General features: G+C 45.1%; 1 protein-coding gene across 1 annotated transcript; it reads left to right on the forward strand.

Moving 5' to 3' along the window:
- The first annotated feature begins 8459 nt into the window (after positions 1-8459).
- Positions 8460-118268, forward strand: CYB5D2 (cytochrome b5 domain containing 2). The gene is made up of 4 exons (XM_069614720.1): positions 8460-8949; positions 38154-38294; positions 79540-79726; positions 117736-118268. The coding sequence occupies exons 1-4, from the start codon at positions 8658-8660 to the stop codon at positions 117947-117949; spliced, it is 834 nt and encodes a 277-aa protein (XP_069470821.1). The 5' UTR covers positions 8460-8657; the 3' UTR covers positions 117950-118268.
- The last annotated feature ends 25911 nt before the right edge of the window (positions 118269-144179 follow it).

Consider the following 144179-nt stretch of genomic DNA (forward strand, 5'->3'; position numbering starts at 1 on the left):
CACAGTGAGTAAAAGCAGTGGCTGCGAACTCTCAAGTGGTTAATAACCACCGAACAGGTTATCATGTCTGTTCTTGCGAGAGAGGGGCGCCCGCTACCTTTGTTAAACTATTTGTTAAGGAACCTGGGATTGGTAACCCTAGGTCTCCTGGGGGCAACTAGACGTGGTCTCCCTCTCACTGTGCTTAGAGAGGCATCAGCTTCACCTCACTGATGATCCCCAACAAGGGTGAAACACGTGTATGGGGTTGCTGGTGGTACTCTCGTTCAGATTGGAATTGCCATTGTATTTCGGTGCTGGACTGCCCCTGGGCAGGACAAAGACTGATATGCAAATGGATATTTCCCATCTGTGAAAGGCACAGTGAGTAAAAGCAGTGGCTGCGAACTCTCAAGTGGTTAATAACCACCGAACAGGTTATCATGTCTGTTCTTGCGAGAGAGGGGCGCCCGCTACCTTTGTTAAACTATTTGTTAAGGAACCTGGGATTGGTAACCCTAGGTCTCCTGGGGGCAACCAGACGTGGTCTCCCTCTCACTGTGCTTAGAGAGGCATCAGCTTCACCTCACTGATGATCCCCAACAAGGGTGAAACACGTGTATGGGGTTGCTGGTGGTACTCTCGTTCAGATTGGAATTGCCATTGTATTTCGGTGCTGGACTGCCCCTGGGCAGGACAAAGACTGATATGCAAATGGATATTTCCCATCTGTGAAAGGCACAGTGAGTAAAAGCAGTGGCTGCGAACTCTCAAGTGGTTAATAACCACCGAACAGGTTATCATGTCTGTTCTTGCGAGAGAGGGGCGCCCGCTACCTTTGTTAAACTATTTGTTAAGGAACCTGGGATTGGTAACCCTAGGTCTCCTGGGGGCAACCAGACGTGGTCTCCCTCTCACTGTGCTTAGAGAGGCATCAGCTTCACCTCACTGATGATCCCCAACAAGGGTGAAACACGTGTATGGGGTTGCTGGTGGTACTCTCGTTCAGATTGGAATTGCCATTGTATTTCGGTGCTGGACTGCCCCTGGGCAGGACAAAGACTGATATGCAAATGGATATTTCCCATCTGTGAAAGGCACAGTGAGTAAAAGCAGTGGCTGCAAACTCTCAAGTGGTTAATAACCACCGAACAGGTTATCATGTCTGTTCTTGCGAGAGAGGGGCGCCCGCTACCTTTGTTAAACTATTTGTTAAGGAACCTGGGATTGGTAACCCTAGGTCTCCTGGGGGCAACCAGACGTGGTCTCCCTCTCACTGTGCTTAGAGAGGCATCAGCTTCACCTCACTGATGATCCCCAACAAGGGTGAAACACGTGTATGGGGTTGCTGGTGGTACTCTCGTTCAGATTGGAATTGCCATTGTATTTCGGTGCTGGACTGCCCCTGGGCAGGACAAAGACTGATATGCAAATGGATATTTCCCATCTGTGAAAGGCACAGTGAGTAAAAGCAGTGGCTGCGAACTCTCAAGTGGTTAATAACCACCGAACAGGTTATCATGTCTGTTCTTGCGAGAGAAGGGCGCCCGCTACCTTTGTTAAACTACTTTTCCAAGTGGGTGGAGGTTGAATTCGCCTCAGAAATCACCACCAGCACGGTCATTGAGGCGCTCACCGACGTCTTCCAGCACAAAGGACTTCCAGAAGAGATAGTGACTGACAACAGGGTGCAACTAGTCTCCCGAGAAATTGAGAGATTCCTCCAAAAACACAACATTCGACAGCTGTATTGCTCTCCCCAGAGTGCACGGAAAAACATAAATCACCAATGCAATTATAGAGCCAATACTTTGAACGCAGAAAGACGCAATAACTCGCAACCACACACTCTTAGAAGATAATCAGCACTTATACGGCTATTTACTCAAAGTTTAGAAGCAACCAGTAATAACATAGAAATAACTCACAGAAATAATATAGACATAAATCACAGAAGAAGCAAAGAATTGAAAAGGAAATACATCACCGTGAGTGTAACTGGATTCCTCATCTCGCCCAGAAGCGACTGGAAGACCCCAGGAACAGCCAGGCCGAGAGCACTACAGCTCACAGGAATGCCGGACGTAAGCGTCCTCCTCCGGCTGAAGTCTCACCTGACCACCTCCGGGTTTCCGCATACATACACACTCCGAAAAGGGGTGGCAGTTCTCAAAACCTTCTGGAAATGGCACTTGCGCATTGATGAGCAGCCGTTGGTTGCCAGCTGGGTCATTCGACAGCCACCCTCAAGGAGCAGAGTGCCTCCCTCCTCTAAAAACACGCTCCACGGAGAACAGTAACAAACCATAACAAAGTGAGCTTTCCCAGCAGAAATGTCCTTGACCGCATACCAGGTTTGGAAAGCATGTTTTCCTCAGCACCGTGAATCTAACACTCAGCAAAACGTGTGCAGCTTTTCACTGCGGCATGAAGTAAATATCCATCATGGCTCCGAGCGCTCCCAGAATACACTGCGCACCAGCGCCATTTTAGTTCAAGCATAACAATTCCACCCTTGGATATTTACCTTCCATAGCCCGGTGGCAAAGGAGCCGGTCTCTGAAACCTACAAAACATTAAAACTAAATTGGGAATACATTGAATACAACAACAACAAGCTATTATGATAGCTAATATAATGAAAATGCAGGCAAAAGTGTAACGTAGTGTACCCCCAATATCAGGTATCCATGAAAATAACCAATCCCACCAATTCCCAGTACGATCTTGAGACAATGAGATCACTCAAACCTCGAATATGACTTTCAATGGATCGTGAATGGTCACTTAGATTAAAACAACACATACCTTCAAATGCGTTACACCCTAAATTATGCTTTAGCAATAGATAATCAACAGCAGCTCTGTTCTGCAAAGTTGCTTTTCTAATAACTTGACTATCAAGGAGTAATTCTTCTAATGCCTGAGAAGTATGGTTAAAGCTTTTGACTACTAAACATGCTGATTTCATCAAAGAGTTGTAACCCCCAGCAGCTAATCCCCAAACTCCTACTAATGAAAGGGTTAATGCTAGAACCTCAGCTTCTGATAATAAGTGTACATGTGAATCACAATCAGGAGATAGACCCACAGATTCGAAAGTTGACCTTTTACCTCGAGTTATCGCTGGATGTAAAGGAAACATCATTAGTCCTAATCGAGTTAAAGCACATGGACCTCCGGAAATGTTAGCTGGAATATAAGTGTATGTGATGTTGCCACATGAAAAGAGCCATCCTGTTGGAAGTTTCACATGATTCAAATAACTGGCAGCTATCACTGTATGATTACAAGACATTGGGCCTCATTACACGGTAGGCGGTAAGGGTTTACCGGTACCGGTATTTTACCGGTACGGTAAATCCTTACCGCCTTACTACGAGGTCCCTTTGCGGGTTGGAGAATTTAACGCCTGCTTTTTGCACTGGCGAACACAGTCGCTGCTCAAACCTTGTATGATTGTGCTGTTTGGTTAAATCAATCTGTTGGCATTTGCCAATTTCTTGTGCATTGCATGTCATGAAATAACATACATCACCTTGGGTTATATTATAAGTAATAACACGTGTCAAATTTCTCCATTTGCGATAGGTTTCTTGGCAAAACCTACAGTACTCATAGACGGAAAAAAATTGCCTAATATCCGAATCTTGAACCAAAGAATCATTGTGTGTGACGCCGAAGATATGCTTTAAAACCGGAACAGGCGTCGGCACTGCTACTAAACACGTAGTCAGTAAAGCTTCAGCATTGGGCACATCAGTAAGACAGAAGTGCGATATGTTGAGCACCTGCTGTGCCAGATATATCCACTTATCCTCTGTCTGGGTGATCATAGGAGAATGTTTTCGCCGTCCTGAAAATGCTTCTCGCATGACTGACATCAAGGTTGTTTTCACTTGCTCCTGACGTGTTTGCCGCATTTCACGTATCCATGTCTTCGGTCTGGCTGGCTTTTCTGCATAGGCATGAGGATGCTTTGGGACAACACTATTCATCAATATCAGTATCCCCTTGATCACTGGCACAGATGTGACATTTTTCGTTGGTAGCAGCAGGCTGTTTAACTCTCCCAAAAGGAGTCCATCTAGTACCACAATTACACCAGCCAGACACAGGATCTACAAGGCAAACCAAGAAAAGAGATATCAGTGTTGCACATCACACTCTCAGGTAACATTTGTCTGCGGGCACATATTGCCATTTCTTTCTACCGGGCTCCATGACTAAAACTACTTGATCTTTGCCTGATGCAATGACATCTGCGGGCACTGGTGGGCCACTTAGCTTTTCCACCCACACCTTTGCACCCGGTACCATACTGTCTGAAGAGCCAAAACCACGATCCCCATGGGTAGTTAACACTCTAGGAGGCTCCCCCTTCTTAATCATGGATAACTTAACAGGAATAATGATCAAATGGGCCACTCGATCACCCTTGTGGATCGATAACAATTGGTCCCCACTATTCATTAGGATGACTTTAATCTCGCCTTGGTAATCAGCATCAATTACCCCTCCCAACACTTGAACTCCCTTCATGCTAGGCCAGATCTAGGCGCAATCCATCCCATATGCTCTGGGGGAATTTGTACTCCAATCCCTGTTTCAATTACAACCATCCCTCTCGGGTTTAATCTGATTTCTTCATGGGAATGCAAGTCTACCCCTGCTGACTCTGGAGTTGCTTGATAGGGAGCTAAAGAACCCGGAGTAATTTCCCAGTACAATAGTGTTTCCCTGACTGAATTGCGTTGAACCTTTAAAGTAGGAGTCATTAGTCGCATTAAAGGAGTTTCATGCTTATTCACAGGTCTATTGTTTAATACTTGCACTGCATCAAACACACGATCACGCCAGCCTGCCAGATTGCCATCTCCAGATTTGCACAATTGCTCTTTCAATAACCCATTCATTCGTTCAATTAACCCGGAAGCAGCTGGGTAATACGGTACGTGATACAACCACTCAATGCTCTTTTCCTGACAATACTCCTGAATTAATTTGCCTTTGAAATGTGACCCCAAACTCCTGCTGTGTGTAATCCTCCAGCGTGGTTAAATCCACCATTCCGCCAGCAGGATTCTGTGGGTGGGGTCCGGCTCGCCGTCTTCTAACGGGCTTAGCCGCCACTGTTTTCTGTTTCATTTCCATTTTGCGGTCAGACTCATTTGCGGAACTACTTTCTAGACTGGTTGAGTCAAAAATATCACCATCCCACTTATCCGGATCCCAGTCCACACCAGCGGTAGCGATTACAGCTGCCACCTTTCTTTTGTTGACCCCTCCCCGTCTTTTCCTATACTTATACCGGGCTACTCTGACTGCTGCCCTCTCGGCCACAGCCTGATATGTGTCATCCTTATCTTTAAACAGTTTCATTTGAATCTGCTGCATTAACACAGTCTGCCTTTCTGCAGCCAGCTCTCTCTCTAATCGCAAAACCTCATTTTTCATTTCCACCTTCATTTGATGTATTTTCTTATAAGCATGCAACAAAACCCAAACTCGCCTACCTAATGCCGCACATTCTCTGCCACGTTCCACTGGAACTTGTTGCAAGCATGCCATTACATCAGACAGATCGGCATCTCCCAATCCTTGATCCCATGTTTCACTTAGACCTGCACCACATGCCCATGCCTGGGCCAACTTATCATATGGACTCTTAGTCCAGCCTGGTATAACAACATCAGAACACTCACTGCCAGCGGTAACACTCTTTTTCCTGAACAAACTACTCATCATCACAAACAAAACAAAACCTCTTTATATCTATATATTGTTTTCTCTCCACACTGCAATCACTCCCACAGGCACTCACACACCGGCAAAGGAAAAAACTTCACTACTCAACAACTTTCACCTGCAAGATAACCGAATCCTATCCACGTTCAAACAGATTCTTGAATTCTCGGAACAACTCATCACAAGTATCCTGTTCGTGACGCCAAAAATGTATTGCTCTCCCCAGAGTGCACAGAAAAACATAAATCACCAATGCAATTATAGAGCCAATACTTTGAACGCAGAAAGACGCAATAACTCGCAACCACACACTCTTAGAAGATAATTAGCACTTATACGGCTATTTATTCAAAGTTTAGAAGCAACCAGTAATAACATAGAAATAACTCACAGAAATATTATAGACATAAATCACAGAAGCAAAGAATTCAAAAGGAAATACATAACCGTGAGCGTAACTGGATTCCTCATCTCGCCCAGAAGCGGCTGGAAGACCCCGGGAACAGCCAGGCCGAGAGCACTACAGCTCACAGGAATGCAGGACGTAAGCGTCCTCCTCCGGCTGAAGTCTCACCTGACCACCTCCGAGTTTCCGCATATATACACACTCCGAAAAGGGGTGGCAGTCCTCGAACCTTCTGGAAATGGCACTTGCGCATTGATGAGCAGCCATTGGTTGCCAGCTGGGTCAATCGACAGCCACCCTCAAGGAGCAGAGTGCCTCCCTCCTCTAAAAACACGCTCCACGGAGAACAGTAACAAACCATAACAAAGTTAGCATTCCCAGCAGAAATGTCCTTGACCGCATACCAGGTTTGGAAAGCATGTTTTCCTCAGCACCGTCAATCTAACACTCAGCAAAATGTGTGCAGCTTTTCACTGCGGCATGAAGTAAATATCCATCATGGCTCCGAGCGCTCCCACAATGCACTGCGCACCAGCGCCATTTTAGTTCAAGCATAACAGCTGAGAGCGAGTCTGTACCACCCACAAGCCAACGGGCTCATCGAGAGAGCAAACCGCTTCATCAAAGTGGCGCTACAGTTAATTGGCGCATGCATCGGGCTTAGACCCCAGCAAGACAGTAAAAGAGGCTGTTGTGGCCCACCGCATCACACCAAACGCCATCACAGGTGTTTCACCCTTCCAACTGTTGAGAGGGAGAAGGGCGGCATCCACGCTGGTACCGCCTTGGCTACACCAAGTAAGGGTAGATGAAGATGTGGACATGCAAGACATAGTATTCCGCATGCAAAGAAACAAGGAAGCAATGAAGGCTCAAGGGGACAAACGCAGGGCCGCTCAACGCACAGCAGTTAGTGAAGGCGACCTGGTAAAAATATGCCTTCCCCCATAAAGACACCATGACCGGCTCCAAATACAGTAGACCCATAGAGGTCATTGCTAAGGGACCCAACCACATATGCACCAGCGATGGTAGGCGATGGAACTTGGAAAGAGTGGCCATGTACCGCAGAAGAGAATCTACCAACCACCCATCCGAGAAACCAGGAGAAGGACTGGCCCAGTAAGGTCCGTTCGGCAATCCGCATCATACCAGGGAAATCTCATTGGGAATGCAGCATCACGAAGAACCCCCAAGCATGAACCCGTCATCCCCGCCTGAGGGAGCACTGAGAGGAATGACACAAGGAGAACCCGATCCACCTGAATCTCCCCACGTCCCATGTCGCCATTCAGATCCATCCTCCGAACAAGGCAGACCCCAGCGTGAGAGAAGGAAACCCAGCAAGTTCTCAGACTTTGTTATGCACTGACCACCTGTCCTTTTTCCCACCAAAGGAGGTGTGTGGGGACTTAATGTCGTGAGATCGTGGAAAGGCGATCTCGCGAGAACTCCTGCCGAGAAGCACGAGGGGAACGCGCAGCGAGCAAGAAGCGGGCGGTAGAGCGCAGTGAGAGGACTGCCCCGCGCTCCTCTTGAAACACGGAGCTAGCAGGCTCCCAGGCTTGTATACCTAAGACATACACACCGGAGCGTAACACCATGGCTGAGGACAACCTCCTGGGGGCTCTGGTGTGAATGGTGTGTCTCACTGAAGGGCACATGCAAGCAGCAGAGGAGCAGCTGCTGGAATAAGACTACCTGACTGTGTGTACAGTTATGCCCCTGCCCCTGGACACTATATTCCCAAGTTGATCACTTTACCTTCGGTATCCAATAAATACCACAGTTACCACATATGGTGTCCTGTCTTCATTAAGGCCACCACAAAGGCGAATCGAATACCTTTTGTCCTATGCAATGTGGGTGGTTGTGAAAAGGCAATTAAATGAAATGTGCATATTTCAATTCTTCTGACGTCACATCACTTTACACTAGTTTACCTTTTTGACATGTGGGCGGAGTCGTGTGAAAATGTGCGGAGTTTTGTGACTGTGGGCGGGGCATAAATCTCAGGAATTTTGATTTTCAAATGTAGGCAGGTATGAGGAGGATGGGATTAAGATACGAAAGGAATTCTTGGGAGGAGGCAGAAAAGACGCTGGGGATATTGGGTTTAGCTGCCGAATCAGGACGCCCAATTCCATACGCACAGACATAGACAAAAAAACGAAAAGCGACCTCCAAATATCATACGCAGCTTGCTTTGGGGTTACGATGCTCGACTTGGCCACAGGGTCATTGAACTACAAAGTAGGTTTCCAATAGTCTGTTTTTCTTTCCATGGTAAGGTCTATTACGAAAGTAGGATCGTCCTCTTTCTGTTTCGCTAGTAAGGTCGCAAATGGTAGATGTGTTTTATTTGGTCGCCCATTGTAAGGTCACTTGACTGTTTCCTGTACAATCTCCTAGTAAGTGATACCTATGCCTCCACCTGTGTAATGTCGTACATCTCTGTTCACGGTGAGATCGTGTGACTGAAATCATTTCGGAGCCTGCCACGACGTGGTTTCCACGTTTGACAATGCTTGGGTATCTGTCTGCTGCTGCCATATGCCTGACCGCTGTGCTGCTGATCGGGTGGGACCCATGGCCTCTTGCTAATCTTCCTGGAGTTTCCTACCTCTTCCCACCTCCGGAGGAGTGTGCGATCCCCGAGCGGCCGCCGGAGAGGTTGCTCAGTCGCACCGAGCTGGCAAGGTACCGGGGAGAGGACGGAGGTCTCGGGCTATATTTGGCACTGCTTGGGCAGGTGTTCGACGTGCAACGGGGGCGCATTCACTACGGGCCTGGCGGCTCCTACAGCTTCTTCGCAGGTACCCGCCTAAGGCCAGTTGTCCCCAAATCTGAGGCTGATATATCCTTCCTAGAAATAAGTGCATGCTGCTGTGCAGGGTTGGCAACCTGAAATTCACGTGTGGGAAACCAATGAACTCGTCCTTTCCTTCTAATCTGCAAACGTTTTTAAATAAACATTATATAGGTTAGCAATACGGTGTATCCTTTACATTGCTTCTAATCTAGATGCCCATAGCAGTAAACTATATTTAAGTTTTGATAGTTTTTTATTGGATTTTTGTATCTCAATAAAAATGGCAGAGATTAATGTATGCTCTGTTTTGCCTTGTAATTATAGGCAGTTTACAACCAATAAAAAAACAAGGTACTCGCCTTCTGGCTTTCTGCGTAATCGAAATTGAACTAGAATCTGTCTAACCTTCATGTATTTAACATTACTATTCAGATGTTTACCTTTTTATATTCCCCACCTTGAACTGGATAGGTGTTTCTCTAATGCTATAGGAGTTTGCTTTGGGCAGGGGCGTGAGGTGGAGGCGCAGCCTCATCTGTGTAGAGGTGCATTGGTGCAGAGCCGCCCGGATATTATGCCCAAGATCACACACCGTATCAGACATATGCGCCACAAGCATACATGCCTAACCCCCGGAATTTTTCCAGAGACTCTGGAATTTTAGGCATTTCTCCGGGTCTCCGGAAAAGACCCTGCAATCTCAGGAATGTTGTTGTTCTTTCCGGGTCCTGTCATATTCTCCACCTGATTGGCTGCCGCCGGTAGCCAATTGGATGGAGAAGTGGGCAGGACCTGGAAACTGCACGAAATGTTCGTGCCCACTGCCCGCACTACTATACGAGGCCGCTGCTGGCAGCCAGAATTCACTGACTTTTTCAACGTGGACTAAAAGTATAATGCTAGCAATACACACCAGGGAGATCACAAGATGTCTGGTTACTGTATATTATTAGCCATGCTAGATGCACCAGCTAAAGTATTTGACAGAATTGTTGGCTGAAATTTGACAGGTGGGCGGGGCATGTGGGAGGAGCCATGTGCAAATGGGCCGAGTCTCGTGTGGCTGTGGGCGGGGCATAAATCTCAGGAATTTTGATTTTCAAAAGTTGGCAGGTACAAGTACAACAGGCACTGATGCAAGCACGAGAGTCATCTATACAAGCACAGCAAGCCCACGTACTGATAGCAAAATACACCACAGGCACCTGTGTAAGGAACTACACCAGTGCTAATCTGGTCCTTAACTTGGGCAGTGGGCTGTTACCTACCGGATCGGTCCCCTAAATTGCCGCATATCGCCTCAGTAGAACAGCGTGGTCTGTATACATCCCAATGGGAAGCTTAGAATTCAGCCTTTACATTCAGTTAGAACCTCCATTCCCTGCTTGTTGATTGGCTAGAGAGCAGGACGCTGTGACAAGAACAAAGGAAAAGCAGTGGTCGAAGTGAGCGGGAGCGGTGCTCCTCTACTTTTTTAAATTGAGTTTTACTGTACCTATACTTTTATTTTTAAAATAAACCGTTCTGTGATAGTTGGAAGAAGTTGAAACATGCTCTTTCAGTGCACTACACTGAACGTTGCCTTAAACAGCAGGTGCATCTGTTGTGTTTGGGGGTTTGTATTGTGTGTGGGAGGGGCGTGGTGATGGGGTTCGTGAGGAGTGGGTGCAGGCCAACAGGGAACATAGTTCCACTACTTCTTTTTGTACACTTCGACTAGGAAAAGCATAGGCTTGTGGGCTTACAATGTGGTTAGAACCTGGATTTCATCTTCTAAAGAGAATAAAACATGCCAACGCCAAATCTCTGCCATATTTGTTTTAAAAATAGTAGGCACATACATTTTGAAATATGTTATGAAGTATGTTGAAAAGAGATGGGCACTTTTTTCGCTCATTTTATGGGACCGCAGTGCCATAAGCAGTGGGAACTGCTACAGGCATGCCTTTTAAAATTACTTGGATCAAGAAAAGTGAAGCTGGCAATTGAATTATGCAGGTATATATTTGTTGATGGTAGATAAAGGTTTTCTTTGTCCAGCAGGTGAATAAAAGGTGCACTCCTTAAAAACAGGAGAGGCTCTTCAGATGGTTATCTGGACCAGTACAGCAGGGTGCAGCGATTTCGACCACAAAGAGGATCCTCTGGCTGTAGAAGATGAGCTGGTTATCCCCACCAGGCTCAGGGGAAGAAGACTCTGGACTGGATCTTCTCTGGTCGTCGAAGGGTAGATGGCTCAGGACTGCAGCAGGGCTTCACCGGGACGGGATAGTTGCAGCAGCCGACTTCTTCTCCGCTTCTCTTCGGTTCCTTGTAGTTCCAGCCCAAGAGTCCTGCCTTTTATGCGAAAATCCCCTATTCACACAGTCTGGCTGTCAATCACGCAGCAGGGGGGTTGTCTGGCTCGGACAACCACCTCAGCCAATCATGGCAAAGTGTGACTTGGGTTTCCTAGGATACCCTGTGCAGGGGGTGACTATGCCCCTCCCTCACATTCAGCCCACCTAGACACCCAGGCGCCTAGAGGAGGGCTTCTTGGCAGAAGCCCGCCAAAAGACAGTGAACAAAGAAGGCAAACCTGGTTTGCCGTGCAAAGTAAAACACAAGAAGGACTTTAACAAAAAGAAATGGTGAATAAACCCGACCGGAGCCAAAAGAAAAAGTATTTGGTCAAGCGGGTTTAAGTTCGAGGCTAATATAATAGCCTAAAACAATACCACGTTTATATAGTAAAATCGCGGTAGAAAAGTTAGGGTAGATACCACTGCCACCAGCCAAGTCTAAATGTTAAAAGAGCTAAACAATGCTCTAGGAGGTACAGATAAAAAGGGCCAAGGATTACCCCTTTCCAGTACTCCATGTAAAATGGGGTGTACTGGATCTGTGGTTAAATGACTAAGTAAAGTTAATGGCACCTTTACCCTTTTCTGGGGGACAGTAGTCAGCCTCAGAAATGGAGTCGGTGGGAATCTAAAAAGACAACCCTGTGTCACGGCACTGAAGGTGCTGTGTAACACACAAAAGAAGGGGGCTAGTGAAGTGGCGTACTCCAGAGTCCACAATCACAAAAACAGATGAAATACACATGTCAAAACACAAGTAAGAGTGTGGAAAAGAGGTACATTCTTACCAAGTGGAAAAAATAAACTCCAGAGATCCAGCAAAGCTGCTGGGGGACTCATAAGGGAAATTAGCCATTGAATGAGAATTCTCCCTAACAATTGCCATCTGTTAATTAATATGTGCTGTAAATACATTTTTAGAACACAACCAATGTCTCAGAATATTCCTGCCATAAGTTTATCTAATGGTGTTTCAACCTTAATAGTGATGGTAAACTCTATATTGTTTAGGAAATATAATGGTTCACGCTGTTGTTTCTGAGCTGTAGACAATATTTTAACAATTCCAAGTTCCTTTTTGGGAGGGGACGGGTATTTCTTTAAAAAAGAAATATATATATATATATATATATCTATTTCATTAACATTTTAAGTAAAGCGCCTCTAACAGAAGGGCATTTGCCCATATGAGAAATTAAGTGAGAGAGAAAATAATATAATGTATGAATCAAATTTACAAAAGTGAATTTATTCAAATATAAGTCCTGCATTGAACTCTTCTTCCTTACTGCCATTTTTGCTTGTAGATTAGCTTGTTTTCCTGATGGAATCAACAAGTCCAATACAAATGCCATTTGTGGAATGGTATAATGGGGGGGGGGGTTCGTGAGGCGAGGAGTAAGGAAGGGAATAAGTGGGTTGGCGCAGAGGGTAAAACCTGGGAGAGGGTGAGGCAAGAGAGGAGACGTATGTTAATGTTAAAGGACACTATCACCACCAGAGTGGTCCCCTGGCGCTCTGGCGACTCTGAAAGAGGATGGGGGGATGAGTTAGTGGGAGGAAGCAGGAAAAGTGCAAGAGAGCAGTGATGTGCTGTTGGCGACTTCAGCCCGGTGGGTCCGTTGGCTGGGCCTGGGGTGTTTGCGGCCGGTAGTCGTCGTGCACTGTTGTGCAAGTCTGTTTGTTTTTTGTTTTGTTGTTGCAATGTTGTGAAGTTTGTGCGGTTTGTGGTTGTGTTTGGTTAGGAGTTTGAGAGGTGTATGCAGAGGGGGAAATTGTTAGTGGAATTGGTTAATTGGCATCTCTATCTTGAATTGAGGCGCCTTTGTCCTGGTCTGGGCCCGTCTGGCATTCAAGATCCCTTTCACATCTGGCCCCCACCTCCACCAGCCTCCCTCACAACCCCACCTGTCCTCCCTTCATGCTTCTGTGGCCAGTGCACCTACCAATGTCCACAACTCAGCTAGTGTGGTAATTGCCAATATCTCGACAATTCCAACAACCAATACCTAGGCAAAAATAATGGTGTAGACCTGGCTGTCTCATCCTAAGGCTCTATTTGTTTCAGACCATACGGTCTAATTTCATTTTAGATTTAGAGGATGGTGGTTCTCACAAGACACCTCTATACTTAAAAATCGCAGGACCGTAGTCCCTTAGTAGCCAAGTTGGCCCTGGCAAATCTACATTGCATTTCTAATTGGTGGACACACCTGTGCCTGTAGGTTTCATGCAAGGTACCAAATAAACTTGATGGCCCCGACACAAGCACGTGAAGACTAGTTTATTGGGTTTGACATTTTTAAGGTGCCATACTCCTCCAAGCTGCTTAGCTCGCCTATGCAACCCACCGCTGGTTTATTCTAATATGACCATATTACGTCATAATACAACTGCCAACTGGGAAACCTTTGACCCTCGGTGTAAAGCAGTAGCTTTGAGCTTTGTGATTAACTGTAATGGAGATCCACCAAATAAAAATGAAAGATTAGGCCACTTTGCAATCCAGTTCCAGACCATTCACATTGATCAATGTCTTGGTTTGTATCGTCCACCAGTCTCCATGTTGCGTTTGTGGCCACCTAGCCCTTGAAATCGCAATCCATTTATGTTGTGCCCCTTAGATGGGGGGATTGTGAGAAATTTGTTTTCTAACCCTGTAACCCCGTTTACTCCGAAGAAGCACACAAGAGTCACTTAACACAATTTTGTTACGTGCAGAAGGTAAAAGGGAAGTTTATCCCTAGGCACTTGCCAGTCCGTACATCCGTCATCCAGTGAGCTCACACTATCGGAACAAACATTCACTCGACAATCGAGTCACCAGCACACCCATGGCAACACACAGGCAATACTGTTATCAGTCATACTTCCTGACAATTGTGGCAAAGTCAGATGCATAACCCCTTACAATGACCCATAGTGGACTCTACCAGGTCCTCAGTGCTATGTGCTACATGGAGCCAGTATAGGGTGGGAATCACAGAATCTCTCTCCCAATCTATGCCACCTCTTGTAGTCAGAAGACACTTGCCCTCATTACAAGTTTGGCACCCGAATTCCAGTGTTTCCGTGATGGCGGTGACACCGGTTCCATCACCGCATGGAGGCAGAAATAAGGTTGAATCACGATATGGCGGGCGCGTGCCTCAGCAAAGTGCGGAACCGGTGCCACCACCAGTACGGTAACACCGACGGAGATGGACGCACCCGCAAAAATGCCTGCGGTAAATCTGTATCCGCCTCGTGCATGCTGGATATAGCAGAGGTGGAAACGCCAGTGCCGGAAGTACCGTTATCGCGGAAACTGGAGCAGCGGCCATTACATAAATCAGAATCCACTGCAATCCTTTCGTATCAAAAGGCCCACAGCTACTGTGACGGCCTAAAAACACTGAGGAAGAAGTCATCCAAGATCCCAGTGAGCCGGCAGCGGAAACCCTGCTTCAGTGAGGCGGAACTCTGCATGCTTGTCGAGCACACAGTCGACAATGCAGGTGAGTTGTCAGCGCAGACCAGAGGCGCACCACGAAGCAGAGATGAAAGGCCATATGGGCTGAGGCTGCCCAGAAGGTATCAGCTGTGGGGGTGACCCCCCCCCGTTCGGTAAAAGACTGTCACAAGAGGTGGGCTGACATGTGGCTGAGGGTGCAGAACATACTGGCAGCCCACAGACAGCAATGCATTACCACAGCAGGTGGACCACATTCCCCCACGGAAGCTGCTACCGTGGGAGGAGAGGTGTAGCAGCATGCTGTACCTCGAAGGAATAGAGGGAGTAGGTGGAGCCGAGGCAGGAGCAGTGACGCCTGGCGAGGCCGGTAAGTACAGAAAGTGCAAAGACATGTATGTGAAGCAAGGTATACCTGCACCCCCCCCTGCAATGCACAGAGAACCACATATCACAGTCCCCATCAAAGCTTGCACACCCATTACCCCCATGCACCCCCGATCAATGCAAAGAGAGCCACATATCACAGTCCCCATCAAGCCTAACACACCTAGTACCCCCATGTGCCCCCCATAAATGCACAGAAAGCCACATATCGCAGTGCCCACCAAGCCTAGCACACCTGGTACCCCCATGGGGCCCCCCAGCAATGCACAGAGAGCCACATATCAGTCCCCATCAAGCCCAGCACACCCAGTACCCCGATGTGCCCAACTCCCCCCCCCCCCCATCAATGCACAGAGAGCCACATATCAGTCCCCATAAAGCCCAGTACCCCCAAGCCCCCCCCCCGGCCAGCCAGATAGCATGCACCAAAGTGGAACTCCAGAGACACGCACACGACCGCAGCACACATCAATGCATGTAACAGCCTTTTGATGATGCTTGAGGAGTGTTGCATGTGATTGTACCATACACATCCTGTGACACCACTAACAGCATGCCTTACAATCCCCTACAGACAACCGGTGAAACTCGAATCGCGTTTAAAAGACTGGGGCTATCCAAAGAAGATAATACAAACATTTTTGAAAAGAGCTCAACATACCAACAGGGAAAGGTGCTTGAAACCCTCCGGAAAAATACAGGAGGACAAAATAACGTGCGTAAGCATGTTTAGTCCAGTTAGTAATGGCCTTAGGAAAATCATTAAAAAGAACTGGCATGTTATAAAAACTGCAGACTTTAACCCCCAAATGTCCAGATTTGCGTTCAAGAGACAGAAAAACTTGAGGGATATGCTGGTTCATACGTACCCCAAAAGAGACTGCGTTGACCTGAGACAAGACACTCTCTGGGGTCTCACCCCAGTTGTTGGCCACTATAAGTGTGGACATTGTTCGGTCTGTTCCATGACCAGGAACATAAAAACCATCAAACTGAAAAGAAAAAACTGGAAACTACAGAACTTTACAAATTGCAGTACACCGTGGGTGGTCTACGGGATCAAATGTCCATGTAATTTGATTTACATAGGAAAGACCAAACGCCCAATAAAACAAAGAATATGTGAACACTAGTCATGTTTGAAAAATAAGATTGAAAATAAACTCCTTGTTGCCCATTTCATGACACAGAAACATCAATATACCAACATGTTCTGGTTTGTTATTGAAGTCAAGTTAAATGAAAGAGGGGGCAATAGAGATCTGCTGCTATCTAAAGCCGAACAACGGTGGATATACTCTTTAGATACTGTAAAGCAAGGCCTGAACTCCAGTATTGAGTGGAACAGCTTAATATAAGGGTACAACACATCTTATGATGAAACCGATCCGTGATTGTAGATCACTTGCCTAGTGATATATGATCGGTTGACAGTATGCTCTCAGAACCACCGATGAAGCAGTTTTGGAGTTTGAGATGGAATGGCGGTTGAATCATCTATCAGCACAGTTTCATTTTAGAAGATGAAAAACTGCTAAAAATAGCCGGGACAATAGATGCATTACAAATGGCGTTTAAAATCGATAGCCAGTGAGGGTAAATAATAGAAGTTGGTCCTCTTATTAAGAACAGGGTAAAAATCTTTAATTGGACATTCACAAATTATGTACACGTGAATAATCTCTGGAATTATAATTGCTCAATCCGAGATCACCGGAGCAGCAAATCCCTTTCTTTATTTCTGAAATCAAACACCAACTGTGGCATTCAGGTGGAAATTTCTCTTTTTCCAAGATGTCCGCTTCTTTCCTTTGGAAGCTTAGAAAGGATTAAATATGGTGCCCCAGAAAACTTGATCGCTATTTACGATCACGTGACTGATAAAACCAGATAAAACACGTTTGTTTAAGAGCTAGACAAAGTACGTAGTGGAAACGAAGTGCTAGTGCTCGCAGCCGCCAAATCTAAGTGGATGAGGCGGCTTCCCCTGTGACTAGTCGGAAAAATTATGAAGTAAGTGACTGCACGCCCAAGGGAATAGAACAGAGTTTTAGTGTGTAGACAGCGGGGAGGGTACACGAATGGAGAAAGCTTGTGGGTCGCGTGCCTCTAGTAGTCCACCCCCCAACCCCAAGAATGTCTTTCCTTTAGTAATATCATTACGTTCTCAAAAAGTGACGCAGAAGAGCGATTTAGATCCACTTGGACATGTTTAGAAAAACAACTGTGAGGTCTTGTATACATTTAGAACAAGAACAGGGAATTCAAAACCCTCCTTTTTTTCTTTTTCACCTTTCTGTGTCTCACAGATAACGCAAGGCGCACAGTGTCGATTTGTGTTACAACAATCTGGTCACTCAAAAGAATAGGAGAAGCACAATTTCGTTTAGGACCTAGACAAATGAAAAATCCATGTGAATATCCATGTGACTTGCGAAAGGCAATCATGTAAGTCAAATTAGGTGAACCCTGATGGTTTGTAGACTGCTGAAAAACACTGAGAAGGCGACAGCTGAAGTTATTAAACCCCAAAAAGAAGGGGAAATAATTCTTGTGAAATACTCTGTTAGGTAACTAATGCAGTCAAGTCCAAGTACTATGTGGATTTATGGCGGCTGTCCACTTTGATTAATTCCCTTGTTTTTTACTGTGTTTGACAGTTCATTTACAAATCAGGAAATGGAAACACTGCACCTTTAGAAGTGCTAATAAGAAGCTGCTTATGCGATTTTAGAACGTTTGAAAATATACTGTGCTCTACAAGATGATTGTGGAAGGTAAAAGTAACTTTTCTATGAAATGTAATTTTAGACCAGGTGGTTTGTTGACCATCTGTAATAATTAAAGTTTGGAAGGTTTTTCAAAATAAGTAGGAACTATAGATATAGACAAAAAACAGATTAATCTCTGATTGTGTAATTAAGATTAATGGATTTCGAAATGAGTAGGAATTCGGCTCGTGTCCAGTTGCTATGATACAATAAAGACTGATTGAAATACATGTAGATATTTTTCCTGAAGTTTAAGAATGATTCACACCATGATTTCCAAAAATGTGACTATGGTTTTTATTGTTTTAGTATCAAAATGCAATCTTTGTGAACACCATGGGGTTTTTACTAGACCAATCCTTTTGAAATAAGAAAACAATTTGTCCTGAAGAAGGCCAGTACAATAAACCAGAAAATACACCAGAGATGATGTCTCATTAAGGAATAAGGCCGAAACATGTCGACAATCTGACAAGATTGAAATATTTAGATGCCTTGTGGTTCTTTTCATTTATCATGAAATAGAAATTATTGTTGAAAGTAGGAGAAACAAGCAGGATTGTAGAGGGCATTAGATCAAGACTATAGATATGTTCGTTTGTCTGGGCAAAATAGTAATAATTTTGTTCCCTGCTCCTCCCTGTCCCCCTGCTTGTTTTCTCTTCTCTTTTAGCCTAACCCATTCAAATGATTTAATTGTTTAATCAATTTTTTTGATTGTATTCTTTGTGTTTTTAAGGTTTTACATTAATGCTTTAAAAAAAAAATCTAAATTGTATGATGTGAACAATAAAGTATAAATTTATTTTGGAATATAAGATGTCTCATTTTGGTTTCATGGCGGAGAGATGTTGAAGAAATTTGGTAGGTTAATCGGTCAACGCAATATGGACGCAGAGAGGGCTAACCAGTTTTTTCAATTAATATACATTGTCTAAAAACTTTCCAGTTCAAAAACTGGTCCCATGAAAACAAAAAAGGGAAAATACCCAATTGTTCAATCCCCTCAGGAACATCATCTGACACCGATGTGGGATATCGGGGGACGTCAAGGGTGAGTGGACGTGCCCATCGTCGAAGAGGACAATTACCATCCGGCGCAGGCATCTCCGACACCCATGGTGCAACAACAGTCCAGGTGCACACCGCGCGCAGGAGACCACCAGCGCCAGCAAACCTGCAGACAATGCCAGAAAATCCACCAGCAAACCTACAGGCACTGCCAGAAAATCCCCCCAGCAGCGCCAGCAAACCCGCTGTAACGCTCACCTGGTATCCACGGGGACGTCACTCAGCCTGTTCTGACCTCTTAGGACCTCAAACCCTTCCCTGGAGTCTACTCGACTGGAGACTGGGCCTGAAATACAGGATTGGTAGAGTTTAACTCCCTATTGTCTCTGTGTGCTTGAACCCTTTCTTCCCCTAGGTCCAACCATTCCCTTTGATCCACAGCTCACCTTGTTTTCTTGGAAACGTCCTCTTCGTCCAGCTTTCAGCGCAGGGGTGCGTTGATTGATGCGGGCTCGTTGCTGCCTAGTTACTTCACTGGCAAGAGTCCGACAGGTACGTACAATGAGTCTTTTGAACAGTTCTCTAACTTCGTTCCTTTCCTTCCTTAGATGATGGCCGGCGTCCGGGGATGGCGACAGGCTGCTGAGATGAGTAGCGCTGAAGGTGAGTGAGAGCGCGATGCGACCCTTTCGTATTTGTATTGAACTGAGTTCTTTTTCTGTGTCTTTTAGGTGCTGCGACGTTTTCAGCGTGGATGCCGGTTATGAAGAAGAAATGCGGTGAGTAAGCGCGGTATGCGGCGCCTCTAGATGTTTCCACGCTAACCTGGAGTGTCTTTTCCCTCTTGCAGATGGATGAGAAGTTCCGGAGACAGAGTTCCCCCCAGAGCGGCTGGGATTCAGGTAAGCGTTTGAAGCTCGTACAGTCTTTAAAAATAAGCGAAGATTTGCTGAATGCTTACTAATGCCTTTTTTCTGTTCTTTTCCCTTTTCCTTAGTAAGCGGTGTGCCGGATGGGAATGACACCGCCGAAGATGCCCGCAGAACAGAAGGAGCGATGAATGATGGGCAGAAGCGCCGCAAGGTAAGGCTGTTCCTAACAGTGTTCTTGTTCTTGCAGGAGCTGAGCACAGAAGAAAGATGCAGGCCTACTGGAGACCGATCCGAACACAGTGAGTGTCACGCTGCCGGTGCAGAAAACACAAAGCATGTTTTTCAACCTGGGCGTGGCTTAAATAGTCTCTGGGTATCCCAGGTGTCTCTGGGCTGAACCACACCCAAAAGACTAGACTGCACATTTAGTTCTGGGAACATCCATCTTGTCCCCATCAAAGCACTACAAGTCCAATCCCCAATGTTATCCTATGGGAGTGAGTGAGTCTGGTGCCACAAGCGCCAAGTCTGACTCCAAGTGAGTCTTTGGAGGGATGGAGAGGCCCTTGAGGCCCTTGAGGGCCATGGAGGTGATCGTGGCCTGGCTGCAGCCTGACATCTTGGAGGGCTGGGGACATGAGGGGCAGGAATCGTGACACCCGCAGGCACTTCAGTAAATACCCCGTGCTGCCACTCCAAATACACCTTCAAGTGCAGCAGCACCTCCACACCTGCCAGAATCTGATGGCGCGGAAAGCACACAAGACCATCATTCCAGTGAGGCACCAGGGTCATGAAATGAGTGTTGCACCTGCACGCCGGATCAACTGGGCACATTCAGCCTAATTGGCCTCCAGAGTCCAATGCGCTCCACTACGCCATCGTTGCAGGAGTTGACCTCTGCATGCAGCGCATAGAACAACATCAGGACACACTGGCCAGACTTGTGTAGCAACACCTGGAGAAATCAAGGCTCCAACGTGAGTAGTCGTGGTTGCAGCGGGAGAGCACTGAAAAGTCAGTCCACAGGTTGTCACGTGCCATTGGCCGTTGTGCAACATCAAACATGTTGATGTTCAGAAGGGTACGTGAGGGCAACAGCGTGCAATCGAACATCCCAAAGACAATATTGCAGGCCCTGCAGGCCATTGAGCTGCCTGCCCCCACCAAACCCCACTTTGCCCTCCACCAGCACCACTCCATCCTACTCTCTGGCAGGCAGCACCAAGAGGCGGTCCACATGTCTGTCTGCTCCAACGTCCAAGGACATTCATGGGCTCAAGCATGGACAAAAATAGGGTGTACCCTGAGATACTGTAGTTACACATGATACCATTGTGTCTTGTGCCTGGGTGGTGGGTGGGTACGTTGGGGAGGTGGGGGTGGTCCATAGTGGGGATAGCTAGTTGGGGCCTGGGCGGTGGGTGGGTACGTTAGGGAGGTGGGAGGTCACATGTGGGGATTTATTTCTTATTGCACCTGTTCCTATTTGCTCTTTTCTTAATACACTGGTTTGCAAATGTGAATTACGAGTGGGCAATCTTCTTCTGTGTGTGTATTATTCATTTAATGTAAGGTAAGTGCCACACATTGATGTGCACCATGTGCATTTGAAGTTAGTCCTAAATAATTGTCATTAAGTGCTCCCTGTGCATGTAGTCTATCAATGGCACCCCTGACTGGTTGTACACCCATCCCATCATGATCGTGCACATCCTCATCTGCTGGCTCCATGTCCGGGGGCAGTGGAATGTTCCTGCGTATGCACATATTGTGCTGCATGGCACATGCCAGTACAATTTTGCCTACCTTCACGGGGATGTACTGCAATGCCCTGCCGGATCGGCTGAGGCAGCAGAACCTGGCCTTCAGCAGTCCAAAGTGCCACTCTATCATGCCCCTTGTCCGTATATGTGCCCGGTTGTAGGCCTCCTCATGCCTGTTCCGTGGCCTTCGGATTGGCGTCATGAGCCATGGCTTGAGTGCATATCCGGCATCACATGCATGGGAGTGAAAGTAAGGAGACATGTTTGGGATTGTGGTTTGTTTTTGCAAATTATAGCATGTACAGACTCTCTGTGTGAGATCAGCACACAACTCTGTACAACCTACAGATGACAATTTGGTATGAATTTGACGAACATTCCTATTCTGCACACTTGGATCACACATTCCTGCAGGGACTGTTTTGTCTGATGTCTCTATTCGTGATGTGCTGCTAGGCAACTACATGTTTCATTCATTGCAATTTACACAATGTTGTGTTCAGATGTAGTAGGTTCCTCATATATTGTAAGGTGCTGGCAAGATGTGCGTCAGGCAGACGCAGCCCACACGATTGAAGTGACTACTGCACACTGCACGATGTGTAGCCATCGTGCACATGGGTGTAACTACTATTTAATCACCAGTGGAGATAATCGCGCCCACCTGTTGTGCCACTTCATGGCTAGGGTATTTTTTAAATTAGCCAGGGTATGTATTCCTGTGACATGGCATACTGCCATTTGCCTGTTGCAGCGGTAAGCTGGGTGGACTCTTGTGGTTGTCTATTGTCCCCCCCCCCACTACACAGAGGTCATGCAGGTCATGCATTGGTAGTTCTACTCGGCCAACAGCCAGGGACACTGTGGTGGTTGTCTGTTGCCCCCCCCCCACTACACCAAGGTCATGCATTGGTAGTTCTAATCACCCAACAGCCAGGGGCACTGTGGTGGTTGTCTGTTTACCCCCCCCCCCCACTACACAGAGGTCATGCATTGGTAGTCCTACTCACCCAACAGCCAGGGACACTGTGGTGGTTGTCTATTGCCTCCCTTCGCCCCACACTACACAGAGATCATGCATTGGTAGTTCTACTCGCCCAACAGCCAGGTCCTTTCTCCCACATAACGTGCCATGTACCCTAGCAACGTGGAGTTCCGCAATACCAGTAGTGTGTGGACCACAGGAAACGTGCACAGCAACGCGTGATGAGTTGTGCATCACAGACCATCTGCACGTTGAGTGAGTGAAATTGCTTCCCACTGCGATACACCACCTCAATTGCATGTCTGACCGTCAACTCCACATGCGTACAATCTAATGCACCAATGACATTGGGCATGCCGGCAAGGCCATGGAAGGGTTCGGGGTAGGGCAATGTGGTGTGACACATGGCGCAGCAGCACATCCAGTACCTTGAAGAGTATCCTTGATAAAAAGGGTTGTGACAGCCTGTGCAGCTCACCAACAGTGTGCTGATAGGTTCCAGTGGCAAGAAAGTGTAGTACCAAGACTGCCTTTTGCAGGGGTGGGATGGCAGTCCGGATGTTAATTATGCTGCTGATGTCTTCTTCGATGAGGGTGACAATTGATAATATTGTGGCCCTGTCAAGCCGGTATAATGTGTGTATTTGACTTGGGGTCAGGTTCAAAGGTTAGGGCCTGGTGCGGGGTATTGCTGGCTGCCTGCAGGGTGGTACCTGCTGTACATTGATGTTTGGGATGGCCATCGGGTTCCTCATTTGCCTACACTGCCTCCTGCTCTGTCTCAGTGCTGCTTCTAACTCCACTGCTGCTTGCATGTTCCCCATCCCAATTGCTGCTAGGCTGACTGCCAGCATGGTTGTGTTGAAAGGTGGGTTGGGTGTGGCCCTTTTTGTAGGTTCCCAGTGGCCTATGATGTGCAGCTGGCCTAAATGTGCACAGCTGGGGTTTGTTGCAGCTAACCTGGCACTGTTTAACACCTAGTGCACGGTGCCAGTATTACAGGCACAGTGTTCACAGTGCTTCCGCCATTTTTATGGGAGTGTTTCGGTGTACGTGGTACTCGTAATGTACCCGGTATTACGCCGTGCTGGTAATTCAGGGAGCTCTGGCTAGTCGTCCCGCTGTTTGCGGTCACTGTGCTACCAGGTGCAGTAGCACCGTGGAGGTCACTTTGCAGTGATGGTGTTTCTGCCATGGCGGGTCAGAATGTGCCGGTTCTGAAAACAGTGCCATTCCGGACTGGCAGACTTGTAATGAGGCCCATTGTCTATTCAGAGCAGGGCTTAGAAAGAGCATCTTTCCCCCTTTCAGATACCTTTTGCTATGTTATCTGTGGTATTAGAACAGCTGCAAACCTAGTTTGTGATAGACGAGTTTCCCAATCCCCTTTAAACCATACCTCGGGACTCCCTCCATTTCTGGGGTCCACCATGGAGACTTCTTCCCTAAAGAAATAAGTGGGCCGGGAATAAGGTGATCATCAATTCTTGTTACTTTATGGTTGGATTTGTTTATGTATACTTGTGCAGGGCTCACTCGAAATGTGCACCCGCCACTAATGGTTAGTGATAATTGACTCTTAGAAAGTAGGAAATGGTGTGACGTGTGTATGTGTAGAATTGAGGTGGTAAGTAACTTGTTATGGCTGGCTAGTAGCTTGAAACATTAATAGTTTCCCCTTGCTTGTGGTATTTTAAAGCATTATTTATGGTTTTAGGCAAGTAACCCTACTGTCTTTAGACTTTATAGTTTCATTGTTTTCTATTTGGTAATGGTGGCTTGTATGTTATGTTATTTTGTATTGTTGCAGTGATAATTTCTGCTGTACAGCTGTTTTGACTGATTCTCTTGATGTGTCGGCTTCCTGTCCCCAATTCCATCTTGTATTATATTAGGGTGCAGTGCCACTAATATTGCCAGGAAAACCTAATCGATGCTGAACATTCCACTACAAAGTAGCATGGGGCACCCTAAATGACTTGTTTCCTGCGAGTCAACAATCCTCTTCTCTGGCCTCCAAGAGACCAGTGTTCTAGAGAGAACCTTAATACCAGGGTCAATGAATGTAACAACCAAAGCACAGTCTCAGAGGAACTGTTTATAGAAAAGTATATTCTGTATTTTCAACTAACAATTTCTACACAAGCAGCAGGCAGTACAAATGGAATATGTCAAACAATTGGATTTTCAAGCTACTGAGGACAAAAAAGAAAACCATACATTTAATGAACCCTTCCTCTCTCAGCAGCCCTACCTCCACGCAGCAGCAAACAGTCATTTTGACTGAATTTCTATCTGCCTTGTATGGCAGCATTGAAGAGTAGTGCATCCTCGTTCTCCACTTCCTTGGGACCCAAACTTGATGGAGGGAGAATTTTGCCTGTGCAGGGAAACTATAATCTAGAACTATTTTTTTTTTATTATTATTATTATTTTTTTTTTTTGTATTTAATCAATAGATTTTTACAAAAAGACATTTTGTCATAAAATTCGCATTTAAACAGATGGTCTCGCTAAGTGAAACAGATGGTCTCGCTAAAATGTGCCGTCCTCGCCGACTATGGTCGTGGCAGATTGAATGATTCTAATATTTTGTATGTAGCTATCTGCCATTTTGTCTTGTCTCCTCCCATTAAGCGAGCCCAACAAGTGTCTTCGTCAGCTATGATGAACTCTGAAAAAATATGTCTCAAATAACGGTTTCTCACTTGTTGGTTTGCGGCACATTTTAGCAGTAAATGACGTATTGATTCTGTTTCTTGTGTATTGCAAAAACGACAGAAATTAGATGCAGTTTTGCCTCTTATTGCCAGGATCTCATTTGTAGGCAAAAGATTGAGGCGAGCACGTAGCAGCATGTCTCTCCCCTTCCTGCAAGGGAATTTTTTGATGAATTCTTGTAATTCGTTTAGTCTTTTGACATTTGGTGGCAGGTGTGCAGTTAGCTTGTTTTTTTCCGCACTTTCCAGAGTTAGTATCCAATCATATTCTCGTAGTTTTTTGAGGACTTGTTTCGGATTGGTGATTAATGTATCTTCGTTCACCTGTATTTGTTTCAACACCCAGATGTTGTCGTTTTTCCATTTCATTAGGCTTCCGGTAGTAGTTGGTTCAAGTTCCTGATTTATTAAGTTATAAATTGATGGAGGCTCCGCCATCCGGCATTTCCTATAAAGCATCAGTTTTGCCTGTTCTACGGAGCTTTTAAGGGACGGCAAACTAAGCTCTTTACGAATCGAAGCACCCGCTGTTGAATTTGGCAGCATGAGGACTTTTCTCCAAAACTTTGCCTCCATTTTTGTCCAGATATCTAATGGCAAGTTTATCATGGCATCGCCTCCATATGATAGTGTTGGCATCACCTTGTTTTTATAAAAATCTCGCACTGGTATCAGTGAGTATCTGCCAAACTTTCTGTCGATTGCCCTGGCTTGGGCTGCCATTTGGTTTACTTTCGTTGTTAACGCTATTTGCATAGCTTTATCTTGTTTTGTGCTGTCTAGTGTGACTCCTAGGTATTTGAAGACCAAGACTGTTTCAATCGGCTTGCCCTCAAGATTTAAGCACGGTCCTTTGCGTTTTCTAGTCGACTTCTCGAATCTCAGCAATTTAGTTTTTTTAGCATTGATTTCCAGCCTGTTTTCTTGCATATACTTCTGCAAACTTGCCATTTGTCTCTGTAATCCCACAGGAGTGTAGTCTAAGAGGACTAGGTCGTCCGCATAAAGAAGCCTTGTTATAGGTGTTTTGCAAATTTTCGGTGGAAAAGATCGTGTTGTTGCGTCTGAGTCTTTTACATCACCTATAAATGCCAAGAACAAGGCCGGGGCCAATGGGCACCCCTGTTTCACACCTCTAGCTGTTGATATCGGGTTTGATAGTAAACCATTTTGGTCCAAACGGATCCGCATATTGGTGTCTGTATACAGGGCCTTGATTGGATTTAGCAGGGTGGTTGGGCAATCCCACGCCTCCAATTTAGACCAGAGCCTAGTCCTGTCTATACGGTCAAAGGCCTGGGTCAGGTCGATGAATGCCACAAAGATGTTTGGACCCCCTTCCAGTACTTTGTTTTTCAGGACGGAAAGAAGTAGGATATTGGCCGTCGTGCTCATGTTTTTCTTAAATCCCGTTTGGAATGGGTCATCACATGGAGCATTTGCTGCCCATAGCTTAAAGTGATCTAGCAACATTGCTCCAAACACTTCCCTATGACATCAAGCAACGCGATTGGTCTGTAGTTCGCAGGGTCCTTTTTGTCTCCTTGTTTAAAAATGGGTACCACTGTTGTTGATTTCCAAGATGGTGGTATGGTTCTCAGCTCTGAACATTTTCTGAAGATTTTACTCAGTAGGCTTGCCCACTCTTCGGGATTTGTTTTTAAGTCCACATTAGTAACCCCGTCGGGCCCCGGGGCTCTTGAGTTCTTTAAACTTGAGATCTTTAGTCGGATCTCCTCAGGGTCATCCACTTCAAGCCATGGGCCTTGCTCACATTCAACGAGTTCGGTAGAAGGTTTCGTTGGAGCCAAGTACATTGTTTCAAAATGTTTTACCCATGTTGCTTCGCCCACCTCACTTATTAAGGATTTTTCTTGTACATCCATCGTAGCTCTCAAGGTGCTCCAAAATTCTCTTGTATTTCTCCCACTTATCAACTTTAAGATGTTTTCCGAGTCTTGTTGGTAGAGTTTTAACCTATGTCTTCTAACCCAGGATTTATAGTATTTTGCTGCAGCCACTGCTTCTTCAATTGCTGCCGATGTCCCTTTAATTTTTGCTCTACGTTGGATTTTGCGAAGGGTACGACGCTTCTCCACCAGAGATTTATCAAACACATGTTTTGGCGGGTTACCTCCGAACTTTTTTACGAATGCAGTTTTTTTGTACTTCGTTAGGAGCGGGATATAGTTGGTTTTGTTTGCTTCTGCTGTCTCCGTCATGGAGGTAAATCTGTTCTCTAATTCCACAATGTGCTCCTTTGATATTTTTAAGCGGTTTCCTTGTCCATTTATTATGATATTGTCTTCCATATAATCATTCGGGGGCTTGAGGCTTCCCAAGAAGTTGAGAGCAGATTATGATCGCTGGACCTTGTTCTAATTATTCCAAAGTCTTTTGTTATAGCCAAAATTGGTTCTGTAACAAACATATAGTCTATTGTTGCCTTAGAGTTGTTCCTTTCCCATGTTGGCAGCCGCTTTGGGTCTGGGAAGGCTTCATGTAAGTTATACAAATTTCTCGATTTCATCAGGCTAGTCCATAGTTCACCGCGCTGTTCTCCCGGCTGTCTGTATACTTGGCTGTTTCCTTTCTCTTGGACTGTGGAGCAATTTGCGTTTAAGTCCCCGCAGATAAGGAAGTGATTTACTAAATGATCCGCAAGGGCTACATCCAATGCTTCTTCAACTTTTTCCAGGAAAGTGGTTGTTTCTGTAGCTGCTGGATTCCAATAGACATTTGCTATTATTAGTGGAGTTTTACCATAGCCCTCTCTGTTATTTGTCTTGCGGGTCCATGAGGCTTTCACCATCAATATGTCAAGATTGCTGATCAGGGTCTTGTCCAGTTTAATCCCACTTCCATTTCTACAGGCAATCAGAAGCCCTGATGATGGTCTTCCCAAACGGCCTTTATTAGCGGGTGCCAAGATTAAATCAAATCCTCTCATAGAGGGTGGTTCACACAGCCAGGTCTCCTGAAGGCATATTAAATCATATGCTCCCAAGGTCATGTCACCGGCGGATAGGAGGTGCGAGTGTCCTCTCGTATTCCACGAGCACATTTTTATTAACTGCTTCTGTTCTCCTCCCTTGCTTATCCCTTGTAGAATGTGCTCGACTCCAAAAAACTGCTATTTTTGCTTCTTTTCTGTTAGCGCTTTTGGCAACCAGGACCATATTCCTTTCATTGGGGCACATTTTAGTGGAAGTTCGCTCTCAATTTTGTTTTGTTGTTGTTCCTGGTTCTGATCCTTTCGGGCTGTTATTTCCCTGGCTCTGTGAATTTTTCTTGGGTCTTCTTGTTTTCGTTCTTGTTTTCGGGAGGATGTTTCCATGACGCTATATATTTGTCTCTTGTCTTCTCTCTCATTTCTTCCATTTTGGATGTTATCCTTCAAGTTCAATGATTTTTCTTGATAATCTAGAACTATTCCTTTTCCACTACAGGGTACCTCCCCAAAGGGTGTCACTAGCCAAGTTGTCCACTGAGGAAATGGGCAGGGATGAGGATCGTGGCAAAGGACAGTTACCTCTCTCTCTTTCATGATTGTTTGCGCTTATCTGGCCACCAAGAGGGTTTTGAGGATAGACTGTTCACAAGACGCCAACCCATAATGGGTGCCCGTAGCCCTGGCCTGGCTTCCCACTGGTCAGATCCGCTAAAGGGGGGGGCGTGTTTTCCACCGTCATAAAATTATGGTCTGCAGAGGAAACGAAGACTAGAGTTTAAGGTTAGGATACAGAAGTGATTTTTCTTTTTTTGTTCTGTGACCTAATGGTGACAAGGGTTCGAACCAGAGAGGTATGTTGTGCCTTAAGCATTGTATGTATTTGTTTTATATTTATTGTATGTATTTATATGTACAGGGAGTAACCATGCTCTTTTGATCACAAAATAACCTACAATAGATAAGAAATCGGATTGGAACGGAAGCAGCAAGCTTCTTACTTGATTGTTTGAAATTCTGATCAGGTTTTGGAGGGGCGGGGGGTCAATGGAACAGTCACTGTGGACAATACATGAGGGGACATAACATAGATGAAGGACAACTCGCATTAGACATTTTTAAGTGCAGGTAGGTGGTACGGCCCGTTCTGTTATGGTTGTGACCTGGATGGTTAAAGTTCTATAGTGGAGGCCGATAAAGTGAAGGACAGAGGCAGGTCATAGGCAAGGGGGAAAATGTTAGCTGTAAGGAAGATGAGCGTAACTCTGAGGCTAGGAGGCCGGCTTTTAGTTCGGTTTTGAGCAAATCGGTGTGGACTGTTTCTCAGATGTGCAGGGGAAGAGAACTCTGTGCAAGTGGAGCAAGAAGAAGGAAAGAGCGAGAGGATGAGGGAAGTGTCAGAAGGGTATTCGAGGCAGAATTACATTTCGAGAAGGCTTGCAGAGTTGGATAGAGGAGGATAGATATGATGGCACCTTACTGTGGATAGATTTGCGAACCAGGAGAAGACGTTTTAAATCTGGCCCTGTTTTGCATAATCCGCCATCCAGCCTGGTGACGGTACAAGGGTGGGTTTGAATACAAAGTTGAGCACTTGTAGGGATCGGGTATATGCTATGGACCACCTTAATTTGTGTATGTAGCGGTATTGGGGAGTTGGAAGGTTGAACAAGCGCCCAGTGTTGAGCATCATTTTTCATGTAAATCATTTAGGTAATCAAGAACACGTTGATGAATGACCAAATGCTCTTCAAAAATAGCGTTTATTCAGGTTTTTCAATAGCAGTCATTTAACAAACCGGCTATGCGTCACCTATTGCAATGAAGTGAGCGTTTATTTATTTGTTTATTCATTCATTTATAAAGCGCACTAAACCATGGGGCCTTAAGGCCTTCGTAAAACATGTACGCTGGCATTGGCTTACAATCTATGTTTCAAGAGTCGCGATAACCATTTGTAAATTAGCCCATACATGAGCTCTCCGATTGATTCATGAGGGCAGACTTTTTTAGAATAAACATTTGCCACTCTGCAGCAACTGTTATCAAGGAACAAGAATACCTTGAATCCAAGTTTTATATTGTTCTGCTGAGGCTACATTTAAACACAGGACCACGTTTTATCACTGTTCTATATTGTGGACAATGACATTTCTGTCCATCTTTTGTTTTTCTTCTAGAAGCCTGTGTGCTCAGCACAGTGTGTTCAGTGTTTTAAAAGAAAAGGTATAAACAGTACTCCTCTTAAGAACTTTAGGGGTTGTTGAAAACAATGAGTCACAAAGCAAACAGTTTTGGGTTGTATGTAGGTATTAGTCATTTGCCTATCCCATGCATACACACAAGCCAAAACGGTTGACTTTGCCATTGTTTGTTAGATACCATGTTTAGGGAGAGATGGAAGCTTGCAGTCGCACCTGGTTTGTCTTACTCGTGTTTCCGATGTTTGGCTTTTTGCATGTTCTAGGCAGTGAATTCAGCTTTGCTGTGTGCAATGAATTGTAGAACATTTCATTTTTAGTGATGATCGTTGAAAGGGGGTTGAGGATCCCACCAACAAATAGTCTCACCAGAATATCTAAAACCTTTCCAGTCTTGCCCTTCTGGTAATCATAAACTATTGAAACGAATTCTATACGCCAAAGCATACCCTTGGAATTTTCAATGCTAAGTTTGAAGGGCATTCATAGAATGATAGATTATGTAATTGGAGCTAAAAATACCTATTACCCAAACAGCACTAACAGTTCTACCTTTTTAAAAGATGGCATGCAGTCTATCCACCAGGATTTAAATCTCTGACCATCATGAAACACACATGCCTTTGCAACAGGCTCATAAACCAGGAAACAAGAATGCTGTGGTAGGTCGGAAGGAGGCAGACCAATATTTTCAATTTTAAAGGACATTTATTGAAAATAATAGAAACTCCACCCACTGCTCTTATTCCATTGGCGGCCCACATCAGGAACTTGAGACTAGGCTCTCGCTTCCCAAACCATAAAGTCACCCTTAGGTTAAAAAATCTACGATGCAACTCCAGCAGCATCACTGCACACCCAGGTATTACTCCTAAATTGACTCCTCTTGCTAACCCTCCACAGTCTGTGTATTGCACTCCCCCACTATTAACCCACCCTCCCGTCCTGTCCCTCGCCCAAAAGATCCCAGACCCACTCTACCACCATCTGACATTAAAGGAGCACTTATCAATGCTTGCTCCCTAGTTGCCCGTTCCACAGAGATTGCTGATTTCATCATAGCCAACAGTCTAGACTTCCTGGCCATTACAGAAACATGGCTTCACCACACAGCAGGTCCAGCAGTTTCCCTAGCCCTCCCAAATGGCTACACCATCATTAGGGCCAATAGAAATTCAAGCAAAGGCGGAGGGGTCACTTTCATTGCCAAAACCCACCTGGCCCTCAGAGCAATACCCCCTACCAGTTTCCCCTCTGCAGAGCTCCTCTCAGTGAAACTCGCACACTCAAAAAATCCTCATTCACCTCCTTTACCGCCCCTCAGGCCCTGCTCTTTCCTTAGAGGAAGATATCACAAATCTCCTCTCCACCAATACCAACATCGGATCCCAAACCATCCTCCTAGGAGACCTCAACCTCGGTCTTCAGGAACCCAACGACCCGCATGCCCTAGCTGTGGAAAACGCCATCACAAATCAGGGCTTCAAACACAGTGACAACACCAACACATTCCAAAGGGCGAATGTTGGACTGTCCAGCACACCCCATCGTATGTGTAGTGCTCGGGGGTTACTTTGTAGCCCCTTTTCCTACTATCAATTCTTTCCCTAAATGCCCATCTGGCATTTGATAGCTCAGAGAAAATCCCATGACATGCTATTTTACCAGCATATGGGTTTGGGCCCATCATTAGCAAACTAATATTGGCCAACTTCCAAGTACCGTCCACAGTAATCCAGATCAATGACACCAAGACAGCGCCCATTGCAGTAGGCATGGGTGCCCACTCCTCCCCCCGCCCTCCCTAATTTTTGCATTGGCCATGAAACCCCTTGTACAAATGATCCAGAATAGCCCTCTCATACTATGCCCGATTTATGAAGGCAACACACAAAGTGGTGCTTTGTGCCAACAATGTCCTTTGCTTTCTTCACAAACACATGCAATCAATCCCACCTCTACTGGATCTCCTTGACAGATTCTATGTGATCTCGGGATTTAGCATCAATCCTCAGAAATCAGTGGCAGTGGTGATTGGAATAGCAACCGAATTCCAAATAGTGATAGAACCAACCATCCTTTTGAAGTGCCAGACAACGAGTTTGCATACCTGGGAGTGCACATCAACAAATCGTACAAAACCCTCCCAGGGGCTAACATTCCCCAATTATGGAAAGAGACAAAATCCACCCTGAACAGATGGGAGACACAAGAAATGTCATATCTGGGAAGAGTCACTGCAGTAAAAAGAACAGTCCTACCTAGAGTCTTGTATCTTTCAGGCTCTACCGATTCATTATCCCTGAAAATGAGGCATTAGACTTACAGAAAGTAGTAAGCCATCTGGAAAAAGAAAACACCCAGAATTCTGTGTCACATGCTTCTGAGATCGAAAAGGGATGGGAGGACTAGGGGTCCCATTGATACAGAGGTATTATCGTGCAGCCCAGATTGTGCCACTGTTACAGTGGGTGCTGGTAGACAGGGGGGCAAAATGGAAAACGATAGAGCAAGATTGTAGCTGTGTCCCCTTGGCCCACCTACTGTTCACATTGAAATCTGTCATGGTTGGCTTGTTAGAAACCATTCGAACTACCCTTTGTGCCTGGGATGAGGCTTGTGCGCAGCTGGGGATTGGTGGGGGACTGGGATCAATGTCGTCAATATTGCAGAACCTGGAATTCTCCCCGGGCATGATGAGGGAGATATTTACACAATGGGAATCGATTGGGGCGTTAGACTTGGGGATCTTTACAGAGATGGCCTTCCCCTCACATTTATAGAATGTAAAGAAAAATGTCCTCTACCTGAAACTGAATGTTTTCGGTATTCCAAATCAGACACTGGGTTTGCAACCATTGAGTTACACAGGCGCGCACACGGCTTTCAATAGGAATTGAACTCCAACTCTCAGAGGTGCAAGGAACTCGGAAAATATCCCATTCCTACCGCCTGCTGGAGAAGGCCCATATCGCCGACAAACTCCCTTACATGATGCGATGGGAGAAAGATGTAGGGGCAGAGATACAATCAAACTCTTGTCAGAAAATATGGACCCGAAACTTAAAAGCTCTAGATGTACGGCCTTTAAGGAATGTGCAATCAAACTGTGTTACAGATAGTACATGACCCCGCAGAGACTACATGCGATATCAGCAGACTGCTCAGACCGCTATTGGCATGGATGTGGCCAGCTGGGGAACTTTATACATCTGTGGTGGCAATGCCCTACGATACAGATTTATTGGTAAGAAATCAAGTCAAATATAAAAGGTATTACCTGATCCTCACTCTCTATGTGTCCTTGCATCTTATTGCTAGGAGAGGTGCCTGACTATGGCACGTTCCATAATAACACACCTGTTACTGGTGGCCAAACTGAATCGAGCACGCTTTTGGAAAACGAAAGCGGGACTGATTTTGTCATATTGGTGGGTCAAAATTTGGGAAGTCGTGACTATGGAAAAACTGGCCGCACATACAACTGAAAATATGCCACGATTTTTCCCGAATTTGGGCCCCATTCTTTGACTTTGTACAGCACAAAGAACATTTAGACCACAAACGCTGAAACATCTATTACAAAATGAATGCACTGAACAAATTGGTAACGCAGAGAGGTATATGGGAAGAAATGTACACTGAATGTAGACATAGCCTGAAATACATAACAGCATTGTGGGACGCTGAAAGGAACCAATCATTATTATTTCATTACATCTTATGTAAAATGAATTTTTGATGCCTTTACAAAGAAAGTTATGTTGGTGCTGTTACAACACCATGCTCATCGAGATTTCAATAAAAAGATATATTTGAAAAAAAAATAGGACTGGGTCAGCACTCGCCTTTGGTGTTCCTCTGTGGTTTGTCAGAATGGCTTCTGTGTTTGTTTCGTCTCCTCACTCTGACTCGCCTTGGTGTCTTTCTCCCCGTGTGGTCTCGGTGTGGAAAGGGGTTGTCTTTCCTTTTCCTTCCCAGCCACCACCAGGTAAGAACTCTCTCTGTATCCACTTGTGACTCGGGCACTTACCAGCCACGCTTTTCTCTTCCTTGCTTGTTTCTTGAATGCCCCTCCAGGGACCGTTATTTCTTTGGCAAGCTTTGTTGGATCTACCCCTCGCACAGTGCAGCTCGGCTTTACTGGGTTTCCGGCTGCTCACCTGCATTGAGAACAGCGTTCTTTCCCTGCCCCCTCCAGTTGGTTCAAAATCTCGCTCTCACCTGTTCTAGGGCTTTTTCTATAGCAGTCTTTTCTTTGTATTGGGATTAGGTGCATCATAACTTCTTTGGGTGTCTTCGTTCCACTGTCAGGTAATCCTGTGTTCTTTCTTACTCTTCGGTTTTTACTTGTGTCAGTATCAGACAAATACTTATCTTCTGCAGAGGTGTGGCAATAAAAGATGTGGAAGGATTCTGGTTTTCTGGTAACTGATGTAGCCTTGGATGTTTCTGAGTGTTATGGAAAGGGAGTTGCTCATCGGAACAGGGGTCTCTCCCTGTGAGGTCCTGCTTGCCCCCACCCCTAGGGGAAATCTTGGTAGCCGACGCACCTCCCTAGCTTCACAAGGAAAGGCTCCCTCCTGGGGAGAAGTGACTGAATCCCTCGAATTCGTCACAATGCCTTTGCAACATGAACATCAGCCATATGACACACCTGGTAAGTTGCTGTTACCTATCAGTTTCAAAAGTATAGATGGAACAGAAAATACAAAAGTCCTCATCCGTGCTTCCCTAACGCACACCGCCACACTCCTTGCACGGATTGGCAAGATGCTCTGAAGTTTCAGAAAACCGATGGTGGTGCCATAGAAAACGCCAAAATACTTTTCTAATTGGTGCTGTTCTTCCTTTTGCGCAATTGATTGCTAATGAATTTGTTCCGTATCGTTTTTCAGACTTGCTCACTTCTGCCACTTAAATCCGAAAATAATTACTTATTCCTGATGGTTGGTTCTCAGTATGCAGGTCAATGTAATTTAAGATCCTTTTCATTATCTCACAGCGCTGGTGTGGCAAAGCATTATCCTAATTGCATGTTCATGTCCGTTTATGATGCAGTGCCCTGCATTGCAGCAAGATTTGCAATTGGAGCAGAAGATTTTGATTTATCCAGCATACAAGAATTTGGTCACATATGAAAGCCAGCCCCAGAAATCTGGTCTGTGCGAGCCACAACCATGAATGTTGGCATTAGGCCACTTAGAATCTATTGCAGTTCTCCAGTGTAGTGATCATGGGAGCTCTTGTTAGAATGTGCACAACTGGTTTCAAGGACGTGCTTTAGAAAGGTTAGTAAGAATGTAGTGGCGAATCTGAAGGCTATGTCTGAGCATATGTTAAAAGTGAAGCTCACAGAAGAAACGATTGAATTGAAGATACCTGCCGGGTTTTGAGTTTTTGCAATTAATGCGTGAAGCAATTCACTTTATTCCATAGCTGGTTTTCAAATATTGGAACTTCCTCTTTTAATTTTATTAGAAGTATTATTTTTCTACTTCCCATTAAGTACTAGATAATACTACAGCGGATCCACATTTACCATATAGCCAAAGCATTTATTTTATTCCTTTTGAAAGTAGCTATATATTCTATGGACATACTAATCCTAATGAAAATTTCACAAACAGAAACAAAGCCAATTTAAAGGCTTGTGAGAATTCACTTTGCCTGAGAGAAACTTATCTTAAAACTGGCCTTTTCCCACCATTAAGTCACAGCTCCACGCGTTGGCTAGAACTTTAGCTGGGTGCTGGGAACCCTGTAAAGCACCAATAATCTGGGCCGGGTGCTGAGAACTATGAAAACACGTACATCATGAAAGGGGCGTTAAGGGCTTTAAAAAGTGCTGACCGCATTAGATGGGCACTGAGAAGCATTGACTGAGAAAAGTGAGATGAAACCCCAAAACAAATAAAGTGAAGCTAGAAGCTACTAGATAGTGTTTGAGACAAACAACTTAACAAGAATGTCATTAATGGTGTTGAAATGTATTCCTTGTCTTTGAATAACGTGTCCACAGACCACCACAATGATTTTCTAGAGAACCAGTAGGAGGGAAGCATCAGAAATTGGGGACTGCATCAAACCCAAAATTAACGAATTTGCTGGCAGAAGTTTGGACAGTGTCTGGGGTTCTCTGCAGAATTTGCTAACCTTTATTTATATGAAAGTCGACACAAACGATGGGTTTCATTCTAGGTAGAATTAGGTGGATTATGAATTATTTTGAAGAACACTTTGAAATGAAGCTGCATTTACAGTGGTAGAAAACAGCATAAGTGATATTTCAGTTAGCAATATAAAAGTAATAAGTAAAGTCAATCCGGGAGCAAAACATGACCGTAATTGTTATGTTATGTCATTGGTATTTATGATGGGCATCACTACCATTTGCATAGCCTCCAGCTGCTTTGGTGGATTAGAAGGGAGGTGGATGGTAATAATATTATTAGTATTGGGAACCACTACAGTAAGTGCAAGACATCAGGGAGTCTTTGGCTCTAGCTCAAGAAAATACTTGGTGGCCACATGGATGGCCTACTTAGCGTTACAATGGCCCTATAGGAGGATGCTGTGGCCCAATTGTCCAGGGAGAGTGAGAACCGATTTGAGAATTTGGTTCTGCAGAACAAGCTAATGTAACTAGCCTTCACCAGCCCCACCCAGACTCGTAGTGATTTTCCTTCTTAACAAGTATTCTTTTCCTGTAACCCTCTGGCCTCCTCCCCCATTCTTCTAACTGTACATTTTCATGTTATACCCTTCAAATTGTTTGCATTTCATTATAATCTCGCTGCAGTCCCTAGTTGAGAAATGTGGCTTCCCATCTAGGTTTCAAATAAATAAAAACCAAAACACACCTGGATACACAGTATAACAGCCATAGGCGAGACATGAAAACCTGTTTCTTTGATTGTAATTAAACCAGGGCGTGCAAGCCCCTCTGCTGAAAACGAACACGAGTCAAATACCCGGTTCTACAGGATTTCTCCCAAGGGGGCGGGGGTGGAGGGGGGGTCTAAAGCCACACTTGAGCTCACTGCACCCTTCACAGAGACCTATCCAACAATGCTGAAATGCGTGTCTGGGGTGCTGTTGGTACTCTTGTTCAGCTGAGAATTGCCTAATATTTCGGTGCTAGACTGCCCTGATGGGTGGGACCAGACTGATAGGCACATTTCTCATCTGTGAAAGGTACAGTGAGCCAAAACGTGGTTGTAGACCTTCCTGAGTGGGAAACCTCCCATAGAACAGGTTATTTGATTCGTAGAGGGGCTCCCACAATTTAGTATTATCTTGGTTGTAATTTGTATTTGAACAAATTTCCTTTTTCCTGGAACAGTACAGCAGTGAGCAATCTTCTGGGTATGTGCATTTTGTTTTTAATGCCACCAGTACAGAATTGCAAGTACTAAAACAAGGTGGCATGACTAAACCCCAAGACAGGCCTTACATATCCTACCTGGTGTAGGACAACCTGAAGTCATTGGACAGTAGAGGGTGCGTACTGGTGTAGGACAACCTGAAGTAATTGGACAGTAGAGGGTGTGTAGGGAATGGGAATAGTGGAAACATGTTCTAAGGAGATTACATTTAGAAATGTGAATTCTGGTTCCATCCTTTTTCAAATGGATCAACCTATTAAGAATTACTATTTTGAGTTATAACCATGCCAAGGATGTGCAACTGTTTAACTTTCATATGAGAAGCATTTCTTTTTCTGTGAATATCGATCTTTTTTTTAAACAGGTCGAGATGCCTCCAGAGCCTACGTGACTGGGGATTTCACCGAGACCGGCCTTGTGGATGATCTCTCTGGGTTGACACCGTTAGAAATGATCAATGTCAAAAATTGGCTGTCTTTTTACTACAAGAATTATGTCTATATCGGTAAGTGGATACATTGTCTCTTGACTGTTTTTCACTGTTCCCCACAACTGATGTTCAATTTCTAATAATAATTCAATAGTCCTAAGATTACCAGACATAATTTACGTCGTCACCAAAACAGGATTTTCTCTTGTCCCTTTATATAACTGGCCTTCTTTTCCAGCACAGTGGTGCTCCTTTTAATGACCCCCATGAAATACAAACGACTTGGGGCCTCATTATGAGTACAGTGGTAATGGAAAAAGCATATGGTATTTTAAATACCCCCTGTTTTTAAGGTAGCACCCAAATGTTTTTTGGATCACATGGCAGACTTGCTGAATGTTGTATTTTCCATCCGGTGCTGTACTTTCTATATACCCCATGTTGTAAACTCCCTTTATAGTCTTAACCTATCATTTATGTGGTATTTTAAAAACTAGAGGTACATAAAATCACATATGTTGTTGACAGTATCACTGATGAGGGGGCTCCTTGTGTGCTTTTCTGAGGTTTGAATCTTTGATCTGCAGGATTTCACCCCGATTTCTCCCTCGGGAACTCTGACAACTGAACTACCTTATTGGAACTGGGTACTGGCTAGTCAGAAAACCCCCACAAATTAAAAGGGTCCTGCCACTAATTTAATGTATCAAAAGGTCCTAAACTAAGCAAAAGAGACATCTTTTCTAACTTTGATGGAAAGGAGCCCAATGTGTTTTGGCAGTGAAATTTCACAGAAGACATCATTTAGACATGTACAGATCAGCAGTGTCAGTCTATTCATATTTCCCTTTGTTTTAAATTTGGTTCAGTTTACCTAACCACATTTCAGTATTGTAGATGCACCTGTTATGCATATGCTCGGCAGAATGCAGAGGTGCCCTTTAGAGTTAACTTGGGGTACCAAAAGACACAACCCTTCACCTATGCTAGGCTGTCATAGCACTTTGCTTTGTGAGATGTGGCCGTACCTCCTGTTGCTCTGTCTGTGTCCACGTGGGGTATGGCTCACCGGCAGAAGTCCAGAGAAGCTCATAAGTGGGGACAAAATATGGAGGAGGCTAGGCAGGACAGACAGTGTGACTTTACAGCAGAAATGTTTGCATGGTAAAGGATTTTGCATCCCAATATAAAAAAGAGGGTGTCCCCTGTCCAAAGAGTGATGTGGGAACCCTCCTGAACAGTAAAGGGGAAGAGGGGGAACGAGAGCAGAAAAGTAGTTGTGTAAAAATGACTTGTGAAATGATGACCCAAATCCAGACCAAGCACTCAGCGGCCCGTTATGGAGGGTCTCGAGGAGGCCCATAGCTAGGACACCGAGGACTGGTGGCGTGAAGTTACTGATATTTATGGACTTCTGTCAATTAAGCTGTGGAGAGTTGCTAAAGCTAAGATTACCCAGTCCTTACTGTTGGTTCCCCCATGGGTTGGGAAGGCACTGATGCCAGCAGCATGGTTTCTTCTTTCAGTTCTTTTTCCGACCCCAAAAGGAAACTCTATTCCCACGTGGGAGAATTGTGTAGTGTTTTTTTGGTGCCCTTCTACCCCAGGGCAGGGTTGTTCCCCGAAATGGTCATGAAAGATGTGCCTTCACGACTCTCTGGCCAGGAGGAGAATCCAAAGCGGTCTAAGATGGCCAGACTGGGTCTAGGCCCATCGCTTGGGGTCGTCTGGGTTGCCTATTGTAGCCCGATTTTATGGTCCTGGTACAGGGGTGTTAGAATACTAAAATTATCCTGGGCCAGTGATGGACCACACTGGAACCAGCCCGCCGTCCCAGGCCAGCTGTTCCGGTGAGGAGCAGCGCAAACTGCAATTAAGAAATGTTAGTACAGGAGATGGGCCACAATCCTGGGATCCCAATATTAAATAAGGCACAGTAAACCGGAGGGGAATTTTAATTGCCTGAGAAGGCTTTTATATGAAACGTATCACTTACTAACCAGTTACATTCATCTTCTTCAGCAACTTGCCCCTTTCATGATTGGACTACAAATAGGCTATGTCATTTTCAAAGTAGAAGATACTATGAAATACTAACCGCTAAATATATGAACTTTAGGTAAGTCCCTTTCCCCCTTTCCCAGGGCTCCTCTCCCCATTCACGATAACCCCTCTTAGCTAAACTGTTAAATGTATCATATCCACTTAATCTGCCTGTGCAGACCGTTATCGTCTCAGAAACTCAAGGGCTCTGAGCGACTGTTGTTTTTTCCCCGTGTTCCCACCCTCCTTGAGCGCTTTGAAGCACTTGCCTGTGTATAGGCGCTATATAAATAAACATTACCATATCATACGATTAGCTCCCATAATATTTCTTTTACACTTCACTCTTTTAAACAAAATGGGCAGCTGCAGTCTGACATTAATTTCCAGGTCTGTCTGTCTCAACTTGTCAGTCATATAACATAACTAATAACTTTATAATGTACACTACCGCCATACTTCTCGCGCATCACTGTCTGTCCTCCGGTTATCAAACCCCACTATGCCTCCAGTGGCTGCCGCAGGTTCCAAAAATGACCCATGGAGGCCTTGCTGATGGATGTGATTCACCTTGCATGGCTTTGGATTTATGCAGCCCTACCACGTGACACTCCCTCTATGGGTCAGTGGAAACCTTATAAATTTGCTCAGTGGCCCTTTGGTAGTGTACCAGGACAGAGGATGACCTGGTAGAGGGTTTATCAGCATTTTAGGATGCTTTGTGAGCCTCCCTTTTTAACCATAGATCACCTTAATTCTAGAGATCAGGCCGTGTGGCAGCTGGTGGTGAATTATACATATAAGGGTTCAACGCAGCAAACTGGAATCTGCTACTAGAAATAAGATTAAGGCCCATTGAACTCATCCCAAGTAGCCCAAGACTTGTGCCAATAGCCATTGGTGGATGAGAAGATCTTTGTTTTCTTGTAAGTAGTAGAGACTGCCTGGTGCACCTGCCAGGACCAAGTCCTTAATAAGGCAGATCCTCATGTTAACATTTTTAATTTGGTGGAGAAAGCGAAATTTGGGAGACGGAAATTGGTCCCTGGTGAAGTTGGCAATTGGGCACAGAGCGCTCTAGGAGATGCCAATGAGATGATGCAGAGGGAGGACGCAGGGACATCTTTTTCAAGATCAGTCCCAAACTGGAGGGGGAGCTAGATGAGTCTTTGGAAAAATAGCTTGTTTGGGGAGCCTTTTGTGAAAAGATTAACTGGGTACATTTGTGAACACCTTCTTAGCCATTGACCGAGCTCAGGTGTATATGTTAATGTTAAAGGTATTTGTACCGCGCACCGTCACCACCGGAGTGGTCGCCAGGTGCTCTGACGGATCTGAAAAGGAGGGTGTGAAAAAAGGAGGGAGTGGTGGAGGCGTTATTAGGGTGTAGTGGGAATAGGGGAGAGGGTTGTGATGTCCTGCAGAAGGTTTTATCCATCTGGATCTCTTCCGTGGCTGTCTAAGATACAGGTGCCTTGGTTGGCTGTCTCCCCATATCAGCAATTTACTTTCCCAGACAGACTAACATTGGTCAGTAGTCCAGCGACCAAAGCTCATGTTTTCCCACAGTTTTTCCCTTTATGAGAAAGAATTTTAAAAATATTGAAGACATTGGTATCTTGTTTCTCTGCAACGGTTTGTTAGTTTGGTCTAGGAGACCATCCTGTAATATAAATTTAAGAATGGGTGGGGGAAGTATTTTATCTTTTTTTAGGGTAGCAGAGACTAAATGAAATTAATGTGATGACTTCATCGTTCCTTCTATTGCAATTTGTGACTTTTTAAAAAATGTATTCTTTTATGAAATTGATACTGTTATGACATTTGTATGAACTTTTAAAACTCATTTATATGTAGTTTTCTTCTTTTTGTCTTTTCCTATTTATGTCCTTGATAAAAGTAAGTTAAAATCAACCATATCACCAAAGAGGTTTTTCATGCTTCTCTTCTGACCTCTTAGGAGGTCGCTACTATGGTGCAGAAAGTAACTATAAAAAAAAAACAGAGGTGGGTTTCCCCTACTGCGCTGGCGGAGGGGAAGCAGCTATCAATGTAAATAGAGGAAAAGCCAGCGGAACGAATAAAAGACACTCGAAAAGAAGGCTGTAAGGCCGCCAAAATGGGAAAGGAACCCCCAAGGAGTACATCACAGATCAATCCACTAAACACGAGATAGTCGTTAAAAATACTATATTTATTAGAATTTGTGGGTGGTTAAAATGAGTTATTAAATCATCTGGAATTCTATACAAAAAATACAAAAAATACGCAGGGTAACAACATTCATGTGTCAATCATAAAGTGCATCAATAAAGTGACTAAGTGCTAGTTTCACTGTTGGCTGTGAAGCGGATTCAAAAAGAAGAGAATTACAGTAGACCTAGATGCTATTGAATTGATCCCAAAGAGAGTTTCCTGTGCGGGCGAAAAGCACTTAGTGCGGGAAACCTCAATCGCCTATTCTAATCTACAGGCAAGAGGGCCAAAAGACAGATCAGCAAAAAGCAATCTGTTCACTTGATGAATCTAGTCATAAATAAATCATACCGTCAAACGCAATAATTAATTGCAATATTGCACTGTATAATGGACACAAGGATCATTGAAAAAAACGCTAAAATTAGCCAAGGGATGCTTGTGTGTTTAGTGGATTGATCTGTGATGTACTCAGTCCGGGACCAAGAGACTGCCTCTCTTCTCCTGGTATTGCTTGGTTCAGTTCACAACAAGGCCAGGGGGCAGGACGTTTTTATTACAACTCCTAGTTTGGTAATAGGAGAGTGGCCATGTTACGGAGATTTTATCATTTTTATGTTTCATCCCCTACACTACTAAGACCCCCAGCACGTTTTGCTGGACTTCTGGACCCTTCCCTTTCTGTCCTGAATGAGGGGAGCCTTTTCACCCTCATTTATTCTTATTTGCTCTGACATTTGGAACTCTGTTCTCTGTTTTATCTTTACTATGGAGTCTGCTTTTCTCTGTATCTCTTTAAAGGCATCTGTGTTTAACTTTTGCAGCACCGAGCACCTTATGTGCAATGTTGCTGGGAACCTCTCCTTTGAGATAATTTCCTTATCCTTACTAACTACAGTTCTTGAGAATAGAGGGATTCTTTGTATCCTTCCTAATACGTTATATTATAAAAGATTAGCACACATCATCATACATAGTATCCCCCCTTCTATCTGCTCCTTTGACCTTTTAGTCACATAGATAACCCTATAGTTAGTAGCAGTGGACATGTTCTACCAACTATGGTGTTATTTTCTACCACAGACTGTATCCACAGTCTCGGTTATGCACAATAGGGTCATCTATGTTCTAGCATGGTGGCTCCTTTTTCTTTTTTTGCCAATTTTATCATGGTTGTTCTTTGTTGGACCTTCTTCTACCATTCTGGGAGGGGGAAGTCTGTGAGTGTGTATTGTCTTTGGTGGTAAACGTTGGGTGCCCCTGCCTAGGCTCCAGTGTGTCTGGGCAGGAATGAAGTGGGGGAGGAGATATTCACTGCCCTGCTCTTCGCCTGCCAGAGTGCCTTAATGGAACCAGTTCCCAATGGAGCGGATTGAGGGGAGGGGCGGGGGGCTGGCTGTCCTGATTGGATAGCCACCCACCCCTTTCTGTAAAATGATGAGGGAGTTTGGAGAGGAGCGAGTGGGAAAACGAAATAAAAACAAATGAGGTTCATGAGGTGAAAGGTAAGCTGCCCACTACAACAGAAGAACCAAAGCTGAAGACGACCAGAGATGCCTGCAGACCCTTCCGATAACTGTGCAGCGGCCACTGCTATCCTGACCCCATTTTCTAATTGACAGAGGAGCTCCAAACCAACCAGCCCGAGACAAACTACAAATCGAGCCATCGCTCTAGAGCTGCAGACTGAAAATACCAGGGGACTTTGGACCCATTTGCAGTGCAATGTCTTTGCAAGTCCGAATCCGTCCAGAACTTTGGTGCTCTCCAGAGGCACGATCCCACTCATCCAAATCCTCTCACGAGGGTGCAGGACTTCAGAAGCGAAGAAGATCGACCGGACAAATGCTGTCCTTTGTTGGTGCTGAGAAAAAGGCAGACCGACAAGGAGACTGAATAAATCTGTGTCAAGGGTTTCTATCTTGTGACTGCTGCTGAGACATCCCATTTAGAGTACTTCCTTTCGTCACCAGACCGAAGAAACGGGAGATTGGACCGAACAAACGGGAACTTTTGCTATTCTGCTACTTTGTAAGACTTTGGCTCCACTCCTACACTGACATTTTCGTATAGTTAGGGACTGGACTTTGAAAGTGTTAGAAGCTCTGAATAGTGTCTCTGGAACGTTAAGCTCTGCTGCTGTGTGCATAACCAACCCTTTTCCTTCCTAAAGACTTTATCTTATGTGGTTTTGCAAACTAAATACAATTACCGTATATCTGCAAAGTAACGGGAGTGCGCAGTTGTACCGATAGCACGGTAGAACTGTCATTAGTGTCAAACTCTAATAATTGTAAGCGCGAGCAGCTACTTTTTGAAGTAATCTCCTTAGAAAAGTATCATTAGGAATTGTTGGTTAGTGAAAGAAGTATTGATCTACCTTCCTTGTGTAAATAATAATAAATGTGTATTTTTAATATAACATTTACTGTGTAAGAGTTTCTTTGGACTATTGTATTTACTGGGTTCAGTGTACTTGCCTACAGCTCGCATCGTCCTCCTATGATAAGCCTGGCTGCTCTGCCATTCCACCAAGATCCTTTGGGTAGTACAGACTTGTACTAAGATTTGGGGACCTGTATGCCAAGAGATAGTTTCATAAAGTCTTGCATCAAATGGACTTTAGGAAAACTCCCCTAACGGGCCAGATAATTGGGAGACTATCCCTTAGATATTGTTGGCCAACTTGGTGGTGGTAAATGTGCCTGGTGTCATTTAGGAGGGTCTCTGATGTCAGCATATGATATTCTCAGGCAAGCATTTTTACTCAAGATCGACTCTCATTCAGTATTTCTCATACAAGTAAGGCAGCTTCTCCTTTAATTGAGTTCCTAAGTTTCAGAGCGGTTCTCTCTCTTTATGTGGGGTTATGTTTGATGGAGTATAGCGAGTGGACAACCAGCTTTAGAATGTTCTTAAATCAGTTATTTCTCTTCGTAAACAGCTTAACTGGTTTCTTCCCCGTCCCTTGCCAGGTTTATAAGATGGGTCATGTGTTTGGCTGGTATTAATGTCTCGATATTTGGTGCCCATGGGCCATGGCCTCAAAGTTTTTTTCTTTTCTTTTTTGTCTGGAAGCAGGCTGTACCACATTTTCAGGGCAACCGGTTGGTGTCGAAAAACAGGTTTTTCATACGTTCTTCTGTAAAGCTATTTTTTCATTCTGCTCCGGTGGCAATTCTAAGGCATTGTACTTGCGTAATAGGAAAGCTCTGTGCCATGCCATAGAAAGTAAAGTGCTCTCAGCAGTTATAAAGGGTAGTCTGGATTCTTCTAATAGCACAGGGGCAAGTATTATTCCACCCTTCTTACTCCTCCTTTCTTTATTGATGCTTCTGTGGAGCAGTTTAGTGGGTAACAATTGTTTTAATCGGATTCCAGGGTTGCCTGGTTAATCTGTTGATTTGTACACAATGTCTCGTGGGGGCCACTGGCTTCTTGCCAAGCATTATTAATGGGGATATGCAGTAGTGAAAAGAGGGCATGGTAGAGAATGGTGGCCTTAATATAAGGGAGGCCCCCTCAGTGATTGGTGGAGATCGAGGAGATGATTTGTGCGTTTTATTTTATTTTTCTTACTGCTTGAAAGTTAATAAAGAAAGAGAGATGCACAACATGTTCCTTTGTGCCATTAGTAGAATCCCTACACGTGCTATCTATTTCACTAAATGGAACGAATATTTTTTTTTCTGGGATAATCGCGCAAGCTATACTTGCAGTGGTTTGGTTTGCTCGCACAGTGTAATATAGGGGCACTTTGAAATACAGTTACAGAGCAAACTTTGGTTCTCAGTCCACACCTTCTCCTACTCCTAAGGCCTGATGGTAAAACGTGTGGTGTCACATCAAGCGATTTATAATGTCCATATAAAAGGAATAGTCACTTTGTGGCCGCTGTAAATTCATTATAGACCCCATCCATGCCTAAAAGTTTCACTTTGGCAAAGTTATCAAAAATCTGTGGTATCCCCTTCCAAAACATTGTACACTAGCAATGCTGTCTTGCATTATGCATCTTGTCCCCCCACCCATAGCAATAATGGTTGTTGCCACAACTTTCCATAGTATAGATGGCATTCCAGGGTCTTGCAGGAGTACCTGCAGTTGCATTGTTGTCTGCATGTTGGTTGTTATAGAGTGAAATGCAGTGTTTACCTCTTGCAGCTCTCAACTGATTCACCAATGACCATGTTCAGTCGCACAAATGCCCCACATCTATTACATGTACAGGTGGATAGCTCAGAGGTTAAGTGCTCTCCTCACAGATGGGGCCAGTATGAACTTTGCAAGTTCGAATCTGGCCTGCCTTTCCCCGATTCTTCCGTGGTCAACATGACGCCTATTATTATTGCTCTTAGGAGCAGCGGTATCTGGTGGGAAGTGCTTATAAAAATGTGATCATATTATAGTACCCCCCCTCTTCAGTTGCACAGGCCATCTACTACGGGCCCTTCAGCCCCATGGTAAAATGAGGAAGCCTCTGGTCTCCACATGTTACGTGAGTGTGTTCATATGCTTTGCAGGAGGTTCATATGCCTTTCCAGTTTCTCGCCTGCATCACTGCAACCTAGTGCTTCATCCATCCCTACCTCTGTGACGTACATTTTAACTCTGTTGTCTTTGACCCAAAATAAAGTAACTCCCCTTCAAGCAAAGATTACAACATCCTTATCATATTGCCAAAGCGGTGTCCTGTGTTTTCAATAAACCTGCCTAATTTATTTGAGAGTTATGCACAGACTAGTGTCTCTAGGATTAAATGTACAATGTTTAGTATCCAGCTGTAAAAAAAAAATCGATTGTGTCTCCACTTCCTTTTTTATACTATGTTTTCTCAGCTTTTCTGCTATGCATAGGACGACGCAGCCTGTCCATGGATATTTCACATTTGCACATTTTATGGATAACAAAGTATACCTATTTTAGCTCGGACCCTATTTTTTCCTGAGAAATTTGCAATGTTATTAAGTTGATGTATTTATTAAAAAGCTAAAAGTTTCCATGTTATTTTCACCTTCTCAAATAAAACAAAACAGAATCCAGGCTGATAGACCTTTCTGAACGGAAGATCTCCACGTTTCAAGAATCCGTTCTTCAAATAGAACACAATACGATGGTGTTGCAATTGCATTCCTAATTTCTTAGTTCATTTAAACATTTGTGTGTCTGTTGTACATGATTTGATTAAGGGTGTAGTGTTGCTCAAAAGTGTGCTGTGTCCATAGTTTTTTCTTAGACAGGTAAGTCTAACCCAAATCATGCTGCTAACCGACTCTCACATAATTTTGTAAATCCGTTTTAATCAAAAATGTAATGCAGGCCTCTTTGGGTGCCTTCATTTATGTTACGGCACGTCCAAACAAAATAGCAAAAATTGCTCCTTTTGGTCTTTGGACACATTTTAGTGTATGTAGGAATTTAATATTCCCAAATGCTTCCTTATCTAGTTGAATGTGTTTCATTAATTTAAGTAGTACGCGTGTGCTCGTAAACAATCATTCGAAAGAGGCTACGTTCTTGTCTGATATCATATCTGAAACTTTTTCCTCGCAGATTGTGTCCTGGTGGAGGTACATCGATTATGTTTTTGTTATATGGAAGGGAACTGATTGGGTTGATTTTGTTAAAAGCATCAACACTAATGCAGTGAATTTGATCTTCACTTAGAGCCGTAGCCTTAGTGAGATCGTGTATCTCGATGTCACTGTTACTTTGGATACCACAGAGCTACACACGTCTGTGTATTAAAAAACAAAACAAAAAAAAAAACGGCTCAGATCTCCCATTACATGCGACCAGTAACCATCAGGCTAGCTGCAAGAGGAGCATTCCTTGTGAGGAATGTGTTCATTACAGTAGGAACTGTTCAGATATTGTACAGTTTGATAAGTTTTGTTCTGAAGCCTCACACAACTTTTAATCGCAAGGTTACTCTTAGAGCATCATTGAGAGTGCCTATAACACATAAAGGCAAGATTTCTCCATAGAGATTCTTTACTCAATATGAACAAACTGGTCAAGCAGAGTGTTAACGATGATCCACGGTTGATTGTGACAGTTGACACTTTAATCGAACAATGTGAGGAAAATTGTCCAGAGGCATTGTCCTGTTCTCAAGATGGATAAAGACCTATCGCAACTACTTTCATCACGCACTGTTTTGACATTTAGACGGACACCCTCTTTGAAGGACAAATTGGTTTTGAGTGTTTTGCAGCGTCTGCCGAAGACTCCCACTAATACTACTTGGTTGTCTGGGTCTTCTGCTGGTTCCGCCAAATGTTATAAATGCAGAGTATGCTCTCATGATATTGTACACAAATACTACATACATCTATAACTGTCATCAAACAGCTCATCACATGTGATACCACCTTTGTTGTCTATGTCCTCTGTTGCCCTTGCAACAAATGGTATGTGGGCAGCACAACATGCAAATTAAAGATTAGGATTCTCCAGCATTTGAGTGCCATCAAGACATTCAATCCCTCGTATCGCATGGCTAAGCATTTTAAGGAGCAACATGACAACAATTCCCAGTTACTGACTTTTTTGGGGTTGCCCATATAGCCAAACATCCAAGAGGGGGTGATCGGGTTCTTCGGTTACGTCAGCTTGAGACCAAATTCATTTTATATTTTGATACGAAGATGCCTCTTGGCCATAATGTTGATGAAGAATTATACACTTTTATAGGGGTTTCTTTTATTTGATTGCTCCCTTTCTGACATGTTCTAGTATTTCTGTGTTCATTCATGTCCTTCAGTGGGTGGGATGCTGCACAGATCTTGTAACAATACTTCTTTCTTCTTGCTTTCTCAAGTTCCCTGATCATCCATTCTGATGTGTTGGGGCTGAATTTTATTTGATATATATTTTTGCTGAGAATAGTATTTTTTGATATTTTCTTAGACATTTGTTTCAAGGTTTATCCTTTGATACCCTTTTTTGATATCTTTCTGATGTTCTACAGGATAATTTTTTTTTAGCTGCTCTTTTAAGGTCTGAAATACATTGAGTGTCATTGTTTCTCGTATTTGTTCATGTTTGTGGATGAGTCATGGGTCTCTTTGTCTTTTCCTTTTCTGTATTGAGTCATTTCTTTTTGCATATTTTATCCCAGTTCCTCCACGCTGGACATTGTTGGTTGCTGCCCGGCTTTGACAGGCCTTATGCCTTCCCACCTCCCTGCTACTCCCAGATTGACTATTTGGTCCATATTTTTGCTGCACAGCTTAACTCTTTATCGGCGGGGAGGTCCGGGATATATTACTTTTAGTTACGTCATTAGTAGTGTTGGCATATTGCCGGTGTTGGTTCTTTTTCCTCCGACGTCTTGAGTTTTTGTGGTTTTAGTTTTGTAGGTTCACAGTGCACATATTTTATGCTTGGAGTATTACAGTTACTTGCATTACACATGAGTTGATCATCATGATGTATTTTTTCTTTGTGTCAAGGATGTTGCTATTTGTTGATGATTAATTGCAATTCCACTGCAGCGTGTTGCTATTAGGGCATATTACGCATTGACGGTGTGCGGTACAAATACCTTCAACATTAACTTTTGCGCTTTAGACTCATGCAGCTATATGCAATATCACTTTATAATGTTCTGTGCTCATATAGAACCACTTAATTGCTGCAGGCACTTGCACTTTATTTGAACTGTCCGTTAGCCAGATATTGACTCGCGTTCTGCTGATTGCACCTCGCTGTCTTTTGGACGTTATTGCACTAGCACTTTATTTTGTATGCTGCTATGTGCAACAGCACTTTATATTGCTACACGTGCATTTATTTTAATGACATTGCTGCTAGCACTTGCACTTTATTAGATTTGTCCATGTGCATGAACCAGAATCAAATTATTGTGCTGGTTCCATCATCGATGCGTTACTTATGGAATTTGCACAGTATCTTTTTCCTATTTGACCAGATATTTTATCTAGCATTTTTTTGAAGATCATGTACTCCACTTCAAATCATGTGTTCTTCTCCATTCCAACATGTCTGCCTGCATTGTGCTGTCAACATGAAGAAGAACTCTACTTGAAATATAAATTCAATTGTCTCTTTGGAACCCTTATGTGAACAAGTGCTCTGTGAGTGCGAAATGCGTAATTCAGGCCTTTGTCCCTGTCATGGCCTGCCACTGCTGTGTGTTTTTGACAAACTTCTGTGCTATTCATTTATGGATTTCTGTAATTTTTTTGGGCATCTTCCGACCCTGGAGTGCGGTGCTGCTGCCTACGGCACGTTTGTTCTCGCTCTCTATCTATACACGCTTTGGTATGTTTCCGTACTCAGCTGATGCAATTTATCAATGTTAGGTTGCCCTCTGCTGTCCAAATGGCAAAGTGCGCCCACTTAAACAGCTACCATTTCAACAAAAATTTGGAAGTTACTTCTTTCCACCCCCACTTCTCTTCACACAAGGCACAGTAGTTCCAGTGTCCATGAACAGTTGATAACCAGCTCAACGTTTCAGTCTCTAATGAGCGAAACGCTGTAGGACGAATGCCTCCTCGCGAGCTAAAACTGAAAGTAGGTACAGTAATTATGCTACTCCGCAATCTAATGCCATCGCAGGGACTCTGCAATGGAACAAGGTTGACAATTATGCATCTACAAAGGCACATCATTGAGGCCCGTGTGATCGATGGAACTTGGATACTGTCCTTATACCACACATATCTGTCATCCCATCTTATACGTTCAGCCTTTTCAATGACCATTAATAGGTCACAGGGACCTATTCCCCCTTCCTGGAAGCCGTCAGTGGTAATTCCGATATTTAAGAAGAGGGACAGAAGTGACCCTACGAATTGCCTACCAATATTGACCTTTAAGTTATGCTAGAATGGCGTATGTTACCCCAGGAACAGCTAGTTGTGCTTTAATTTGGCTTGTTTATGACATGTCATACACGTATTTTCATTTGCAGGCAGCTCTCATCTTGTTTGGCGGATATTTAGCTTTCGTAATTGTTGGGCTTTTCTGCTCCTATCTTCACGGTTCTGCAATACGTCACCCGATCTCCTCTTCTTATGTTGTTTGGAGGCTTCAAGCTAATCCTACACGCCTTTGTATTATTTTTAGAGGGCTAATGCAATCTCAAGTGCAAATTGCTGAGACTTGCAGTAGTTTGTCGGACACTTGAGTTTCTCCAGTCTGCATTTTACTCTTGGGCCTGTTTGCCGTTGATTAATTCATTTGTTAAAATAAGTCCCTATATCTAAACGGGTTCTTGCCCATGTTCAATCTGCTGTCCTCCTTGCTCCGATTGCTTTTTGAGTTTAGAGAAGGGAATTTTTAAAAAGGGGCTTTCCTGACTTCAAGTTTAATCAAAGCACAGACTGACTGTAGCTATTTCCTTTGTTCAATGTTAAATGTCTTAAACCATAAATCAAACTTAGTATATGCATCAAACTAATATTTTCAATAAGCAAGATTTTTTAAGCGTTTTAGAAAGGTGTATATATGCGTGCAATGAATGGATCACTATTTGAGGCTTTTTATAGGAGCTATAGCAAAGATCTATGTACCTGCAGAGAATGCATAAACTTAGTATAATACAAAATATATGAACCACACTGTTTAAAATGGTTCTTGCCAATCTAAATGTGAGGAGGTTCGGGGGGACCATGTCGGTCCTGGCACTGGATTGGTTGTGGTGAGATTCATTAGGCTGCCGCATGGAGCGCATTCAAATGATGAATCGTGTCACCGGTATTTGTAGTGTAGTGGTTTTCTATTTCATACGTATGGACACGCTAGTTTCTCTATAAGCAAAGCCAACACGTGTTTCGACCTAAAGGTCTTCATCAAGGCTATCCGACAGCGCAAAATAGTAATTCAAATGAATTTTGTTGTGACAAGTGATTGTGCGTGAGGGTTACTCCAAGTGGCAAAGTGTATTCCACGTTTAATGACGCAATTATATTTATATAGTATTTTTGCTCAATTATAAGGTGACCATATTTTAGAGAATAAAAAGTTTGTCATATTTGAATCACATATTAAGTGGACAACAGCAGTTTGTGTTGAGAAAAAATATACAGTTTCAAGATGCTTTGTCTTGAAGGGAATACGTTGGCGGTGCTCCATAGCTCGTCGAGTGTTACAACCGTGTGGCGTGCGGGCCGAAGCGCTGTCTTGTTCGCTGGTTGCTGTTGTCCGATTAATCCCGCTGCAAGGGTGTAGGTTTCACACCCACCGTTCGATGCGTCTGATGTGGCACACTGAATCACTCCTTCCTGTGCTGCTCTCCTGATGAGGGGGCGACCTAATCGCGCTGATGAGAAACAAAGGGCAGTTATGTGGAGACGGGTCGCATGATTGGAAAGGAGCAGCAGGTGATGCAACTAATAAGCCTATCGGTTTTGAACTGCGATGCATACTGTTTTCACCGGGATTGTACGTTTGTTTTGTTCGCTTCTTGTTGGTTGTACTTGGCTGCTTGCGAAGTAAAGAGAAGAACTGAGCATAATACAAGTGCAAAGTCTTGATATAGAATGCATACAAAAGACCTGAAAATGGATCCGAGTCGTTTGTAAACTGTGCAAGGAAAACAAAGCAGTTGAAAAATGCGCTCTGCTTCTGAATCCAAGTGGTGTACAAGCAGCAGGGTTTTGCACTGACTGGAACCTATATTTGGTAACCCTGGGCCAAGCTCAGTATGCAGTGTTGTAGTAGTTGTTGCTACTACCAAAGAAAACTTTGAATAGTTGGACCTTGTGTGAAAAGGAGAAAGAAAATCCAAAACAAATGTATAGAAAGCAAGAAAAATACATACAAGTTACAGCATTTGAGATTACGGAGACAGATGCAAATTGATCATTATTCCCAGTTTTTGAGTGAGCGGAGCAGAGAATTCTGTAAGGACATAGGCCAAAGATTAAATGACCATACCTTTTCTGTGGTGTGACTCTTCTCTATAGTTTCACTGGTGGAGGCCAGTAGAAAGGGTGCCACTTTTCAGGAACTCTCTTAAGGGGTTGGAGTTATTGCCTGCCGCAGTTCATTTTGTGGCTGAACTCCTCCATAAGATCGAGGTAAATATTTGTTCACACAGATTTATCATGCCTGCAGTGGTGAACAACCGGCAAAACTAACGTATCAGCCTTTATGTTAGCAAAACATTATATTACAAACCATTAGACACACAGTGGAAGTCTTCCCTACAGATCGAATGTTCATCCTGGTGGAGCACTGTTTGCTTGGTAGGAAAACACAAACTGATTGATCTCTGATGGGCTCTGTGATGATTCCGGTGCAATTTATCCCAGAGACCCTGACCTTGGGACCCTTTGAATGTGGCCAGGGAAAGGCAGATGCTGCCTGATCCTGACTCTGGGGCAGGTGTTCTGTGGGAGGATCACATTGGAGGGGACTTGGGACAGGGAAATTGGGAGAACACATTAACTAATTTCCCTGATGATCCCACGGTCTTGATTGCCTATTGTAAAACTGAAGACTTTACAATAAAAAAAAAGCCCAAACACTAACGTCTTCAAATTCCATAATACCCTAGGTACTGGGACGAGGAAGAGGGACTTAAATTCAATGTGCAGTCTTGTGTTTCTAATGGCCCACATCTGAGTGGGACCTTCGATTATTTAAACCCCCTTCAGGTGCAGGCCATTAGAACTGATGGTGGAAGTCATGGTAGAAGTAGCTGGAGAAGCAGTGAGCAGCTGTGTATGCAGGCAGTACTGAGGAATGAAGACGCTGAGACCGTCGCTGCTGATATAGCGGGAAATGGTGCTGAGAGAGTTGTAGGATTATACAGCCCAAACTGCAGAGGTCGCACAGCAGACAGCGTTAAGGTGACGGCTGCCTTTGAGAAGAAAGAAGTTTCCCATTCCCGGCTCTTCTCTCCGGTGATTGGCACATGTCGGATAAAACGCCAAGCGCAAAGCCGGCTCCTTTCAAGAGAGACACGGAACAGGAACAGGAGCTGTCAAAGGCTCCGATCCTGAGGACCGCAGCGACAGCAGTGAAGAGGACTGATGCATAAGAAAAGACCGGTGAGTTGGCCTATAGGGGGTGACCCCTGGAACTCTACGTGAGACACTTGTTTGTTTATTTATAATGCATGCCAGACCCGGGGGTATTAGGGTGCAGAAAGCATAAAGAGGATTGGTTAGCTTAGGTTACATTGCTGTAAAAGTGTATGTAGTTTAGAGTTAAATTACATTACATTCCAATACATTAGATTACAATGCTGTATGATATCATACAATTTAAACATATTGTGGCAGGAAACATCAGGAACAATTATATGCAATAAGTACAGACAGTGGCAGCTGATGTATGCAGAATATTGTAAGGAGTCAGATGTTGTGTTCCTTAATCCAGTGGATGAGCTTGGATCTAAAGCATAGGTAGGGTAAGTCTTCCCTTAAGGTAGGCGGGAGTGAGTTCCAGTTTTGGGCGGCTTTGACCAGGAAGCTACTTCCACCCGTCTTTAAGTGTTTAAATCTGGGCACTAGTAGAAGGTTGGCGGTGGCTGCTCTCGAAGGGCGGTTGGAGGATTGTCTCGAGAATCTGGTAGTGAGGTATTGTGGGGTGGCCTGGTGTAGGCATTTGTGTGTCAGGGAATCTGTTTTGAGGAAAATGTTGTCTTATATGGAGAGCCAGTTGTTGGATCTTCTAAGGTCAGGTATGTGGGCTTTCTTGGGAATATTTAGGGCTGCTCGCAAGGCATTATTTTGTAAGATCTGGATTTTGTTGGTGATGTATTTGTTACTCCCTACATTTAAGGCATTACAATAATCCAGTTTGGATAATACAAGGGCTCTTGCTAAGGTAATGTAGTTATTAGGTGAAAGGAAGGGTTTAGCCGCTCTGATTAGCTTGCAGTAGCTGAAGCCATGGAGTTTACTTGTTTTTTGAAGGTTAGAGTAGAATCTAAATAGAATCCAAGATTCTGCATGTAGTTTTTTGGAATGCCGAACTAATGGAAAAGAATATAATTGCTGCTACCTGTATGTAAAGAGGAAACAAGATGAAGAAGAGATTTAGAACTATCATTGCCAAAGCCAAGCAGGGACAATATTAAAAGTAAACCATAACCTACATTGCCAAAGCCAAGAAAAGGCTACGGTGAAACTTAACTGTAACCCACTTTGACAAAGAGAGGGTAGTATTGAACTGTTGTTGCCAAAGCCCAGAAGGTGTGATATTGAAACCTAGCTGCATCCAACATTGCCAAAGTCAAGAGGGGTCAATATTGAGGATCACTACCAACAAACCTTGGCTAGACTATCCCAGGAAAAGGGGAAACAGTTGGACAAATGGCAAGTGAATAAGTGTAATGAAACAACATCAATGTGTGTTGTAGTTTGTAAAAGAAGTTGTAAAACTCACTTGTTGAAAGCTGAAGACTTTCCTAATACTTGAAGTTAACTTCATCACAGAGTAGGATACACTGTGGTTGTTATTTTTGCGGTGCCACCAAATCGCTTTAAATTGTTGTAAATGTGTATTGCCTTTTGGTAAGTTCAGAGATCAGCTCACCTAATGGAAGGCCCACAACCTAGGCCTTAATAGACAGTTTCTACAGAGGTACTCTGCCTTCCCTCCCCTTCCCCCAGAAGCTCATGGTATCCCAAGCTCTGGTTCTCTCTAGCTTGGACTATTGTAACAGCCTCTTTCTAAATCTACCTGCCTCTTCTCTCCGTCCTCTGCAACTAATCCAGAACATTACTGCGAGACTTGTCCTTGGCCTCAAGCCCTGGGATCGTATCTCTCCAGCTATGAAATCTCTCCATTGGCTCCCAGTGGATGCAAGGATTAAATTCAAAACCCTCTGCATTGTCCACAAGGCTTTCTGGGGCCTAGGTCCAAAATACCTTCAGCTATCCCTCCGCAAATACCTCCCCTCTCGAGCTCTTCGCTCCTCTACCTCTAACTCCCTAAGGGTCAGTCGTTTTTCAAAGTAAAAAGGGCTGGGGGTAGATCTGTCTTCGGCTGGGGCCTCTCTCTGGAACAGCCTCCCTGCCACTCTAAAACTTGAGGAGAACCATCTCCTGTTCTGGAAGCACCTCAAGACCTTCCTCTTTTCTTCTGCCTTAGCTCCCCCTTTCCCCTGCTGATCTGTTGTCTCTTGGCACCGTGCACCTGGCCACCCTCTGTCCTCCGGGCCCAGGTACCCTCTCACCCAGCCACACCCCCCCCCGCACTGCCTCTGGGCCACCCCTTGCACTGGGGTCTGTATCTGTACCCATAAAGCACCCCCCCTTTTTCTTCCTGCCCTTATCAGACCTACCCTGTCTGCTGCCTTAAACCTAGCACTTGCAAATTGCTGGCTGCACTACCACGTTTGTTGGCTTTATTATTTATTTATTATTATTTATCTGTTTTTCCTCTGCTTCGCACTTTCCAATTCTCCCCTCTTCTATGCACATTTCCCCTCCCCCTCTCCCATGCACTTGCGCGTTGTCAATGTCACTGGGCCTATTAAGATCGCTGTTTTGTTCTCCCCTGTTCCCCTCACTTGCCTTGTCATGCTCTGAAACACTTGTGTACGAGCGCAATAGAAATAAAATATCAATATCAAGACGTTTGTTGTATTCAACAGTGGTTTCTTTTACAGGATTATCTACTTAGCAAATATAGTCATTTGCATTTTGTGACATAGAGATTCGGGTGTGTTAGTAAGTTAGTGACTTAACTTTCCAATTCTGCCTAATGTGCCCTTAGGTTCCTATTGAAAGTTTTGAATACCATAGTTTCGAATGGCAAAGTTTTGAAAAAAATGCATCGAAAAAATGTCCCCCCCAACTCCCGTTTTTTTTAGCCCTTAAAAACCACTATAGTAAAAAAAACATTTTTTCGATGCTTTTTTTTTCTCGAAACTTTGGTATTCGAAACAATGCATTCGAAACAATGGCTGGATACCGTGCCCTTAACAATAAAATTGTCTGAGTTTGTATTCCGTTTTGTCTGCTTCTGTTCATGCTATGAATGTCAGCAACATTGCCGAGCATTTATAATTTTCAGCTTTGACAGATACATTCTGCTGCTGTGCTATATTACTGTTACCGAAAAAACACTGGCTATTTCCTATTTTGTGCAGGCTGAGCTGGTCCCGGCTCTTACCTCTGTGCTTGCAAGATGTGTGGTAAAGCGGTCTGTTTGGCGCTGAGCCATTGCTTGGTGTGCCATATTTAAAAAAGCCTATGCCTTTGTATCGACTCAGCCTGCGTTCAGTATTTCTCCCGTTTTGTGACGAGCCTCTCATATAATGGCTACTTAAACTACATACACTCTCTTGTGAATCATCTAATACATCTGGTAGATATTCAAGTCCAATGCCTCATAAATTTCTAATTCGCTATCCACGTATCTTTATAAACCAATAAGAGCTTCTGAATACAGTTTTGCAGATGCGTCAGCTATGCACTACATGCATTTAGAATGTATTAGAGTTCTTAGCCTTTAGTCTGAATCACAACATCTTTACATACAACAACACATACTTTCAGCAAATAAAAGGCTTTGCATTTGGGGCTTGCTATGCAAAACAAAAAGGTGATGGCTGCAAGGTTTTGAATTAATCCTAACCACAGGCATAGCTCTGGGAAACCTCCAGAGCATCGTTTTTCTGCCTGCCAAGCCATTACAGAAGGGGAAAAACCATACGCAAATCAGGATTGGTCCTACCCCAAAAGTGTCCCGAACTGCTAGGTTACATCCCTTCTGCACAAGACCACAAGCATCCCCAGACATGTTTCATCCTTAAACACCATCATTAGTGAGGGGGTAGCTTGGGTCTCTAGGCCGAGCAGACTCGGGACCCACGTCTGGGCATACCTGTCCCACTTGGGGTGACTTTCGCAAAACAAAAGGTGATGGCTGGAAGGTTTTGAATTAATCATAATCACAGGCATAGCTCTGGGAAAACTGCCAGATATATGTTGGTAGCACCAACAGACGGGTCCGCTTTAGGATAAGAGAACATTTGAATTCCATCAACAAACCAGACCAACGCTCGCTGCTGGCACAACATTGGATGGACATGCACAGCAGACAAGACACGAAGAGACGGATTCTTGGCAATCGATCAAATGAAGCCCTACGCCCTCAGAGGAAACAGAGAATCGAACTGAGATAAATGGAAGCAAAATACATGTGTAGATTCAGAACAATAACACAAGGTCTTAATACAGAGACAGAAAGCATATGATGCACTACTCTTTGAAGGAACGTTGACGGGTCCTAGGCACGATGGAAACAACTTTCAGGTGTTGCACTATGACATGTATATTCTGCAGCTGCCCACAAGGGAAACCTTTCTCAGACCAACAAAGGCAGACCGACCCATAATATACCATATGTGCCTTTTAGTACAATGACAAACCACAATGCCAATGTTGGACACTAAAACACGGATCGCAACAGTATAGCAACCACAGACGCAATCCTTTCCTTCCCCTTAATCGGTTGTTCGCTAGACGACCTATCACGTACAAACAGTTTCATAAGTAGGACCGCCAGCCGGTTAAACTGAGCTTTGGATGAGGCCATTTCTCCAATACGCAAGTGATATTTTAGAATATAGAAAATTAGTGTGACCTGAAACTTTCATGAATGCAATTAAATGCTACAAGTATTGAGCGCCAGTTTCACAACTGCCAGCATTAGGAGTCGCACGCTCCAATATGAATGATGCGATCACAAACTCCTTACGGCAGACTGTCACTAGCCCAACCCTGACCACGTTACCAGATATGTCACAGGAATGCGACCAGGATGCACAGGGCACTTGATCTCCTGGATATAAGGTTCCATGGAGTTCTTGAATGCTAAGAGGATGACGCCTGGAGTGGGGATCAGAACCATGATTTATAACGGTTGTGGATAGTGAATTAGGAATTTATAAGGCAATGGACTTGAATATTTAACGGATGTATTTGATGATGCACAAGATAGTGTATGTAGTTTAAGTTGACATTATATGAGAGGTTCTTCACAAAACGGGAGATATACTGAACGCAGGATGAGTTGATGCAAAAGCACAGACAATTATAAATATGGCACACGAGCAATGGTTCAGCGGCCAAACAGACGGCTTACCCACGGATCTATGCAAGCATGCAAGTAAGAGCAGGGACCAGCGCACCCTGCACAAACTAGAAAATAGGCCGCGTTTTTTCATTAAATATGAAGTAGCCCAGCACCAGAATGTATCTTTCAAAGCTGAAAATTATAACTGCTCAGCAGTGTTGCTGATACCCTTAGGTCTTTGTGCATAGAACAAATGTTGTTCCTTTCTTGCATAGCACGAACTGAAGCAAACAAAACGGAATTTGAACTAAAACAGACTCTGAAGACCATCTTATTTTTAAGGGCACATTAGGCAGATTTGGAAAGTTAACAAATCGCTTACTAACACACCCAAATCTCTGTCACAAAATGCAAATGACTAAATGTGTTTGAGATAAGCCTGTAAAAGAAACCCCTATTGAATACAACAAATGTATAAAGCAACTATCTGATTTGTTTTATTTATGATACTTGTGAGAATCCTTTTCAATGGGGGAGCTTGCTCTGAAACTCATCACAGAGTACTTGTAGTAGTTTATAAATCCTGGCAGGCGAGTATACCAGGAGAGGGCCTAATAGTGGTAGTCCTTGCAGGTTAATGAACCAGGAAGAAAACATTGAAATATTATATTGTAATGAAAGGTTGTGAAGCAGTTGTCTTTCCCAAAGAAGATGGAAAGAATGTGGCAAGGCCACTAACCTTGTTTGAACTGTGGTAAAAAACCATCCTGATGAAAACATTGTTGCATTTTGTTGTGAAGCAGTTTTCTTTGAAAAAGACGAGACATCATATCTGATTGTTCTTTGAGTTATTCATGAAACAAGGACTTCTTTATCCGGTAAGCTGAAGCCTGTGGAATCTTAGTTTTTGGCAAGTGAGGAATTTCGTACAACCCTAAGATAATTCAAGTGTCCAGTGGAGCAGAACTTGGATGTTGAAAGGAACTTTGGGGTTGTTCTTGAATTGGAATTTAACCATTGACAAGAACTTCTACTGTTTGGAACTTTTTTCTAAAAATCCTGCATTGAGATTGGGGAAGGAGACCTGACCATGGGTACAATGATCATTAGTTCATGTGAATATAATTGTCATTTTTGTAGATCTTGAACAGCTGTTTTCTATGACTTTATTGTATGTACAAGTGTGAGGGACAGATACCTTTTTATGTTAGTGTTTTCCTTTAGCCTTAGTTTCGTATGCAGGGAAATACTCGTTGGGTTAGGGAAAGAGAGGCATTTATCTCACCCTTATTCTTTAATGAAATGGCTACTTGTGAAAAACCTTTACCAAGTTGTTCGCCTTGCATTTCAGACACCTCACTGGGGGTAACTATGTCTGCATTAGAAAGGGCGGTCTATAGCCTGATTAGAAGGACCTCATTGATAAAGCATACTTGGTGTGGATGCCAAGGAACTGTGTATGCAGCGTTTATTGATTTCTCAGCGGCATTCAATACTATCATAAGAGAACAATTATGGTATAAACTGAATGCACTAGGAACCCCTGAAGTACTGCTGTTAGTGATAATCATGCATGCCAATGCTAGAGTGTGCATCAGATTTGAATAATCGGGGAGGTTATCCGGCTGGCTTGGCACCTGTCGGGGGGTAAAACATGGTTTTATACTTGCACCGATCCTGTTCATCTATATATGACAGATCTTTGTTGTGCCCTAGCTACTCCAGGTTTTAGTGCGGTTAATTTTTGGTCACATTGTGTATCGTGCTGGGGTCAGATGATATTATAGTTATGGATTGTACCCCCACAGGGCTACAAAGCGGGTTGAGGGCACTGGAAAACTATGCTACACTGAATGGTTTACAGATCAACGTCTGTAAGACCAAGGTAATAGAATTTTAGAAGGGCAGAAACAGAAAATTATAACTTTATTTGGATTCTGAATGGCAGTCGGGTTGAGATGGTCTCTAAATACAAATATCTGGAGATCATTATTGATTAACAACTTACATGGCGAGCACATTGGGACTATAGGGATGATGGGGACCATCAACGATTAGGTGCACTGAGCAAATGTATTTTGATAAATGGGGTCCATACTGCTAACACTGCCCTTGCTGTCTATTAAGCAAATATACACTCTCTCATGACATATGGAGTGGAGGTATCCAAGAATTAAAGATATTGGAGGAAATTATTATAAAAAACAACTCATCTTGCTACCCTGTGAGTATATTATTCTTGAGTGTGGGCTGACCAGTATTGGCACTGTGATCTCGATGATAAAATTAGTATTGTTAATTCAGCGAATAAACGAGATGGAGCACAATGCCCTTGTACATGTGATATATATGTTCTATACTAAATGGGACACACCTATGCGGAATAGTTGTCTGAAATGGGCAAAGATCATGGCAGCATACTGGACCGAGCCAATTGGCAACAGCATAATGGGAATGGAATTCTCAAAATGGAAGTATAGAGTAATGAGACTATAAACTATTGATAAAGAGCAGCTGCGGGTCAAACTGGCCACGAAGAGAAACAGTAAAGAATATATATGTTCTAATGTGGAAAGGCAAACTAAACCTATATAGCAAAGGGCCTATCTCCGGCCTCGACTATCATGAAATATATATGTTGATTAAACTCAATTGTATGCATACTTTTGACATTACGGGCACACACATTGGTATTTCCTGTGATCAGAGGAACTGTAGGCTATGTGGAGAGACAATTATCAAAATCATGAAACGCCTATTTGCTCATTTCACAAATTGGAATGCTATTAGGGAAACATTTTATATATAGTATAGGAATGATGGCAGAATATTTTATAATCTGGAGCTTTGGGAGTGCTTGGTGGGGGATGATTTTAATATGTGTTATGGTGTCAAATATTGTGTATTATTGACATTTTGGCAAATTAGTTTTATGAAATGGGTCTTATCAAATTTTGTGTATATACTTGAAATTCTGGCTGAGTTAGTTTTATTAAATGGATTTATAGTTTTCTTTAATTTTTTGGTTTTAGGGATGTGTTGGTTTTAAGTGGATTTTGTATAAATGCAGTATTTCACTGTATGTACAATAAGAATTAAAATTTAAAAAAAGTAAATCTCCTATGTCCTATTTCATCATGAAGATTTGGAAAACCAAACACCGCCGACAACGCCAGAGACACTGATACCACTGAGGCAGAACAATGCAGAGTAATTTGAAATCCATTGTTTTCAATGATATATATTAAGACATTGGGCTTCATGCAGAGTTTGCCGGTCTGGAAGTAAGGGTGCCGGTAAGCTCACTGGCACCCTTGTTTCCAGACTGGCAAACTATGGGTTTGCCTGCCAGAGCCGCTGTGCCCGACAGGTTTGTCCCTGCTGGGCACAGCGGTCATGGTAAGCAAAGCTGTCATGGAAGCAGCGGCACCGTGAACAACGTTGCCGGTTCTTCTGTGTCCCCACTCCCATCTAGTTCTTTGGGACCCTATGGGAATGGGGATTAACAACATTTCCCAGCGCCTGACCTTTCGGGTACCAGACCTTTAATAACCCGGTGGTGCCGGGAAGTCAGGCGCCGGTAATTCTTTACAGGTCCAGCGGCAACCAGCCTGTAGCACTGGCAGGGTTACTGCCAGAGCCGTAATGAGGCCTATTGTTTTCAATGATGGATATCAAGAAATGACCACTTCAAATGTGAACATTCTAACAAACAATTGACAATCATTTGTAATATATTAATGTGCACAACTATGTGCACTTGCAGGTGGTATGAAAAAATACTTGGAACGCACAGTTGCCCCAAAGGGGCATCCTGGTGCTACTAACGCAGGAGACCACACCAAAAGAAGAATGATGAGGACAATAAGTAGTGAAAGCGAAGGCACATGAAAATACAACATTTATCGTTTTTGATTTTTCTGTTTCCCGAAAGGTTGGATATTGAGCTTCCTTCCTGGCACATCCCGAAATGGAGGCATCTCTAGGTGTTATCAGCCTGTATTAAAAAGAATCTACCATGCAAATGACTGAGAACAGGCAGAGTCTTCATGTGGATCCCTGAGGCTCTTCACATGAATTTTTAATTCTGGTAACCCAAAATGGGAGCAGGGCAATTGTTTGCATCCATTGGGCCACTAAAGATTTCTATGAGGACAAAGCCGGTTCCTGATCCTCCTCTGGGGACAGCACTCCAGGAGAGTGCTATGATTGACCTTGTGACCTCGTCAAAACGCTATTGACGGATTCAGGAGAAGCCGGACACGGGCTTTACCGCCATCTACTATTCTCCTGAGGTGGTCCATTGCCACAGAACCTAGGGGTTGTCTCACTAGTGCTCCTGGGAGGCCGAGTAGTATAGGGCCTATTGCGACCGAATTTGAAATGTTTCTAAAAGTGAAAATGAAAACTGCTGAGGATATGTTTACCCCCTCCCCCAAATACTGTAGTAGGATATACTTCACTAATCCTCCTTCATTCCTAGAACATTTAGGGATTTTTAATTATGATTCCCCGGGCGTGCAGCTGCATGAAATCCCCCAGTGGGGCATTGAGAGAAGACTACAGTATAGTGCATCGTAGGATCGAAATGATTTGGAATCTTATCACAGTAGAATATTTCTGATGTGGAAAATATGCAAACCAGGGTATGAGATGCCATGTGGGTGGGCTTGCGAACTGGTTGACGAAAACCGAAATCTAACACAATGGCCCCAGGCCTCAACACTATTGAGCCATTTCATTAAACCTAGCATTAATTCCAAGAATGTTTACTACAAAGCTATTTCAATATAGCTGCATTCATTTTTGTATAACAAAGATTTTTATATTAAAAATGTTTAAATAAAAACTGAAAATTTGTTTCAGATCATTATCTGTATGCTGCCTAACTCAACATTACAACTCCTATTTTCTTAATGAAAGGGATTTGACAGTTGTAACTTGAATTGCTGCATGTGCTATACTTACCTGCTTACAGCAAATAGAATTGTAGCTGGGATTTTAACTTCCATATTTTGACAAGTTTTTAATATATTTTTATTTTTCTAAACAATTGTCAGTTTTAGTCTTTGCATTTTACACATGTTACAGTAGACTAGATCAGGTTAGTGAGTCTTTAAATTAATGATCTTTTCAGGGGTTTTAAGATTGATGAGTTAAGTGAGCAATCTTGTATATACATGCTTGGCGATCCACAGATGAAAAGACACATTCTTTCTAAAGGAAACCAAACTGTCTTATTCCAGAAGCATATGGCTTTTGCTGTCAGTTTACCAAGAATTTTCAAATGGGTTTATAGCCTTTGAAGGAAGAGGCCAATTTTCCTTGTTGGTAGTCTTTCAGCAAACATGCTTCACTTCTTTTTGTTTAGATCTTTGAATAGCCTTTACATCATGAATTTCTTTAGAACCAAGACCATGGTCCTTTGTTGTATCTGTTTAAGTGCACTGTAATCAATATTGCCTGTAATAGTACCCAGAGCTCTTCCACTTCAAACCAAACAAGAGTTCTTATTATAAAATAACTTGGTAGTACCAGTGATATTTAACCTTCAAAGCTTTTTAAAATCAGCGACTAAAATATTATCTTTGTGTTCGGCTTGCAAGAACTTTTCACAAATAAAAACAAATTCGAAAATATATAAAATATTCACGAAACATCAATAAATAACAGACTCCCTCTATTAACAGATTTAAGTATCTCCTTTGTTTTTAGCCATACTCGATATGCCAGCTGTACAGCGGTAGAGTCCATATTCCAGCAATATGCCCAAAGCGACTTTGATTTTATCGAGTCAAAATTATGGACTAAGGACCCTTACTCTTCAATATAGACTCGGCTCAAACCAGCACATTTGTTGAGGGAATGCCTAGGGGTTTCAAGACTGCCCTTCCTACAGCAAATCCGACAATATCTCTCATTGTGGAGGAGTTTACGCTGAGATCCCACGATAGAGAGACGTGCTAACTGATTTGTGCGTAGCAATAGGAGGAAACTATGTACAACAGGATGGGGACAAAGCGGCATATACAATGGAGGTTTTAAATATTTGTAAGTTGCTTCTGCTACCGATGCATAATGCTTTAGTGTATAAAGGTGCTGAAAATTAACATTCCAATCTCACTGTTTCAGTTTTTTGACTGAAGTCAGCAATAAGACCTCCCGTTGAGGTTTCCAACTTGAACTGAGGTGCCCAATCAATCTTTATTTATTTATTTATTTTACAACTTAATTTACGACCGGGGTAGGGGGCCTCTAAGTCTGCAGGAAGCGTCTTGTCAGCTGTGGTTGGAAGGTCAGTGCTGGGAACTGGCTGTTGTATTCCAAGATCGGGGCCCAGCAGTCTGTGAAACGGTGTAGCGCTCCATCTTTCGCCACCGTGACTTTTTCAGCCACTAGGATCTCCCAAACCTTGATCCACCATAGGGGCAAAAGGGGACCCTCCTGTGTTTTCCACTGCGGGCCAAGGTTATCTTTGCTGCCAGTAGCAGCTGAGTGAGTAATTTGGCAGTAGTTCCCGACTTTGGGTTGCCGCTCCCAGCAGGGTCACCTCTGGGTTCAGTGGCAATTTGCATTGGGTTATTGCCTCAATGGTTTTTAGCACCTCCTCCCAGAAAGGCTGTGCCTTCGGACACTCCCAGCACATGTGAAAGAAGGTCCAGCGGGTGGCACACTGCCTCCAGCAGGTCGGTGGGTCCAGAGACTTCTGGAAATGGTGCAGTAAATAGCTCCTGCGTAGTTACATCGTATTCGGGCCCCCCTCCCCTGTACCACCGGAACTTTCCCCAAACAAAGAAAGCATCAGGCATTTGCGAGACTCTAGTTCTAATGTACAGCACCCCGCACTTAACACCATCCCCGAAGGGAAATGATCCCCCGTTCCAAGCGCAAATATTCCATGGGTGCGGATTGGGGTAGTTGCAACATCTTCCACCAGAACTATTCTTCGAGTCGGTTTAACCACAGCAAATTGTTCATAGTCAAAGATTCAAGCCTGTGAAAGACTGCCAGGCAAAAACATTGATTATATAGCATTTAAAACACCTTTCATAGGGAAGCCTGGAGTCTGGGTGGCAAATCTATATCTAAGGCCTGCCAATTGTTTAGCCTTTTTAATTTTAGCTTCAATTATTAAAGAATAGTCACCAGTTGAAGAAACCTGCAGGCCCAAATAAACATAACTTTTAGTATATTCAATGTTGCCCCGGGTAGTGATCATCTTTACTCTGTTTATTTTGCGACTGGGCATCCAGCATCACTTTAGTTTCATTTAAGTTGATGGTCATCTTGGAAAACCATCTGTTTTCCCAGCTGTATGCCTGCAATTAATTTCTCATGTTTCTCATACCTCAATAAGTTCTATCAAAGATAACCAAATCATCAGCGTACAATAGCGATGAAATCTTGGTATGGGAGGACAGTTGGATTGAACGCATAGCCGAACCAGATGATCCACCAGATATAAATTAAATAGCAGGGGAGCCACCACACAACCTTGCTTGACTCCCTTGTTAAGTAGGATCGAAGATGAAATGGAACCTTCATGGTTCAATCGCACGTTGGCTGTAGTATTGGTCTGTAATAGGATAAGAATTTCCATTATCCAGTTAGGACATCCCAGTGCTTTCAGCTTACCCCATAATTTAGCCCGGTTAACACAATCGAAAGTGGATGTATTCAACTCACACTCTCGTCATGGAAGGGGCTGGAGCCCTCCCTCAACCACCATCAGAGCTGCAGGAGCAGCTAACAGTGGATCGCCGTGCCACACACTACCCCGTCTGATCTGAATTGATCTCCGTGCTACATTCGACTTACATCAGCACCCAGGCACTTGCGTGCAAGAAGTGAAGGCACAACGGTTTGGAAAGTTCCTTGTGAATCTGCATTTACTTGCTCAAAACCGCGTGCTTCCAAGAGGCTCGTATGCCAGCCTGGTTCCAAAATGGCTGGCGCAACTGCAGCCTTGAGGCCCGAAAGAGGTTGTGTACACGTTGCCTAGCAACTGTGCACATATCTGGCCAATCAATGTCGTCAGCAGGTGGAAGCCGGCCCAACGACAGACCCTAGAAGAAGGCCCTGTCCCGAGCCTGTCGGAGCCAGGAGGACTGGAGGGTTCTCCCGTACTTTCTTTACAGCTCGGATTGTGATGTCTGAACATTGCTGATCCATGTGTACTCCCGAGGCTTCCTCTGGTAAGAGTATTATAGTCAAAAGTAGTGCTATCACGCTTGATTATATCATTTGGCCATCATACAGTAGCGACAGCGATTCCTAAACGAGGTCCCCTATTGCAGAAAACGTTTTGCCCAGCGTTCCTTTGCTGTACGCTCTGCCCTAATCATAGCGCTCTCACTCTGTTTCCTCGCCCTTAGTACGCACTTTCTACCCCCTCCCCCCATTTCCTCCCAGCTGCCAGAGCTTATCGTAGCATTCTGGGCACAATTATAGTACTCCTGCATGGTCGCTTGCCGGTTATCTGTTCCCTCAGTTGCCAAGCCGAGACTGCGTAGTCGCTGATTGCATCTGCCCATGAGTGCAATAAGCATCACTAAGCGGCTGTATGCCACTCCCACTCGTGGGTTCCTCAATCAAAGGCATCGCCATCCTTTCATTTTTGTTTATCGACTGTTTCATGTATCTTGTGCAGAATGTAGATACAATTTCCTTGCCTGCCTATAGTATGGGGATCAAACCGAAACTGTTTATTGGGACATTTTAAGCTGTAACTTCCTATGACATTGTATACCTGTGCCCACATCTTATGGTTTTTTGCTAGCTTTGTGACCATTCAGATACTGTCACCCCATAGCATAAAGTTACTCCAAGTAAGACTAGAACAATCTACTTAACTTAAAGGCCATAGTACTGTATTCACATCTTAGGAGTATTTATTAGCAATGTATCCCACAAACAGTTAACAGCATTAAAGTTATTTACTTGAATCACCATCGTTCCCCCCCCCCCCAACCCCTCCTCAGAACCTAGCATGGCTAAGGAACCTACTAAATGGGAAGTCATTTCCCCCCACCCACTTTTTGCCATCTTTTTTCAGCAAACCACATGACCATATCACCCCGCCTCACGGCACCACCATGCTGCTCCTTAACCCATCAGTCTACCGACAAAGTCGATTTAGGAGACGTACCAAACCTTTCCATCACCTCAAGCGCCCGAGATCGACTTGCACTAGAAACCAACTTATAGGTCTGCGGTCCTGCCATGCTTCAAAAGCAAACTATCTTAGCCCACAATACAACGCTCACACCCATTGGTGCCATTAAACCATATCGCAGCCAGTTCAACAGAGGTCTTAATGTCCACTCAGCCATCTACACTCAATAAAAAGGAAATGTCAGAGCACTGTCCCCTTCAATGTGCCCTGATAAATGCGAGGTCCCTCCCAGCTCATGCAACTGAAATTCATGACCTGCTCACCAATTTGGACTTGGACGCTCTAGCTATCACCGAAACATGGCTGCATGAAGCCTCTGGACCGTCCATCTCACTAGCCCTTCCTCCAGGTTACACCATCTCTAGACAAGAGAGACCAGTTGCTAAAGGTGGTGGAGTAGCCCTCATAGTCAGACATTCTAGCAGTAAGACAAACCACATCACTTCTTAGTGAGAATGTAGACTCCCTCTTGGTTAAACTCACCATTTCTCCCAACCTCCCCATTGCTATCCACATAGCATACTGCCCGCCAGGTCCACTTACTGACTTCCATGACAATCTACTCCATCATCTTGGGGAAAATCTAAAAAACACAACGAAATCCATTCTCTTGGGGGATTTCAATCTGGGTTTCAATCATCACAAAGATCAACAAGCCAAGGCACTAGCCAAAGCTCTCCAGGACCTTGGCTTCCAGCAAAAAGTAGCCAACCCTACCCATTCCAAAGGTCGTATCCTTGACTGGGTAGTAGACAAAAACTGTAGCGTGGACATCGGTTCCAATACTCCATCCTCATGGACCGACCACCACCATATCCACTTCTACATACCTACCAGTAGCTATAGTGCTAAATCATTCCTGCGACAGCGAGATGCGCACAAACCCCAACTAAAGACAGGATCCTTCCTTTCTTGGAGACTCCAGTTCTCAAGCCCCCTTTCTCTCCAGACCCTTCGGTGCTGGCTGAGCTCTACAACTCCACGCTCCAAACTGCAGTTGATGCCATTGCCCCGCTAGAGAGCAAGAAAGGCAAAAAAAACCTGCCACCTCCTGGTTCTCCACTGAGCTCAAAGAACTATGTGTCCTCAAGCGCAAATTGGAGTCCACGCTAATTGCCTACAAAACACTGTCGGCACAATACAAAAGAGCCATCGTTCTAGCAAAATCTACAGTTTACAACGCTAGATCTCTAACGCCACATCTGAATCAAAAGAGCTGTTTGCCATCTATAAAGAATTGGCCACGCCGGTCACGAACACACAGGATGTTGTTAAAGATGAATCCTGGTGTACTAGTGTCCAAACAGCCATGATTAAAAAAAATGATCTCCTACAGAAGAAGATCAACTCCTACCACCAGGCCCTATCCAAAGACAATGTGCCATTGTCACATTTGATCAGCACAGAAACCAAAGAGAAAACACTTTTCTCGTTCAGGCAAGTAACTGAGACAGAAGTACTTGATATCATGCGGCGAATCAAACCGCCCTACTGTAAGGGTGATGTCTGCCCAGCCAACCTTATTACAGAGTGTGCAGATACCTTAGCCCTTTTCTTAACAGCTTTCATTAATGCCTCATTCAACGCCAATACCGTCCCTGCATGCCTTAAAGAGCCGTGGGTTCGCCCACTACTAAAAAAAACCTTCCTTAGACCCTGAGACACCCAACAACTATAGACCCATCACTACAGTCACATTTCTCTTACAATTTCTGGACAAAGTTGCCTATACACAAATCCAGCAATTTCTGGAAGCGAACAGCATCCTTGGTAAGAGGCAATCTGGCTTCCGCCTGGGCCATGGGACAGAGTCTGCCCTGCTTGATCTGAAGATCCAACTTGGCGACTTAATTGACAAAGGTAAGCCAGCGCTGCTCCTTCTCCTAGACTTGTCGGCTGCTTTTGATCTTGTGGACCATGACACCCTATGCAAACAACTCAAAAATGTTGCCTGCTTCTCCCCCGATGCCACATCATGGATCTCCTCCTTCCTGAAGGGGAGACTTATGAGAGTCTTCTCGGACCAAGCATGTGCAGCACCCACCACCATCCACTGTGGTGTCCCTCAAGGATCCTGCACTGCACCGACACACTACAACATCTTTACCCTACCAGTCTTCAATGAGCTGGATGATGGCGGCATAGCTTACACAAACTATGCAGACGACGCTCAATTTCTACTCCCCCTCACGGGCTCCTATGAACAGTATGCAGCCACACAGAGCAACATTTATGCAGCCATAAATGCATGGATGGCAGCTAATGGTCTGTCTCAATGGAGATAAAACAGAGATCCTCCTGGTAGGCAGCAAAGACGCTCTCAACAAGCTTGACCTGCTATACAGGACCCTTAACATCGATAGTACTGCTATCACTGTGTCACCAGCAGTCAAAACCCTAGTCCTATTCATTGACTCCTCTCTATCCATGACGCGCCAAGTCAGTGCTGTTGCTTCCTCTGCAGCGCTCACCACCAAAATCATTAATGCAGTCAAACCATACCTGTGAACAATAAACTGCATCACAATAGCCAGGGCTACCATTGGACTTTTGTACCGCCCTCTTCATGGGAACATCCGTCAAAAACCTGAACAGGCCACAAGTTATTCAAAATAACACCCTCAGAACTGCGCTGAGCATTCCTAAAAGGGAATTGCTCTCTCAGGCCAGAAGAGATGTGCACTGGTTGCCAGTTAGAGTGCATTCTATTTAAAACACTGGCTATCACACATAAGTGCCTCTCCCGCACTGCCCCCCCTTACTTATCGGAAAAAATAATTCCAATCACCTCGTCCAGGCCCGTTCGAGCTCACCATTCCAACCAGATCTACGTGCCCGCATTCAAACGAGCTCAGTTGGGAGGCTCCAGCTTCCAACATCTAGCACCAAAAAATTGGATTGCCCTGCCCGCATTACTCAGAAATGAAGCCTCATGCACAGTCTTCCATAAAACTCTCAAGACCAAACTCGTCAACTAATATGTTCGCGCTAGTCCATCACCAGACCCATCGACAATCAATCTGAAATGTAGTTTGCATACATCTTTAATTGCCTGTGTTGATGACTTGCTTCCTTTGTAACCACGGAACCTCTATGCCAGATATTGTAGTACTGTCACTGTAATTCTATTGTCTTGGGTTTTCTGTTTCTCCCCCCCTCGCTGATGTCTTCCCCATTGCATAAGCCATTAAGATCGGGTTCCATTAACCCCACCATGTAATTTTAACTGTCACTGTAGTTTTTAACCGTGATTGCTGTATCATTATCCATATGCTGTATTCCTCGCAACTTGTAACAGCGCCACGATGCCTAAGGGCCGACTTGTGCACTTTATAAATGTAAAAAATAGTCTATAAATGCAACATATGAGCTAGCCTCCTTCCTGGCTCTGACCCTTTGCAGAAACACCAGTCTGATGTTATGCGTGGTGTATGAACCTGGCCGAAAGCCAGCCTGGAAGGGGTACAATAGATACTTTGTCTCAACCCAATTTCATAAGCCCTTTAAAACCAAGGTAGCAAAGAGTTTACCCCTGGAGTCAAGTAAGGAGCGGAGTCTGTAATTTCCAGGTAAGTCTCGGCCATCTTTGTTAAAAACGGGGATCAGAATTGAACCGCACCAACATGACGGAATTCTATGTTCCTGACAGATTCTGTCAAAAAATAGGTGTACAATCGGAGACCAGCCATCTGCTGGAAAGGCCATTTTGGCCCGTGGCCCTTGAGGATTTAAGATGTCTAACGGCCGTCCCAATGTCCAAAATACTGCAGGCAAGTGGCCACTTCTTGGCCTCGGTTTCAATCACAGTTTCTTTCAATTCACTAGATTGTTGGCTTGAACTAACATGACAAAGCCAAGTTTCCTACGGAATTGGATTAATTCATGACAATTTTGTATTGCCATTTGGATTTTGGTCTCCAACCTTTTCCAGCTACATAACCAGCTTCTATACGTCTGATTGGTCCTTGCAATTGAAACCTTCAGTTCATTCGAAGGACCCAGAAATTTCTAAGCACTCTGATCTCACGGTGGAAATGCCTTTTGGCATTGAGTATCCTTATATCGAATGGTGCTGATGTTCTTCTGATACATGCAAAGGAGCTTCTAGCCGGTACTGACCCAAACTTAAGAATAAAACCAGAGAGCCATTTTGCGATCTCTTCAGTGGTGTGTTATTTCAAATAATAGAAATTAAATGAAAAGACTTTCCCTACGGTCAGAGAGATCCTTTCCGCATTCTTGACAGTCTAACGTATACGACCCCAGCATGATCGACCCTTATGTCACCTGTGTTCACTAGCACACTGGGTTCCACTCTAGGGTCAATGAGATGGACAGAAGCGCATGGTCACTATCAGTGTTCGGGAGAATAGAAAAACCCAACGCCCTATCCAGTGGTGCATTATTGACTCAAATGTAATCCAGTGCACCCTTGGCACGTTCATTACTCCATGTCGTTTTACCTGGGCAGTCCCCCAGCGTACGCCCGTTCAGTTGGATCACAGTCCCGGAGGAAGGTCAACCATTTGTTGCCCTTCCTACTCGTCTTGGGATCCAACATCACACTCCCTGGCCTAATATGCTTATATTGAGTGGCTAGCATCCTGTCAACACAGTGGGAGTTTAGAACCCCACCAATAATGACCAGCTCTTGCTCAAAGCTAGCTAGCCGATCAATAAGGAACTGATCTATAGATTCAAAGATGGCTTCTGATCATTTGTTGCCCGGGGCATCGTATATATTTAAAGCCACCAACAATTTATCCCCTGAAGCGGTACTAGGGTACACCTCTATAGTCCTCAAATTTCCCTTGGCACTTTCAACCCCAAGCCTTCTCGAATGAAAGCACTTGGTATCTTTCAGGTTTTGGTGTGGCAGCACCAAACCGTGGTGTCCTTTACTACAGGTTGGCCAGCAAGGTGCTGAAACACTAAGAGGAGGTGCATCAAGAACATATCTTATTTTACGCAGTGAATCAATATAAGTTTGAACCATAGTTGCCGTCTCGGATAAATAACAATGAATACAAGCAATGTTATACCCTTCTAGTTTTATAGGCTTGACAAAATCAAAGTCTGTGGAATTCAAGCCACGTAAGACACATAAGAATGGTATTCTATGAAGAACGGCAAGCATCATGGAGCGATTTAACCTCTTAGTAGACTGCAGGGGCTCCACACCTATAGTAAAAACTTTAGGAACGAGAACAGCAGAAGAACAGTGACTGCAGCAGAAGTTATGTTAGTACAGGGCATGCTCTGTTGACCCTGAACTGTTCTCAATGGTCCTCAATTTTCTTCTGGGTGACTGTCTGGGCCCACAAGGGCAACACCAACTCCTCTTCACTCCCCTCACTTTCCACAGTGACTTCTACTTCGTCCCCTGTCACTGCATTTATGTTTTTTTTATTTTTTTTATTTTACATTTATAAAGCGCTCACACAGCCCGCAGGCATCAAGGCGCTGTTACAGGAATTGTTTGTTTTTCTTAGTTGCGTATTTTTTTTTGTCTTAGTTACGTATTTATAACGCGCTTAAACACCCAGAGGTTTCTAAGCGCGGATCCGGGGATCGAACCTGTTGTTGCTTCGTGTCGTCTTCCAAGACGCGCACGCTGCCGCTGAGCTATCCTCCCGGGACAATATTGTCCATGTTGTCCTTAAGCACCCAGCTAGTCAAAGTACCAACATTTTTCAGTGATCTTTTATGCCTGCATGAATCCCTCTTAGTTTAATGGGTCGGTAGGTGCCGCTGGAGAAGCCTGAACCACTTTATTTCCTTTTCGAGCTTGAAGTTGTTCCAGGTGCCTCTGCCTTCGAGTAGGATAAAGGAAGTCAGTGGAATTACCTATAGGGCTCCCGCCAGGTACCCCGACCACCTCAACAACCTGACCTCCCTTTACGTCATCCTAGAGTACTTGGGGTATGACTGCCGTTCCAATGTGGGAAGCCACTCTTGCGGGGCTCGAATCAAATTAGGCTTTTACTTGTTGGCGCAAAGAGCCCTGAGTCTTGAGATCTTTGTGAATTCTCCCACACAACTTTATCAAGATTTTTATGGCAAACTGCATGATCCCGTACCCTGGAATGGGGGTGGGGGGGAGAATTCGGGAGACCGCAAATTGTCACTGTCACCAGAAAGGGATGACGATTGGGTCATTATGCCATCCTCATTACCCTCATTTACTGAGTCAGGAAATAGTACCAGGGTAGCTGAAAGTCTCGGGGCAAAAGGTTGTGAATCGTGGTGTGGTAAATCGATGTCCACTACCACAGCTGCAAGCGGCCCCACATTGGACTGCCCTGCAAGTTGCTCTGCAGTGCATAACATAACCCCAGCAGCAAGTCATCCTCAGCTCACGATTTTATAAAGGAGTTTTGTCCAGGGGCTTGTGCACTTCAGTTATGCGACGAGGGGAGCGGCATGCACAAAAGCCCTCTTCATATCAGGTTGAAAATTAGCAGTTATTTTACCACACCTTTGCTCTCCCTGCGGGAGAGCTATCTTGGAAAGTTCTTCTACGCCCGTCTCTACGATAGTCAACCAGCCCACCAGGACTTGATCTCCCGCCATGGTTACATCTTCGTTACAGGCCTTTCAATTTTTCTATGGTTGTTTCTGAAGATTATGAAACTTGGCTTTATGAACAGTTTAACCCGGCATCCTGTCTGGTGTTTAAAAACACACTATCCCCTGTAGTAAAGGCGACGTCTTACTGCTCTTTGCTGTCCGTCAGCGTGGAGAAGAATATACAATTCCAACTGAGCGATGTTGCTCATATCTTGACCCCAAAGACCTCACAAGGCCACGTAGGCACCCCTTCAGCTGCAGAAAAACCACATCTATTCTTGTGTGCTCCGGGCCGAGTGAAGTATTATATTTTTTCTTTTTTTGAGGTGTAGCTCTGGCTTCTCCACATGACCACCAACAGAACCTCACTCGGCAAACACACGAAGCACACAGCAACCAGCTGCTAGATAGAACAATATATTCTACAGACTCTAAAGGGGATGCAGGACCAGAAGCCAAAAGAAAGAAAGACTTCTTGAATCCCTAACAAACCCAGGCTCACTTGCCTCTGCACTCCGGGTGTTCTCCGTCACGGTAAGCATTCCTTGCACAGCTTGGTGCTCCTTGCAATTGTTGGGCCCCCATAGTTTTTGATAGCCTATGATATTTCAGTCACCTGTGCAGTCTGCAAAGATGCAAGAATACTCGGACACGACTCCGGACTCGATACCCGCCAAGAGTAGGCTTAGATGTCCAACCCCCAAGCTGCAATGGACATGATATGATATGATAGTTTATTTATATAGCGCCTATACACGGTGTGTTTCAAAGCGCTTCAAGGCAAGGGAGGGAACAAGGGAAAATACAACCACATTCTTACAGGCCATGAACAGTAATGATGTGAAATTAACTATCGTACTCGGCCTGACGACATTTCAGATAGTGCAAGAGCTAAGACATAGATAAGGAAGGGAGGGGGAGAGTGGGAAGGAAATGGAAACAGACAGGCGACTACCGTACTAGGCCTGATGACATTTCTGGTAGAGCCGGAGAAAAACAAAAGGTGAGGGAGAGGGGTGCAGAAAGGGAGGGGAGGAACAAAACAAGCGACTATCATACTAGGCCTGACGACATTTCAGATAGTGCTGGAGGGATGGTGGAGAGGCAAAAAACAGTAATGGGAGGGTGGAGGAAACGGACGAGGTTGCTATCATATTAGGTCCAGGGACAATTCTGATAGAGTAAGTGCATAGAAGAAAGTAAGGGGAGGAGATAGGAAAAGGGAGAAGGGAAAGGAGGAGAGAAAAGAGAGTAAGCAGTCAAATAGAGTGGAGAAGCAAGAGTGGAGAGCGAATACAATTGCAGAAGTCAGTAGTAACACATAATGTTGCAAGCCAGGATACAAGATGAAGATGGGAACAGCATGATTCAGGGCCACCATGAGTACAAGATGCAAAGGAAGTCCAGCATGAGAGTTGAGAAAGAGTGACACACCGTGAATGAATGAAGCCCATAAAAGTCAAATCCAGCATTGGCCACAAGACAGTGATGGTGAAGGAAGGCACCAGGTGGGCGGGGATTGCTAAGTGGTGAAAAAGAGCAACAGGCAGGAAGGTACCAGGTGGGCGGGGCTTGCTAAGTGGTGAAAAAGAGCGAGAAGCAGGAAGGCACCAGGTGGGCATGGCTTGCTAAGTGGTGAAAAAGAGCAGCAAGCAGGAAGGCACCAATTGGGCGGGGCCTGCTAAGTGGTGAAAAAGAGTGGCAGGCAGGAAGGCACCAGGTGGGAGGGGCTTAAGCCAGGTGACCTAGATCCACTTGCACCTGCTCCCCATCTGCAAAGCAAAAGAAGCTGGAGGGCTCCTTAAGTAGGGAAACAGAGCGGGAAGCAGGAAGGCACGAGGTGGGCGGGGCTTGCTAAGTGGTGAAAAAGAGCGAGAAGCAAGAAGGCACCAGGTGGGCGGGGCTTGCTAAGTGGTGAAAAAGAGCGGCAAGCAAGAAGGCACCAGGTGGGCGGGGCTTGCTAAGTGGTGAAAAAGAGCGAGAAGCAGGAAGGCACCAGGTGGGCGGGGCTTGCTAAGTGGTGAAAAAGAGCGGCAGGCAGGAAGGCACCAGGTGGGCAGGGCTTAGGCCTGGTGATCTAGATCCACTTGCATCTGCTCCCCATCTGCAAAGGAAAAGAGGCTGGAGGGCTCCTTAAGTAGGGAAACAGAGCGGCAAGCAGGAAGGCACCAATTGGGCGGGGCCTGCTAAGTGGTGAAAAAGAGTGGCAGGCAGGAAGGCACCAGGTGGGAGGGGCTTAAGCCAGGTGACCTAGATCCACTTGCACGTGCTCCCCATCTGCAAAGCAAAAGAAGCTGGAGGGCTCCTTAAGTAGGGAAACAGAGCGGAAAGCAGGAAGGCACGAGGTGGGCGGGGCTTGCTAAGTGGTGAAAAAGAGCGAGAAGCAAGAAGGCACCAGGTGGGCGGGGCTTGCTAAGTGGTGAAAAAGAGCGGCAAGCAAGAAGGCACCAGGTGGGCGGGGCTTGCTAAGTGGTGAAAAAGAGCGAGAAGCAGGAAGGCACCAGGTGGGCGGGGCTTGCTAAGTGGTGAAAAAGAGCGGCAGGCAGGAAGGCACCAGGTGGGCAGGGCTTAGGCCTGGTGATCTAGATCCACTTGCATCTGCTCCCCATCTGCAAAGGAAAAGAGGCTGGAGGGCTCCTTAAGTAGGGAAACAGAGCGGCAAGCAGGAAGGCACCAGGTAGGCATGGCTTGCTAAGTGGTGAAAAAGAGCAGCAAGCAGGAAGGCACCAGGTGGGTGGGGCTTGCTAAGTGGTGAAAAAGAGCGGCAAGCAAGAAGGCACCAGGTGGGCGAGGCTTGCTAAGTGGTGAAAAAGAGAAGCAGGCAGGAAGGCACCAGGTGGGAGGGGCTTGCTAAATCGTGGAAAAGAGCAGCAAGCAGGAAGGCACCAGATGGGCGGGGCTTGCTAAGTGGTAAAAAAGAGCAGCAAGCAGGAAGGCACCAGGTGGGCGGGGCTTGCTAAATCGTGTAAAAGAGCAGCAAGCAGGAAGGCACCAGGTGGGCGGGGCTTGCTAAGTGGTGAAAAAGAGCGGCAAGCAAGAAGGCACCAGGTGGGTGAGGCTTGCTAAGTGGTGAAAAAGAGAAGCAGGCAGGAAGGCACCAGGTAGGAGGGGCTTGCTAAGTGGTGAAAGAGTGGGAAGCAGGCACCAGGTAGGCGGGGCTTGCTGAAAAAGAGTGGCAGGCAGGAAGGCACCAGGTGGGCAGGGCTTAGGCCAGGTGACCTAGATCCACTTGCACCTGCTCCCCCTCTGCAAAGGAAAAGAAGCTGGAGGGCTCCTTAAGTAGGGAAACGGAGCGGCAAGCAGGAAGGCACCAGGTGGGCGTGGCTTGCTAAGTGGTGAAAAAGAGCGGGAAGCTGGAAGGCACCAGGTGGGCGGGGCTTGCTAAGTGGTGAAAAAGAGCGGCAGGCAGGAAGGCACCAGGTGGGCGGGGCTTAGGCCTGGTGACCTAGATACACTTGCACCTGCTCCCCATCTGCAAAGGAAAAGAGGCTGGAGGGCTCCTTAGGTAGGGAAACAGAGCGGCAAGCAGGAAGGCACCAGGTGGGCGGGGCTTGCTAAGTGGTAAAAACGAGCGGCAAGCAGGAAGGCACCAGGTGGGCGGGGCTTGCTAAGTGGCAGAAAAGAGCGGCAAGCAGGAAGGCACCAGGTGGGCGGGGCTTGCTAAGTGGTAAAAAAGAGCGGCAGACAGGAAGGCACCAGGTGGGCGGGGCTTAGGCCAGGTGACCTAGATCCACTTGCACCTGCTCCCCCTCTGCATGAGGGTACCAAGGGCCCAGCATGCTTAGAGTTCCCCGCTGCCCCAGTAGACGCTGATGCTGAAGACGGGAGGCACCCGATCGGACCACTTCAAAAGAAATCCAGACCTCCATTGAAGTTGGAGGAAAGAACCATCATTCGTTGAATGAGCGTCAAGCCGCACTGATTCCAAAAGGCTAAGGACAAGCTGCTTTCGACACTCAACTTCTGACCACAATGCAAAATAGAAATCTCCTTTGGAGAAAATAATCTGTAATGAGTATCGGTCATGTTTCTAAAATCTTTTACCCAATGGGTATATTTCAGTTAGTCCTCTTTAACCAACTAGAATTCAGGAATGAGTTTTTGACTGCCCACCCTCTTATTTTGAAGATTTGAACTTGACCAGTGCCGTTGAGTTGTTCTTTGGTTGGAGTGCCTTGAACCTGTGTATATTTTGCATCACTACTTCACCTGATGTCATCATGGATTGTGTACATTTTAGTCAGTTTGTTGATAGCAACGTTTAGGATTGTCTAGAAGATGGCTGATGCGGACAATAACAATTCCCCTCTTATTTTGCAAAAGGCAATTTGATTGGAAGGTTCTACGATGAGTCTGGGAGGCCAACAGAGGCATTAAGAGCAGCAGAGGCAGTTGCCGAAGAAGGACTGAAGCTGAAGGCGCAAAGCGACGAGGAGAAGAAGCAGTTTCCACCTTGCAACTCGGAATGGACATCTACGACTGGCAGCAGAGTCTGGTGTTCAAAACAAAGGTAAGAGCATGCTCCTTATTCTAGACCACATGTAACACATGGAGAAATAGCATGTGTTCTAGCATGCATTAACTAGGACAATGAAAGTTCACAATTAGTGCTGATGATCTTTACTCTCTATTGAAATTGCTATATGGATTCAGCAACTTCCTCCGCTTTTGCATACTCTGGATATGCAACAAAGTTCTTGTCCAATCGGAATTTAAGACAAGATTTTGAGTCTGCAGTATTTTGCTACTACTTTTGGGGTTTCGAGTTTTTTTACAGGTGGAAAAGTCATTATTCCCGCTAGAGTGCTTTTAGGCAAGTTAAAATATATATTCATTTTAAAGCACAGGTATTTTGTGTGAAATCCATACTATCTGAAATCCATACTATCTGCATAGCCTGAGTGACAAAGTCCACTGCTTAACCATGGGGGCCAACAGTGCCATGTTCAGAGTGGGGAGGGTGCCACCCCCAGGTATTGAATACCGAACTGAAGGGGGATTTTCAGACCACTGTCAGTGGGTCCATGCACTAAGGCGGGAGGGAAGTCGCATGCTGATGCAACAAAACCGTAGACTCACCTATCCCACAACCTAAAGGTATTTGTGGAAAAGAGACTGTAGTCACACACTCTAGGGCAGAGGGACCAGCCAAAACACCTTTAGAACAAATCCAGGGTCAGCAAATCGAAAAAGCTGCCTCCTCCTCCTCTCCCCCACCATAAGAGAAACTTTATTTTCTTATCTGGCATTGAAGATCAAGGTGTTTTCCTACCCAGCTGTAACGAATATGCAGTGGAACAGTATCACCAGTAGGCAGAATTCTCCTTCGAGCTTTGGCGAACACAAGCATTCTTCAACTTCCTTTTGGTGGTCGCCCAAGTCTGAGATCGAGAGCTGGACAAGAGCAAAACAAGCATAGCATACCATGCGCAAGACGGAAATGTTATTGTAAGGCAGAATTTTCCCACTTGCCTCAGAAGAGCTTTTTTTTTTAAAGAAATTCAAATTTAGAGGAATTAACTCAAAAGGTTCATAGTCCTGCATGACAGGGCTCCCAAATGAATCTAAGATGTTAGGTGGGCTTCAGATCTTTTGAATGACCCTCCACTCCCCAATACTCAAACCAGCCTCTGGTGCAGATCTAGTTGCACTGCCTGGGAGGGGAGGATGAGAAAAGGTAATCTAACTAGCCAGAAAAATCAGGGAGGTTCTAGCAGATTGTAGAGGTGTAAGGAAGCAGACTTTGCCCACAAAACCGTGATCTTACTGGGCCCAGTGGCATTGAGAATGTACAAGTGCAGCGGAGAGGGAAAGGGGAAGGTGCAGGGGCGAGGAGAGAATTGGAAAGTGCTGAGCAAAGGGTAAAAACAAGTGGTAGTGCAGCCAGCAAGGTGGCAATTGCTAGACTTAAGGCACAGACAGGGGGTGTCTGATAAGTGTAGATAAGGCAACTATGGGGTTTCAGATACAGACCCAAGTGCAAGGGTTGTCAGGAGGCAGTGCGGGTCCATGGCATGGTGGGCATGTACCTGGGCCCGAAATCGGAGGGTAACCAGGTGCACGGTGCCAAAGCAGACAGATCCGCAGGGGAGAGGAGTAGAGAAGGCAGAAGCAAAGAGGAAGGTCTTGAGGTGCTTCCGGAAACTGAGATGTTTCTCCTCAAGTTTGAGTGACAGGGAGGATGTTCCAGAGGGAGGCCCCAGCCGAAGACGCAGATCTACCCCCAGCTTGTTGCTTGGAGAAACAACTGGCCCTGAGGAAGTTGGAGGAGCGAAATTGAGCCAATTTAGCTTCTCCTATGCACATCTGGAGCTAATGCACCCTTTCTGTACACATGGCTTTATTAGCTAATGAAACGAAACCTGAATTTGGAGAAATAATTTTCTTAAAGGCATGGTCTAGCAAAAATGTTTATTGTCCCTACGGGTCGGCCATGTTTTTTTAAGCCTAAGTGGCTCGATTTTAGAAAACTTTCCTATGGACCTTACCCGAGTTTTCGTCCATTAAACGCACGCGAAAACAAGCACCAGGGAGCCGCCATTTTCTGATAATCCTATCTTTTCCCCGATCGCCCTGGCTGACCTGCTTTTGCGGCACTAAATCAATTCCCCCGCCCCTGAGCCTGACATTATCAAAACATTCATATTCCCCGCCTCTCCCCGTGACGTTACTGTGCTGCGTAGGCAAACGCGCCGAGTCGTCTTCTGCGCGACTCCACACAGAACCCGGAAACCAACACAGATCAACTCACAACACAGCGCGCCACAGTTCGGAAAATGAAACAGCAACACGGTACATTTGGTAAAGTACATTTATTTGACATTAAATGTTTAGAGAATATTCAGCAATTGCCATATGAACTCCGGAAGCCATTTATTTTCTTTTATCTGTATCCGCAATAACTGTTCCGTTTCATCTTGAGTCACGCGCTGTTCCTTTATGGTACACAGGGTGTTCATTTTCGTAAAAAGAATCACTTTGGAAGCACGGTGAACCGCAAGGCTGTTCCATCAACTAGGCACTAGTCCAGCCTAAAGGTTGTTACGTTGCTTCTAGCCACTAGTACAGCGTAAGGGCATGTGGGCCCTTGGCGATCGTCCCATAATATGGTGATCGTGCTCCAGTTGTTGACACGAAGCTGCAGGTGTCTGCTGAAGAATCCATCCGCCGGTGTCTCAAACAGATGGCAGTGGCAGAATGGGATCAAATACCTGTTATGAAAACAAAAAAAATGATAATTAGTTTCGCTAGTCGAACTTCATTAATATTACTCATTTTATTTATTACGGCCGATCAGAAACTATTTGCTTGCAAGGATAGTTCAATGGAGTATGTTCGTCTCTAAAATCAATGCGAAAAGTAACGAGATAAATCGAGGCCAACACACAATGGTAAACGACAGTTAGTCTACATGCGTGAGGAATGATATGATATATGATATGGCATTTGTAACGCGCCTATACTCCAGTGTTTCTAGGCGTGACGAGGCAGGTGGGGAACAAGGGCAGACAGACAACGATCCTACTAGGCCAGGTGTCTTTCTGATCGCGCATGGGGAAGGGCTGTACATGGTTAGTTGAATACAAATTAAATAATAGGGCCAGCTGGTGGCAAGTGCAAGGTAAATGCCGGGAGAAGGGGCTGAAGGATACAGAGACAGTCCCGTAGTGCAGGTAGGCAGTGCAGGGAAAAGTGGATGGGCCAAGGACCGAGATCGGTGAGACCAGTGGACCTGCATGCCCATGTGCCCACTACGAACAGTTTTACTTGCTTTTCCTAGCTCTTCATTCATTAATTTATTCATGCATTCATTCATTAAATCTTCATTCCGGTATAAAAGCGTGTGAAGATTTACTTACATTATATTTGAAATTTCCATTGTGTCTCTTCGTAATGCAGTCTGTAAAATGGACCGTGCTCTTGACAACGATTTTTCGTATACTGACCTAAAATGAAACTCGGTCTAGTTTCTGAATTTTCTGCCTTATCGTCTCTTACGTTATTGCGCACTCCCTTCAAATGTAGTTCTTTCGGCATGGTCCCTGTCTCAAGGTCAAAAAACAATAGACCCTTATACTTCCAGTGCGACTTGTGGGCCTCATCTGGGCGCTGTCCTTCGCATTCTTTATTTCCAACATCACGTAGTATAGGCATCTGTGAGAACTTGAAGTTTAGAATCCGTCTATGTAGTGCGCCTCAATGTGCAAATGCGAACTGGCTTCTCTCCCAAATGCCACGGCCCGCTTGGCTGGCACGTTCTAAGTGCCCCAATTTTGTCCCCGTTGTCTGCGAGCTTTGCAGCCCAAATTGAGACATTTAATTTTTGGCGGAAGGTCAGGGAAAGTATAAAGTACCACAGGAGTTGAGTTAAAAGTGAGATTTATTGTTTGTTTGTTTTATTATTTGCAATACGCAAGCCTCCCCTCCGTTAACAGTGCGCAGCATTTACATTTACATGAGATGAGACATGAGAAAAATATATACATACACATATGTGAGGTGAATAGAGAGAATTCAAAGATGACACCCAGCTTGTTTGCCACCCATGATGGTGAAGGTAGGGGTTAGGTTTACAGGTACACTGTACAATAACATTTATTTACAAAAAGACAATCGTATTGCAATTATTTAAACCGGGATTTGTACTTCACAATCAGCTGTGCTTCGGGTGGGCATGGCACAGTCGCAATGTTCGGTGGCAATGGATCACTGCTCTGCACAGAAACGTCCAAAATTCCATATCTGTGCTTCTCTAACACAGCAACAATAAGGCCTTTCACAAAGTCGAACTGCATTTCATCTAAGACTAGTTTGATCACCCATTGCTTACTTCGTTTTGAAAACACCTTAGTGTAGCGAGGCATCCTTACTTTACCCCTAGTCCTAGATTGTTCACGTCCGACATTGCTGTTATGGGCCAAGACCGCTAGTAGAGTGCGATGTTTCATGCCCCGAAAGCTAAAATGCAAGCGCTTTGGCCTGTACTTTAGGCACATATTGTGGAACACCTCCAAATCTCCTGTGTGACAGAATTCTGTCGGTCCTCTCAAATCTCTTGATAGAGTTTTGTCGAAAACAATCTTCTCAATGGCTTTGTGTGTCGGTGAAGATGGAATCAACCACTTCTTCTTCCGTGCCTCCTCTGGGGACAAAGGGCCATGTTCACATTGGTGGAAATGTTCATTTGCTTTCGAGCGGTGAACGTTGGTACAGTGGTGCATCAGTGACCGCCATTTTTCAAGTAGTATTTCCACTGACCCCTCACAAGTTTTTGAGCTCCACCAAAGATGGTTGGTGATAGAATGTGACCACTGCAAAATACTTTCAAAACCTTTTTTTTCCCTGTAGCCGAGATTTTCTTATTGATTGATTTAGCAAGATACCATACGTCAAATTGGTGTTTAATATGTGGGAACTGCTCTCTCATTGTCTTGACAATTGAAACATGTCTATCCGTGGCTATGAGGTCGATGTGCATTCCCCTCGATTGTAGATATTCCACTGATTTTATAAAACCTAGTTTCTCCATGGCCACTGAGGATGTACATTGTGTTACCTGCACGACCACCAAACTCACAATTTTCTTACTATCCATGTCCTGAAAGTGGTAGGTGCAGTACTTGGCAGAAAATCCAGGGCTGTCGCACTGTCCATCGCCGGCTAGCCTGAATCGTTTGCCTTCGAATGTACTTGCTAGAGACAATTGTTCAATTTTCCAAGCATCACTAATGGCTGGAAACAGATAATCACGTTGGTATATGTAGTACAGCGCTTTAGAAATGAAATGGAGTCCCACAAACTGAAAGAAAGCCTCTAACTTTCTAAAACTGGAGCCACTAAAAAGTGATGCAGCTGCACACAGTAGATTGCCTGCTGGCAGTTTCCCCAGCATCGGTTGTGCAGACCATGAGAACCTATGATTTAATCTACAGGCGGCATTTATTTTGACGTTACTGCCTTTTATTTGACGAGTCACATTAATCAATGGCTTCCCACATACTTTCCCTCTAATGGAATGCACACATTTCAGCATACTTATAATTTCCATCAAACAACTGTCGAATACAATGTATTTGCTCTCTTTCATTAGACTGTCAACGTTGTTTCGACCTTTGACGTTGTGGAGATTTCAACACATTGGAAAGTAATATCGCTGATATCAAGTTCTGATGCGTCTATGGATGCTGCGGCTGGTTCATTCTCTGTCATTTCAACATCTATCACTTCAACATTGATGGGAGAACACAACAATGTCGACAGGTTTTTTGGTGGCAAATTTTTGGCGGGTGTAGATTGTGTAAATTGATCTGCAACCACTTCAGAGCTATCTTCAATACATTCAATAACATCTTCTTGTGGTGGTGCGGTCGCACTGTAGCTATGGTCCAATGCAACTTTGCTGTAGTCTCCAAACACAGTTAATTCATGTTCTGGCCATTGGACATGAGCATCTCGAGCCTGAACACGTCTCGCCTCAATTAATAGTTCCTCCATAGTGTACACGGTCTGGCAAGCCACATCTCTCATTCGCTTCACTGTCTGTGTGTGTATAGTTCTGACACCCACGGGTAACTGGAGGAGAGATTGGAAAAGGGATGTTCAGTTTAAACACAAGATGGAGTGTAGTAGAATTGAATGGAAAAAAACATAAAATAGTCCCCAGCACAAACCATTTTTTTAAAGGTATGAACTGTTTGTAACTAACCTTTTTTTGTTTTTTTTTCTTTGCAACTTTTTTGACTCGACCTTCAACATCTGCACTCTGTAGCTCTGATTCGTTTCCGCATGTCCTCCCTTCCTCTTGCGCTGCAACGACTATATTTTCTGTATCCGCATAGACAGCACGGAATGAGGCTCCATCGTCTCCCTGAAACATAGTACTTTCATTACTATGTATCAAAATATTGTTAGCATAAAACACACATGAGGACGAACACACAGGTACATCTCAATAGCCAAACACGATTTAATCATTGTTGCAACAATCAAACGACAAGTATTCGACCAGTGATGATCTATTTTGATGGAACTGTCAGTATCCATACCTCTGGCTCTGCATGGACTGCCATGAATGGTTGTATTGGAGAGGAGGCATCCGCATCTCCCTGAAACATAGTACCTGCATTAGTATGCTTTTCAATATTGGAAACACAACACACACTTGGGGTCGACGGCACAGGTACATAAAAAGAGATAACCACAAATGATGCATTGTCCAAAAGAATCAAGGAAAATCCAAATATGATCACATTTCATCGACTTATTTCAACGATTCCTTTACATCTGCATCATCTAAATGAGATGTTGTGATTGTGGTGGAAGCTCCTTCGTCTCCCTGAAACACAGTACTTGGATTAGTATGGTTTTCAATATTGGAAACATAACACACACTTGGGGTCGAACGCACAGGTACACATAAAGAGATAACCGCAAATGATGCATTGTCCAAAAGAATCAAGGAAAATCTAAATATGATCACATTTCATCGACTTTTTTCAGTGAATTATTTACATCTGCATCATCTAAATTGGATGTTGTGATTGTAGTGGAAGCTTCGTCGTCTCCCTGAAACACAGCACTTGCGTTAATAGGGAAGAAAGTATAGCAAATGGAATCACGTTATATGATCACGCATGATGGAGCTGTCATTATCCATACCTCGTGCTGCTGAAGAATATCTATGGATGTTGCAAATGTAGTGCGCGCTTCCGAAAGCTGTTGCGCCGATTCGTATACTTGAATGTCAGGCTCTGCATCAAGTGCAGGGGTTGACGCTCCATCAACTGCCTGAAACATAGTACTTGCATTAGTGAGGATTACAATTGTGAAAACATAACACACACCTGGGGTCGACAGCACAGGTACATATCAACGGCTAACCACGAATGAAACATTGTTTAGAACAATCAAACGACAAGAATGCCAGCTCTGATGATGACGCTCAATGGAGCTGTCAGTATCCATACCTCCTGCTGTTGAAGAACATCTAGAAATGTTGTAGATGTGGCGGACGCTTCAGCATCTGCCTGAAAGACAGTACTTGCATTAGTATGGATAACACTAATTAGAACTGAAAACAAACACCAGTGGACGATAACTAAGGTGTATATCAATTGGAAAGCAGTAACCATACATTCGGTAAAATAATTACACAATAGAATAAAACTATTACTTGACATGCATAAAACAAGTATGTAGCGGATTAGCCTAGTAAGATTACCTGATACGTGCTAGAAGTGGTTGATAACAGCAACCACGTCAAGGATGTAGAATGTTCTTGCTTCAGATTCAAGGGATAGTCAAGAAGTTGTAATGGTCAATTAATGATTGATAATGAAATGCGAATATTAAAAATAGCCATGTAAGCTGACAGAATACTTGAAAAATGCTCAATACAGCACAGTTCCCTGTCCCCATATATATATATACATTGCGTTTGTGGGTTATGAAATCGAAAAAGAATATATTGATAAATGTCATTATTCAAAAAACTATACACTCATATCAATATCGAAATTATTACAAGGGATAGAACACCTACAATATCAATTAATGCATTCGGCTACCTACACACTACCGCAAGGCCTAAAGCTAAATCCGGACACTTGACTCACGGGTGGCGGAATGTGGAGGAATAGAGTGGGAATATCGTTTTCGCGCAATTTCCGTGTCGTTCGCCGTTTATTCTTCTTTGTTACCCAAGATGTTGTGTACATGTCCAAGGAAAAGTGCCGGCTGCAGATGCGGTATCGATCACCCCTCTTGTCCTGTAAGACTTGTTGGACTCTACTTTCCAGCTCATCCAGTGGATATCCGCAATGTCTGACCCATTCTCTTATTCGATCAACAGTTTTCGGGAATACATGCATTGTAGTGCCTTCAGATTTAGCATGGGTCTTCGAAGGGCAACCGCTAATCGAACAGGCAGGCATTGTTGATAAATCTGAAAAGTAAATATCGACATTATTATACAATCTTCAAGAATAAAGATTTGATACAAAAGTAAATGAATCATACAATGATCAATGCAAGGTTTGTTTTGGTCGCAGGAACTATACCAGTTCATTATGTGCGGCTTAGTATTTGCATAAGTTGCAGAAATGTATAAATGATGTGCCTAAAAACTGAACATGTGACTCATCCCTTGGATATTCTGTATTGCACGAGAAGGGAACATGCTTACATTATAGACTGGACCCCCGAAGGGTGCAATTCGATGACAATAGACACAGATGAAAATAAATAGATCTATTGATAGCATAGCAATGGAAACTCAAGTCAATAGCAATGAGACCAATGAACCTAGCACTATTGTGTACTCAACTCGTAAATAGATAGAAATGTAAAAATCTGCGAAATATGACTAGGATACATGGCCTTACCTTGACCAACAAACAGTTGGATTCAGCAAGCAGAGCAGTATGTTGCAGGAGAATAGGTGGGTGGCCACGGGTAGCACACTGATGGGTTTGCTCTAAGCGCTCACAGAAGTTCACGGATAGCACAACGAGGAGCAGATTAGCGTAGATCTCAGTGGTTGCCAGGTAACACGTTCAGGAGTTGACTTGCAAAGCACAAAGATGTTCTCATGAGACATATCAAGTGGTTTATAAAGTATTAGAAACAGGGGTGTGTTTGTGAATGAATGACGTATGTATGTCGTGGTCTTAGGGGGGCGGCCTGCTTCAAGGGGAGGCCTGGCTGGAGACACGGGGTCTGAGGAGGCCATGTGACCGATGGCCCCTGGGCGTGGGACACCTTTTGAAGTGCACATGTAGTTTGGCACCTTGGCCGTTTGCGCCCCTGACAGCCCCCCATGCCAGCGGGCATCCACCGGCGCGAACCGCCTTTGATACCGGGGGGTGGGATGGATGGGCCTGGGGCGTGCAGATAAGGCACAGGAAGACTGCTGAATGGAGACACACTTATGTGGATTGCAGGGGGGCGGCCTGCCTCAGGGGAGGCCTGACTGGAGACACGGGGTCTGAGGAGACCATGTGAACAATGGCCCCTAGGCGTGGGACACCTTTTGAAGTGTACATGTAGTTTGGCACCTTGGCCGTTTGCGCCCGTCACAGCCCCCCATGCCAGCGCGCATCCACCGGCACGAACCGCCTTTGATACAGGGGGGTGGGATGGATGGGCCTGGGGCGTGCAGATAAGGCACAGGAAGACTGCTGAATGGAGACACACTTATGTGGATTGCAGGGGGGCGGCCTGCTTCAAGGGGAGGCCTGGCTGGAGACACGGGGTCTGAGGAGGCCATGTGACCGATGGCCCCTTGGCGTGGGACTCCTTTTGAAGTGTACATGTAGTTTGGCACCTTGGCCTTTCGCGCCCCTGACAGCCCCCCATGCCAGCGCGCATCCACCGGCGCGAACCGTCCTTTGATACAGGGGGGTGGGATGGATGGCCCTGGGGCGTGCAGATAAGGCACAGGAAGACTGCTGAATGGAGACACACTTATGTGGATTGCAGGGGGGCGGCCTGCTTCAAGGGGAGGCCTGGCTGGAGACACGGGGTCTGAGGAGGCCATGTGACCGATGGCCCCTTGGCGTGGGACACCTTTTGAAGTGTACATGTAGTTTGGCACCTTGGCCTTTCGCGCCCCTGACAGCCCCCCATGCCAGCGCGCATCCACCGGCGCGAACCACTTTTGATACAGGGGGGTGGGATGGATGGCCCTGGGGCGTGCAGATAAGGCACAGGAAGACTGCTGAATGGAGACACACTTATGTGGATTGCAGGGGGGTGGCCTGCTTCAAGGGGAGGCCTGGCTGGAGACACGGGGTCTGAGGAGGCCATGTGACCGATGGCCCCTTGGCGTGGGACACCTTTTGAAGTGTACATGTAGTTTGGCACCTTGGCCTTTCGCGCCCCTGACAGCCCCCCCATGCCAGCGCGCATCCACTGGCGCAAACCGCCTTTATATCAGTATATCGTTGCTTATCAATAACAAATGCCACATACCGGAGATTCTTGTGAGCACAGACCCACACTTCAACCGGTGTATTATAGTGGTCAAGACCCCAAGGCCTGTATAATCCAATGGTAATTGTTAGTATAAATATATGTGTGACTTTTATAGAGACATAACCTACTGAAAGACTTTGAACAAGTGTTATTTAGTGCATGCATTATCGAGAATATGTAATGTTAGCTTAGATAGATAGTGACCACCCTGCTTCACAGCGACCAGACCTTCACCCATTCGGAGCACAGATGTCTGACGTCCATCCTTGAATGGAGACACACTTGATTCATTTAAAAAATCGAGACAACCGTTGTTAAAATATATGTGGTGTTTTATTTTGTATCTTATTTTCATGACACAAAAATACAAGACTTTAAAGATTATACAGGTCAGGTTGCAGCACAGCGAGAGAAAATCCTGTTGACTGCTGTCACTCGGGAATGTTTCTCTAATGGCACGAACGGCACAGGCGGGTATCACTCTTCGAACGCGGTGTCCAAGCCTCCCGTGAAGCCACCATGTAAAGGAACGATAGGCCACCAGCCTGTACCACCTGTGAAAATGAATGAAACAAACTGTTTTTAAATGACCAAGATAAGTTTAATAAACGTTTGTTGTCCATGACAATTCTTGTAACTAATGGCATTCTACACGGACAAATGCTATCTAGACAGTGCACACTATTGAACGTCTTACATGCGTTACAATGATATGTAGATGTAATTTTGGATATAGTAGAAGAATGTCGGGGGGGAAATTCTGCCGGGGTCGGCCGGGCCGTCTGCAGACCTCCGGGCAGGGAGGCCCCAACTCCTCCCGTATATCCCAAAAGAGATAGAGTATGAGACACACGCAAGAAGCAAGGTGACTCTGCTGTTTATTAGACAAAAACGGCAGGGATGGGTCAAGGATCGTACGCGTCCCTCCTGACACACACACAATCGTAGGGCTCGCAGGCCCTTTTTACCTTAGTATGACGCGCTACTTGCGTCACCTTGGAAAGTTAGCAAAAAACCTATCGCCACTCTTAATTGGTTGCTCGAGTGGTTGGGTTAGTATAGCATACGTATAGAGAACAATATTAGTGGACAAGGGTTAGTCAGGTGATATATCTGGGTTGTCCCTACAATTAGATACATGAGAATTGTTACATGAAGACCCCTGATGGTTGGTTAATGTTAATGGCGTCAGTGATAGGAGCCCCATGTTCTGATTGGTGCGCCCGCGAGCTTCCCAGCCTGGGACCATCGCTGTTCCCAGCTCTCGGTGTACCTGTCATTTGCAACAATGTTTCACTATGAGTACGTGCAGACAATGTGAGGACTTATTCATAAGCTGGAAGGCCGACTACTCCCACTGTTGCAGATGTCCATTGAGCCTTTTAATTGTATCTGCCTATGTCTTGTAACGAGGGATCCAGACGCCTTCTTCCTCCTGGGCTTGGCATCCTGTCAGGTTCGGCTTGGTCACGTGAGGTGGGACCGTGTTTGAGGCAGAATTCTGCACAATTAATATTGTTTTTCCACTGTGTGCCTGGTTTAATTTGCAGGTGTGACTTTAACGTTGGTGTGCAGCGTGCGAGGTTGCAACATCGTCCCTTGATGGTCTGCTTTCGGAATGTGGGTTTGCAACATTGCGACCTTGGCTGTTTGCTTTCGCCGGGCTCATTCTGTAGGATCAGCAACCTGACTCTTGTTCTTTTAACGTCCATGGAAGCTCTTGCTTGCGACCTACTTAGGCCTGGTGTATAGGTGGAACCGTTTGGTGCACAGGCGCTTTAGGTTACAGTACCATATTGTCTTATGACCAGTATCGTGTCTTCATTATATTTCTCATTGTGGCACCTGGTTTTAGGAGAAGCGTAAGCAAGCTCTTTAGATGAGTTCATGATGCGTCTTGCGTTTCTGCATTTTGAGAGCCTATGTGGTAAATAATAAAGATGCACGTCCGTGAATATGTCTGTCGCCTACGTCATAACACTGAGTATATTCTTCGTGTAGATTGGTGCGGGAGTGTCCAGTGTGTATATTTGTACAGGTGTGCTGACCGTTGGCTAGGTCGTCATGGCATCTCTAACGACGTGTAGGTTTTAGTCTAGTTGATCCGTGCCGCAGGTGTCGGCATGGCCAGGGCGGGCTGCTGGGCAGGCAGATGGACACATCCGTATATTCCTGTACCAGGGTATTTGGTCGTCTGGTAGATGGGCAAACTCTTCTCGTGGCGGGTGCCTGGGCCGTGACCCTTTAGGCCAAGCGCGAGAGGTGAAGGACGGGAGCCTGATCTTCCATTCTCCCACTTCAGTCCCCCCTCTGGTCGACTTGTCGACCACAAACATATCCTTTTCATTATCTCCTCTTACTCTCCATATCTTAGTTATTCCTCCTAAATGTCCATAGTGGTTCACATGATCTTCAAATGACCAATACATATATTCACAGGTTCCTCCAGGAGTACAGTATACCCATTTCCCTATGTAGCTCCTGGGGTTTCTTGGGTTCTCGATCTTCACCGATGGTGGGTCCAGATGATTGGTGATGATCTGGTTGCGCAACTTCTCTCTCTCTTGTATTATTATGCCTGTGTGTTGGCCGTCATCTGCTGGCATCAAGGGGTGCATACCGACCATTTCAAGCAACTCGTCAGTGGTGCATGCCTTCCGGGCCTTCCAAAATCTTATTATGATCAGTGTAGCTCCAGCCAAAATAGTACAACCAACTATAATTTTCAGTCCATCTGACAGCCAAGATGGCATCCATGACCATAATAGTGAAAACCAGCTCTCATCCTTTGTCACACCTTTACTTTCATCAATCATTTTGGAGTGCATCTGGGCCAATTGTGAAACTGCTTCTATCAGTGTACCATTGTCAGCATCGTTGGCAGGAATGAACGTGCAGCATGATTGTCCTATCTTTGCGTAAACTCCTCCTTCCATGGCTGTGAGGAGGTCCAATACATATCTGTTCTGGAGTGCTACCATCCTTATAGCTCGCAGCTCCTCTTTTATTGCGTTGAATCCATTTACTGTAGAATTGATGGTCATCATTAGTTCCCATCTAGTTATCTGGAGCCATTTTGCGTTTGCGTAAGCCTGCAGTTCCGGATGGATTATTGAGGAGAAGAACATTGCTGCTCTGCTGAATAGTCTGTGTTCTGGCGGGATTGAAGTGAGTGCCGTTTCCGACCTTCCCCACAGGTAATTTCCTGTCAGAGGTTCTCCTTGTCTTTTCCTTCTATTTAGGACAGTATCCTTGCTGTTGTTCCTGTTCCCTGGCCCCTCCTGAGGTGGTGCAGATCTCTTCTTCCTCTTGTCCCCTTCATCCATTTTGGGAAAGTTCGCCACATTCACATGCTTCTGGGGTACCACTAGTGATGGTACATTGACGTGCACCATTGTGCACACACCATTCCACAGGGGAGGCAGTGTATGGTATGCCTTTTCTCCACAGGCCCAATAATGGTCCATTATTACTGCTGTTCCTGCTCCCCCCTCAGGTAACTCCATCACGCTTGCACAGTTGGTGTTGTATCCTACGTCCACCTCTCCTTTATGTTGGTAGCATACCTTAGGCGCAGTCAGCGGCAGTATTGTTATTGGGTCTTCATCCGTCTCTATCCACGTGAGCATGGGTACGTACTTGATCCAAGTCGTCCAACATCTGTGGTTGTGTGCATCGATAGTTGAGATAGTTTCTTTTGTTACCATGTTGCTGCCAATCACTCCTATCTCCCATTTGTTGTCCAGGTACACTTTCCCCGTTATCGTCACCAGTGGCCTTTCCCAACATCCTGGTTTACCAGGAACTTCAGTGGCGTACCAATCACATGGTAAATACTGCAGTGTTACTTTCTTTGTTTCCCCTTTTGCAGGACCACTTGTTATGTATTTGAATGCTTCAGCATGTAGACTGCTCTTGTGGTAACTCAAATAAGTCTTGAGGAAGTTGTTTTCATATGGGTATGAGTCTCGTGTTTTCCACACCATATGCACCACTGTCCCTGGGAATCTTCCTTTCGTTTGGAACAGTGCCAAGTATATTATGCATCGTGCTGTCTTTTCATCTATTTCTGTGGCAACGAATGTTCGAGAAACGCTCATGGCGTATGGTATTAATGAGCAAACGTAGCAGCTGTCCTCTGTTGTCTGCTTACCGATGCGGGTCATGTGTTGGTACCATATGTTGTTTGAGACGTGTGCTGAATCTTGTATATAATTATCAATACCTTTATTATCTGAGTATGTGCTGCGTTGAACTCTATTTTGCTTGTGTGCAATTTTACTAGTATCACCTGACGTAACACCTGTTGCCGCTGGGGATGGGGGTGTATTAGGTTTGGGTACAGCAATAATATTGAAAGCATAGCTGTACTGCCTTACAGAGGCAGCCAAGAACCCGGTGATCATCAAAATCCCTATTATTTTTATTACATATGCTAATTTCACCAGCATTTTGCTCTTACCTTGCTGCAGTCCGGCAGCGTATTCTTGCGACGTTAAAGTTGCCTGCCTGAAAATTCTCAATATGCTGGTTATGAAATGTTAGTTGTTGTTTTTTTTTTTTTAAGCTCTCCCTATCAAATAGTCATTCAGTGCCCAGGCGAAGAGCTGTTCCCACGCTAATCTAAGCGATCTATCTCTTAGGACAGGCAAGTATGGGTGGAGGTGGGGCATTGAATATTCTATGGCCAAGAGGAATGCTGTGTAGTAGACACGTACCCTTCTCCTTTTCAGGTACGTTGGCCTTTTTATTTCATATACAAATTGGTGTGACAATTCTTCTGGGTAGTTGTCGTCTGAGGGTACCATCTACTCCTGGGCAGTGAATTTGTTAGTTATCTATTTTCTTAGCAGTACAATAATACGCAGTTCCTGCATGTGCGAGAGAAAAGAAAAGAGAGCATTCACGTGTTTACATGTGTACGTGTGCAAGGCAATGTCCTTCAGTTCAGTTATTACTGCAGTGGGGGTAGGGGTCAATGGGCAGGGGGTTTGGGCTCAACTGGCGGAAGTATTTTTACTCTTTGAGCGTGTGACCATGGGGTGGGCAGTATGGGGATCACCCCTTTCTTCTTCAGTTATTGTCTCTGGGGAATCTGGGGAGTGACAGGGTATGGGAACACTTGAGTCCTTGGCTGTGGTAGAACTCTCTTCTTCCGTTGGTGATGTTGTTGCTGTTCTCCCAATGGACCTGTCGGTGGCGCTGGGGCGGGTCTGGAGTTTGTAGATCTTTACATCGTGTAGGTGGTTCCAGGCACGCTTGTCCTGTAGCTTTACTGCTCTCGTTGATACCTCCTCTACCAGATGGGGGCCAGTGAATCGTGGACTATTCCATTTCCTGTTGAAATTGCGAAGTAGTACGTGGTCACCTTTAGCAATTTTACACAGTCTTTCCTTTTCCAATTCTTTATCCGCGTCTTCTTGTGGATTGCTGTTAGACCTGCCCCGTGTGCGCTCGAGCTGTTGAGACACAAACACTACACTAGTAATCAAAGAAGACACATATTGGTACATTTCATCACCAAGAACACTCGCTGTACTCTTGTGGTCGGTAAATGCTCTTGATGTTGGCGTTAGGGGAAGGCGCATTTGACGTCCGGTAACCACCTCGTGAGGGGTGAGGTGGTGGTCGGACCCTGGTCTATTCCTTAGCTCAAATAGGGCTAATGGAAGGCAATATAACCAACTCTTCTTTGTTGTTTGCTGTATCTTTGCAATTGCCTCCTTTAATAGGCCATTCAGGCGTTCACATACACCGTTGGCCTGTGGGTGATATGCGCATGCAAATTTATGCTTTATGTTCAGCAAGGATGTGATGTGCTGGAACATTTCGTTTGCGAAATGTGGGCCATTGTCTGACCTTAACACCTCGCACACTCCCCACCTGGGGAAGACCTCCCTCACTAGGAATTTAGCTGCTCTAAATGCATCTGGGTGTGAACAGGGCCCTGCTTCAATCCACCTAGAGAATGGGCATACTACTACAATCATATACCTATTTCCTTGACATATGTTGATCATATCAACATAGTCAATATGGAGATGCCGGAAAGGTCCCTCTGGCCGAGGTATAGTACCTCTTATCACCTTTAGAGTATGGCCGGCCATAAACTGTTGACTTGTGAGACAATTACTGATAAAATTTGACACATGAGAATTTAACTCGGGGCAGAACCAGTCTTCCCTAATTCGTGCTGCAATTACTTCCTTGCCTGTGTGGGCTGGATGATGTAGTTGGCTCAGGGCGGTGTTCAATAGTGCCAATGGTATTACAACCTTTCCAGTGCCACCCTGGCGCCATAGTGCGTCGGTTGGTGACATTGTGCATCCTCTTTTTACCCATATTTCTTTTTCGGCCATTGGTGCAGCCGCTTGTAACTCCATAATCTGTGTGGCTGGGAGATGGGTGTACCCTTCTCTTATCAACATCTCCTTAGCCATTCCCCTCCCTCTCCCTCTCTGTGACTCTGGGGGGTTCCATATCTCACCAAAGTATGCAGCATACTTCGCATGTGCGTCTGCTGCTGCATTCCCCTTCGAGACGTGGTCTTCACCATTGGTGTGTGTGGTGCATTTTACTAAAGCTAATTCTTGGGGGTCATTTATTACTTCAATTAGTTCAGCCAATAAGAGGGCATGTTGCACTGGAGTGCCATCAGCTCTCCTAAACCCTCTTCTCCATTTCGACAGCCCTGAGTGGACAGTGGATGTAACATATGCGCTGTCGGAGTATATGGTCACTCGTTTGTCAAAGCTTTCCTTCAACGCCAAGATCAGTGCAACTTATTCCGCTGCTTGAGCGGAGTAATGCTGTGGTAATTGTACACATTTCATAGCCACACACACCGGTACCTCCATCATTTTTACCACTGCTGCCCCAGTTCTCCTTATACCATCCCTTTGATCGATAGTTGATGACCCATCAATAAACAAGAGCTCACCTCCCTCTAGTGCGTTTTCTTCAACCTTTCTAGTACATGAGTACATTTCAGTTATTTGCGTACAGTCATGGGCATAATCTCCCTCCTCAATTACTTCTGCTAGGAACCTTGCAGGGTTGACCGTGCTACATCTAACAATTGATAGTTCAGCTCTGGATAGTATGATCTCATAACCTGATGCCCTCTGCGTGGTTAGAGTGGATTTAGGTTTATTCAATATCGCAAATAGTGCATGTTCCACAAACAGTGTAGTTGGGCACCCCATGGTGATTGCTGATGCTTTTTCCACCGCAAAAGCAGCTGCGGCGAGACCTTGTTCGCAAGGGAAGTGACCTAACATCACAGGATCTAAGTGGCCGCTGTAAAATGCTTCTGGTTTGTAGCCCATGCTTGTTTTTTGAGCCAACACTGCTTTCATTACTGCTGAGTCGCAATGTGAAAATATAAAAAATTGTCGCTCATAGTCTGGGGATGCCAGTACTGGAGCAGTTGATATCGCATCTTTTAGTTCATCAAAAGCCTCTTTCATTTCCATCGTCCACCCCAGCTTTTTCTCCCCTTTATTAGCTTCCCTTAACGCCTCAAGCAGGGGTCCTATGTATGAACTGTAATCAAATACCCATGCTCTACAGTAGTTGCACAGCCCCAGGAACTGCTGCAGTTCCCTCACAGTTTGTGGCATTGGAGTGCTTGAAATGGCCTGTGCTCTTTGTGGTGCAATCTTTCTTCCATGCTGGGATATAAATTGACCAATGTAAAGTACCTGTTCTTGACAGTACTGTATCTTTTCCATGTCTACCTTGTAACCTTTTTCAGCCAATATTGTCAACATCTTTAAGGAGTCCTCTCTGCATGTTCTTTCGTTTGTACTGCAAATTATTATGTCATCCACATACTGCAACACTGTGCTTTCCACTTCAATGTTACCCAAATCCATCTGTATTACTCTATTGAAAATTGAGGGTGATTCGCAATACCCTTGTGGTAATCTGGTGTGCTTCCACTTTGTGTTTCTGTAAGTGAAGCTTGTCAGGTCTTCGGAGTCTGGGTGCAACGGTATTGAGAAAAAAGCATTTTTAAGGTCTATCACTGTAAATCGTGATGCTTCTGCTGGAATGCCACACAATATTGTGGCCGGGTTTGCTGCTATGGGATATTCTGCTTCTACTATGTTGTTCAAGGGCCTGAGATCCTGTATGAAGCGCCAAGACCCCCCTTTAGCCTTGCGCACTGGGTATACAGCCGTGTTACATGGTGATTCTGAGGGGACCAATATGCCATTGTTTATAAGGGCCGTAATGGTTTCATATATGCCCTCATCTGCCTCTTTTGATAGTGGGTACTGTTTCACTCTGGGGAGTATTGCACCTTTTTTCAATTTTATCCTTACTCCCCCTATACTTTTTATGCACCCCACGTCATAGGGGCTAGTAGTCCACAATGATTTGGGTACCTTTGACATATCTTCCTTAAAGAAGGGGACTGGGGTGCAGGCGGGTGCCTCAAGTGCCATTGCAATTTTCTGTGCTACTTGTTTGTAAGCCACTCTTAGCCATATTTCCACACTCATCATGAACACCATTTCACCTTCCTCCTTTTCTTCTGAGAACAGCTCCTCATCTGACACCTGGGTGAGCCTACATCCTTCTGCTAGTGCTATCACTGCCCTCCATGCTCTTCCTTCTCTGTCTTGGGCATGTACAGCAATGTAATCAGCTGTTGCAATAATGCTCTCAATGTCCATTAGAACCACCTTTCCTTCTGGTTCATTAACAGGTGTTTCTGGTCTGAACAGATAGGCTGCTGGCCTCCTCCATATTTTCCCTTCTATCCCTGGCATCCATGCAAATGCCATATCTGTCCCATACTGGAATAGTTCGCCATCTACTGGCTCCGCCCTAATCGCAGTCTGTCCGCAGTATGCTTGCATAATCTGTCGTGCTGTGAGCATGTTAATCCCTGGAGTAGAGCAAATTATGCCGTCCTCAGTAAAGGAGATCGTCATATTCAACCTGTTCATTATGTCTCTCCCCAGTATATTTACTGGTGAGGCACTATAATATAGAAGTGGAACTGACAGATCATAATCTCCAATAGATAAGGGAATGTTATCAGTAAAGGGAACCAACCCTCTAGCCCCAGAGAATCCTTGGCTTCGCCTGACATCTTAAATTTACCTTCCCTTATGCAAGACCGGGTCGCCCCGGTGTCAACAAGGAATGATCATTTTTTGTCACCTATCGTTACCTCTATGCGTGGCTCCTCCGCACTATTAGGTGTTACTGACAGGATGGGACACACCAAGGCCGTCTGTGGGCTGTCCTATTGAGGGTACAACGATTGCCCATTTCCTGTGTAAGGGTTGTGTCCGAAGACCGTCACCCTACCCAGTTGTGTTTGTTGTGCTTGGGGTTTTTGTGTCATCGCTAACTGTTGTTGTGGCAGTGAATATGTCTGTGGCTGTTGTTGTGTTATTTGTTGTTGTTGTTCATTTCCCTGTTGCAACGTCTGCTGTTGCTGTAGGCCCTGCTGTTCCGGTGAGGGCCTTGGTTGTCCCTGTTCACTCCATGATGGTGTTCCTGGTCTAACTCTACACGTGCGTGACATGTGCCCTAATAGTCCACAACTCCAACACACCGGTGGTTCCCTACTCTGCCATGGGAAGCTCCCTGTGTTGTCCTGGTATACAGGTTGTCCTGTGGGGTAGGAATGTCTAAGTCCCCCCCACCTGCTGTTGGATGTTATATCCGTATCCTCTCCCTCTCATAATTCCTCCTCTCCCCCTGTTATAATTATAATACCCAGCTCCTTGCATTGGGTGTCCTCCTCCCATGTTGGTTGTGTATGGTTGCAGTGGCGGCGCCTGTTGTGTTACAGTCTGTGAAGGTGGTATTTGGGCGGAATCTTGTGCAGCCACTACTTGTGTGGGGCTTTGGGTCATTGTTGTGGGCGTAGTTATTAGTGCCCCTTCCATTGTGTATTTAGTAAGCTTTTTCTGTACTAGTTAAGCCTCTTCCGTTTTCCTGTCCTCTTCCTTTTGTTTGATTTTTCCTTGCCATGTCCTGCAATGATGCACTATAGTCAGTTGTATTTCTGGCCATGGTTTTGCTTCCATTCCCACTACTTTCTTTAGTTGTTTCTGAACTCCTTCTGGGAGCCCTTGTACTAGTATATGATAGAATATTGCTGGTGTTTTATCCCATTGCTCTCTAGTTTCCATGCGCCACTTCTCTTGGATCTCCTGGATATAATCAACAGGATCTTCATTCTCACGCATCTTGCGGGAGGTAATTGCTCCTATGTCTGATGTGTCTGGGTACTGTACCCTCAGTGCCTGCCATAGTGCATGTCTGCAGTTTGCGAATGGTGCCCCATCATGCGATGTGTTTGTTATTGTTAACCCATGGAATCCTGCTCTCTTCCTAATGTCATCTGCTCTATCCCCAATATTGATATTAAAAGGCCCTTTACATCTCCTACTGCCAGCTTCTGTCCTGCGGTGTGTTTTTCCATTTCATATATCCACTTAATGATGGGAGCCTGCATTTTATATTTTCTTTATCTGTATGCTTCCAAGGGACATACTGTGGTCTAACCCCTCTCTCCAAAAGTGGCATTAAGTTATGTCTCGTTTCACCCTTTGTGTTCCATAATATCGAGTCCTCACACCCTTCCTCCTCTTCCCTTCCTTCTACATCTTCAATTTCGTCCTTATTTCCCCTGCTCGTAACTCTTTCTTCTCCATCTTTTCCCCTTCTTCCATCATTTCCTGTATTTAATGTGGGCATGTATATTCGTCTTTCCTGTCTGCGACTAGGGAGATCTCTAAGCCGACATGCATAGGGTGTCAGTTCGTCTGTGAAGGGCGCGAGTTTTATTTTGCGTAACGAGCGTGAGGTGGTTGAGCATGTTGGGTGCGATGGGGGAGGGCGTGATGGGGATGGGGATGGTGCGGCCTCATGTGTCTGTCTTTCGGCTATTCCTTGCTCTCCCTCCTCACTTCTCTCCAGCTCATCCTTTCTCCTACTGATCCATGGTGAGTCTGTGTTGGTCCGGGTGAGGTATAGTTTATCTAAGCTTTCCCTTTCACTTTTTCTTCCTTCCTTCTCCACTCCTTCTTTTTCCTCACTACAAAAGTCAGTCATAAACGGCATCCCCCACTCGGTCTTTTTCCCCTTTATTGTTACTGTTTGTAAGTCTATTAGGTCCAGTTCTCCTTTTTCTCCTTTATTAACAGCTCCCCCTTGTGCTGATGTTGTCGCTACTTCTGTGTTTCTATATACATCCCCCCATGCTTCACTCTCCCTACTCCTATCTTCTCTTTCTCCTTCATTTCTCTCCTCCATCTCCCTACTATTTTCCTCCCTTTTCCTTTTTAATTCCTCCATCACTTCACTGCTCATCTGTTCCAATATTCTTTCATCCTCTTTCTTCCTTTCCCATTTCACCCTTTCTCTTTCTACTATACTCTCTATCACCCTCCCTTCTTCGTATTTCTTAGTTGTTTCTGATAGTAATCTCCTCTTCCACATTGCCATTTCTTTTTCTTTTTCTTTTTCTTCCCTTTTCTTTTCTCGCAGCACTACTCTAGATACCCTTTCTGCTGCTGCTTTTACCCTTTCAGCTTCTCTCCTTTGCTCCTCATTTCTTTCCCTTATTTTTTCCAATTCGTTCTTACCTTCTTTCCTTTTCCTCGCTCTCTCTCTCTCCTCCCTCTCGAGCTGCTTTATCAATTCATTCTGCTCATCCCTTAATTTTGCTAGTCGTTCCTCCAAGATCTCTTCCTTTTGTCGTAATAGCTCTTCCCCCCTCATTTCACTCTCCCTAGCATTATCCTCGTCTGTTTTCTTTACTACCTCCTTCTCTTCTCCTGTTAATGAACCTCGTAATTTTGATAATATCTGTGCAGCTACCCACTCATCATTTCCTATTTCCACAGTCTGGTCTTCTCCAGTCCTCCCCTCCCCTGCTGGCATCTTCCTATGAGCCACATATGGTGGAGGGCTGTATGCCGGGTTCGAGTATCCCTCAGCCGCCCTTAACTGTCCTCTTTCTATTTCTCCTAATTCTCTTAAAGGGTACAACCCCCCTCCCTCTGTTTTCACTCCCTTTGCTATGGGTATCTCGTTGCTCGGTTCCTTTTTTATGTCATCTGATGTATTATTCTTTTCTCCTCCCTCTCGTCCGTTCCCCGTGTTCTTTTGGTCTTCACTCCCCTTTTTCCCATCCTCTCCTTCCTCCTTAATCTCTTTTTCTTCCGGTATTTCCCCCATAGTGAACATTCCATTTGGAACATCCTCCATAAGTTAAACACCTCCACATGGTTTGCCAACTTCTTCCCCTTGTATGTATTGTGCAGATGGTTTAGCAGTGAATGTTGGGCATATGGATCGAAGCTACCATTAGGCGGCCACGGTGTTAGCATTTTGTTATCCGTCCCCTGGGTCCATTCTATGCTATACTTAATCAGTTTCTCCCTATGGGGTGGCAGTGTTGTGCATATGTGTTGTAGTGGGGTAGTGAGGGTGTTCCCCCACCCACCCGATCCTGTCCCGTATGACATAGTAGCGCTTCACTTGTTACCCTTCCCCTATCTGGTAGCAGTTTATCTCACTAGCAGTTTACAATATACAACCTTATATCGTTACCTGGCCCCGTAAGTTTGGGGACTTACGATAGTCCGCTAAGGAAAATTATAAAAAATATAGTATTTTACATTTGTATATTTTCTTCTTTCTTTATACAACACCCTTACGGCCCCCTGCGGCCGAGGCGCACGTAGCCCCCTGCGGCTGCGTACCCCTTATGACGCTCTTATACAGTCGTCCTATTTTCACGTGCTCCTCCCCCTTCTACACTTGCCGTGGCCGGCGTTCTCCGTGCGCAGCCACGTCCCCCTTTTCGCCTTCCCCCGATCAACTCATTTACCGTTTATCTCCGTTTCCACTCCCTTACCACACTTCTCTTCCCCACCACTCTCAAAACGAAGATGCCTTGTGCTCGCGATATCCTATGAAAGCCCTACTGGTGACGTCACCGATCTCTTCGAGCTACTGGTAAGTTCTTCATATATTCTTTAAGTTCAAAATACGCTTGCAATCTACCCCGGTTAACCTTACAGCTGTCTTCCTGTCACTCCTGGAACAAGGTAATCAAATCAATAATATAATCGAACTGCGCACGCTGCGTCGCCTCGCATGTGATACGCCCCTCAACAGGAGGGCTTAACCAGCCAATTATCTTCCGTATTGGGCAACTAACTAGCTACCGCCTACAGGGAAACGTCATCTACCTATCGAGTTTCTTGCTCGAACAATAGGGATCCTCATCTACTCATTGATCAATAAATGCCAAATCGTAGGAAACCACACACACCCACCCTTACACGTAGTCGCGACCTAGGCCAATCAGTTTCTACGAGCGGCCGCAGGTGATGTTTTCGTGCTCCGCCCCCTCTCTCGCGTGACGTAGCCGACTGCTCTCGCACTCGTTCGGCTACCATTCATTCCATTGCCAACACTAAATTGTCAAACCTTCGCCGCGCACCTGTGCAACACCTCCCACCTCCCGTATTTAATTCCTCCCCCCCTCCCTCACAATTTCACATTGCTTGTTGTGCGTGGCATGCTCACCAAGTTCTCTTGATGCGGGGTCGCTCGACTGCGTGCACCCCTCCAAGCGGCTCGTCACCTCCCCTCGTCTGGACCACGTCTGGACACTCGCCAACCGCGGGCGGGATACTTCTCAACCGGCTCCCGAGGGCCAATATCCGGATTGCGCTGTCCGGTGTTCTCGCAGCTCCGCGATGGTCCTGTAGTCCTCAGAAGGGGGCAACGGCAGAGGGGGCCGCGCCGCCGGGCCTCCTCGCAACGGGAGTGCCTGGAAAAAGTAAAAATAAAAAGGCGGATCTTAAACAGATCTCAGCAGTGCCTCCAACTTGTCGGGGGGGGGGGGAATTCTGCCGGGGTCGGCCGGGCCGTCCGCAGACCTCCGGGCAGGGAGGCCCCAACTCCTCCCGTATATCCCAAAAGAGATAGAGTATGAGACACACGCAAGAAGCAAGGTGACTCTGCTGTTTATTAGACAAAAACGGCAGGGATGGGTCAAGGATCGTACGCGTCCGTCCTGACACACACAATCGTAGGGCTCGCAGGCCCTTTTTACCTTAGTATGACGCGCTACTTGTGTCACCTTGGAAAGTTAGCAAAAAACCTATCGCCACTCTTAATTGGTTGCTCGAGTGGTAGGGTTAGTATAGCATACGTATAGAGAACAATATTAGTGGACAAGGGTTAGTCAGGTGATATATCTGGGTTGTCCCTACAATTAGATACATGAGAATTGTTACATGAAGACCCCTGATGGTTGGTTAATGTTAATGGCGTCAGTGATAGGAGCCCCATGCCTGGGACCATCGCTGTTCCCAGCTCTCGGTGTACCTGTCATTTGCAACAATGTTTCACTATGAGTACGTGCAGACAATGTGAGGACTTATTCATAAGCTGGAAGGCCGACTACTCCCACTGTCGCAGATGTCCATTGAGCCTTTTAATTGTATCTGCCTATGTCTTGTAACGAGGGATCCAGACGCCTTCTTCCTCCTGGGCTTGGCATCCTGTCAGGTTCGGCTTGGTCACGTGAGGTGGGACCGTGTTTGAGGCAGAATTCTGCACAATTAATATTGTTTTTCCACTGTGTGCCTGGTTTAATTTGCAGGTGTGACTTTAACGTTGGTGTGCGGCGTGCGAGGTTGCAACATCGTGCCCTTGATGGTCTGCTTTCGGAATGTGGGTTTGCAACATTGCGACCTTGGCTGTTTGCTTTCGCCGGGCTCATTCTGCAGGATCAGCAACCTGACTCTTGTTCTTTTAACGTCCATGGAAGCTCTTGCTTGCGGCCTACTTAGGCCTGGTGTATAGGTGGAACCGTTTGGTGCACAGGCGCTTTAGGTTACAGTACCATATTGTCTTATGACCAGTATTGTGTCTTCATTATATTTCTCATTGTGGCACCTGGTTTTAGGAGAAGCGTAAGCAAGCTCTTTAGATGAGTTCATGATGCGTCTTGCGTTTCTGCATTTTGAGAGCCTATGTGGAAAATAATAAAGATGCACGTCCGTGAATATGTCTGTCGCCTACGTCATAACACTGAGTATATTCTTCGTGTAGATTGGTGCGGGAGTGTCCAGTGTGTATATTTGTACAGGTGTGCTGACCGTTGGCTAGGTCGTCATGGCATCTCTAACGACGTGTAGGTTTTAGTCTAGTTGATCCGTGCCGCAGGTGTCGGCATGGCCAGGGCGGGCTGCTGGGCAGGCAGATGGACACATCCGTATATTCCTGTACCAGGGTATTTGGTCGTCTGGTAGATGGGCAAACTCTTCTCGTGGCCGGTGCCTGGGCCGTGACCCTTTAGGCCAAGCGCGAGAGGTGAAGGACGGGAGCCTGGTCTTCCATTCTCCCACTTCAAGAACATGAAATAGGAGTGGCATGACAAGCAGACTATACTTACTCGTTACTCGGATTACGAGGACGAACAGTTGCGCGAAGTTCGTGCATAAGCACCATCATTATTCTCAACACGGCCCGTGTGAGGCAGGCTGCCCTGAAGTCTGGCAGCTCGGTGATGCATTGCGGTCGTGGCTCGCCTTCCGAAATGTAGGCCAGGCATCCCGAGTTTTCTCGGCAGCAGCAGTTCTCGTCCTCAGTTGGCATTAGCTTGCACCGATTGCATGTGCACCAGGTGGAGACGCCGTCCATTCGACTAGGCCCAGGCTCTTCATCTGTTGATTCGTCCTGCCAACTGCCGTCCGAATCCCCATCGTTTTTGCGTGCTTCCCTTTCCAGTAGTTCCTCCTCGGTATACTCGGGCTCGTACATGTAGGGCATTATTGTAGCCATTGTGTGTTAAACAAACTAAAATAATTTATAGCGGTGGTACTGGTATCTGTTCACACGGGCTACAAGCGGCGAAGGTAGCTGACCAGAGCACTGAAACGAGTCACAGAATACTGAAAGAAACACAGAGAGAGGAATGGAATCGAAAATCTGCTGCTGTGTGTTGTGAAACGGTCTGTTTATACTTATTGAGGAAAGATGCGTCCTGCCATTTCCATGGTGACACGTCATTAGCTGAAGCGCAGCGAATGTTGACACGAGACGTGCTTTGGCGTTGGGAAATGGGCGGTACGAGTCTGCTGATGACAGGCTCAGGGGCGGGGGAATTGATTTAGTGCTGCAAAAGCAGGTCAGCCAGGGGGATCGGGGAAAAGATAGGATTATCAGAAAATGGCGGCTCCCTGGTGCTTGTTTTCGCGTGCGTTTAATGGACGAAAACTCGGGTAAGGTCCATAGGAAAGTTTTCTAAAATCGAGCCACTTAGGCTTAAAAAACATGGCCGACCCGTAGGGACAATACACATTTTTACTAGACCATGCCTTTAATGCAGATTGGAGTCAGACATTCTTGTTTTTGATAATGGAGAAATGTTAATGGTATTTTCAAAGCATATGCTGTGTGTAGGATTGCTATGCAAAATAAAAAATACTTTAACGAGGTGTTAAGTGTAAGTTGCCCAAGTAGGCATTCTCTGTGATAGAGGAATATGTGGCACTGCATCTCCTGACAACTCGTGTGCTATTGGCTTACTAGCTGTCCAAGATCTCATATGGTGTACGAGATCTTTGAAGTGCTGGGACTGTGGGTTGACTGAGCTAGGTGATAAATGTAGACACAACTTGTTTATTTCAAACATTTGTATGTCTCCTGAAAAGTTATGTGTGCATGCTTGAAATGTTTGCAGCCACCTCTTCCTTCCCATTGTTGAACAGTCTCCCTTCACATATGGTGAATAAGAGCCTTGCAAGCGGTGTCAAATTTGAAGGTTTACACTGTGAGTAAATGTTATGCATATGGTGGAAAATCATGTTTTTTAATCTATTGAAGGTGATCTCCACTTATCAACTGCAAAATTCGAACCACTATATGCACACTAACTTTAGTGTATCCAAAATAAAGGGTGTGGTGCTGGGGAAACTGTTCCATGTCATTGCATCAATAATATTTACTGTGAGGGATTCTTCAGTGCAGTAAATACATAGATACCCTCCTTTCGATGCCCATTCCCTTCCTACCTCTCTTCCTCAAAGGTGGGACGGCCACCATTCAGCTCAAACCCCCTGTCTCCAACACCCACCTGCCCTCCTTGCCCTCCGCACCCTTTTGCTACGAACACCATGACAACGCTCCACACTTGCCGACTTCCGGCACCGCCTTCTGCTACATGGCATGCACGGGACGCATGGCGTCCCTGGCCCTGCCCTCACACGACCCATCCTGCTCAACTACCTTCCCACTACCCCACCCCAGACACACCTTCCCGCATCTCCCTCTGATCTGTGGTGCTTTGCAGTGCTGCAGGTACGGTGTGGTTTACTTATAGCACATCAAAGACATGCCACCAGCTAAATTGTAGCCTTGCAAGATCAATTAGGTTATGGCTTGCTTATATTTATTTATTGGTTATTTGCATACTGCCAATTGAAGTTACAGCCACTTTGTGACACCTCCAAGGTTGGGAATGACTATACAAACAACTGATCTTACACAATCTGTGATGGCTTCAGGAAAGGAACAATGCATTCGAGAACATGCAGCTGGTAATGGGATCTTTTGGTGGTCTCCCTCGTCTGAAAGGTGAAGAAAAGCCAGCTGTCAAACATAATGCACAGGTTTTTGGTAGAGTGTGGTAACGAGAAGGCGAGATCACAAGGAATAAAAGAGCCAGAGTAAGATTGTTATTTTAGATGTGGCGAGAGAGGGCCAGTTGTTGGTCATCCAGTCTTGTGTTTGTAGGAAAGAGATGCATTGTTGGTCAGTGAGGAGCCACAAAGGCTGAAGGTACTCTGGATGTGTAGGTAGCTGAAGAGGCGTGATCAGATCTGCCAGAGGTTTAAAGCAAGTGCTCAAATGCCAGGGTGAGGGGATAGATCATTCTGGAAGTTTAGAGGTTATTAGAGTGGGTCATGCACAAATGAGGGGGGTCTGATTGGAGTTCCCTGTTCGTGAGAAAGGAGGAATTTTTTAAGACCAGCACCTTCAGTGCCGAAGGAGGTGTGTAGGCAGCTCAGCATGATGGAATGCTTGACTGCCTTGACGGCGGCATAGAGTACAGGGTTCGAAATGGCTGAAAAGTATTTGGCTTCTGTTTGTAGCCTAGGAGAGCCTGGTTGGCTTGACACCAGGAGCTACATTTGGCTCCCCAGTCACACTGATATCATATAACCATACTTAAGCAAAATTAACTCTAGATGTTTGGGAAAGTGTTTAAATGAGCATTAAGACTCCTCTAGAAGACATTTGAAGCATGATCAGTTATATATGATGGGCACGAAGTTATAGTTTGCATCCCATATGGGAGTTACATTTGTGTCATGCTGTATAGCTCATGGTGCCCCAGAGGTATCTCCTGCTTACTAGGTGATGCTGTATAACCAGGAGCTGCTTTAAGCTCCTGCTGATCAAATCATTTGCTTGATCCCTGGGGTACTACGAGGAGGGTGATGGAGGGATGCTGTTGTCCAGGGACTTCAAGAGCCCATCCCTAAAGCAAAGAAAAGCTCCTTCAGTTCCCCTGGCCAACCTATAGCCAAATTGGTGGCCATGCAGGGGCTGATGGGCATAAATAAACGCCTGGACCCCTTGGGTAGCAGAAAAGCTTTCCATTTGCAGAGTGGTTGAGGTGGGGTGGTAGTTGGATGGAACGTTTGGATCTTCATTTTTGTTTTACTTAATAGAAGGGTGATGCAGATTTTTGTAAGGTGGCCAGGGAAGATCCTTGTTTCGAGTTTTGCTGGGTGTGGAAGCCCCTACTTGGACAAGGCTTTTTTTCTTTTAGTAGGGCAATGATCTTGCTAGAAGATGGGATGGAAAGTTGATCTGGCTTGGGTGGAGTGGTAGAGGATGTAGTTTGGCTGGAGATCTAGTCTTGAATACATGAGATCAGTGATTGAGAAGCTTTACGAGCTGCCACAATTGAGCAAGGAAAATTGAAATCTTTTTTCACAATAAATCCCAAAAGAATTTAATGTGTTTGACTTGAATAAAACCCAGGTTGGTTGTGTGTGGTGGATTATGAGGTTTCGTTGGCTTGGCTATCTTCGTTAACAGTAGGCTGTGATCAGTACAAGAGAATGTGGTGACTTGTGGGTCAGTGAGGAGACGTGAGCAGAGGATAAGCTGGCAACTAAGGTGTGCCCTCCAGAGTGCGATGCGGTTGAAGGCAGGATGTTGAAGCCCATGGATGGGTAGGTATTCCACAATAGTAGGGCTAACTGGTTGGGCAGACAATCCAGCCAGACATCCAATTTACGTGGGTAATAATCCTGTTGGAGACAGTTTGCAAATTTGAGATGAAGTTCGCCCATCCTTACTTGAAGAATGATTGGTACTCTGGTGGCTGGTAGATACTAACCATCAAAATGCAGGCATTGTGGTTGAGTTTACGTTTACATGCAATACTTTCATTTACTCAGTTGTGCCAACTTCCTGGAGATGGCCATCATTAAGAATGCAGCTTTGGAAATTATCGATTCATTTGGAGGAGCCAATGGAAATATGTTTTCTATGTCAAAAGGATGTTAAACCTCTCTTATTTGTCATCCTAGAAGGCAGTCAATATGAACAATACCTTTTTAGGAGGCATTTACTGACTGGGCAATGACCGCTATGATTAGATAGACTAATGGTTGTTCCTTATTTGTACATTATTTAATCTCAAAGAACCTCCCATGACCTAAAATGGGATGAAACCTCAAGTCAAAAACCCCCATTTGTTAAATTTAGGATGAATATATTACCCATGCCTCACTGTACGGCTAGATGGTCAAGGGAAAACTCTGATAAATGCTTTCTTTATAGTACACTGTTAGAATGTGTTTCACATTTTATGCTTTTACGCCCCCTCTTTATAATTCCCCTCAGAGACGAGGGTTACGCCCAATCCTAAAATTGGAGGGCATAAGGATTGAAAAGGATGGTTTGCTTTTTTTCCACATTGACCAACTGGAAACCCCTAGTTTATCCCATCTCATGTTTTAACATTTAGCTTGGGCATCTAGGTCAGTTTGTAATTGCAGTCTCTCAATGAGCATGCTTAACCTTAATTTGTGCTCTATGGTTTGCATTTTAATCTTTAAATTTTCATTGTCCAAGCTTATCATTTGACCATTGCATTTATTATTTATTGATACGATATATAGTTTGGATATATAATGTATTTATTCTGACTTTTTATTGGTTTGGCATTTGTTGTTAGTATAATGTTCTATCGGCATTTACTAATTGACTTCAAAATAAATAAATACATAGAAATATATACTGACAATTCCTTCAAAGGAGGAGAACTTGTAGCGTGGATCCTGGTGACATGGATTTGGGATGGGTGGATCAAGACTACAGCACAAAACAGGGTTATTTTGTTTGTTGCTGAACATAATGTTGACATTGTGTGGGATGGAGGGTGTCCATGAAAGTAGGGCATCTGTCAGTGGACCGAGTTTGTTAGACCTGGACATCGACTTCTTTGCCCTATCACGTTGTTAACAGGTACCTTTTATTTGCTGAATTGGTGTTGAGGGAGGGAGGTACGGTGGCATGGCAAGGGCAAGAGCAAGGGGTGATGGCATCCTGAGAAGCAGTTTGCATGTTAGTGACTGCATGTGAAGGAGGGGTCTGAGTAGGAGTGGGGTGGCCCAGGTCTGTGCAGTAGAGGCATCATCCATTTGAGAAGTAGATTAATTGGAAGAGGCGACCAGGTTAGACAGGCGAAGAGAGAAGGCAGAGTGGAATCCAGTATTAGAAGATTCCTATGGCTGCCTTGAATCCTGGATGTGCCTTTTTCATAGATAGTAATGACTATTTTTGTTTCAATGAGAACCATGACCTATTCTGGTCGATTCGGGAAAAGGTTTCTTTTCTTGATTTTCTGCATAGGGTTGCAGTCATTAATGCACTCCTCTCCTGCAAGGATTATTCTGTTCATGAGCCAGTTAGGCAATTGAAATAGTCTATATCTTGGAATTCCCAATGGCATGTATCTGCTTTTAGATAACCACATGTTAGTTTATTACAATTTTCAAACTGTGCATTTCATATTCGGCTTATAAATCCAAGACACTTCCTAACAATGTCAAGCAATGGGGGAGTGGGGTGCGTTCAGGAGTAGTAGGCATACGTAGAAACTCAGACCAGTGAAATACAACATAGACCAACCACAGTCAAAGTTGACATTTTGAGTCTCAGCAAAAAGCCCACCACCCAAGTACATACACATCAGGAGTAGAGATGCCTTGACTACATTGGGTTATCCACACAGTTTCTGCATACTTCAGAAGAAATGGTGCCTTTAGCGAGACATCAGCCAAGCTAGGTCTATTCGTTTTTAGCAAACACTTGGCTGCATCAGTTTTGGAAAATCGAAATCTTTTTCCTTAGTGAACCACTTTAAGTTTCACTGTGTGTCAAACCAGTGTCTTCCTGTACTCCCACATCCTCTTCCTCTTAGACATACTGTTAGAATGATTGCGGGCTGTCCCTTTCCCCCCGATCTGAGCCCTCACACTGATCTTTTGGTCTGCTGTTTTGCAAAGAAGCTTGCCTCTCATCTGGGGCACGAAGTGACGACATCACAATTCCAAGACCACGACAGTCTGTATCCCAGAGCTCAGTGAAGGTAGCCTGAAGGCTTTCTTTGAGGCTTGCAGAGAATGATCCACCCCTTTCTTTCACCATAAAGGTACCCAAGAAGGTCTGCATCTTGTGATGGAAGCCTACTGCTTCCCTCCAACCCGTGTGCAGGATATGTATCACCCATACATTGCCAGCTATTCTTTTCTCACATCTTTCAACCTGTGAGTCCATTGCGGCCAATGATTACACCACCTTCTCCTGGTAGACCTTAGAATTGAGGACACCTCTTTCAGCAGCCCCCAAACGACCCCCAGGGTCTATATCTGGCCTCATTGACTGAAGTCCTGTTTTGGCTGTCCCTTGCTGTGGAATCTTCATTTTTTTTCTATTCTGACAACCAAACACTGTCCGCTTGTCATTGTCCACCATGTTGGGGAGTAGTGGGGGGGGGTGGGAGGGGGGAGACTCCAATGATGCCATAATCTCGGAGGCTGTGAATTTTTTCGTGCACTGGTCAGAGTAGTGGAGAAGAAAATGGTATCCAGAAGCTAGAATACCTCTGTCCACCTCAATGCTGGTACCAAACCAGTAAAACCTTACTCGTAAGTAAAGAATTCAATGGTCTCTAGAGAAAGTCATATTGGTGCCTGAATAGTCTATAAAGAAATATAGGAGGACTCCAATATTTTGTATTACCATCTTTTATATTTTGATATTTGAGGCTTAACTTGTTTTGGGAAACGTGTTCCCTTCATCAGGAGCAAATAATTGCATCTATTAAACAACATAAATGACATTGTATCATATTTCAGTGCAATTACCAAGTTTAAAGCCTCTATCACAAAAAAAAGAATGAATTGTCAAGGTAAAGTGTTCTTGGTACACATTTCAAACCAAAGATGCTCATTCATAGTGCAATTAGCCTATTGATAAAAGTAAGGCTTAGCTCAGGAAGAATAACTACCTGGAAAAGCCTGGCAGGAACATTATCGGACAAAAACAGCAAACTGGGATTTGCAATAGACAGAACAAACAGTGGGGCAACACTGATCCTAGTAGTGATAGTAGCTCAAATAATAGAACAGACCGGCTTGATGGGGGCACAGATTTAACGGGAACGCTAGAGGGAGCAGCTACTACTGATTCACTACAATCATCAACTATTCTCCCTCGCTGATCCAACCACTTCCTCGTCTTTTTTAGACTGTAGAAGAAGACAGGAAATCTAAGGTCGAACACGAAGATCTGAATGGGGATAATATAGTGGTTAACATTTCTAGAAAGGCTGTTCATTTAGAACAAATTAGCTTAATTAACAGAGGTCTCTCTTTTGTACCTACATATAACACCAATGTCTTTACTGAAATGGTTTGCCTCTGGGTCTCTAAAGACTGAACTACTGCAACAGCCTCTTTCTCAATCTGCCTTCCGCCTTCTGCAACTGATTCAGAACAATACTGCGAGACTTAGCCTTGGCCTCGAGCACAGGGACCATATCTCCCGCCCTGAAATCTCTCCAATGACTCCCGGTGACTGCAAGGATCAAGTTCAAGACCCTTTGAATCGTCTGTGGCCTGCACTACATCCAACTCTCTTCCACAATACATTCCTTCTCAAGCCCTTTGCTCTGCTACACCAACTCTCAGGGTCAGATGCTTCTCCAGACAGAGTGGCAAATGGATCTCTCTCCTCTGCAGGTTCCTCCCTCTGGAACAGCCTTCCTGCCACTCTCAAACTTAGTTGGACCACCTGAAGTTCTGGAAGCTGTTCAAGACCTTCCCTTTCTCCTCTGCTTTCTCTCCCTCTCTTCCGTGTTGACCTACCTGTCTGCTGTGCTGACTGGTTGCTTGGCTACCTCTAGAGTCTGACTGGGTACCCGGCTCCTCCAAGATCAGTCTCCCCTGCACTGCCTCCAGGCCTACTGTGCACTTGGGGGCTGTAACTAACCTCAACAGCCCCCTGCCTCCTTGCACTTGCCCAGAGCTGCCCTGCCATGGCTGCAGTAATTCGGAGCAATGCTGCCCTGATTTCACTTCCCTTTTCCCTCTCCCTGGCACTTCCTCCTTTCCCTTCCCCTTGCACTTTTGCGCTGTCGCTCTTGCATGATCTGAATGACACAAGGCCTAGTAAGATCATTGGTCTTGTCCTCCCTCTGTCTTCCCCCGCTTGTCTTGTCGTGTCTAGAAACACTTGTGTACAGGCCTGTATATTAATGACACATCATGTCATATCAAATTCAGGGACAAATTAAGGAGGATAGAACAAGCGATTTTAGCAGCCACAGTTGTTTTTCCATTAACATATTCTGGATGTAGGCTCCGACAACCACAGCATTGAGATCTGGGATGGATGTTATGAAGAGGTGGGACCAAGTAGGATACAAAACAGAACCTTATCTATGCTTGCCAACTGATGTAGGAAGGAAATATGGCTTGTATTAGATTGAATGATATTGGTAAACTATCTGACTTGGTATACATAAGAAGGGGTGAGGGGTAAGACAGGGATGCATAATGCCCCCCCCCCCAATTATTTATCCTGTTTGTCTCAGTGGAACAAGCCAAATGTACCGGGGGTGCAAAATGAAACGGGTAACCCACTGGTAACCCCAAGTTTTTCGCCATTACGCATTTTGTTCATGTGGGCAACCTACAGATTTGGGCCTAGGGTGTCGAAGTCAGCAAGGGAAACAGGGAACCCCATGCATTTCCCAAAAGAGGACACCGGTGGGAATCCACAGAGGTCTGCCTTGCGCAAATTGACCCAGTTTTTATTAGCCACAATCCCCGACAAAGTGTGATATTTGGTGGGGAAAAAACACAGTTTACTTTGTCTGGGGTTCTGGGTAATAAATTCTGGGCTGCCTCGCTGATATGCCCCGGGGTCCCCACTGCCTTTGGTCTGCCTCACCAGCATTCTCTGGCTCATTTGTGGCCGTTTTGTGACGGTACGCTGCTTGGTTTCCTTTTGTGACCGTTTCTTGTTCAGCTACTCGTCTCCTGTGGCGTCTCTTCCACACACCCGCCTTCCCTATGGCTCCAGTAAGCAAGAGTTTGCTTGCAGCGGTCAGTTAACGCCCAGGAGTCTTCCTCTGGCTACTGGCGTCTGGACAGCATGACCTGCTCTCTCAGCGTCTCCCCTCTTCTCTGCTGGTGAGCCTCTCGGCTCCACCACGCTTGCTTCTGCTTTTCAGTTCTCTGAGCTTCGCGGCCAGGTGAAACATCATCTTGCCAACAGTAGCCTCTTGCATCTGGTTTCCGTACTTTAAATTTCCTGGACACAGGCACTTGTGGGGAAAGACTATAATGCTCACCGGGCTTATGGTTTCTCCTGTACTCCTTTAACTCTTTCCCTCTTCTTCGTCCCAGTACTTGAAAAATTATGGGACAAAGAGTCCATTGCTGGCAATTGATTTCTAGAGCTTGAATAATCTTTTGCAAGTTTTAAATGATAACGTATTGTTGGATGATTGAAAATTGAACCTGGAGAAGGTGGTCTTGTAATTTCTACAAGTTAACTCAATATTGTAGGTTTGGCTCATTTGATGTGGGGAAAGTTTTTCCCTATTCTACAAAGGGGGAGGTGTAGATGAATGACAATAAGCCATAAGGGTCATGGGTATGGGAAGATGTTCCTTGAGGGCAAATGGGGATGGGGGGGGGGGGGCTACCATGTCTCATATAAGAAGTCATGTCATCCTCCAGAGGTCATATCCTCCCATGTGATCCTCGCTCATGTAGCTGCCCCCAGGATCAGATAGCGGCTGCCGTGCCCTGCCTACATGGAAGGAGGTCACTATCGGGGACTTAGTGATGACTCCATTGAAATCCTCACATCTACTATTTTGCCAAGACGTGGAGTGCTGTGATGTACCCTGCCGCGTATGTGATGTCATCACGACATGGTTCTTTTCGGCAATCTTTTCCTATATTTACCTTTCCTCACGCAAGCAGTTGGTTTTCTGCCTAGACACACGCTGCTTTTACTTGCTGCCTCACTTTTAAGTGTGGTGTTCTGAGCCTGCCTCACCTTTTTGATATACAAGATAAAAAAAAATTGTTTGACTAGATCCTCACGGATTCGTTCTTTTTACCTCTAGTTTCTGGGAAACACATCTACTTCTGACTACTGGGTCAGTTTTCACTCCATGCTGGTGGATTGCATCTAATCGGGTGTTGTCCTTGACCTTGGTGTGGTTCTTAAACTCTCTGCTCCATTGTATCTCTTTGGACTCTTATTCCTACATTCCCTTTACCTCTCTCTGCAGATACCATATGCAAAAGATTGGCTTATCCAGGTACTTATTGTTACTGCTTTTTTGAAAGAATTTTGTGGATTAACTTCTATGCTCTGCATGAGGTCTTGTGTGAATAGACTAATTGTACTATGAATTAGCATCTTTGTTTTGAAATGTGTAATAAGAACACTTTCCCTTGAGACGCCATTCTTGTATTATTTTTGTGATCCAGCTTTGAACTTGATAATTGTACTGAATGATGATACAATGTTATTTATGTTGTTTAATAGATGTAATGATTTGCTCCTGATGAAGGGAACACAATTCCCAGAAACGTGTTGAGCCTCAACTGTCAAAATGTAAAGATTTTAAGAAAATATTTGAGTCCTCCTATATTGATTTATAGTACGTTCTGTCACTGATCTATCTTGAGACAGTTGAACGCTTTACTTACATACGTTTTGACTTGTTTGGTACCAGTATTGAGGTCTGCAGGGGTATCTTAGTTTCTGGATACCATTTTCTTGTTTGTACTTACAAGCCTCAAGGCTGTTTTACCTCCCGTGCACCCAAATGAACATTTATTTCTTTATGAATTACATACCTACATATGAACATTTTGCTGTTCATATGAACATTTTGACGTTTTCTCAGACTCTGCAGTGCACCCCTTGTCGTGCACGCTCGTGGTGCGTGACTTTGGTGTGAAGAAATCTCTTGGTTTCTTTCTGGTCACCGTGTTTCACTGGTGAATCAGTGTGGACCTTCAAATAGCTGCACCTCTCAACATGCACAGCCTCTAATTTATGGGATCCATCCTCCATCGCTTCCAGAAATCTCTTTAATCTCCCAGTGGCCCAGAGTGATGCAGCAGCCACAGTTCAGCCGCTGCTTACCTGTCTCTTCTTTCGCCCGAATCCCTCCTTGGCAGGCATTGCTCACAGGCCAACCCCAGCTGAAAGGTACTGCAGAGTGCGCTCTTGCTGCTCCCTGTAGATTACATGGCTGAGTTTTGCCAGGAAGGAAGGTGCCTTCTTGCTTTCTCTGGGGCTTGGGTGGACGAGAGGGATGACTGTTAATATGTGCTGTGTCCTGGAGTCACAGTTCATAGGCAAACCAACCACGGCTCTACTGGTTCTTCCCCTCTGATCACCCAGGTCAGGCACACCATGCACGGGGAGCCAGGCGTGACCGTAGGGTTCTGGAGAATGGCTGGGTTCATATCCCTTAAGAGAATACTTTTTAAATCACATTATGCATCGATCCTAGTGCATTCGATGCCCGTAATACACTGTTTGGTCAATCAGTATGCTTTCGTTTATCCAGGTTGAGCACAAATTGCACAGTCTTTGCAAAGAGAAGCTGTGCCTATAGGATCTTCTATAATTCTGTAAATATGTCACTGCCTGGCTGTATCTGCCGTGTATTCCAGTTCCATCCATAAACTGTGAGTTAAAGCCCTCCGATCATATGAATATCTGCTTTTGTTATTTACTAGGTACTTATGACTTGGGGTTTACTCCCATAGTTCCGTTAGGAAGCCATAGAACGGAATGCCCAGAATGTCTGTTAAATTAAATGCACAATTCTGCAACTTTTCAGAGCTAAGCTAATTTTGCAAATATTTACACCTGCGACATAATGTGTTGTGCTGGAAACTAAATGTCTTCACTTTTTCTCAGTGGAGGAATCGAGAGAGACTGGATTGGGGTGCCTAGAAAACTGTACAAACCTGGTGCCAAAAGTCATCGCTGCGTCTGTGTGCGGACAACGGGCCCTCCCACTGGACAACTGGAGCATGGAGAGCACACTGACAGAGGCGACTTAGACGATCCTAGCCTGCAGCAGTATGAAGACTGCCATCCACTGTTTGAGTGGTGCAAATTAAAAGACTAAGCTCCCTCAAACGTATCCTCCTAGACTCTTCTGAGCTTGTATGGAAACAGGTCTCTGCTGTTTCTGCAGCAGTGATATGAGTGTTGGCCCTATGGGTTATGCAATTCCTCATTAAAAGCGAGAACGGACAAACTGTTTTACAGGTGCTACAAATGCGTTGGTGAAAAGGATCATATTTGTGGAAACATCTTTTTTTTTTCTTTCTTTTAATAGGTTAAGATATTTTAATCATGCATCGGATGATAAATATTGATTGACATCCTGGAAAAAGTAATTTTTTGACCACTTATACAGGAAAATTAAAACTTGTCAAAATGTCTATTGCCCATAGAATATTTATGTCCTAATGTTTTCATACATTATGGTTCATATGATTGCTGTTGCTTCTTTGCCCTCTTCCTACCCCACCAAAACGATGGTATTAAATGTCTAGACTCGAGGAAAAGGCTAAAGCTGTGGGGTTGTAACGTTTAAGCATTTAATAATGACATATGTGTCAACGCAAATGCAACTTTGTTAAACATTTGCAGTCAAGTTAACCCTTTTTTGCAGCTCATCAGTGTATGTTTGCTACAAGTAAAGAAGCTGAGAATTGTCTCTAGGATTTCTTTAGAAGTGTAAGTATTCGACCGATTGTAAATTCTCAATGTCCCTTTAAATCTACGTGGGTCATGAAGTGCACAGATTTTCTCTTAGACTACCTAAAATGATAGGACATCCTGTTGAACACATTCAAACATTCCCTTGGACTCCTGAAGTCGCAGTGCAGTCCATTCAAACCGAGAACAGGCACCACCTGCGGAATACTTCATCACAAAGTCCATTTGTTGAAAGAGCAGCAACAAATCTTTGAACTCCTCCCATTGCATAATACCCAGTCAAGGAAAAGAAGAGCAAATGTCACTGTGAGAACCAATTGAACCATAAACGAAGCAGGAAATTGAATGTAAAACATTTTTCAGAAACGATTTCTGATGTGGTAATTATCTTGCTGGATAATGTTGCCAGCTTCCAAATGAGATTAGTTAAATCACTTTGTTAGCCTAATCACCTTTGTTTGTACCTCTCTTGGTGGTAGTGGGTGCCGCATAGGACGTTAGACAGCAAGTAAAGCTGAACAATCTGAGTCACCCTGAACCCAAGAAAATCTTTCAAACCTGTTCGTGCTGCCCCCAAACCATATACAGAGTTCATCATCACCACGAAATGCTCGAATTTACACTTGAATGTCCCTGGAATTGGATGATGCAATCAAACCTCAAAATACCCCTAAATTTCTTATCAAATATTGCGAATGAGAGGACTCTTGTCAAAGGTAGATTCAGGAAAATTCATCTGAATTTTATTTTCAAAATTTGTTTTTCTCTGTTGTAAGCTTGAGTTACATTTATTGGCCAAAATGTGTATACAAGGAAGTGGGGTAAAGAACAACTCTTTAAAAAGCCACATCACCGTTATTGAAAAGATTTTTCATGTTTTATTATGGTTTTCTCCCTATGGAGCGGCAAACAATTTTATTATTTTGGGGCTTTTAATCCGTTGTGTGTGTTTTTAATTACTTAAACGTATTGATAAATGTCCATTTTATATCTAAAACTTAAAACGCGGTCAGAATCCCAATGTTGTTACCAGTGGAGACTAATGCACAATAAGTGTTCTTTACATTTCGTTTCTGGTAGTTGGAGATATTAATCACAGAATTAGAAATGCAAGTTTCACATATGAACAAAGTATAAGAGGCTATTTTCTTTTAAATTAACGCATTTTATTGTGATTTAGAACATACAACAAACGGGTTCATTGCAGCATAGTAAATAACATTTCAGCACATTCCAGGTACAACAAAAATGGGGTGCACAATGGGCTGAATTATGAACACAAATAGAATAGGCAACATTATTGATCACAAGAAGGTTCCTGTCACCCATCTTCCTACCACCTTTGCCATATTTTCAGAAATGTGGTTGGGCACCCACGCGCATTACATATAATCGTCTTTCATAAGACATACAGATGTTCTTATCGGAGACCCATTAGCGATATTTAGGTATTTCCGGCGCACCCCACTTCATTCTAAGTATAAGATGCTATTGACGTATGAGAGAAGGAATCTGAGTACTGCAACACTGAATTTAATGTAATGGGGAGAAATCCAAGAAACTCAAGCAGGACTACTGTGATGGCAAGATCATTTGAAATTAAATCCATATGTTAAGCAGCATTGTGAAGCGCCACATTCAACATTTCCATGGCTTGATGATGTGGATATAGCCACTACTGGCAGGCCAATAATTTCTATCTTGCGACTCCCCCACCCACATTTTTATAGCTGTGGTCTTTGCTACTCAACACAATCCAAAGACACCAGAGACTTCCTGAGTATAATAACCCATGTACTTCGACCACTTCAGACATTCTGGTTACACTGTATGTCCCACCACTGGATCCTCATCCTAGCTAGCAAGGAATACTGATGTTTTACTGTAGTTGTTGGAACTTGACAATTTACAAGAACTGCTGTCATATTAAAAACAATAAGTACTTACAGGCGCACAAAGCGTCTCTAGGTTGAAGTGCAGCACCCACGTTTTTTAGAAACCTGCTAATATAGGGCTTTGAAAGCTGTTCTTGGCACTAACAAATAAGGATATCATGTGTTTCTATGGCAAATATTCATGAAATTGTATTTTTGTATCCTGAGAGTGACTGAACCTTAGGACATGGTTGAAACGTAGACAATTTGAACTATCAATTCAGATGCAGCTCCACTTACGGCATCAGAATAGTCTTTTTCTGGAGCTGCTCCTACTGATGTCTTGGAAGAGGGGTGTTTACTATGTTGATCTATTAAAATGTACTGTTCAAAACACCTGGGCAAAAGTCAGAGGTTGGGGTCTGCCAAGCTGGCAGCACATTTTGACCAATAAAGTAAATGTCCCCCTTCCTCTCTGAATAGGCCCACCTTGCCTCCTCTCTTTTGACCTCTCCCCTAAGTTTCTCCTCCTTGGAGACTTAAACATCCATCTGGATTCTCCAACGTTTGCCACTCTACTCTTCCGCAACCTCTGTGACGCTCTCTCTCTTACTCACCATCCTTCCCTCTGGCCCAATCCACTCAGCCGGAAGGAACTAGCCAATCACGCTTTGGTCTCCACCTCTCCTCTTCCTTCACAGGCCATCTGCATGACGTTGGCCACCCATTTCACAACCAGGACTCAGGACATCCTGTCCCCTCTTTCCTGTACGCCAATCCATCTCCCACCTGCATACAGGGCCCCTCTAAACCCCACCCCCCCCTTCGCAACCATTGCACTGGATGAGGTCTCCAAGACTGTCTGCTCTATGAAAGTCTCCTCCAAACAGGCGCTTCCCTGCTCCTTTAGAGCTAACAAGGACAACATTGCCTCTCTCACTCCCTCCTTGGCTGAGTTATGTAACCACTCCTTTGCCACTGGCTCCTTCACCCCTCAAGCACTCGCTTATGCACATCCCTCCAGAAAAAGCCACCTGCTGACCCTTCCTGCCTGGCAAACTACTGCCCTATCTCCACTACCCTCTTCTTGGGCAAACACATGGAGAAGTTGGTCATCTCCCAACTAATTCAGCAAGCTGAACCTGTTGGATGCCTTCATGACCACCAGTCTGGCTTCAGAGCAGCCAGAGGCATGGAAACTGCTCTTCTGAACACCCGTGATGACCTGCACTCTAATCTCACTCCAACTCTCCTTCCGCCTTTGTTCTCCTTGATCTGTCCTCTTCCTTTGACACAGTCAATCGTTCCATCCTCATAAATAGGCTCCATGATACCCTGGGCATTACGGACTGTGCACTGGATTGGTTAACCTCTTTCCTGTCGAATCGGCCCTCTCAAGTCCAACTGAGCCCATTTCTCTCCTCTACCACACTCTTGACCTCCGGCATCCCTCAGGGCTCTATCCTCTTGACATGGCTTTTCAACATCTACCTTGCTTCCCTTGCCCACTTGATCTCCATTTTCTCTGCTCATTTCCAATCTTATGCTAACGTCGCACAGCTTTCCTTTTAACTTTCCCTCCTATTCCTCCTCTCTCATTCCCGAATGTCTGACTGCTATTCAGGCATGGTGTGCTGCTAGAAATCTCTGCCTTAACGTCAGTAAGACAGAGATCCTTCTCATTGGGATCCCTACTCCCTCCTTCCCACCTACACTCTGGCCGTCCTCCTTGGGTCCTCTCCCCTCACCCTTGTGTGTGGCTAAAAACATGGGTGTCATCTTCGACTCCTCAGTCCCCTTCTAACCGGATATCACTGACCTTGCAAAGAAGGCCCACTACCAGCTCCACCTCCTCGGAGACATTCTCCCTTGCTTCACCTCCCCCAGAAACTGTTAGGCTCACCTGGTTCCCACGGGGGCGTCGACCGGAACTGGGCCGCTGTTATTTCCACCAGCGTGACGTGTAGCGCCGAGATGACTGACTGGACTGGCCCGCTCAGCCTAGTTTGTCTGGCTCGCAAGAATATTCTTCTGCAAAGGAGAAGAGGAATTAACCACCCGTGGAATTGAGTGTCAACCCACCTTCCCCACTCCCGTTGTCTTCCCACTGATCACTCTTGATGTCCCCTCCTTAGTCTCACCTGATGGTTTGGAAGGATGAGCTCTCCATCCTGCGTCGACCGCAGGGGCGCGTTGATGACCAGTTACTTCACTGGCGTAGAGGAATTGGTGAGTTCCAGTATTGACTCTAAAGTCCAATTGTTCATAAGAGTTCAAATGTCTGCTCTTCACTCTGTCCGATTCCTTGCAAGTTGCCGATTAATCCACTCGAAGATTTCCAAATGGCACTCGGTAAGATTCAGGTAAGTCTATTGTGTTTTTCCCCTTAGGGGCCGGGGTACGGTGATGAAGCAGAGTTGACTGCGCCGACCCGAAATGAGGTGAGTACCTCCCGTGGTAACTCAGGTAAGTCCTTGGGGGTAGCTTGTATGGCCTTAGAGAGTCCCCTTGCTCACCTTGCTGTCTTTGCCTCCTTAGGTATCGGAAGCTGGCCGCGAGATGGAGAGAGCGTGATGGAATGCTGAAGTACCGCCAAGCAGGTGAGTTCAGCGCGGCGCCGTAGGAATGCGAAGCGATGCTTCAAAGACTTCTGTCTTTCAGTTCCGTGACAAAATGGATCAGGATTCAGGTAAGGAGTAAAGTTAAAACTCCTGTTCTAACCTTTATCCTTTTGTCTTCTTCTTTCAGGAGTCCCAGGACTGAAGCGGGCGTGGCTGAACACTGGAGCTGCTGAAAACACAGTGAGCGTTACGCTGCAGCAAGCAGAATAACGTGAAGCACGTGTGGCTGTCCGGGCGTGGCTTAAATAGCCTTGGAAGAAGATCCAGATAAGTATTCTTCCTCAGCCCCACCCAAGTAACAAAATAGTCCCTTCAGTAAAATAGTCCCTCCTAAGCCTCATTTGGCTTGAGTCTTCATGCAGCATGGTCTGCCTCAGGTGAGTATGCAGCATGGTCTGCTTCAGGTAAGTTATCAATAATGAGCCTCGTGCCCATGGCGCCAGGACTGACTTTATCTTTATGAGCCTGGCGCCATAGGCGCCAGGACTGTACCCAAACAGCCCCTAACTGGGACTTTTGGGCATGCTCCAAGTGGCATGATGCCTGCTTCCGGGGCTGCTGGGCCTGGTCTGGTCTTCCGGGGGCAGGCATCATGACAGAAACTCAACGTCTCGAGCTCTGGCTCTCTCAAGGCTTATTTCAACAGCCTCTTCCCCAATCTGCTTCTCTCCGCCCAACTGATCCAAAATAGGACTGCAAGATGTATCCTTTGCCTCAAGCCCAGGGACTGCATCTCTCCGCCCTCAAATCTCTCCACTGGCTCGCGGTGGTGGCATGGATAAAATTCAAGACCCTCTGCATCATCCACATGGGGACCGCGCTAAATTCAACTCTCCCCAAATATCTCCCAGCTACAGTCCTTTGGTCCTCTAGCTCCAACTCTCTGCAAATCAGACGTTTCTCCAAGCAGATAGTCGGGGGGGGGGGGGGGGTAGATCTCCCTCTCCTCAGCTGGAGCCTCCCTCTGGAACGGCCTCCCTCTTGAGCCGGATCTCCTTAAATTCCAGAACATCCTCAAGACCTTCCTTGTCTCCTCCTTTCTTCCCCTCCCCTGCTAGTCTACTCCCGCCGCCACAACTGGATGCCTGTGTCCCTCATGAGTCTCCAGGGTAAGGCCATCCTTCTACCAGTCTCCTTCTCACCCCTTCCTAATTGCACTTGCTCTCAGGCTCCCTTTCCTGACTAGCCTCTGCAGGCTTGTCCTCTTCCCCCCCTCAACCCCTGTACGTACCCTACCCCTAGCACTAGCCCACCTGGGCACCACCTTGCACTTGCCCACTCCATGGGCCCCCTCCCTCCAGCACTTGTTCCCTTTTCCTCCTCCACCTTTCCTTAACCCTTCCCTGACCTGTCCCCTCTCCCTGCACTTACTGATACTGCACTTTCACGATCTGAATGTCACAAGGCCTACTAGGACAGTTATTTGTTTTTCCTAGGTCTCCCCCCTCCTGCCTTGTTTCTTGTCTTGTGACTCCTGGAAACACTTTTGGATGTATAGGCACCATACAAATGTTCAATAAAGAAAAGAAAAGAATTGCAGGCTTTGAACATTTGAGAGACTCAGCAAGCTGAATTGTGTCCCTCTGCTCATGTACACTGAGCGTTACCAGCAAACCGAAGCATATATTGGAATGGAAAAAAGGGCTGGAAATAGCCTGCTGCCTGGGTTAAGAGGGCATCACCACACCTTTGCCTCTGGACCTACTCCTCAATTAAGGGGAGCAATGGAGAAACTTCACTGGCACCATAAGAATGTTGAAAGTGGAAAATGTATTGTGCACACAGGCAGACCCCTCACTCGTGTGAGGAGGGTGCAGCAGAGAGCAGCGTGCTTACCTTGGGGACGGATCAGACCAGTAGTTGCTTTAACTGGCAGTTGACTCATCTAGGAGGGACTGCAATTGGGTTGGCCTAGCCTGGTACACTCTAGGCAGTAGTACACTGGTGGCATTCGTGAGAGGAAAATATGCTGCAACCAGGTATTTTCCTTTGTGGTGAGAAAATATGGGTGGAGCCAGTGGCTACTTACCCCTTCCGTCCATGACTGCCATTCTGCAAGTAGACTGTGGTGCAAATGAGCTAGGTGGTGCAAGGAGAAGTCTGGTTGCCATCTTGAAATATAGAATGAAAGTTGTACAGCACTGTGCCTTTTAAAAAGAGGCAAGGGTGATGGAAGAAGAGTGCAATGGTGCAGAAAAGGGGCAAAGGGCAAAGTAGACGTAGGGGATATTCTCAACAACAGACATATGGCAAGGGAGCCAGATGCTGATATTTTCACACCACTGTGTGCAAGATCTAAGCAGAAAACTAGAGATCAGTCATTCTTCAGCGCATGACACTGTTTTGGCTGCCCTTAGCCAGATAGAAAACAATCTGTCTCTCTTATGCAGGATACATTTACCAAGCCTAATGATCAGGTCACAGAGTTTAAGAAGAAAATAGACACCCTCAAAGTGAGTTACTGGGTCAGAGACCACAAGTGAAAGGCATTTGATCATTTTCAAAATTCGATCAATTGTAAAGCCGGATAATAAGGGAAAATAAAGTTCTGGGGTAGGGAACTGATCTGCTGAAAAATACACTGAGGCACAGCTATATCCGGGCCCTGGGCTTCCCGTGTGAGGTTGAAGGTGATGATCCCACCAATTTCATGGGTCCCTGAGCTTCTGGGTCTTGACTCTGAGGAAGACCCCATATATTTAGACTAATGCTTCAGGGTCAAAACCAGAGCATGTTATGCGAGAGCTGATTGCAGAGGTCCTGCCCTTATTTTCTGGGTACCAGACGCAAGATAATGAGGAAAGAAAGCTCTCTGGTCCTATTGACTAAAATATTCTTGGATCAACGGAAACTGTTAAGAGGACTTTTGTACCTGAAGAACATCCATTCTTAGTGAGAGGGGTCTGCTGCAACCAGCTAAGCTGCACGTGTTGCTTATAAGATCAGGAGTATATATCTGGGATCCTTGGAGAGGTTCTCTAGTCGGTTCTGGAGGTGGACAAAGGAGAGACTGAAGTTGCAGAGGAAGACTTCAAATTCTTGTTTGGCTTCCATTGGTGATAGCCTATAGAGTAGATATTGCTGTTGCATGTCTGTGGGCATGGCTGGGGGATCCTATTTCACTGGCCATGTAAAAATAAACTTGGAGTTAGTTGAGTACAATTTGGTTGTAGTTTTGTTGATGCTTCTCCTACCCGCAGGTTATGCTATGGAGAGGACTCACTGAGGTAATTACTATGACTAATGATCTATGTGAGCAGTGTCGTGGTAGAAACTATGTTGTGGCTTCACAAAGCATCTAATTTAACTGTCATGTGTTTTGTTATGAATAATAAAATATAGATTTGAAAGGGGTTTGGAGCTCTGACCTGGGTGTTTGTTGGGCTAACAACCAAACCTTGCGAACCTTATAGTAAGCACTGAGGTTGGGAAGGAGAGTAAATCCCAAGTAAGGGGCCTGAGGAGAATACTACCCATATTGCCACCACACAAGGAGACACCTAGGGCAGTATGGAGAAGCTACAGATCTTGCCCAACAGGGAAACTAAATACGCCCATATGATCAAAAAGCCTGGTAATGGAAATTCCAATTAGGGGACCTGGTCATGATGCTATTACCCACTAATGATAAAAACGCTGTCCCAGTAGCATGGGCCATATGTAGTTACTGATGTGTTTTATGTTTGGGTCTAACAACATGGCAAATGCAAGAGTCTGGTATACCACAGGAATTGGCTCAACTCCAAGAAAGGAAATCACAATCCATAACTGATGGCCCTTTACAAAGGCTGTCCTTGCCTGAGGGCCCTCGTCCAATTTTGCATTTCTTCTAATTCCTGAGGCTCTATCTGTAGATGAGGGACGTTTCTGGAAGACTTAATCTCATGTTTTTCAGGCATGTTTTCAAACTGACTAGTAGAGTACAGAAAAACAGCTTAGACCATACCACTATTTGGACCTTGTAGGCAGAGCGTAAACGTGCAGATTGTTATCTCTTGGAGGTCATCCAACGTTCCTGTAATCAATGGTTCTCCCTAATAGTGGTGGTGTGAAAACTGATAGTAGCTGGCAAGTTTCTTTAGATTTTTGTAAAGTCAGTAAACAATCACAAGTTAAAGTCTAATCTAAGCCACAGGTTAACAAACAAATCAAACAGAAATCGGGCCATTCAACCCATGGGGCCAGAAATAACTGTTTCCTTTACTCTGAAGGGAGTTGGTCCAGTTTTAAGAACTGCCATTTGGAGTACAAGGGACCCCAACCATCGTTCAAAGATTAAGGGGCTCAATCTTGAGAACATAAAAATCCTTTGCTGCGACCTATATAGGTGATACAGTTATATGTAGTCGTAACTTGGAAGAACACATGCAACATTTTTATTTGGTGGCCAAAGCTTTGTGGAAAGGGGCCTGATGGCTAATTTTGCCAAATGCCATCTTTCACAGTCCAGGAAAAAGTACCTGGGGTTCTGCATAAAAAAATGTCTTGGTGCATCCCCAAGCAGAAAGGGTAGCTGCACTATACGATGTACCCACAACGTTTCTACCCTGCCTGGACCCCCTCACTGAGAAATTAAGAGTAGACCCCCTGACAGAACAGAAGTGGAACCGAACCGAAAAGTCAGCGTTGCACGCATGAAAAGACCCCTTGTTTAAAAAGGTCATGTTCAATTTCTTGCAGCCTTTCATCCTACAAACTGACACCTGTAAAATCGTCTTAGGGCAGTGTTCTCTCAAGAAAGACAGCCCATTTGTATATATGTTTCAAGCTGTTGCCAAGGGGTATGAATTATGCAGTTCTATGTGATTACATCGAAAACAATTCAACTAATACGATTTTGTCAATTTTTCAAAATTCAATTTGCTGTAAATATTTTCTTGGGGAGACCCTCCAACCCTCCCCTGCCCCTATCTTAATTATCCCGATTACGCACCCTGACAGACTTTTTCATCCAAATTCGGTTAAAAAAAATGTGTTGAATTCATATTTGACGAATTCTTCCATTATTTAACCTCCCTATCCCGAATTATGCTATCTTAGAACTGAATGCTTGGCTATTAGGTGGGCTGTTGAGGTCCTTAAATACTTTCTTTAGTTATGGACCACGTCCCATTAACCTGAGTAGCCCATAGTAAAGTACACATCCTAATCATGAGATCGTTTTCAAGTGTTCACCCATATGTATTTTTGTAGAATGTTGTGTGGACAAGCTTCATGTCACAGTCTATTACTTGATTGGTCACCCCCATATCAGTATTGAAGGGGGAGGGGAGATAAGCCGAATGGGGGGAGTGTATTGGACAAAGTAACTTGGGCCAATCATGTAGGGAAAGACTGTGGCATTCTGAGGCCATGAGGAGTCACCCACTCCTAGACGAAACATCTGGAAGTGGTAAATGTGGGATTCCCCAGAGCTCCCCCATTCATGCCTTAGCTGAAAGACCGGGTCAAGAACCACCTAAGTCAGAAGCAGGGCCTTGAAGACCCCAGAGAGAAACATATATCCAGACACTTGAAAATGGCCAGTACATTAATGGATAAGAAAACCTTAGAGGGATGATCATTTAGCAGATTGCAGAATGCTGACAAAAGGTTGAGATACTTGATGAATGCTTTGGGCTCTGCCATTCCAAGCGCATAGTCTGTGTTATACCTCAGAGAGTTTCAGATGGACAAAATCAGGCATGGAGCGACAATCTGGCCCAAAATGAAATCCTTTAGCAGAGAGGCAGTGTGGATAAGAGAACAGGAGTGGACACTTGTGCAAACATGAACAGCTGCAGTATGCATTTGCTTACGTAGACAAGCGGGCCGATTCCCTTTGAACCTGGCAGGTGGAAGGCCGGTTCGGGAAGGTACCATGATCAGTCAGCCTGACTCTGACTTGCCTGGGTTGACCCTTTTACTGGCTGAAAAGGGGAATAAGATGAGTAGTAGAAGTAGTGTGTTCTCCATACCAGGAGAACCAGCATGAAACGGTGCCAGATAAGAGCCAAAGTAGTAGAGAGGTCAGTGTATGTGTCCAGGCTAGTGTAGGAGGCCTGCTGAGGACCTGGGTCCAGAAACTGACAGCAACTTTACATTTGGTGCAAGAAGAGGTGTTTATGCGAGTCTGGGCACTAGATGCCCAAAGCAGGTGAACTGAGACTGGAGCTATAGCCCCTGAAAATGACGCAATGAGCGGGACAAATTGACCCCAGGATCAAACCCTAAAATAACATCAGATAGAAAGGGCTTTGGAGTTCGGACCAGGGTGCCCCTTGTTAGGCCAGCAGCCCAACGTCAACCTCGTGTAGTAAGTACTACGACAAGTGGGTGGTAGGGGAGAAAAACCTAACTGAGCTTACACATGTAGGGGGAGGGGAATACCTACCAGCATTACCCAAAGCAGGGCAACCATTCAGGAAAGACCATTAAGGCGTGAAAGAGAGCTATAGGCCTTGCCTAACCGATAGACCGGAAGACTGCAGAGGGGTACAACTGCTGCCCGGGGCTATCTTGGCATCCCGGCGGCAATGCACAGCCAAGGCACTAACACAGAGAGTAGCAATGATAACCAGGGTTCTGGGGACTGGACCCCAACCAAGGATGAAGAAGTGTGCCGGAGTACTATAGAACTCCCTACAAATGTGACTAGCTATATTGGGCAATGTCTTGTAGTTTGAACACTCGGAAACCTTGAATTCAAGAAGACCGAACAGACTTTTGGTCTCGGTGCAGCAGGTCCTTTCAGAGCAGGTGATTCACTGAATGCCCCCGAACCCTCAACCAGACACTTTAAATGACTGTAGAACCTGCCTTTTTAGTTCTGCCTACATGACGGGCATTTCTCCAACTTTCCTTTCCCTTAATAAACTGTGTGCCCTGACTCCTTGTATCTGTATGTTATGTTGACTTCTTTGTGACGGCCCAATACAGCACCTCTATTTTTGACCCATTGAGGCACAGGGAACTTTCATCCAATAGTATGTGTGTTGTAGATTACACAAAATGCTTATGCTCTTAATGGGAAACCCAAACTGACTTTATTTAGATATCCCACTTTCTTGGGGCTTCCGATTTGCTCCATCCATCAAACGTTTGGTGTACAAAACCAAAATCGATTTACATAAAACAGCAGAACTCTTGCAAAGGGGTATCCTGTTTTTACAAATAAACATTGAAAGGTTTGGATAGGAAACCACAGAAGGAGAAGGGCACGACGAGCAGAGTATGTCGCTCTGCTTCTGTCTTTTAAAGCTCTCCATGGTGATAATCAAGTAATCTGGTGGCTGTGCAATATAAAAGGGCTCCCATGATGACTAATACACGTGAACACGTCTAATGACAGCGCCCACGCTGTCTGTGTCATATTGAAAGTACCAGAGAGGGTAGAGCCTTAACTACACCACTTATATATGGAAGTCCTAGACTATCCATACATAGAAGGGCAGGTTTGATGGCTCAAAAACGGGAAAGTTGGACTTAATTATGATTATTGACTCTTAAGCCCTTGCCAAAACCAAAGGCAATCTACAACATGATCTCCAAAACGACACTGTTATTCCAGTAGTATAACTACCATCTTCTAGTCCTGAGTCAATCTGTGCTCTGGCCAGCACTTGTCTGTTCCTCTAGGCTAGTCTTTTTCCACATGTCACATCTGCACTGATACATATGTATCCTTGTATTGCTTAATTTTAAATGTTAGACATTGGTAATTCATGCAATAATTTTTCTTACTATGATCTTTTAAACCTGTTGTGGATGTGTGTTTTTTTCTTTTTTTCAAATTTAACACACATTCTTAACCTTTCCTCTTGCTTAGAGGACCTTTTACAATGTACCCTTCACATGCAAATTACTGTTAGGGATGCTCATGTAATAACATACTGGTTGAAGACACAAGCCACATAGCAGTGTGGGAAGGAGGAAGTGCAGGATTTTGGCAATGAATAATGGGATTCCATGTGCTGAAGAATACCAGTAAGTAATTATAACATTACTTGCTCATTCCACTCCCTTGTCACAGTTATAAGGACATACCGTGCACTGTCAAATGTGACTGTCTCCACTTTTCATCTGTACATTTTTAATGTGCAAACATGACTTAAGTTGAATTGGCGTCCTAGAGGAGCCACTCAAACTCTCACCCTAAACTCAGTACCTCAGTTAGGCATAGCAGGAAAGAGCAACAAAGACAGTAAAACGTGCCAGCTCATATCGGAACAACCGCTGCAATGTGTGTCACGCCTCATTAATGGAGACCCATGCTACAATCGGGAGATCAGGAGCAGTGGCACCTGTGAACACCACTCCCAACTGACTGAGCACCGAGAACTCCCTATTAAGAATCAGTCAGGCTAGGGCACACATAAATTGGTCAAGAATAAAATTTCCTTGAAGAAGAGGAAGAGATTACACCGAGCCAGTTAGCACTTCTACGTGCAGAACGAGTCCAGAAATCAGGCCAGTATAGCCACACTGGTCAGAAAGAAGACAGCAGTTGTGTCAGGCCCGATCTAGGTCTTTATGCCGTTTTGTTTTTGTTGGTGATAGAAACCTGGGTGTTGGCTTCTTGTTTATCCCGCATGGGGGTAATGGGATACAGTATATGGGAGGCATATGGGAGGCAAGGGGGTATCGCCCATTTATAAAAAATAAAATGGTAAGGCTCTTGCTGGTGTGCTTGCTTCTGGCAAAAATAACCCATATGGCAGTATCCAATAGATCATCAGGCTTTTCCATAGTCTAATAGCAAGTAGGGAACACCTTGGAATCTGCCTCAGCTACAGTAGAAAGGTCAATCGACCTCAGCGGTGGTAAAACCGAGCAAGATTCAGTGTATTAGAATAGTTGAAGCACTGCATAAATACTGGGTTGCTGTAGCCGAGATATTTATTTTTAAAAAAGGCTGCAAGTATACATACCGAAAGAACAGAAACATAATAACAAACATTGTGGCTTTATAGCCCTATGGTGATTTTTAGCAGAACGGCTTTTATAAAGTTCTGGTGGGATCTTGGGAGGCCCTATAGTCTCTACCTAATAGAGATTAGTAGCAAGCAGGGCACTCTTGGACAATGAGTGGAATAGACTCAAATATGGAATTCTCTAGGAGCTGCACCCCCTAGTAGTACTATTCTGGGAGCAAAAAGAGTTCTAAAGCTATTCAAACTCTTCTAAGGAAGCTGTAATATGTGGTCAGGACAGCTCAGAGCACTCATCAGTTTCTAATTGCGGTGTACTCCTCGGTTCTCAGCACCTGGAAGTTCAGCTTGCTGCAACTTCTGGAGAATCGTTACCGAAATCTCAGATGTGTGGGCATCTTGAGCCTATGCCCAACTCCACCGTGTAAGTCACTTTATCAAAGCTGGAGAACAGAGCACAATTGGGCCTCATTTCAAGTTCGAAGGTGCGCTCAAAAATAGGCAGTAATTCTGTGGCCACCAATTTTTGGGGGTGTAGTAGAATAGCTGCTGTTTTTACTGCACCACAGGATTCCGAGTTTAACCTTAAAGTGGAGGATTAACCTGCAGCAACATTCTGGAGATGAATGCTATGCTTTTAGGCCACAAATCGTAGGACTTGCTGCAACCGTTTCCACCAAAATGTACATGGAGTCCTATGGCCTTCGAAAATGTGGATTAACACTGCCTTGCCATCACTTGTAGTCCCATGATAAATCAACAGAACGGAGTGGCGGTAACTGCAATCGGGTTTTGTGGTAATTCATCAGATTTACCGGCAAATTCATAATGGGGCACAATGTCTCTGCACTGTGTCTTTCCTGAAGGCTCCCGTTCTTGTGTCCCGCTTTATGGAACCTTCTTCTGATCCGCACTCCTGTAGTAAGCCTCTTGTGTCAATTGCAAGACTTAATGCCTCTGGATCAGTCTCTGCACATAACGGCATTCTCAATTCTGCTCATGACATCTGCCAGCTTCTAATCCTGTTCTGATGCCTGTTTCTTTTAACCTACTGTCTGTCTCCCTAAAGTCATAAAATCATGCTGCTGTGCCACCATTACACAGTATCTCTGCTTGTCTTTTCCCCCAGTTTGACTGATAAGTGTGCTAGGGCCATCTTTGCTAGGTATCTGTGCCACACGAAACTTGACATGTATGACTGCTTACCAGTGACATTTAGCTTGCACACTCACTCTGGAGTTATTGCAGCAGTTGAGGACTGGGAGAATTCCCATACCATGGGCTAGAGGGTCCTAAATGCATGGGCAGGCTGCTACTGTGTGTGACCCTTTCCAATAGTCATAAAGCTGTTGAGAGGAATGCAGAACATTCCTACTACAGTACTGCTCGACTCCTGTGCATTTTCTTAGGTGAATGTTCACATGGCATTTTGCTTGGGCAGTTGGGCATTTAGAGATGTTGGAACTAGCTTTGCACCTGGATGCAGCAGGGTTTGTGTCACCCTTTGATTGTTGGTCTCAGCAAGATGACCAGATGGTTCAGGATGAACATTGGTTCACTGTGGTATATTATTATGGACAGTCGCTGATGACATTTGTGGCCGCAAGTGAGGATAGGAAGAAGAAAGAGGACTTGAGTTCTTGCCACTCTAAGATGTGTTGTGTCCCTTTTCTATTGTTATTGACAAATCACTTGTCATGGAGCCAAGTCTCCTTTCTGTTGTTCTTGTTCTGGTGGGCTGCGCCCCACGTGTGATGTAGAGGCGGGGTTACCGCCTCAAGTGCAGTTACACGCTGAAATAAAAGATATCGGACGCATCAGCCCGGCTCTCCATGATTTATTGAATAGACTTATTATTACTCTTGTCACATTGCATGCAGCGCATATTGTGATGAGATTCACAATACAACAATGGCGACAAGGATTATTTAAATAGTGCCCGTCTTGTATACATCAGCAGGCAAGGCACCGAGTCCCAGAGTTCGGCAAGGGTCGCAACAACAGAAAGGTGCATGCAACGCTACCGCGCCAACCCACAGAAGATTCCATCTCCCATGCCTCACTATCCATGTCGGAAGAATACTTTTGCATCAACGGTGCCGCCACGGAGGAAAGCAGCATTACGCGAGTGTCTCCATTCCACACTGCGCTGCCTCACGGCAGGCCCCTTCATCACAGACACCGCCACAGAGGAATCCGACACGAACGTTGCATTTAGCACCAGGCACACGCTGAATCAAGGCAAGCATTCTACTTCTTCCAAAATGACTCATTAAATACAGCAGCACTTGTCATTCCTCAAGCACCATAATTAGAGACGTGCCACAACAGGTGACAGCATTCATGGCCAGTCTCTGACCTGTTCAAGTTAATTACACGCACAATCACCATGTCAGAAGGCAACTCAGACAGTGGGCTTCAAAGACCCCAGGCCAGCTCCACACCACGACATGCTACCACCAGAGAAGAAGGGAACAGAGAGTCCTACAACTGCAAGCTGTGCCTCACTTTGAAATGTCAGTCACCAGTAGCATGGCACCCAGTGGGCCAGGTGGCTGAAAGAACTCCACATCTACATGGATGCCTGTGGAGTGAGAGAAGAACGCCGCCTACGTGGCATCCTACTACATTTACTGGGTCCAACGGTACGTGATATTGATTTGAAATGCCGGAAGCTAATACAGACTCATTTCAGGGCATTATTGACTCATTAAATACCTACTTTGCGCCATTAAGAAATGTTGTCTACGAAAGTCACATTTTTCACACCAACACGCAAGAAAAGAGTGAAAGCATGGACAACTTTATAATGCGGTTACAAAAAAGTGCCAAATATTGTGACTTTGATTGGTACTTGACTGATGAAGCCCTCAAATTGCAGGCCATCGCAGGATGTGGGTCGCCAGAATTTCACAAAAAACTCCTCCAGAAACGCAGAACATTGGAAGAAATACTCCAACTGGCAAGAGCCGACTCAGCACTAGCATTACAGACTGAATCTCTAGGCAACATCACAATCACGCAGATGGCCGCGGCAGTCAGTGTGCCCCATTCGAACCCCGAGTGACATGATGGAACAAAAGAAATGCTACAGGTGCGGTTTCAGATTCCTTCACGTGGGGCTGTGTCCCGCAATAGGTCATCACTGCGACAAATGTGGCGGAGAAAACCACTTTCAGTTGGTCTGCAAAAATATAAAATTCTTTCAATCAACAGACTCTAGCAGAGAATACTGGAGACAAGATGGTCGACATTCAAGGCGGGAAAGCCTGCTCCTGAGTCCATTTTCTACGCCCAGCAGGAGTCGCTCTCACAGCTCATCAAGTGGTCAAGCACCCACAGCTCGACAACGAGAAGAGAGGAGAGACAGCTCCAGCCGACACAAGAGCAGACATGATTCTCAGCTAAGAAAAGCAAGACAAAGGATCAGATATCTAGATGAATCACCACAGAGGAGACGCTTTTCTCTCTCATCTTCATCCTGAGGAGATCGCAAAAGGGCCTACGTTCATGCCATCGGCAACAAGGCAGCAGTCGAATACAGATTAACGTTATTGCTTCAATTAAATGGACAGAATGTAGAGTTTCTCATCGACACTGGTGCGACAGTAAATGTAATCAACGACAACGTTTACTGGTCTCTCACGAAGAGGAAAGATTTAAAACAAGCCGACACGCTTATATACCCATATGGCTCCAACAAACCACTCAACTGCCAGGGCATGTTCACTGTCACGTGCCAATACAAGGACCAGTGTCAAAAGGTAAAAATGTACGTCATCAAGGGAGAAGTCCAAGGGGGAAGCATATTAAGTTTCAAGACAGCCATACAAATGGGACTCATTCACATAATGTACCGAATCATGTCCGCTTACACCACCAACTCGAAGGACATGCTACAAAAGATGTTTCCTGCCCTCTTCAAGGGATTAGGCAGACTAAAGGACAGGCAAATTAAACTACACAGATACCAACGACAGCTCAACACTACCGTGGCATTCCCCTCAACATCCAGAGGCACGCAGAGGATGAAATTCAATCATTACTACACCAAGACATTATTAAGCCAGCCTCTGGGCCGACGCCATGGTTATCACTGATCATGCCAGTGCCCAAAAAGGACAACAAAACCAGCATACGTATCTGCGTAGACATATGGGCCCCAAATGTGGCCATTGAAAGAGAACGTCATCTCGCACCCAGAATGACAGATATGATGCACCTCTTGCATGGTGCCAAAGTCTTCTCCAAGCTGGACTTGAACAAAGGCTATCATCAGCATGAACTGCATCCGTCGTTAAGGTACATCACCACTTTCTCAACGCATCTGGGTCTATTCAGATACAAAAGACTCAGCTTCGGGGTGTTGTCTGCTGCTGAAATATTTCAAAACGAGATCCATCAAGTAATCAAGCATATTCCAAACTGTCTAAAGTATAGCGATGACATCCTGATATTCGGCACCACTCAAGAAACACATGACGACACCCTCAGAAGGGTATGCATGGTGCTTGAAAATGCACATTTTACACTCAATCCGGACAAATGCGAAATTAGCAAAACCACTTTAAAATTCTTTGGACACATATTTTCGAACAATGGCCTGCAACCAGATCCAGAGAAGGTACAAGCACTAGTAGAGGCTCCCATCCCCACGTCCACATCAGCGGTATGCTCGTTTCCAGGGATGGCCAGTAACTGCACGAGGTACATCCAAGACTCTGCATCGCTGAGCACCCCTCTCAGTCTCCTCACAGGGAAAAACCAAGAATTTCAGTGGACAAGCGAATGCGAAGATGCATTCCAAGAAATCAAGCGACACATTGCGTCTGCCTCATGTATGGCCTACTATGACCCTGAATATGACACAGAACGTACCATAGATGTCAGCCCCCGTGGGACTAGGAGCAATTCTGGCACAATCAAAACCAGGAGCACTGCCCAATGCACCAAGACGCATAGTGGCATATGTGAGTCACAGTCTATCGACCACCGAATGCGCCTACTCCTAGTCAGAAAAGGAAAGCCTAGCAGTAGTATGGGCCTGCAAACACTATCATCTGTTCTTATATGGCCGCCCATTCACCATCGTCACTGACCATCAGGCGCTCACCACCATCTACAGAAACCCACTGCCAAAATGCCACCTTGAATAGCCAGATGGGGGTTGAGGCTACAGGAATACTCCTTCAACATTATCCACCGACTAGGGAAAGGCAGCAACCCAGCGGACTTCCTGTCCAGGTACCCACTTCCAGCCCAAGAAGAACGTCAGTCAGTGAAGGCAAATCAGTACATCAACTACCTTATAGACAATGCACTCCCGAAATCCATCACCGCACCACAACTGCTAGAAGCAACGCGGGGTGACGGACTACTGCAAGCAGTTCAGGAGTGTTTAAAGTCCGGTCTGTGGCACAGGAGACGCCGTAACAAGCAAAACTTATCAACCAAAGAAAAAGAGCAGTTACACACATTCAAGCTCATCCAACAAACGCTATCCACATCTCCTGAGGGATTACTACTGAAAGAAAACAGACTTGTCATACCATCCAGTCTGCAAGACAAGATTCTAGCCTTTGCCCACTCTGGACACCGGGGGGGGGGGGTGTTATCAACAAAGCAACAACTCAGGACCAAAGTGTGGTTTCCCAAAATGGATGAGAAGGTAGAAACACTTTTGAGCAAGTGCATTGCATGTCGAGCAGTCTCTCCACAAACGTTTCCAGCGCCACTAAAACTCTCGGAAATGCCCCTACAAGTATGGGTCGACGTGGCCGTTGACATGTTTGGACCATTGGCAAACGGGAAATATTCACTCGTAATCATCGATGAAATGTCTCGCTTCCCGGAAGTGCATCTCAACCACTCCACAAGTGCTCAAGCAGTGATATGAGCATTGGACAACATTTTCGCATATTACGGGATCCCTTCAAAGTCAGACAATGGGCCACCTTTCAGTGGCCACGACTTTGCAATGTTTGCAGAACATCTAGGTTTTCAACACAGAAAGATCACACCACTGTGGCCACAAGCCAACGGGATGGCAGAAGAAATGAGTAACCTCAAATGGACACTTCAAATCTGCTCTATCACCAATGGGTCTTTTATGCTGGCCATCTGCACACTACTCCGGGAATACCGAAACATGCCCCACAGTTCAACAGGTGAGTGTCCATCAGCCTCAATGTTCGGCCGGATCATACGGATAAGACTTTCCCACAACTGAAGCGCCACACTGCCCGCCACTATCATTGACGACGCACGGGCTAAAGACAAGACGAGCAAAAGGAAAATGAAGGAATACACTGATCACAGGAGACAAGCAAGACCGAGCCTCATCCAAGTAGTCGATCAAGTACTGGTCAGACAAACTCAAAAATGCCAAGGACACCCCGGCGTTCAAACCTGAACCCATGACAGTAACCCACATACAGGGGTCCATGATAACGGCGGCTAGCGCCCAAGGGACCGTCACGAGGAACTCCTCATTCTTCAGAACCCTTGAAGGACATCAGGAACTCGGGATCCCCACCAAAGCTGCAGCAGACAAATCCTCGGACATAGACTCTGAGTATAGAGGAGAAGACCGAGACGCAGATGACAGTGACAATATTCCCATCTCGGCATCCTTGTCGCCACGCAGCCGATTGAGGAGGACAATACGCAAACCCTCCATATGGATAGAAGAGATGAACTGATGATCCCAATTAGCTATTTAAGCGGGGGGAGATGTTGTGTCCCTTTTCTATTGTTATTGACAAATCACTTGTCATGGAGCCAAGTCTCCTTTCTGTTGTTCTTATTCTGGTGGGCTGCGCCCCACGTGTGATGGTAGAGGAGGGGTTACCGCCTCAGGTGCCATTACGCAATGAAATAAAAGATATCAGATGCATCAGCCCGGCTCTCCATGATTTATTGAATGGACTTATTACTCTTGTCACATTGCATGCAGCGCATATTGTGATGCGATTCACAATACAAAAAGATGTATGCCAATGTTTCAGTTATGTTTTCCTGATGGCTGATAAAAGGGGATGTTCTTTCTGTTCACCTGTCCCATTATCAACAATATTTGCACAATTATTCCACCCATAAGTTCAAGAACCCTGCAGCATTTAATAAAAACCAACACCAGTTAAAGACCTCTGCAACTCCATTGTGCCGCACTCTGGCAACTAAATTGAACTCATGCAAGAACACCGAGATAAGAAAGGACAAACGGCACCTATTTCAGAAATGAACAGGCTCCAAGAATCCTACCAAACCCAATGACAAACTACCGGCCAATCTAGAACACACCATCACAAAAATCCTTAGTTTATTTAACAAAGGCTATTGGAACACATTGGAAGCAACAAACTCCTCCACAAATCACAGCACTGATTCAAACAAAAAAAGGGAGCAGAATTCATGCTATCTCCTATATGGGGCACCCTAAACACAACATAAACGCCAAATGATCTAGTGTGCTCATCCTCCTGGTTATCTCCACTGCTTTTGCTATGAGCCAAATCATCCTGCTTAAAAGCTTAAAAGACCCCAATGTGCACTGGCTCACACCATTCCTTACAGACAGGATAAAAACAACAAATATCTCTACCTTTAGTTTGTGTCCCCACAAACTCACTTGCTGAGTACCCCAAGGAACTAATCTTTCGCTTCTGTTTAGCATCTGCATGTCCCTGCTCCTTTTTGATAACACAAGGCTGACAACCTTCAATGACAATACCCCAATCGCCTGCATGCTCACAAACGATTGTTCGTCAAACTCACTAGACCTTATCACATGCCTTGTGCATACTGACCAAAGGGCAATGACAAACCGATTGAAACTTAACCCTACCAAAATCGAGCTGATGGTTTACGGGACCACTCCACCAAACCGCACACCAATCCCCTGGCTCGATGAAATGGGATCTTGCACCTTGCCTTCAACATTGGTCTGAAATGTCAGAGCAAGCTCATGCTGGAATCAAAGGTTAAAGTTATGGTAAGAATTGGGTTACCTCAACTTCACACACAGAACTGGGGCTTCCAGATTATCTGCTGAAAAGACTCCAAAGAGCCCAAAACACCAAAGCTAAATTGTTTCTGATACTTCAAAGAACTCCAACACATCACCCAAGCACTCCGAACACCACACTGGCTCCCAATCAGAGGGTTTGCTTTAAAACTCTATGCATTGCTCACAGCACCTTCTCTGGCAAGGGCCCAGAGAACGCCGAAATGCCGGGAATTGCATCCTTTCTTCCCGTCGCTTGACAACCCTTTTTGGCTTTCAACAGGCACCACCTGCAATAACGAAAAATCAGACCCCATCCAACTTATAGAGCAGTCCTTGGACACTTAAGTACCGCAACATGAATATGAAACTGGTCCTTGAGCTAGAGGAATGCAGCGCCACCGTGGTGATCTCGTTTGTGACGAGATTAAAATGTAATTAAAAATCTGTCTGAAGACAGGAATTCTGCATTAAGGAACATACACACAAATCACATTGTCCCCCTCGACCCCCTTTGAAGAAGGCCCTTGCTATGTGAACAATGGCCCTTCTGGCCAACACCTACGTTGCCGATGCTTGTGGAATGCTCAACTACGACAAAAGCCACTTGACTGATAGTTATTTGTCGTATTCTGGCACGCGTGGAATGTTGTTCTACATCGTAGATCAACATTCCAGGCGTGTCAGTTGAGTTATTCCCGAGGCCCTGTCAGCTGCTGATCTTCAGGGTCCAGAATAAAACTGTAAACTACATTACATGGTGTTGGAGATTTCATCACTGGCGACGAGGACTTCTGACCCCGCACCACCCGTGTAGGGGTCAGCTTTTCCCGGCCAATCCAGGTCCTTCCATCGGTCTGTGACCGGAGCCCCGCTGGCACACTGTTAGCGCCTGCGGCGGTGCTGCGACGGTGTGAGAAGATCTCACAAGGAAGGAGAGGAAAGAGGAAAGAGGCGTGTCACAGTAGGCATATGGATGTGCCACGCAGGAAAAACTGTAGGTGTGATTCGCATGCCTAACCTGCTTTCCCGGAGGATCAGCTGTTTGTGCGCCGTAGCGGTGTACGTGCAACCTGGTTGGCTGTTGGCTGCTGTCAGCCTTGAAGCGCATCTAATTGGATTAAGGAGGTGAGGCGGTGGGCGTAGACCGTATGCTCACATGGCCATCCGGGAGGATTGGCTGTTCAGGCATCGTGTCGGCGCACAAGCGTCCTGATTGGCCATCAGCAGCGGCCCATTGAGGAGCACTATTTTCTACCCGGAAATAGGGGGCGGAGATTGCAGGTACTTTAATATTAACTCATCTTCGCACGGCTGGTGAAGGGGTTCCTAGGGTAACCACTAGCAACCACTGACTACAGTACTTTTAAAATAGCATATACTCACTGTGTTGGCAAGGGGGCTCCTGGGGCAAACACGTTGCTGTCCTGGGGCAAACACATACTGTCATCATGCGCCATACTGCTGCCAGACCTCCTCCTGCTTTCTTGCCATCCCCGGGGGAACCGGCATCTCCATGGGATCAGTGGATAGATGCTTTCAAGGTATACTTGAGGGCGGCTGGTGGCACAAATGGTAGCGATGATGAGAGGGAGGCCGCGCTGTTGAACTGCATTGGTACAGAGGGTCTGCTGATATTTCGCCATCTACCTGGTGAGGATGTGTACATTCCTGGCGGTGGTGAGGGCGACATAATAGTAAGTGCCTATGAAACTGCCTTGAAAAAGCTAGAAGGACGATTTGGAAGAAGGATAAATGTGGTATTGGAACGCTATCAGTTCTTTTCAAGAGCACAAGGGACAGGAGAGTCCATTGATTCGTATGTTACAGCTTTGCGCACATTGATGGCTACATGTAACTTTTCTGGCATTTTGGATGAATACATAAGGGACCAAATTATGATAAAAACCAGCAGCCAGAAAATTAGAGAGAGACTTTGGATTGAGAGCGATCCATCATTGGACAAAGTGGTGGAGATTGCCAGGGCCATTGAAGCGTCGAGGGCCAGTGTGGAAATTGTCACGGAGAAGGAAGGTCACAAGGACACAGTGCAAGCCATTTTACCTCTGTATAAGAGGAGCAGTGCAGATACAAAAAAGAGATTGGAGAAAGGGGACAATCAGGGTTGGAGGATGTCCAAGGGTAGGGAACCCTGCAAAAAATGTGGTTGGTTTAGTCATCAAGTTGGGCTCAAAAGAGTGCACAGCTATCAGCATTGAGTGCAGGCGATGTAAATGCACACACATGTGTAGAGTCAATAATGAGATGCAGTCTAAAGGTGTTGTGGGTATGGTTGTTTCTGATGGTGATGTGGCAGGCCAAGATGGTGGAACATACGATAAACCCAATCAAGGTGTGATATTACATGTGGAGGGTACTGTACAGAAGGGTCCATGGGTGACTGTGTTAATCAATGGTCACCCTTTGGAGATGCTGGTGGATTCAGGTTCACCGTACACCATTATATCACCCAAAACATAGAAGGAAACATTAGGGAAGGAAGTGTCATGTTTATGTTCCTCCGACATAAGTCCCAGTGCCTATGGGCAGGCACCCATCAAAGTGTTAGGATATGAGCAGGCTTACATTGAATTTAGAGAACGGCACACTGTGGGTAAGCTCTACATGGCACTCAAAGGAACAAGTGTTTTGGGTTGGGAGGAGCAGGCTGACTTAAATATTGAGATTCATCCTGGAAAGGATGTACCAGTGTTAAGTATTCAGGATGGTTCCGGTGAAGATGGGGGTGGGTTGACGTCTGAGTTGTTGCGGGATAAATATCCAGAGGTATTTTCTGATAAGCTGGGAAAGCGAAAGGGTTTTTCTCACCGCATTGCTCTTAAGAGGGGAGCAGTGCCCAAAGTGTACAAGGTGAGGAGTGTTCAGGTTCTGGCGAGAGAGGGACTAAGGTGTGAGTTGGAGAAGCTGAAAGCTGAGGGAATCATTGAAGAAATAGTGTTCCAAGTGGTTGTTTCCTGTGGTACTTGTGAAGAAGAGTGATGGGGGGGGTTGAGGATGTGTGTGGACCTCGAGAGTTAAATTCCAGTATTTGGGTAAATCGCCACCCGTTACCTAATATCAATGAGTTATTATTGACCCTGGGCAGAGCAAAATATTTTTCAACTTTTGACTTATCGGCTGCTTACCATCAGATTGACTTACATGTGGACTCAAGGCCTCTTACGTCTTTTATAACTCCTTTTGGTGCTTACCGATTTTGCCGCATACCGATTGGATTGGCATCGGCATCTGCTGTATTTCAACACCTTATGCAGGAATTGTTTAGCGGTGTGTCTGGTGTGAGTTATTTTCAGGACGACATCCTGGTTCGGGGTAGTTGTCGTATGGAACATGATGACAGAGTACATGAGGTCATGAGGGTGCTAAGCGAGAAGGGACTCACAGTGAAATTATGGAAGTGCTGAGTTGGTGTGCCCAGTGTATCGTATTTAGGGCATACACAGTGCTGGTGGTGTCAGTCCTAAAACAGAATTGGTTCAAGTTATGAAGGATACGCCTGTTCCCACAAACAAAGATCAGTTGACATCATTCCTAGGACTAACAGAGTATTACATGAAGTTTATTCCTAATTATGCAGAAAAGACGGGATGCATGAGAGCGTTGCTCAAGAGATGTGTTAGATTTGAATGGTCGAGAAAGTGCCAGGAGGAGTTTGATTTGGTTAAGGATGAAGTGGACCATGCCCAGTGTTTGAGATCGTTTGATCCCAAGTGTAAGATAATTCTCACGGTGGATGCCAGTGAGGTGGGGCTGGGAGCGATGTTGGAGCAGTGGTGTGATGGGGAGTATGGTCCTGTGACATTTGCTTCCAGAGCATTGAGGGATGCTGAGTTCAGGTATTCGGTGATTGAACGGGAGGCTATGGCAGTGACATGGGCCTCCAAGCACTTTAGAACATTTTTATGGGGCATTCCTTATTTGGTTAGGACGGACCATAACCCATTGGTAGATGTTTTCTCCACCTGGGGTACTGCATCTGTTTCTCCAAGAATAGCCAGATGAGTAGTGGAATTTTACCATGGAATATTTGCCTGGGAGGAAGAATGTTGTGGCTGATTGTTTGTCTCGCTTACCGGCCGCAACATCAAATTGTGCACAAGTAGAAGTTACTGAAGAGGTGAACATGCAAATTGATATGCAACTTGCTAGTATTCTCCCCACAATTGATAAGGATGATTGGGAGGTGGAGAGTGAGAAGGAG

The sequence above is a fragment of the Ambystoma mexicanum genome, chromosome 9, assembly GCF_040938575.1.
Source record: "Ambystoma mexicanum isolate Mex_15411 chromosome 9, UKY_AmexF1_1, whole genome shotgun sequence".
Taxonomy (NCBI): Eukaryota; Metazoa; Chordata; class Amphibia; order Caudata; family Ambystomatidae; genus Ambystoma; species Ambystoma mexicanum.

Bases quoted from the DNA above. Each gene is read 5' to 3' on its own strand.
- CYB5D2 (XM_069614720.1), top strand. From the start codon at position 8,658: ATGCTTGGGTATCTGTCTGCTGCTGCCATATGCCTGACCGCTGTGCTG. The intron at 8,950-38,153 runs GTACCCGCCTAA...TTTTTTAAACAG, and splicing joins CTCCTACAGCTTCTTCGCAG to GTCGAGATGCCTCCAGAGCC. The intron at 38,295-79,539 runs GTAAGTGGATAC...ATTTTGCAAAAG, and splicing joins CAAGAATTATGTCTATATCG to GCAATTTGATTGGAAGGTTC.